The sequence below is a fragment of the Aquarana catesbeiana genome, linkage group LG05, assembly GCF_042186555.1.
Source record: "Aquarana catesbeiana isolate 2022-GZ linkage group LG05, ASM4218655v1, whole genome shotgun sequence".
NCBI classification, from domain to species: domain Eukaryota; kingdom Metazoa; phylum Chordata; class Amphibia; order Anura; family Ranidae; genus Aquarana; species Aquarana catesbeiana.
The window spans coordinates 328552962-328697140 of NC_133328.1; positions in this window are offsets into that span (position 1 = coordinate 328552962).

Here is a 144179-nt window from a genome sequence, read left to right on the forward strand (position 1 = left end):
TCCAAAAGAAAATGTTATCATTCATTTGGGGAGATAAGAAACCTAGGGTGAATAAAAGTACACAATTTGCTCCTAAAATGAAAGGAGGATTGGGAGTCCCAGATCTGATTAAATATTTTTATGTTGCCCATATTGCTCAACTGATTTCACACAAAACTGTCTCTATCTCTATGGATGCAGACTGAAACATGCTCCTGCTCATCTAAATCAATCTCACAACTGATGTGGCTACCATTTAAATATAGACCCATTATACTCATCCCATCTCTATCCTTTTCCCTGGGATTATGGGACAGACTAACTAAAACATATAAATTGAAATCCTCTCATACCCCTTTAGCACCATTGTTTCAAAATCCTAAATTCTCCCTGGGATCTGCTCCTCAAACCTTTAATTGGTGGATCAATAAGACACTTTTACAAATAGCTGACTTTTTTGATCATAATGGAGTATTAACAAAACAATTCCTTATTGAAAAATACCAGTTACCAAAATTGGAATTCTCTCATTACTATCAGATAGTACATTTTATTACTTCTTTAACATCTAATCTAGATATAACATCTATGTTATGACACCTACAGTAGGTAACCGCAACATTGTGTCAATCACGCTGCTGTTATCGGCGAGATTTGACACCTGTGAGCCCCGTCGCGGGAGCCAGCGCCGAGCTGGCTCGCTCATTGGGAAAGGAAAACTTTTTTTTCCTTTTGCGATGAGCGACAGGCAGTGCTGACAGCTGTCTGGTATGAATCATGCGGGGGAACGCCGCGCCAAATTTTAAATTAAAAAAACGGCGTGGGTTCCCCCCAGGGGCATATCAGGCCCTTAGGTCTGGTATAGATTCCAATGGGAACCCCCTACGCCGAAAAACCGGTGTGGGGGTCCCCCCAAATCCATACCAGACCCTTATCCGAGCACATAATAAGGGGGCCCCCAGAACCCAGCCCCCCACCCTATGTGAATGAGTATGGGGTACATGGTACCCCTACCCATTCCCCTAGGGAAAAAGTGTCAATAAAAAAACACACTACACAGGTTTTAAAAGTAATTTATTAGGCAGCTCCGGGGGTCTTCTTCCGACTACGGGGTCTTCTTCTGACTTCGGGGTCTTCATCCGACTTCGGGGGTCTTCTACCGCTCTCTCTGGCCTCTTCTCCCGGTGTCCGCCCTTGTCCTCATCAACATGGGGACAAGGTGCTTTGGGGTGGGGGGCCCCACAGGTCACCCCCCCTTCCCCAAAGCGCCTGGTACGGTTCAGGAGGGGGGCTGCTCGCTCATCCCCACCCCCTTTCCTGACCGGCCGGGCTGCGTGCTCAGATAAGGGTCTTTTATGGATTTTGGGGGGGACCCCCACGCCACTTTTTGGTGTAGGGGGTTCCCCTTGGAATCCATACCAGACCTAAGGGCCTGGTATGCCCCTGGGGGGGAACCCATGCCATTTTTTTATTTAAAATTTGGCGTGGCGTTCCCCCTTATGATTCATACCAGACAGCTGTCAGCACTGCCTGTAGCTCATCGCAAAAGGAAAAAAAAGTTTTCCTTTCCCGATGAGCGAGCCAGCACAAGATGCACAGTACCGAGAGATCCTGGGATCCATGGACTAAATATCAAATTGATGGTTCTAGAACTGTTTCCACTTGAAATTACTTCAAAAATAGAAAAGTCAGCACAAGATAACTTATATCTTTAACTTTTTTCCTTTCTTATTTTTTTTCAATCTTTCCTTTCCTTTTTTCATTTTGGCCACATAAGGTCTCTGTTGGACCTATTGTAATCACCTACAATACACCTACACCTACAATATTAGGATGACAAAGGCATACTCATTTGTTTACAAAAACTTATTAGACTTCACGTACATTTAAGGATACTTTTCTTTAACAGAGTTTGAAAACTCATATCTTAAATAAAATGTATCTATTAGATTTCCGTGTTACAGTATATTATTTTACATGCAAATTTTGAAAACATGTAATTATTTTATTTATTTTTTTATTAGTGTTTACAATACATTTGTATTGGACTGGATATTGTACCCTTGCTGTACTATTCAATGAATTTCATTATTTGAACATTCTTTATTTGAAAAAATCTGAATAAAATCTTTGAAAAAGAATTGTTTTTTTTTCCTGCACTTGATTGCTTCACTTCTACTATCAATATTGGATTTTTTTGTTTGCACATGCACTTTTTTGAACTTTCCTTTGAGGAATCATACTTTTTTGCACCTGCATTTTTTTGCAATTTCTACTTAAGATATTTTTTGCACATTTTTATTTTTTATTTTGGACTGTTGTTATACTGATAGGATTGGATTCCAGATTTTGACCTTTTGATAATAATTATGTTTTTATGTGTGATATTCATTGGTGAGTTTATTTCTGCACTTTGAGTTAGCACCACATTTATTTATTTATAGTTAATATTATCCACTTTGATGTTTATTTCCACTTTTGTAGTAAAATATGACAAAGCCCAAATACACTGTGGGGGTCATTTACTATAGAGCTGCGGTGCTAATTAGCGCTAATTGCCACTAATTAGCATTAATTAGTGCTAATTAGTGGTAATTATCGCTAATTAGCACTAAAATGGTATTCACTATAGCGCTGGTGAAAAAAATACTCCCAAAATCAAATTTACTATAGTTCCCTGAAACCAAATAGCACCCAAACCCTTACTCTGCTAAAACCTGGAGTAGTGCACGTGAAAATAATGTTTAGAGCATGATATAATTGCCTAAATGGTACTGAAATATGCGGTATATTATCTAAAGATAATCTGCTTTTAAACTGTGTGGAATAAGTGATTTCTACACTGAAATATCTTTAAAAGTCTGAGAAGTGAAAAATTCCCCGTTTTGTACAACTAGGTGCCAACACAACTGAGCATGCTCATACCTGAAAATAACTCTCATTTTAACTTAAGTGTCTTTTTTAGCCGGCGCTATAGTAAATACCAAAATGAGAGCTAATTAGAGAACATTTTTTTGAAGTGAAAATCTGCTCTATTCTAGTCCAAATCAAGTATTAGCCATTGATTCTAATGGAACAATTCTAACTTTCGCAAAAAAACCTTTTAATGTTGAGATGAAATGTATCAGAAGAACCTCAAACAAATGGGATTTTAAGGGCAAAAATGCTTAGAAGAAATTATATTGAAAAAAATACAAATTTTATTATACAAAAAAGTTATTCTTTTAAAAACAATTTATACAAAAAACACACATCACAATTGTAGTGTATTACAGTATTACAAAAAATCAAATCCAACACGTTTTGAAATAGTTAATTATGCAATCTTCCTCAGGGACAAATTTTTGCCATTTCTGAAAAGTACAAAATAAAATATAAGTACACATATATCACATGACATACATATGAAGCCTATGCTGAAATATATAGAGAACTTACAAAAATGATGATAGATATAAGAATTTCCAATGGTTCATTGGACATCCACCCAATCTGTGTATGCCTTTTGTCATGCAAAAGAACCCCTGGATATCGAGATCCAAGAGAGGCGCCAAATTGAAGAGGCGAAAAATCGTCTTATTGAAAATACAAATGGCAGTAATGTGGAAATCTAAGAGAGGAACACACAGCATGAGGGAAAGCATGGAAAAAAAAAATCCTTACATAAAATCTTTGCAACCTGAAACGTCCCAACCAGACGTTGGCAGAATTTTCTTCAAAAGAGGGGCAAGATTCCAACCACTCCGGATCGAACAACGAACAATTCCTAGCCCTGAACAACGATGGAAAGGAGGAATAGGGGATCATCTGAAAAATAAATATTGAATAGGGGAAATATCAAAAAAGAGAGTTCCCCAAATATAAATATCCTACCACAAAAATCTTAAATTAAAGAAAGGAAATCAGGCTTCATAAATTTCCAAAAATGGAGGAAATTAAGAAAAAAAAAAAGTTTCCTTCAATCTGGGAAGACCCAATAAAGAAAAAGAAAGAGGGGCATTCCTCCATGAGTGAAAATCAGAGAAATAGTGAGAAGACAAATGAGCAAGTTCATAAAAACAATGAAACTGTCAAACATAATATTAATCCTGCTTACCAAAAATTTGTCGTGTTTTTCCCCCACAGATGGACCTAAAGCAGTCCAGATTCCACAGAAACAGCCAAAGAAAAGAGATGGTATTACTCCTCTAATTTTGAAAAAAGGGAACAAAAAGGGATAAGTTATTCCTCAGATCAAATGTCGGATGAAGATGGCAGCTCTGGGGTTCCTGGCGTTCTCCTTTTAAGATCCATGCTCGTTCGCCGCCGCAACCCCGCAGAGCGTGGAGAGGCGATGCCATATCACATGACAGCGGCGATGTCATTCTCCAAGCACCGCTTGTACGGAGGCAGCGCGTGTCTGGAGCAAGACGTAGAGGGAGTGTGGCCGGCAGATGCTCAGCCACGCCCACCCCTTAGCACTCTGTAGCCTAGACGGGACAACCATTGCTGACAGTTCCCAACGGAGTCATCCCATACCAGGTCAGGGGGAGGCAAACAGCAGCCAGCCCCATCTCCCCATAGCATGGGATACGCCAAGAGGATCGACAGCACGATTTCCCACCAAGACACAGAAATATAAAGAAAAGATCAAAGGACTGTATATAAAAAAAAAACAGAATAAATAAGGATTTTTGATAACTGATCTTATGTGGATTAATGATTTATATAAACTCATCTATAAAATCATAGATAACATTATAGAAAACCATATTAAGTGGGCTGGATGGATGAGAAGGAGAGAACCTATTACCCAGTCCACAGCCAGGACATAGGAAAGAGAACCCAGAAGGGAAATCTTTCAAAAGGAGAGACTAATAACCCCCGACACATTGGTTATCCTCCCAAAGCTGTTGAACCACAGCATGGGAGGGGAAAAGGCCCCCAACAAAAAATTGTGGGGGCCTACCTGTGCCGGATGCATGATAATGGCCGTAGATAGGGGTGGATGAAGCCAAACAGAGCAGAGGAAATTCATCCCATATAGAAATGGGTACAATGAAATGAAAAAATAAATAAAAAATATATTAAATGAAAAATAAACAATCAAATAATAAGACAATAATAATACAAATCATAATATGCAATGACATTGCCAGAAAAAAAGGGGGCATTAATAGCCCAAAAATAACATGTTATTACAATAGTGCAATTTCAAATTTCAAAAAATCATATGCTACCCCTATATTTTACCGATCTCTCACTAGAAAAGCAGAATAGGAGAGAACGAGATATGAAAAAAGGGAAGCCAAGAGGGAAGATATTAAATCTAATCTGCTTTTCCAGAGCTAAAGCCTTCTAGGAAGGGCCTAAAGCTTTCAGCCTCATTGAGGCCTGGTGGGGTGGTGGCATCCAGGTATCTGATCCACCGCGTTTCCATTGTAGAAGGATTTTATTCCAATCCCCACCTCTGATGGGGACGGTCCAAAACTGTAAAGTTTACAAATGGCATCCTGTATCCATGTCCCCTGGCTACATGTCTTCCAAGGGGGAGATAAAGGTTGCAAATTTGCATACTTTGTAGATGCTTGCTAACACGTTGTCTGAATTTTTCTGACATAGAAAGCCCCGCATTGGCATTGTACCAGGTATACCACCCCCCGAGTTTTACAATTGGCGAAATGCTTCATTTGGAAGCATTCACTATTAGGTAATTGAAAAGAAGTTCTCCTACTGATGACTCTGCAGAAAGAGCAGGAACCACAGGGGAAGTCCCCCAGGTTTTACAAGGGTCCTGTCGTGAATTTCCCCTATATTCACTTTGCGTCAATAACTGCTAGGGAGCCCACCTTCCTGAAAGTAACCTGAGGTTTAGAACTAAGGAAATCCCCCCTAAACAAGTTGTTTTGAAATTCCAGGGATGGCCCTTGATTAAGGGAAATACTTCCATTTTCTGTTTTTTCTAATTTGGCCCTACTGTTAGTTGGGGGCCATATTTTAGCTCAGTTCGTTTATTTTTACCTCTTCTGTAATTATTCAAGATGGGGGACCTCTTGGGTGAGAATTGGGAGGAACTCATGTCTAATATCCAAAGTAACTACCAGGCCAAGGAACAAATTAAAACTGATTTGACTTCACTTTTTCATAGTCTCACAAAAGTACTAGAGAAGAAATGCGCATTACATTGGCACATACAATCTCTAGGAAGATATATTCAAGAAGATATCAATCCAATAGGATTAAGGATCCAAATTTTTCCAATTTTGGATCATATCTCCAATGATCTAAAGAAAAATTGAGAATCCAAACTCAATGATTGCTCCAGAAATTTGATGCTATTATTACAAGATGAATATAAACTACAATTAAATATGTTAGACTCAGAGATTGGTGCTCTCTATAATCACCTGATTCCCCTAAAGACACATGAGGACTATTTAGCCCTCAAAGAAAAATTAAGGGAACATCTAAGGACCTTTAGTAAGGCCCTTCTCCAGAAGAAAGAAAATAAATTTTGGAGAGATAAAAATGCGTTTGGGGAGAATCGAGCCTATAGATGGCACCAGAATAAAAGCTTCAAAAACAAAACCAAAACCCTCAGCCTCTTCTCTTGCAGATCGTACTCTCAGAAAAAGGAAGGGTCCTTTTGCTAGATCACAGGAAATGGAGGGTGAACTCCAACAGATCAATAAGAAACGTATTGCAGATGCTCCACATACATCACGTGGAGGCAAAGTGGACAGCTTTCCCAGACATACTCAAGTAAACACTGAAGGTACAAAAGGGTCTAACATGGGCAAAGGTAAAACGACTAAAACCACTAAAGATTTGGGAGGTATTCCAAAGAACCAAACCCAACTTGATGATTTTTTAGACAAGATGACCCTGACCCTAACAGCACGGAAAGAACAGGAACCCATGCTGACCCAAAACAATTAACTGGTAAATTGAATATAATCAATTTTCATCAATTATTTATCATCTCATTCACTTACTAAGGCTGAGGAAGAAGTTCTCTCCTTGGGACTCTCTTTTTGCCCTAATCGGAGCCTGGATAATTTTGAAAAAGTGAAAGATATCTTCTTATTTGCGAGAAAATTGCTCTTAAAAAGCATGTATAAGAAAACTACAAAACATGAGTAAACAATTGCACCTAATCTCAAAGCAGCAGATTTTAAGGCCCTTCGTGACCTTAATCTGCTTCTACAGGAAAGTGAAGGAGAGGAGTCCGGTTGGTTGGATGCCTGGGAAAGTGAGGACAGTGGGGATGAAAAAATAGGCTATGCACAACAAAAAGACAATTCAAAAGGAAATCACATAGATTTCCTGCACTTAGCCAAAATCCAGCTTTGGCCTTATTCGTCAAACAAACCACTAGAGAAATTGAATCCCTAAATAAGGACAAATCGGTTAAAAATCCTACTCCTGAACAACAGAATGCTGTAAAATCTTTAAAAAACAATCTTGACATAACCATCAAGGGATCCGATAAAGGTGGCAACATTGTTTTAATGGATAATTCCAAATATGAAGACATGTGCTTCAAAATCCTAAATAATCGAAAATGCTACCGTAAAATTTCAGCCTCATTAGTTGACAGATTTAACCAGGAATTTTACCGCCTAGTTGATGAAGCATTCACGATGGTAGCTATTACAAGTGAACTATTGGAGTTCATACGTACTAGACATCCCCGCATCCCTACTATGTATGCACTTCCAAAAGTACACAAAGATTTACACAATCCTCCTGGCCGCTACATTATATTGGGCAATGGCAGTATTTCGGAAAGGGATCAGTCAAGTCATTGACCAACATTTAAGACCCCATGTCCTAGAATTGGCATCCTACACAAAGGACACCATTCATCTATTGCAGATATTGGAGGATCTGGTGATCCCGGATTCGGCTATTTTAGTGACTATAGATGTTGAATCACTTTATAACAGCATACCGCATGATCTGGGGGTAGCTGCTGTTAATCGGGTGTTACAACAAAAGGCAACTACAGAGTGGAAGTTTAACAAACTCATACTGGAGATGTTGGATTTCATTCGCAGACATAATGGGGGTCATTTACTATAGCGATATGGCGCTAATTCACGCAAATTGCCGCAAATTAGCGCTAATTCGCGGCAATTTAGAACGAATTAGCGCTAATAGCGCTAATTCGCGCTAAAACGGTATTCACTATAGCGCTGGTGAGAAAATTCTCCCAAAATCGAATTTACTATAGCTCCCTGAAACTAAATAGTGCCCAAACCCTTACTCTGCTAAAACCTAGAGAATTGCACATGGAAATAATGTTTAGAGCATGACATAATTGCCTAAACGGTACTGAAATATGCGGTATATTATTTAAAGATAATCTGCTTTTAAACTGTGTGAAAAAGTGATTTCTACACTGAAATATCTTTAAAAGTCTGAAAAGTGAAAAATTCCCCGTTTTGGACAACTAGGTGCCAACACAACTGAGCATGCTCAGACCTGAAAATAACTCTCATTTAACTCAAGTGTCTTTTTTTACCCGGAGCTATAGTAAATACCAAAATGACAGCTAATTAGAGAACACTTTTTGGGAGTTAAAATCTGCTCTAATTTAGTCCAAATGAAGTTTCAGTCACTGATTCTAATGGAACAATTCTAACTTTCACAAAAAAAACCTTTTAATGTTGAGATGAAATGTATCTTTCTGTGAAATAAATTTTCCTTTGCAACATTGTTGCTTCTACTTAAAATATTTTGATTTTAAGAATACTAGAATGTGGAATGTTTTGATGTTTTGGTAAAATATATTTTTCTCTGTCACTTTCACTTGTTACTCTCCATCTCACAACAATCTTTACCCCAAACTCACACAGGTGTCTTTACAATCCACAAACAATACCATTGCTGATGAAAATTTAAAATGAATCACAATTTTTTGTGCTTTTTATTATTTCCAAATATTCATAATTTGAGCCCAAAAATTGTGATATGTGTACCAACATCAGAAAGCAAAATGTAATTCCAAAAAATTTGAGGGTAAGATCCTACTCTCACCCACAAAAAAACACCAAATATCACAGAATAAATCAAGAAGAATAACTCTTAAATAATGTAATTCCATCACCTGTATGTCCATAGAAATGCAGTATTTATGTGTATTTATGTGTAGGAGGGTCTCATATGTGGCAGCTCCGTGGCTTAGAAGTTAGAACTTCTTCTTAAGTATCTCTGAGGGTATGGGTTCAAATATTAACCATGTTACTTCATGTAGAGAAGTTGTCTCATCTCCCAAGGTCCTATAACTATGTCTAATTGTAGTAGTTATGTGTAGGAGGGTTCCACCACCATTGTAAGTCTTTTCCAGATACACTATATAGCCAAAAGTATTGGGACGCCTGCCTTTACACACACATGAACTTTAATGGCAGCCCAGTCTTAGTCCGTAGGGTTAAAATTTGATTTGGCCCACCCTTTGCAGCTAGAACAGCTTCTGGGAAGGCTGCCCACAAGGTTTAGTGTGCCTATGGGAATGTTTGATCACTCTTCCAGAAGTGCATTTGTGAGGCCAGGCACTGATGTTGGATGAGAAGGCCTGGCTCGCAGTCTCTACTCTAATTCAGCCAAAGGGTGTTCTATCGGGTTGAGGCCAGGACTCTGTGCAGGCCAGTCAAGTTTCTCCACCCCAAACTTGCTCATCCATGTCTTTATGGACCTTGCTTTGTGTACTGGTGTGCAGTCATGTTGGAACAGGAAGGGGCTTTCCCCAAACTGTCCCCATAAAGTTGGGAGCATGAAATTGTCCAAAATGTCTTGGTATGCTTACGCCTTAAGAGTTCCCTTATCTGAAACTAAGAGGCCAAGCCCAACCCCTGAAAAACAACCCCGCACCATAATCCCCCTCCACCAAATCATTTGGACCAGTGCACAAAGCAAGGTCCATAAAGACATGGATGAGTGATTTTGGGGTGGAGGAACTTGACTGGCCTGCACAGAGTCCTGACCTCAACACAACAGAACACCTTGGGGATGAATTAGAGAGGAGACTGTAGATCAGGCCTTCTCATCCAACATCAGTGCCTGACCTCACAAATGCACTTGGAAGAATGGTCAAACATTCCCATAGACACACTCCTAAACCTTGTGGACAAGAAGAGTTGAAGCTGTTATAGCTGCAAAGGGTGCACCAAATGAGTTTTGAACCCAATGCTAATACTGGGATGCCATTACAGTTCATGTGTGTTTAAAGGCAGGCATCCCAATACTTAGGCCAATATACTGTATATTGCTTGTGACACTGAGCATGGCTATGGACTTAGGGCTGGTTCACACCACAGAGATGCAGAGAACATGTGTGGGGCTGCCTGGTGGCTAAGTGGGTAGCAGTTCTGTCTAGCAGCACCTGGGATGTTGGTTCAATTCTCCAACATGCTAATCCTTGTGTTGAAGTTTATATGTTCTTCTTGTGTGGGTTTCTCACCACAATCCAAAGACATGCTGGCATTTTATTTGTCTCCTGTCGAAATAGGTTCTAATGTAAGAAAGTTAATTTTGAACTTTATATTGGAAGCTCATTGCAGCCAGGGACTGATGTTAATGTTTATTAGCACTAATCATGCCCAGGGACTTGGACATTTCAAATTTTAGGGTTTACACTGCACAGGTACATATGCTTAGAAAACTGTTGCTTTGTTTATGTGGATGCAAATGGACTTTGAGCTTTGGCCTGTAGTTGGAGATTTGATGCACATAGCCAAGGGCTAACACAGTTGCAAATAGTATTATGTGTTCCTGCTCATCAGGTGCATTCACTTTAGACATACATGAAGAGACAGATTGAAAGATACTGGTGGGCGTATACTTCTATTGGGTGTGTCAGTGTGCCAACAATACAACCTCTCTTATATAAAGGCCTGCAGTAGGGGGGTTCATTTGGCCTGAGAAGGAATGATATTGGGAGATTTGATGAAATTCTTGTGCATTTTTTTCAATCAAAAGTGGGTTTATGTGGCCATGCTGTCAATGATGTGTGTGTATTGTTCCTGTCTGATCATGCAAACATCGTTTGGAAGCATCTGCTGACCTACTCTTTTTGATCTCGTTTAATCGTGTACACCGAAATGCAGCTTCCAGCAGAACATGGTCACCAATGTATGTATGTGTGGATTGTGGGCTGGTGGTGGGTGTTTTGAATAATGCCCCATACACACGGTCGGATTTTCCGATGGACAATGTCCGATCGGAGCGTGTTGTCGGAAATTCCGACCGTGTGTGGGCGCCATCGGACATTTTCCATCGGATTTTCCGACACACAAAGTTGGACAGCAGGAGATAAAATTTTCCGACAACAAAATCCGATCGCGTCAATTCCGACCGTGTGTGGCCTGTTCCGACGCACAAAGTGCCACGCATGCTCAGAAGAAATTCAGACACGGGACAGCTCGTTCTGGTAAACTTAGCGTTCGCAATGGATACAGCACTTTCGTCACGCTGCAATGTAAAAAATGGTTTAATACAGCGCACTCTCTTCTTCTTTATAATGTGACAAGAATTAAGTAGTTTTGCTGCTCATATTCACACACACTTCTCACAAACTTTTATTTGTGTTTTTTTAGTGGGATTCCCTCAATATATTGTTATTAGTTGTCACATCTGACAGTTTTATATTTTTTATGTTTTTTTTATTTTGTTTTTAAGCCTTTTTTTTTCTTTAATGTTTGGATTTTTTCCAAGGCTGATCTTTGTTCAATGTTATTTTTATTTTTACTCCAGAATATTTTTGTGTGTGTTTTGTGTGGCAAGTTACCCCAACACCATTGATATCTTTTATTATTTAATCTCAAGGAGATTGTTTGTTGTTGGTGTCCCTTGTTCATTTCACATTGTATATTAGAAATGTACCTGAATCCTCACAAACAAACTGTCCTTTTTTAAGTAAAACACATAGGAGAGTATAATTCAAAACAAAAATCCTTTATTAAGGGATCAGAACCAAACAAAGAGGGAGGCAACACTGGATCAACAGGAGAAATTAGCGAAGCCTGGGACCCCCACGGCAGACATCAATTCTTCAACATCAAAATTGGTGGCCTGAGGAGTCCATATGTAAGGGAGTGCAGTCTGGTCCGGGATTCGCAGAGATCCGGATAGCAGCAGATGACATCTGTGTCCCCAGGCTGTGGTACCACAAGAGGCTGCATTTTTTGGCCGACCAGCCTGGACCCAGGGAAATCACTGTCTGGTCTTCCTTCCACGCTTCCTTCCGGGCTGTGGCTGTGCAGTTGGAGATGTGGCAGGAGGAGGAGTAGGACCTGGAGGAGGAGGAGGAGGACTGGGGGGACCTGGAGGAGGACTGGGGGGACCTGGAGGAGGACTGGGGGGACCTGGAGGAGGACTGGGGGGACCTGGAGGAGGACTGGGAGGACCTGGAGGAGGACTGGGAGGACCTGGAGGAGAGGGAGGAGGAGGAGGACCATCCCAAAGCTGTGTGTGAGGTGTAATTTGGCCCCTCATACCTTTCTCCAGAGCCTCTGATATGAGGGCCTCACACATGGCTTTTTGGCCCTCCTCCATCCTCTGCATTTTATATGCTATGAAGGCAGCAATGTTCTCCTGCCTGGTGTGTGGTGCTCCCAGGACCTCTCTAGCCCTCCAAAAGAATCTGATAGCCGCCTCCTCTAGGGCACTCGTCCTACTGCCACTTTCTCTTTTCAGGGGGGGTGGAGGGACCTGCAGATCAGCCAGCCGGCTCGGCCCGGCCACCTCCTGGCTGAGACTTCCCTGTGTATGAAAAAGGGACATAGTTGTAATGTTTTGCATCATCAATCACAATCCTAAATTAGTACTCCAAACTAACATCTAGTTAACATCATTGATTGGACAAGCAGAAATATTTAGAGGAATGCTATACCTGGCTCAATCTGGGCTCCTCCACATGTGGCCTGGAAGGCCCAGGTTGGGCGTCAGAAGCCTCAGCCAGGGGGGAAGGAAGCATGGAAGGAAGACTGGAGAGTGATGACCTGGGTTCAGTCTGGCCTGCCAGAAAGTGCAGCCTGTCGTAGTACAACATCCTGGGGACATAGATGTCACCTGTTGCTCCGGATCTCTGTGAATCCAGGACTTTCTTGCGCTCCCTCAGATATGTGCTCCTCAGGCCACCAATGAAAATCTTTAAATAAGTGATGTCTGCCGTGGGGATCACCTGCTTCACAATTTCACACAATAGCTCCAGTGCTGCCTTCCTCTTTGCTTGGTTCTTGAAATGGGGGTGGGTAATCTCCCACAGACAGGGCAGCTCACTTAGCATATCAATGAATAGTGACATGAAGTCAGTATCTCTCATTAAGATATCCATGTTCACTGCAAGACACAACACAAGACAAAGCCTAATGTCAGACAAAACTCTCCTAATCTTGTTACAATATAGGCCTCAATCTAGAAGCAGTATAGGCACAAGTTTGTCTCTTACCTTCGTTCTTACGATCGACGCGTCCAATGCTCCTTCCTCCGCTCACAGATCATACGTAATACGCACGCGTGTTACGCTTTATACACACTGCGCATGCGTGTAACTCCACCCGCCCCTGACGTTCTTTCTAGTGTATTCCCCGCCCCTTTTCGTTCGGCGCAGTGGGTGAAGAGCATGATGGCAGAGCTACAGCAGGTGCATGCTAATTATAGCAACGAGGAGGAGGAGGAGGAAAGGCCGGATCCAGGCACGTCCCGATCCAGAAGGAGACGTTTTAAGGCCACAAATATGTCGTTTGGGGAGATGTTGGAGATGGTACACATCATGAGGAAGTCCGACTATGACGGAAAATATGGGCCTTACCCCAACCCCAACATCCGAAAGGCAAAAACAATTGGTAAAGTGGTCAGGAGTCTAGAGCGGAATTTCGGGGTACGAAGGTCTAAAGATCAGCTCAGGAAACGGTGGTCGGACCTGAAGTTGAGAGAGCCAGAGCAGTACCTAAAGATCCGGAGAGTGCTGCAAAAAAGTAAGTAGTTGTGCTGTTTTCCTATTCGTTCTGCTCCATATGCTGACCCCTGATGACGTCAGTTGTGACGAAACGGCCGTAGGGTCACAACGTGAGCACGTATCGCGCATGCGCGATTGGATTTTAAACGGCGGTGGAGCTTGCTTTATTTCTCCTCGTCAGAAGCTTTGTTTTATTAAGTTATTTTTGTTTTTATAATTTTATAAATAAATTGGCCAGATCATTCTGCACTATTGGAGTACTTTTCTTTCCTTTTTTTGGGGCACTTGTGGTTAAACCTTTGCTGCATCCTGTGGCCAAGCCCTAGCTGTACCCCGTTTGGGAGCCCCTCTTGGCTTGCCATAAGAACACCTGGTGAACACCTGGAGATTATTGGCGAGGACATCTTCTGGATCTACATATCTCTACTGAGCCTGTTTTGACCCCCCTGAATAAGGGTGGTTGCAGGCTGTCCGGTAAGCCTCCAACTTTAATCCCTTGGTGGTGGGCAACAGCTGCGGTGGAACATTGAATCAGAATTTGTGTTGAAGTGTCACTACGTTTTGGGACTTTTTGCTTATTTTTGGGACTGTCTTAATTTTGTTTATTCAATTTTTTTGTGATCATTAGGTATAAGGATTAATTCACACTTTATAGGTGAATAGAGTTTCTCATCTTATGTTGATGTAATATATCTTCTGTTGTCACTCACTTAAAGTTCACTATCTTCACATACACCTCTATAATATAATAATTTTCTTTAGATATACGCAGGTGTATATCATATTTTTTGTATTATAATACACGCATATGGACACTGGATTATCTTAGATTAAGTGGTATAGTATTTATATTATTTATTTATTTACATATTCACATATATCATTATAAGCGTATTAGTCCAGCGCTACACTGTTTTATATATTGTTTAGTTTGTGTGCCCTTGTATTGGGGTTATTGTGTTTTAGCTGCAGGACTCACTTCACGTTTTTTTCAATCTTTAATTTGAACACCGAGCGCAATTTCTTTTTTCTCCCTTTTTCTTTTTGTCATAGGATAACCAATGTGTCGGGGGTTATTAGTCTCTCCTTTTGAAAGATTTCCCTTCTGGGTTCTCTTTCCTATGTCCTAGCTGTGGACTGGGTAATAGGTTCTTTCCATCTCATCCATCCAGCCCACTTAATATGGTTTTCTATAATGTTATCTATGATTTTATAGATGAGTTTATATAAATCATTAATCCACATAAGATCATTTATCAAAAATCCTTATTTATTCTGTATTTTTTTATATACAGTCCTTTGATCTTTTCTTTATATTTCTGTGTCTTGGTGGGAATTGTGCTGTCGATCCTCTCGGCGTATCCCATGCTATGGGGAGATGGGGCTGGCTGCTGTTTGCCTCCCCCTGACCTGGTATGGGATGACTCCATTGGGAACTGTCAGCAATGGTTGTCCCGTCCAGGCTACAGACTGCTAAGGGGTGGGCGTGGCTGAGCATCTGCCGGCCACGCTCCCTCTATGTCTTGCTCCAGACACACGCTGCCTCCGTACAAGTGGCGCTTGGAGAATGATGTCGCTGCTGTCATGTGATATGGCGTCTAAACGCTCTGCGGGTTGCGGTGGCGAACGAGCAGGACCTTAAAAGGAGAACGCCGGGAACCCCAGAGCTGCTATCTTCATTCAACGACATTTGATCTGAGGAATAACATATCCCTTTTTGTTCCCTTTTTTTCAATATTAGAGGAGTAATCCCCTATCTTTTCTTTGGCTGTTTCTGTGGAATCTGGACTGCTTTAGGTTCATCTGTGGGGCAACACACGGCAAATTTTTGGTAAGCAGGATTAATATTATGTTTGACAGTTTCATTGTTTTTATGAACTTGCTCATTTCTCTTCTCACTATTTCTCTGATTTTCACTCATGGAGGAATGCCCCTCTTTCTTTTTCTTTATGGGGTCTTCCCAGATTGAAGGAAACTTTTTTTTTTTCGATCCGGAGTGGTTGGAATCTTGCCCCTCCTTTGAAGCAAATTCTGCCAACTTCTGGTTGGGATGTTTCGGATTGCAAAGATTTTATGTAAGGATTTTTTCTTTCCATGTTTTCCCTCATGCTGTGTGTTCCTCCATTTGTATTTTCGATAAGGTGATTTTTCGCCTCTTCAATTTGGTGCCTCTCTTGGATCTCGATATCCGGGGGTTCTTTTGCATGACAAAAGGCGTACACAGATTGGGTGGATGTCCGATGAACCATTGGAAATTCTTATATCTATCATCATTTTTAAGTTCTCTATATATTTCAGCATAGGCTTCATATGTATGTCATGTGATATATGTGTACTTGTATTTTATTTTGTACTTTTCAGAAATGGCAAAAATTTGTCCCTGAGGAAGATTGCATAATTAACTATTTCGAAACACATTGGATTTGATTTTTTGTCATACTGTAATACACTACAATTGTGATGGGTGTTTTTTGTATAAATTGTTTTTAAAAGAATAACTTTTTTGTATAATAAAATTTGTAATTTTTTCAATATAATTTCTTCTAAGCATTTTTGCCCTTAAAATCCCATTTGTTTGAGGTTCTTCTTGCACTGTTAAGGGATGGTGGAAACTTCTCACATCAACTCCTGAGAGTCTATCTTTTTCCAGATTGTGACAGACCTAGCCGAGAGAGAGACTTTTGGAGGGGACTGAATGCTAGCCTCTTGCCGATTGGGCCCTGGCATTTTAGGAAACGGTGCTCTTTGTGAGCTGTATGCCTGGGGACCCTTGAGGTGGCATTACTGTGGATTCGGGTCCTGGTCCCCCAGGACACACAGACTCTGGGGACCCTGGATTTGCCATATTAGAAATAATTGGCTGATTCATAATGCTGGGACAGATACTGTTAGGAGATGCTGATGTAAATTCCAGCACCTGTCTGTCTGTTGCCTGCTAGAATGTGTATTGTAAATAAGTCTCTAGCATGGGATCTAAGAGTCACTAGATCCCCATTGTTGTTTGTGTTAATTAACTCTGCTATTGTGATAATGTTGATTGGGTTTTCTGAGGTACAAGACGGCCAGTCTGACCTAAAGGTCATGTCTGAGTCATCTAGGCTGTCTAAAGGGATTAGTTAATTAGCCCATGTTAATTAGGTTAATTTGGTTACAGGTGTATTGTTAGAGTAATATGAGCCGGAGGTATGCACCTCCACTTTTAGTGTATAAAAGAGCCTGTATTTTCCAATAAAAGAGATTCCTGGTTGAACTTACATATAGCCTGCCTGGTGTCATTACAGAGATGAAATGTATCTTTCTCTGAAATAAATTTTCCTTTGCAACATTGTTGCTTCTACTTAAAATATTTAGTTTTTAAGAATGCTAGAATGTGGAATGTTTTGATGTTTTGGTAAAATATATTTTTCTCTGTCGCTTTTACTTGCTACCCATCTCACAGCAATCTTTACCCAAACTCACACAGGTGTCTTTATAATCCACAAACAATACCATTGCTGATGCAAATTTAAAATGAATCACAATTTTTTGTGCTTTTTATTATTTCCAAATATTCATAATTTGAGCTAAAAAAATCTGATATGTGTACCAACATCAGAAAGCAAAATGTAATTCCCAAAAAATGAGGGTAATAGTCTACTCTCACCCACAAAAAAAACACTAAATATCACAGAATAAATCAAGAAGAATAACTCTTGAGTAATGTAATTCCATCACTTGTATGTCCAAAGAAATGCAGTATTTATGTGTTTTTATGTGTATTTATGTGTAGTTATGTGTAGGAGGTTCTCACATGTGGCAGCTCCATGGCTTGGAAGTTAGAACTTCTGCTTAGTATCCCTCAGGGTCTTGGTTCAAATCCCAACCATGTTACTTCATGTAGAGAAGTTGTCTCATCTCCCAGGTCCTATAACTATGTCTAAATGTAGTATTTATGTGTAGGAGGTTCCACCACCATTGTAAGCCTTTTCCAGATACACTATCTAGAAAAAGTATTGGGACGCATGCCTTTACACACACATGAACTTTAATGGCAGCCCAGTCTTAGTCCGTAGGGTTAAAATTTGATTTGGCCCACCCTTTGCCACTAGAACAGCTTCTGGGAAGGCTGTCCACAAGGTTTAGTGTGTCTATGGGAATGTTTGATCATTCTTCCAGAAGCGCATTTGTGAGGCCAGGCATTGATGTTGGATGAGAAGGCCTGGCTCGCAGTCTTTACTCTAATTCAGCCAAAGGGTGTTCTATCGGGTTGAGGCCAGGACTCTGTGCAGGCCAGTCAAGTTTCTCCAACCCAAACTTGCTCATCCATGTCTTTATGGGCCTTGCTTTGTGCACTGGTGTGCAGTCATGTTGGAACAGGAAGGGGCTTTCCCCAAACTGTTCCCACAAAGTTGGGAGCATGAAATTGTCCAAAATGTCTTGGTATGCTGACGCCTTAAGAGTTCCCTTAACTGGAACTAAGAGGCCAAGCACAACCCCTGAAAAACAACCCCACATCATATTCTCCCCTCCACCAAATCATTTGGACCAGTGCACAAAGCAAGGTCCATAAAGACATGGATGAGTGATTTTGGGGTGGAGGAACTTGATTGGCCTGGACAGAGTCCTGACCTCAACACAACAGAACACCTTGGGGATGAATTCGAGTGGAGACTGTAGGTAAAGCCTTCTCGTCCAACATCAGTGCCTGACCTCACAAATGCACTTGGAAAAATGGTCAAACATTCCCATAGACACTCCTAAACCTTGTGGACTGCCTTCCCAGAAGAGTTGAAGCTGTTATAGCTGCAAAGGGTGGGCCAAATTAGTTTTGAACCCAATACTAATACTGGGATGCCATTACAGTTCATTTAAAGGCAGGCGCCCCAATACTTAGGTCAATATATTGTATATTGCTTGTGACACTGAGCATGGCTATGGACTTAGGGCTGGTTCACTCCACAGAGATGCAGAGAACATGTGCGAGGCTGCCTGGTGGCTAAGTGGGTAGCAGTTCTGTCTCACAGCGCCTGGGATGTTGGTTCAATTTCCCAACATGCTAATCCTTGTGTTGAAGTTTATATGTTCTCCCTGTGTGGGTTTCTCACCACAATCCAAAGACATGCTGGAATCCTATTTGTCTCCTGTCGAAATAGATTCTAATGTAAGAAAGTTAATTTTGGACTTTATATTGGAAGCTCATTGCAGCCAGGGACTGATGTTAATGTTTATTAGCAATAATCATGCCCAGGGACTTGGACATTTCAAATTTTAGGGTTTACACTGCATGGGTACATATGCTTAGAAAACTGTTGCTTTGTTCATGTGGATGCAAATGGCCTTTGATCTTTGTGCTGTAGTTGGAGATTTGATGCACATAGCCAAGGGCTAACACAGTTGCAAATAGTATTTTGTGTTCCTGCCCATCAGGTGCAATCACTTTAGACATACATGAAGAGACAGATTGAAAGATACTGGTGGGCGTGTACTTCTATTGGGTGTGTCAGTGTGCTAACAATACAACCTTTCTTATATAAAGGCCTGCAGTAGGGGGGGTTTGTTTGGCCTGAGAAGGTCAGGTTTTTTGCTGTGATTTGTGGGGGAGAAGGAATGATTTTGTGCATATTGACAAATCCCCAACTAGGGATATTTGATGAAATTCTTGTGCATTTTTTCAATCAAAAGTGGGTTTATGTGGCCATGCTGTCAGTGTTGTGCGTGTATTGTTCCTGTCTGATCATTCAAACATTATTTGGAAGCATCTGCTGACCTACTCCTTTTGATCTTGTTTAATCGTGTACACCAAAATGCAGCTTCCAGCAGAACATGGTCACCAATGTATGTATGTGTGGATTGTGGGCTGGTGGTGGGTGTTTTGAATAAGTCTTTTTTGTAATATTATGTTGGAATGCTTTGTAAGAATGACTGTTAAGTATGTTTCTATAATCTTGCAGAAAAAATGATGTGTTGCCCATTATACACTGAAATTAAAGCTGTGTCCACTCTAAGGTTTTGTCAAATTTTAGATTGTAAGCTCCTATGAGCAGGGCCCTTAAAATCCCATTTTTTTTTTTCCTGCTGGTAAAATAAAAGTACATTATTGATCTTTGTTGTGTTTTTTTTTTTTTTTCTTCTACTTTTCTTTCTCTTTAGTTTTTGTGGGTGGTGGTTTTGGGAAAGTGCAATATCTCTTATACTTTATTTCAATATGTATTTGTGCATCAAAAAAACTAATCTCTTTGCCCTGGTTCACATTGATGCTACTTTGAAATCACGCTACTTCACTTGAAGTAGCACGATTTCAAAGTAGCAAGGTCAGCGCGATTTTAGGTACTACTTGATAGACATACATGTGGCTTCATACATGGATGTCTATTGAAGTCGCACCTGAAATTGGCAAAAGTAGTGCAGGAACTACTTTAGCAAATTGGTGCCGTGCCACAAAATTGGTGTCGCATCGATTGGAACAGTGCCATTGCTGCCAATAGTCATGCGATTTGATCTTTCAAATCGCATGACAAATCGCTCCAATGTAAACCTAGGCTTCTGCACACTTGCAAGTAAATGATAAAGGTGGAATCTTTATATATAACAGCTGTGGAGAATTGCAGGTAATGAATTCAGATGGTGGATAGGCAGTGTTGTATGTGTCAGCTTTAGTTCACATTGGTGCGATTTGACATGTTAAAGCGGTGACAATTGCACTGTTTTAATTGGTGCGACTTTAAGGGTGCAATTTGTATTGATATCAGTGCAGAAACCTGCACAGAAGTCTCTGAAATTCCCCCTGCAGTCGGGACTGACATGCTGGAATGAAATTGTGTGATTTCAGCTGAACGATTTCCTCCCTCTGTCAGTGTGAACCAGGGCTCAAACTGGGCCTTTTGTTTTTGTCATTCACCTGCTGCTAACCCAGGGACACAATTTCTTATCGAAAGCCATAAATATCAAAAGTAGAAATACACATTTGCATATCTGCAAATAAACAAAAATATTTAAATTCTAATTGAGGTTGCGATCAAATATTCACAGCAGCAATCAAAAGAGTGTGGTTTCGCCTTCTGACCCAGAAATAAGTCATTGTAATCACCCGGAAGTTCCTGTGCTGGTCAGGATTTCCATCTAGGTGGACATGGCGAGGTCCCTCTTTAGCAAAGAGGAGGTGCTGCTCATTTTCTGGATAAGGGTATGATATGTACTTGTGTTTAATCAATGCAGGGGTGGATGTGGTAGTTAGATTTGGTGTGGGTGGGGTTTATTGATTTGTTTGGCATCCCCACACATTTGCTTCTGGCCCATGTGCACACATCACTTCAGACCTGAAGGGCCTGATATGGAATTTAGGGGGACCCCCACGCCATTTTTTTTTAAATTCTGGTTCGGGGTTCCCCTGTGGGGTGTGTATTGTCGGACCGGCAATTCATTAATAGCCACGAGTAGTTTTAAATGACTTTTTTTCCTTTGAAATGTCATTTTGCTGTCAGACTGTTCTAAACACAGGAAACATGCGCCCCTTTACAGGCATACTATAGACACCCCCCAGGTATGAAATTTAAAGGAATATTACATTTTTATTGTTTCACTCTAAGCTTTAATAAAATCACTGCTCCCGAAAAAACATCCGTTTTTAAATTTTTTTTGCATTGATACATGTCCCCTGGGGCAGGACCCGGGTCTCCAAACACTTTTTATGGCAAAGAACTTGCATATAAGCCTTCAGTGAGAACTTTGGATTTTGCAGGTTCTAGCCCCATTGACTTCCACTATTCCAGCATATGTGATCTGACAGGCATTATTGCCGGCAATAGCGCTGCTTTCCATTTCCATTAGAGCTGACTTTCTGAGAAGTCTTTCTGGCCTTTTTTGAGAGTTATTTTTTGGTACTGCAGGATAATTTTTTGGCGCTATAGTAAATGACCCCCTATTTGTTTTTCATGTGTTCCACAGCATACCTAAAACATTTTTTTGAATTTAACTTTCTGGTAGTATAATTATTGCAAAAGAAGAAACGGCTGCACACTGATTTATTTATAGATTTATTGAAACAAGAATGTACTCATGACTACCACCAAGACAAGAACACAGGAGAGGTTACGCGTTTAACACTGCAATAGTGCTTCTTCAAACCTAAGGAACAGTTGAAGCATTTAGCCTTATAAAGGCTCCCTCCTTGTCCCAGATGCTTGACAAACAAGTACTTAACATACATACATTAGAAATATATATATATATATATATATATACCATTTACGAACTAAAATAACTGATTTAATACATGTAAGAAAAGAAAAGAGAAAGTCTCGCTATATGCTAGATCAGCAATCATCACAGAGTCCAAAGCATGGAAACCCAAGAGATGAATAGCAACGACAATATAAAAGATAGAGTATCCTTCATAGGAACAACCTCATAAAAGCTCCACCTTATCCTATCATGTGATCCAATATAGGGGCATCTAAAAAAACACTTTAAGTATGAACAATATATAATTAATAAAACCATAAACTCAAATTCTTATTGACTTCTGTAACAAGCCCCTTGCTCGCTCGGTTCCACTCTCCCGACACTCCTCTGCAGCTATTGAATCAGATTGCAACGTCTGATGGTTCGGTCATCCAATGCTCCGGGATTAGAACTTCAGCTATGTGCCGTTTTAACCCAGTTGTGTAGCTCAGAACAAACACCAGGCAGGCTGTATGTAAGTTCAACCAGGAATCTCTTTATTGACAAAATACAGGCTTTTATACACTCAAAGTGTAGGTGCAGACCTCCTGCTCATATTACTCTAACAATACAGCTGTAACCTAATTAACCTAATTAACATGAGCTAATTAACTAATCCCTTTAGACAGACTAGATGACTCAGACGTGACCGTTAGGCCAGACTGGCCGTCTTGTAGTTCAGAAAATCCAATCAACATTATCACAATCAACATAGACTCTTCTTCACACCAATTTAGAAACAGGTTCATCAAGGTCAGTCAGCACTTGCTGCATCCGCCATAAGACCTCCGCCTCCATAGCTGTGGGGGCAGGTTGGCAAAGTACACCGTTACTCTGCCACATTGTCAACTCTTCAGCCAGGATTTCAGAGTTGTCAACTGGTATTTCATGATAGTCCCAGGCAAAGGGAGCACCACCCTGCTGCTGAGCAGAGTCTAACAGCTGTTTGTAGGCGATCTCCAACTCCCATTCCTGAATGGCCAGAAACTCCAAATCTTCCAGTGCCCAGTGCACTTCTGAGACATTCAGTCTCCGCTCTCTGTGCTCCATTATTTCCTCCAAACGCCACTCCTGATCACTTCCAAAGTCAGGGTCCCTGGACAGCCTCCAGTATAACAATCCCAGGCCATTGTAGTCAAAGCCTTCCGTGGGGCTGTCATCCGCTGTCCATGGGCACACTTGGGCTACATACCACTGGAGGGCTCTGTAGCTCTCGTTCAACCGCATTTCTGCCCGGATCAGCCTGCTTAACTCGGCTGTCCACTCCTGGTTCAGCTGTTCCCCCAAAAACAGCATTCGCACTTCATACTGCGACCAGTACCTCACATGGATGGAGGGGAGAACTTTTCCCTGGTGTTGCTGCTCACGGGCTAGCGCTTCCTTCCAGAGTTCACAGCGGATAGAATCAACCATCCTAGCAGGACCTGCTCTGATACTGGTCCTCTGTGCTGTATCTCCTTCTCTCGCAACCTCCTTCTGAATTCTTCATCCATGGTGGCTGGTATCTCTCCTCTCCTGCTATCCTGCTACCTTGGATCCAGGTGATGGTTTGGATGTGTTCACGGCAAGGAAGCACGATCCCACCATTCCCTCCATGGCTTTCAAGTAAGTCTTTCAGCGTGGCTCTCCTGCAGGCTGGTTTGGAGTGTCCCAGTAACTGGAGAGCAAATCCCATGGCTGCCAACCAATGTAACGAGCCCCTTTCTCGCTCGGTTCCACTCTCCCGACACTCCTCTGCAGCTATTGAATCAGATTGCAACGTCTGATGGTTTGGTCATCCAATGCTCCGGGATTAGAACTTCAGCTATGTGCCGTTCTATCCCAGTTGTGTAGCTCAGAACAAACACCAGGCAAGCTGTATGTAAGTTCAACCAGGAATCTCTTTATTGACAAAATACAGGCTTTTATACACTCAAAGTGTAGGTGCAGACCTCCTGCTCATATTACTCTAACAATACAGCTGTAACCTAATTAACCTAATTAACATGAGCTAATTAACTAATCCCTTTAGACAGACTAGATGACTCAGACATGACCGTTAGGCCAGACTGGCCGTCTTGTAGTTCAGAAAATCCAATCAACATTATCACAATCAACATAGACTCTTCTTCACACAATAGCAGTTAATTAACACAAATAACAATGGGGCTCTAATGACTCTTAGATCCCATAGTAGACTTATTTATAATACATATTTTAGCAGACAATAGACAGACAAGTGTTGGAATTTACATCAGCATCTCCTAACAGTATCTGTCCCAGCATTATGAATCAGCCACTATTCCAATATGGCAAATCCAGGGTCCCCAGACATACAGCTCCCAAAGAGCACCGTTCCCCCAAATGCAAGGGCCCCCGATCGATCAGCAAGAGGCTAGCATACAGTCCCCTTCAAAAGTCTCTTTCCCGGCTAGGTCTGTCACAACTTCTTAGAATGATGAATAGGTATAGAGAAACATGGGGCCATATATAGCTAGTATGCATACCATAGATGTGTTCAGATTTGTTTTTATATTTTTTTAGATTCATTTAAACCAAAAATTATATAACTTTAGTCATAATAATGGCTGACATCCCAATCGAAGTTGAGACCGGAAGGTATACGAGTCTGGAGCCGATATGTCCAGAAAACCTCCCTCCGGCACAACATCCAAAAAACATCTACTCCCCTCTTGGGCACACACACCTTCTCTAGGACTTGAACTTTCATGGCAGATACATCTTTCCTGTTCCTCTCTCTCTCTATCCCTCTCTTCTTTCGAGATGCACTGTATTCGTCCTGTTTTCTCCCATTTCCATTGAGGATTGCAGCAATTTATCGGCCTCCTGGACCGGTATCGCACTTTCTTGATGACTTTGCTGCCTGGCTACCCTACTTTCTCTGCTCTGAAATACCCACTATCATTCTTGGTGACTTCAACATTCCTGTCAATGTTAACAGCCCAACTACAGATAAACTTCTTGAAGTTTACAGATAAACTTCTTTTGACCTAACCCAATGGGCACATACTTCCACTCAGGCCAGTGGTAATACCCTTAACCTTGTATTCTCCCTTCTCTGCAACCCTGGCGCCCTCACCAACACCCCCTTTCCTCTCTCTGATCACAACCTCATTACTTTCACTGTATCTTTGCCTCCAACCACCCATTCCTCCAAGCAGCAAACAATTACTTCGCCACTTTAATCCTTCTCTTCTCTATTCTGCTACTGACCACCTATATGACATAATCTCTCCCCTATCCTGACCTGGCCACCTCTGTCTACAACAGTTCACTCTCATCATCACTAGATGCACTTGCTCCTCCAACCACATGCAGAATCAGGCCCCGACCGTTACAACCCTGGCAAACTGACAACACTAGAAATCTAAAGAGACATTGCCATGCTCTTAAACGACTGTGGCGTAAAACCAAATGCCTGCAAGACTTCACCCTATATAAATCTGCCCTTCTAAAATACAATTTCTGCCTCCATGCTGCCAAACAAGCCTACTTGTCTCTCTTATTAATTCCTTGTCATCCGGTCTCAACCTTTAACTCTCTGCTTCGTCCCCCACCCCCTTTGCCCACTAACTCACTCACTGCCCAAGAGATTGCCAATCACTTCAAAGACAAGATTGATGCAATTCATAAGGACACCTCCACTGTGCGTACATCTTCCCCACCCAACATACCTTGCCTAACAGCACATTCAACACTCTCCTCTTTTGAATTGGCTACTACTGAAGAGGTTACAAAACTTTTCTCAGATGCCCACCTAACCAATTGTCCCTTGGATCCTGTTCCCTCACAACTACTACGGTCACCCTCTTCTTCTATCCTATGCTCCCTCATTCACATCTTCAATCTCTCCCTCTCTAGTGGCACCTTCCCCTCCCCTCTAATGCGCAGATCACTCCCATACTCATAGTCGTGTGCGCGGGGTGTGCCAGGTGTGCCTGGGAACACCCTAATGTGTGTCTGGAGATCTACTGTAAGATGCTGCAAGAGACTGCATAGGGAGCTGCCTGTGAGCAGTCAGGGAGGCATGTAAGAGCCGCTTAGTGCTTTAAACTGTAATGTAATGTCACCGCTTGCAGATAGGAGCTGTCAAAATTGGGGACTGATGTCAGGGGTGGTCGGGACCAAACAGCTAGCCTATCAAACACGCTGATGTCGAGGGCTGGGCGGGCCGCTTCGTGTATGTGGCTCCACCCCCTTTCTATCAGCTATTAAACACCAGCCAATAATTGGGCTGCTTAAGAAAGGGGGCAGAGCCATATACATGGAGCAGCCCGCCCAGCACCTATTCTTTTGGCTGGTGTTTGAAAGCTGATAGAAAGGGGCGGAGCCACATACACGGAGCAGCCCGCCCAGCCCCTATCCCATTGGCTTGTGTTTGATAGGCTAGCTGTTCGGTCCCACCCACCCCCAACATCAGCTCCGAGTTCTGACAGCTCCTCTCTGCAAGCAGTGACATTACATTACAGTTTCACGCACTGAGCGGCTCCTACATGCCTCCCTGACTGCTCATTTGGAAACTTCCCCTCTCCTAGATCAGTGCCAATCGGTGACCCCTATCAGTGCCCATCAGTGCCACCTATCATTGCCAACCAATGCCACCTATCAGTGCCGCCAATCAGTGCCACCTGTCAGTGCCAATCAGTGCCCACCAGTGCCACCTGTCAGTGCCCATCAGTGCCATATGTCAGTGCCAATCAGTGCCCACCAGTGCCACCTGTCAGTGCCAATCAGTGCCTACCAGTGCCACATGTCAGTGCCCATCAGTGCCCACCAGTGCCACCTGTCAGTGCCAATCAGTGCTCATCAGTGCCACCTGTCAGTGCCAATCAGTGTCCACCAGGGCCACCTGTCAGCACCCATCAGTGCCACCTGTCAGTGCCAACCAATGCCACCTATCAGAGACAATCCATGCTACCTGTCAGTGCCAATCAGTGCTGCCAGTAAATCCCTATCAGTGCTGTCTATCAGTGCTGCCTATTAGTACCCATCAGTTTTTCCTATCAGTGCCAATCAGTGCCCATCAGTGCTGCCTATCAGTGCCAACCAAGGCCATAAAACAGTGCCCATCAGTGCTGCCTATCAGTGTCCACCTGTGCTGCCAATCAGTGAAGCCTATTAGTGCCAACCAATGCCAACCAATGCCACCTATCAGTGCCAATCAGTGCTGCCTATCAGTGCTTCCAATCAGTGATACCTATCAGTGCCCATCAGTGCTGCCAATCAGTGTTGCCTAGCAGTGCCATCTATCAGTGACAATCAGTGCCCATCAGTGCTGCCTATCGGTGCAGCCTATCAGTGCCCATCAGTGCTGCCTATCAATGCCCATCAGTGCCACCTATCAGTGCTGCATATCAGTGCCCATCAGTGCCACCCATCAGTGCTGCCTATCAGTGTCAATCAGTGCTGCCAATTAGTGCCAATCAGTGCCACCTATCAGTGCCACCATGCAGTGCCTATCAGTGCTGCCAACCAGTAGCGCCTATCAGTGCCCATCAGTGCTGCAAATCAGTGCTGCCTATCAGTGCCCATGAGTACTGCCAATCAGTGTCACCTATCAGTGCCAATCAGTGCTGCCTATCAGTGCCTATAAATGCTTCCTATCAGTGCTTCCAATCAGTGCACTGAGTGTAGGGATGGGCAGTTGAACTCAGCAGCTAGGCACATTGTCTATGGGGTACGGCCTGGTGGGGCGCAACTGAAATCCATCTGTTTATTAATGCCACATGCCGATCTTTAGTATAATACGTAATCACCACACTACTATTTACAATAAACTACTAGAGGTAAATTAAAAAAGTGTCAGTAAAAGGCTTGCCACTAAGCACTGTTATGTGTTCTCACACCACGAAAAAAAGGGCAGTGCTAACTTACTAATCAATAACTAAACAATAATTGTGGAACCCTCTAATGTATGGAAATCTCAATATACGTCAATATTAACACAATACCGGTGATATGTAAGGTCACATATAATACACATCAAACTGAAAAAATAAATAAAAAATGAAACTTGGCAGGGATGGTGAAAACCCCTCCTATAGATATTTACCATACAGATTAACTACAAGTGCAATAATTCCAGTGATATGTGATTTCACATGTAATACATGTCAAAATGATAATAAGACATTTTTTGTAACTTAGCAGGGATGGTGGAAACCCCTCTACAGATAATTGCAATACAAATTAACTACAAGTGCAGCAACTTTTTAGTTGGGAGGTTAACACCATTATAGCACTTTGGAATTTTTATTGTTTAGATTGTTACACTTAATTTTATATGTTTTAGTTACTATTATAATGTGAATTTTTGAGCTTGAAGTTAATTTTCCACCACCCTTGCTCATCCATGTCTTTATGGACCTTGCTTTGTGCACTGGTGCGCAGTCATGTTGGAACAGGAAGGGGCCACCCCCAAACTGTTCCCACAAAGTTGGGAGCATGAAATCTTCCAAAATGTTTTGGTATGCTGACGCCTTAAGAGTTCCCATCACTGGAACTAAGGGGCCAAGCCCAACCCCTGAAAAACAACCCCACACTATAACCCCCCTCTACCAAATGATTTGGACCAGTGCATAAAGCAAGGTCCATAAAGACATGGATGAGCGAGTTTAGGGTAAAGTGGAGACTGCGAGCCAGGCCTTCTCATCCAACATCAGTGCCTGGCCTCACAAATGCTCTTCTGGAAGAATGGTCAAACATTCCCATAGACACACTCCTAAACCTTGTGGACAGTCTTCCCAGAAGAGTTGAAGCTGTTATAGCTGCAAAGGGTGGGCCAAGTCAATATTGAACCCTACGGACTGGGATGTCATTAAAGTTCATGTGCGTATAAAGGCAGGCATCCCAATACTTCTGGTAATACAGTGTATATGTGTATATATATATATATATATATATATATATATATATATATATATATATATATATATATATATATATATATATTTATATATTTATATACGCATGTGTGTTTGAGCTTTGGGGTGCACACCCTAATGCAATAGGCTGTGCACGCCTATGCTCATACTTAAAAGCCCTCACTGGACCCTACCAACCTGAACAACTTAAGACCCATCTCATTGCTCCCATTCACCTCTAAACTTCTAGAATGCTTAGTCTACAACCGTCTTAGCTCCTACCTCAGTGAAAATAACCTTCTTGACCCCTTACAGTGTGGCTTTCGCTCGCAGCACTCCACAGAAACTGCCTTAAAACTCACTAATGATTTACTAACTGCTAAAACCAACAGCCAGTACTCCATACTCTTACTACTTGACCTCTCTGCGGCCTTTGATACTGTTGACCACCTGCTCCTTCTCAATAAACTACATTCCCCTAGCCTCCGAGATTCTGCTCTATCCTGGTTCTCTGACTATTTATCATAAGAAAAAAGGGTTCCCCTGAGTGGATTTTTCCAGCACTTGCACAAAAAATTATATAAAATGGGAGAGTACACATACATGTATAGAGTAAAACAATGTTTATATTTATTCAAAACGTTCTTATATTAAAAGCAATGCAAACATTTGCAAACAACGAAAACATATTATATAGTAGACATAGTTCAAAGAGGTTTTAGTGTCTATTTTTGTTAACAGATAACACTTATATGGTGGAGTTCTTTTCAAGCCCAACGCGTTTCGGGTACATTCTATTTCAATCCTTCTTCAGGGGCATGGTTGAAAAGAAAGGTTCAGAGGGGGCAGGAGGCAGAGCCTAGCGGAGCAGACATGCATTGTTAGAGCTCCACACCGCTGAGGAGAGAAGAGAAGGACAAAGCGGAGCCTGCAGACTGAAAAGGTATCCATTTGAACCTTTTTGCCCCTGGGAACAAACTGTGAAAGTTTGGGCAGGAAATATGGTACTGGGAGGAAACCGTGGCAGAAATAAAAATCACCTCACAAAGAGCTCACAGGCACTCACTGCAGCTGAAGCAGCTCCAGTTACCTCACAAGATACAGCATCAGGGCGCTCTCACAGACAGAAAATGTCACAGCAAGACTCTCCATTTGAGTCAGATACAGAACAAATCCTCTCACAAACTTCTCCACAAGCCTCCTCGGTATCCCCAGTAATATTATTACAATTTGAAAAGATGATTCATAAGGCTTTAAAACAAACCTCAGACCAAATAACAAAAAGCCTAACCAAAGAAATAAGAGAGCTGGGAAACCGCACCGCAGCCTTAGAAATAAAAATGGATGAAATTGAAATTACAACCCAAGAAAATATAACAGAATTGGAACAATTAAAAAAAGAGAATTTAATACTTCAAACTAAGCTCGAAGATTACGAAAATAGAGCCAGAAGTTCAAACTTGCGCATAAGGGGAATACCTGAAACTGTGACAGACCTGCAATCTACTATTACTGCTCTATTACAAGAACTAAAGCCAGATATCCCTATTGAACGTTTAGAACTGGACAGAGTACACAGAGCCCTCACAGCCAAAAAGAAAGATGGACCCCCACGTGATATAATCACAAAATTTCATTATTACAGAACGAAAGAACAAATACTAATTGCTGCAAGAGAAAAAAAGGAACTTAATTTTCATGGACACAATTATCAAATTTTTGCTGACCTATCCCAACTTACTATTACTAAAAGACGATCCATGAAACCCCAACTAATGGAATTGCAACGCCACAACATTACAGTAGGTGACCGCGATATTGTGTCAATCTCGCCGCACTTCTCGGCGAGATTTGACACCTACGAGCCCCGTCGCAGGGGCCAGCGCCGAGATGGCTCACTCATCGCGAAAGGAAAACTTTGTTTTCCTTCCGCGATGAGTGACAGGCAGTGCTGACAGCTGTCTAGTATGAATCCTGAGGCGGGAACACCGCGCCAAATTTTAAATGAAAAAACCGGCGTGGGTTCCCCCCCCCGGAGCATACCAGGCCCTTAGGTTTGGCATGGATTGTAAGGGGAACCCCCTATGCCGAAAAATCGGCGTGGGGGTCCCCCCCAAATCCATACCAGACCCTTATCCGAGCATGCAGCCCGGCCGGCCAGGAAAGGGGGTGGGGACGAGCGAGCGGCCCCCCCTCCTGAGCCGTACCAGGCCGCATACCCTCAACATGGGGGGGTGGGTGCCTTGGGGGAGGGGGGCGCCCTGCGGCCCCCCCACCCCAAAGCACCTTGTCCCCATGTTGATGAGGACAAGGGCCTCTTCCCGACAACCCTGGCCGTTGGTTGTAACCCCGCCCCCTTACGACGTCATGGTCCCAGCATGCGCAGGGACTCTGGCGTCATAAGGGGGCGTGACCCCAGAGTCCCTGCGCATGCTGGGACCATGACGTCGTAAGGGGGCGGGGTTACCGCCTATATAAATGGCTCCGCAGCTCGCACACAGCATTCGAGTCGGAGAGAGCGTCGTGTCAACATCGGGGAAGAAGAAAAGAAGAGAAGAAGCGGCAAGACAGCGGCGGCGAGACAGCGGTGGCGAGACAGCGGCGACGAGACAGCGGCAGCAGACCGGGCCCCTCGCTGGCAATAGAGCTGGAAGAAGATAGCGGTGGGGCCCGGGAGAAGAGGCCGAACACCGGGAGAAGTCGGAAGGGGACCCCCCGAAGTCGGAAGAAGACCCCCGGAGCTGACTAATAAATTACTCTTAAAACCTGTGTACTGTGTGTTTTTTATATTGACACTTTTCCCTAGGTGAATGGGTAGGGGTACCATGTACCCCAAACTCATTCACACAGGGTGGGGGGCCGGGATCTGGGGGCCCCCTTATTAAGGGGGGCTCCCGGATTCCGATAAGCCCCCCGCCCGCAGACCCCGACAACCAACGGCCAGGGTTGTCGGGAAGAGGCCCTTGTCCTCATCAACATGGGGACAAGGTGCTTTGGGGTGGGGGGGCCGCAGGGCGCCCCCCTCCCCCAAGGCACCCACCCCCCCATGTTGAGGGCATGCGGCCTGGTACGGCTCAGGAGGGGGGGGGCGCTCGCTCGTCCCCACCCCCTTTCCTGGCCGGCCGGGCTGCATGCTCGGATAAGGGTCTGGTATGGATTTGGGGGGGACCCCCACGCCGATTTTTCGGCATAGGGGGTTCCCCTTACAATCCATGCCAGACCTAAGGGCCTGGTATGCCTCCGAGGGGGGAACCCACGCCGGTTTTTTCATTTAAAATTTGGCGCGGTGTTCCCGCCTCAGGATTCATACTAGACAGCTGTCAGCGCTGCCTGTCACTCATCGCGGGAGGAAAACAACGTTTTCCTTTCCCGATGAGCGAGCCAGCGCGACATTCACAGTACCCTGTCGCCGAGAACCAGCGCGATGGTATCGCGCTGGAAACACAATCTCGCGGTCAGGTACTGTATGTATCAATGAGGCTTCCCCTTTTCAGTCAGATTTAACTACCAAGGTACAATTTACAGAAGCAGATCAGCAGATGAAATACAACAAACCCTTTTAAAATTAAATCTGACAGAACCCACAAGCAGCAACACTTCCACACGCAGAAGAATGGCATCATCTTCACCTTCAGGCAGCACCCAGAAAATATCAGAACAAAATGGGAATCATCATTCTCACAAAAGAGGCCGTTATGCCACATCATCCATGGACCAAGAAGATTCAATGGACTGACATCCTAATTCCTGATATCTCTTCATTTATTATACTAAGAGATGGTTCTCTATAAAAAACCTGTATTTATAACTGAATGTAACTGCATTCTGATAGTCACACACTGTGTGGGATCATGTTACATTCCAGTTATATTTCTTATTACTTCTGATTCATATAGCCTTAGAATATATAAGTGAAATAAGGAAATTCTTGTTCAGTTATATATTATCAGGTAATAATAATAGATTTATTACTTTTTAGGACAAATATGTTCAATAATCCAGAAGTAATGGAAGCTTTTTCTTTCTTTTCTTAAAACAAATATATTATTACCTAACTAGTTCCTAGAATTATGTTTTTGTTTATTCTAATCTGAAGCAATACAACCTCAATTTTATGAGTTAACATATCTAAACAGTTACATATGAATAAAATATGTAATTGTTTACTCTAAAAGGGTTAAAATCCCAAAATAATTCAAACTATCTTCATCAATACCAAAGTTATTAACAGTACCTTTCTAACTGAATTATTTAGCCTAGGGCAAGAATAACCATATACAACCACCCTGGAATAAATAATTTCAACAAAAACTATATTCTGCACTCCAATTAATGAAACATCATTTTGATGTCTTTTGACATAGCACTTCTCTCCTGTAAGTGGAAGATCTGTGTACCCCCATTAGCCCTCCTCATTCTCCCAACCATATTATGTGGGAGTGTGACGAAGGCACTTATTCCCCTGAGAGAGATATTTATTCTCTTTCACGGGTAAATTGTGATTACTTGCAAAAAATAATTTATACAATGTATCATCTAATCTCATATGTTTTTTGTTTACTCTTTGCTCCAGAATTCACTGGTTTCTTTTCTATCTATTCATCTCTTCGGTCCACACAGGTTGATCTGCGCAGTCAGCTCTGCATAACAAAAAGTAAGTCAAAACTATTTGATCTATTGCCATGGCACCACTGAATATACTTTCCCTGAATGTTCAGGGAATAAATGTCCCTCAAAAAAGGACCAAAGCCTTCCGTACTTTCCATAACAAGAAGGCTCACATAGTATGCCTCCAAGAAACACACTTCACCAAAGATTCTACTCCAAAATATATTTCTCCTTTTTATCAACAAATTTACACGGCTTCTGCCTGTACCAAGCAAAGGGGAACTCTAATTGCATTTCACCGATCCACACCATTCACCTTATCATCAGAAATTAAAGACCCAGAAGGTAGATACCTGATACTCATGGGTTATATAATGGATACAGCAATCACGGTGATTTCCTACTACGCTCCTAACAAACAACCTACACCATTCCTCTAACATATATTACAAGTGATTAATACACACAAAATAGGAACAGTGATAATGTGTGGGGATTCGAACCAGGTCCTCCTCCCATTTCTAGATAAATCACCTTTTACACTATCCAAAATAACCTCTAGATTACCTTTTTCTCAACTTCTTTCCAAATACAATCTGGTAGATTCATGGAGAGAAAGTAACCCAATGAAAAAGAAATTCACTTATTTCTCGCACCCTCATCAAACCTTCACCAGAATAGATCATATTTTTCTAATAATAGGAATGATACCAGAAATTATTGCATCAGATATAATTCCGATTCCGTGGTCTGACCATAATGCAGTATACACTACTATAGCCTCAGCCATACCAAAAGCGCATGACCCAACGTGGTACTTACCGGACATAATGCTCAAACACCCACTACATCAGATGGCCATTGAACAAGCTTTAAAGGAATACATATCAATTAATAATACAACAGACATCTCCCCAATAACACTGTTGGAAGCTCATAAGCCTGTCTTGCGTGGTACAATACAAAGACAAATGGCACTATTTAAACGGGAACGCAAAAATCTAGCAAAAAAACTAGAACTCAATTTTAATGCAGCCTACATATCATTTCAAGATAATCCATCTCAGAGTACAAAATCTCATCTGGAAAAATCTAGATTGGAATACGATCTATTTCTCACTGAGTCAGTTGATAAATCCCTCAAACGCTCCAAACACAATTTCTACATGAATACAAACAAACCAGGTACATATTTGGCTCGGGCATTAAATTCAACTAACAAATCTTTCAAACCAATACGTTTGAAATTATCAAAAAATGTTTACACTTGTAATCCAGTTAAAATAGTCCATAAATTTCACTCACATCTCGCAACTTTATACAAGACAAACAATGAATTTAATCCTACAGAGGCTGAATCCTTCTTCTCAAAAATAACCTTACCTGAGTTATCTCAGAATCAAAAAAGCAGTTTGGATGAGCCTATAACTATAGATGAAGTTGCTAACGCCATAAAAGACCTAAAACTTAACAAAAGACCAGGCCCAGACAACTACTCGGCTTTATACTATAAAACATTCTCAGAAATACTCTCTCCCATTCTCACTAAAACTTTTAACAAACTTCTAGATGGACATTCTTTTCGGCAAGAAACACTAATGGCAATTGTTTGTATGATCCCAAAACCCCTTTCTGATGATACTTCCTGTGTGAATTATCGGCCTATCTCTCTGTTAAACCTCGATATTAAATTATTAACAAAAATAATAGCAAAACGCCTCAATAGCATTATAGGAAAATTAATACATAGAGATCAAGTAGGCTTCATGCCAAATAGACAGGCAGGCGATAATATACGCAGGGCAGTGTTATTGGCACATATTGCTAAAAAACGGAAAATCCCTTTATGTTTTCTATCTCTCGATATTAAGAGGGCATTTGACACAGTATCCTGGCAATATATGCAATATTCATTACAAAAATGGGGTTTTGGACCCCACTTTTTAACATGGATCAAAGCATTATATAATAAACCCAAAGCCTATATAAAATATGCTGGATACAAATCTGAAGCCTTTAATATCGAAAGAGGTACCCGACAGGGTTGCCCATTATCTCCCTTATTATTTGCCCTTATACTCGAACCCATGGCCCAATACATCAGAACAAACCAAACTATAACTGGCATTGAAGTAGGAGGTATTACACACCAATTATGTATATTTGCAGACGATATATTACTTTTTCTATCATCACCACAGGTCTCTGGTCCTAACTTAATACCAGCTCTTGATGGATTTGCAGCCCTATCCGGCCTTATGATTAATCCTAAGAAATGCCTAGTGCTTAATATTTCACTCACAAACATGGAATTGATCCCGGCTAGGGCTGCACTCCCATTCACATGGGCAGAAAAATCAATCCCATATCTTGGAATTCATTTAACAGCATCTCATTCTGACTTATTCTCAACCAATTATCCTCCTGTATTAAGACAGATCACAAATCTAATAAAACAATGGTCGCAACTTCCTTTATCCTGGATAGGGAAGATTAATGCAATCAAAATGACTATTCTACCCAAATTGCTTTATCTATTCAGAGTCCTCCCTATTCCAATTCCTTCCTATTTTTGAGAATAGTACAAAAAAGAGCAACTTCGTTTATATGGGGCTCTTCTAAACCACGTATACCTATACACACACTACATCTTCCCAAAAATAAAGGAGGCCTGGGATACCCTAATTTTACTAACTACTACAGAGCAGCACATTTGGCCAGTCTGTCCAAATACCATGCAAAACAGGAAATCCCATTATGGGTATTTATAGAGGCTTCAGAAAATGACCCTCTATTAATATCAAATTTATTATGGCTTGATCCTAAAGACCGCTTTAAAATTCATAATCCCATAACTAAACACTTCTTATCTCTCTGGGATAAACTAAAAACCAAATATCAGTTACAATCTCCACACAATCCTCTCCTTTCTTTTATCAGAAATCCGGCCTTTTATCCGGCATGGATCTACCCAAATTCTTTTAAAGCTTGGACAACATCAGGCATTCAGACACTAAATGACTTCATAGCATCTAAATCATTCCTTTCATTCCCATCGCTTAGAGAAAAATATGATCTACCAAACTCTGAGATATTTAGATATCTCCAAATCAAAAATTTCTATACACCATTCCTAAAGGGGGATACACCATTATCCCAATTATCCATTTTTGAATCAATCTGTACAAAAGATCCATTTGCTAAAGGTACAATTTCATCACTTTATAATCAATTATATGGAGTAGCAATTCTTAATAGACCCTCTTACGTTCAGAGGTGGGAGGAGGACCTGGGACGAACTTTAGAAGACACGGACTGGTCTAACATATGGCTCACATCTAAGTCATCTTCACCCAACATCTTAGCACTGGAGACAAATTATAAAGTCCTAACTCGCTGGTACCTTGTACCCGCTAGAGTGGCAAAATATTCACCTAATACCTCAGCTCTTTGTTTTCGAGGATGTCCAGAAATAGGCACATATTTACACATATGGTGGACGTGCCCAGTAATCCAAACCTTCTGGAAGGAAGTCTTCGTGATTGCATCTAAAATATTTAAAATAATAATACAACCAGATCCATATTTAACTTTACTTAATCTAAAACCGGAATGGTTAACACTCTCTCAATTCAAACTAATGATCCAACTAATAACGGCTGCAAAACAAACAGTGGCCAAGGCATGGAAATCTCCTACATTGGTACTAGCAGAAACAATTCACAGAATGAATAATACAATGTCCCATGCTAAGATGGTAGCCATCGATCAAAATCAAATTCCTAAATTTGAAAAACTTTGGCATCCTTGGATAAAACAACAGTTCCTTTCAAACTTCAATGACTCTGTCCTGTTGCCATGGTAACAGATTAAATGACTTACAGAGACACCCATTCTAAGGCTTCAAAGAGAACTAAAAAGAATAATAAACTGACGAGCGGGACAACCTTGTGGACCATACCTTTCAACCCTTTTTCTTCTTTCTCTTTCCTTTTCTCCACCTTACGATTAAAGCTCATTATCAGAATTTATTTGAACTATATACACTCTACTTGTAAACAATATGTATAGTAGGTATAAATCATTTAAATACCTACAAAAGTAACTAAGGAAATTATATATATCTTTAATTTAGGTTTACGTGAACCCAATGTTTAATATTTGAAATTTCATGATATTTACCTATATAAACCCTACTGTAAAACAATGAGCTTACTTTATAGATCCTTGTAAACTTACTTTATGTATCTTTATAACATTGTATACTCAATAAACTTTTTTTGACAAGAAAAGAAAGGTTCATCTAAATTGATTAGAAAACATATAATTGATCAATTGCCATATATATCTATATGCCAATAACCAGTTGTAGGTTAAATGATCCATGGATCACTTACCTGTTGTGTTGCCGTTGGTTTCTATGCAAAAAAGATAATGGTGATTACAACCAGGAGCGAGGAATGCTTGCGAAAGAGATGGCGTTTAGTTTAGTGTTCATAGATGAGGAATGCTGTTCTCTGGGTACTCCTATCTCATATATAGCACTTCCCCAATGAGAAGGGGGAGAAAAAAGGGGGGGGGGGTTTGTTTGTTTTTGGTGGTGTATGTAAAGGTTCACCTACCCCTGCCTCCCACGAATGCGTGCGGGCCACAGCGGTATACTGGAGCGAAGAGGAACAATCCTATAAATAAAAGTTCACATAGTTTGAATGAGTAAAGAGTTCTCGCTTAACAAAGAGAGCAACAATAATCTTTGGTTAATATGTGTTATTAATTGCTAATAATTTCTGAGCATAGTCCACTTAGAGGTTTGTGTGTGGTGAAACACTACTGATATGTCATTCTAGGTAAAGAGAATATGTATTATTAATTGTATTGGTAGTTCCTGGACATATTCCACTTAAAAAATACATATATATATATGTGTGTGGTAAGACGCTCCTAATATATCATTCTAGGTAGAAAAAATGGATTCATGAGGATTGTATTTGTTTTGCACTGTGGGCTCCCATTATATACATTCATATAATTCATGTTCAAGCGCATTGACAGTTATAACACTGTGCCATCACTATGTTTAAAAGCTTTATAGCAAGGGATGTGCAAAGTAAAAAGATCAAAATAAAAGGGACTGTATGCATATATGCACATGCACATACACACATACATACATGTACACACATACCCACACACACATGTACCTGTGTATGAATGGGAGATACCTATGATAATGACTTTAGTATTGCATTTCAAATCCGTGAAGTAACAGAAAGATGATGATGAACAAGAAGGAATGTTATATATACAGTAAACAGATTTATAGAGTAGAAGGAAAAGTCCAACATATTAAGTGGTTAAAAAACAAAGTTCTTATACCTATTCTCAGACAGTGTTCATGTTTGGCCAGCCACACATCCCAGCATCCGGCAGGTACAACGCCTGAGCTGGGAATGAGTGGAGCCAATCTATATATAAGACGAGTTCCAATCAGCCGGCGCGATGATCGCGCTCAGCTGACTGGTAATTCTCGTCAGCTGGAGAGCCTCAATTGCTCCCTGAGACGGAGATGCGCGGCGCCGCCCCTACCGCGCATGCACAAGCGCAGTTACGTTGGGGCAGCGTCACGCACACCCGTCCCACCGGCACGGAATGCCTCACCGGCGGACTGCGCATGTCCGCCGGAGTGGCAATATGGAGGTGAAGGGCTTAGTTGTTGTGTTGCCCTGGTAACCTCCTACAATGCCGGCCAGCTAGAGGTGCTGGGCGGCTTTCCGTGCCGGGTAACCGCTAGTGGCAGACGCACCCGGGGGGGGGCCCGGGAGAAAGGCAAACAAAAAAGAGGTGTTAATGTTTGAACAGTTTATGACATAGAGAAAGAAAGTATCAATTGTAAGCCATCTGTATATGAGGGTGAGCAGAGAACCGCAGACATAACGCATAATTACGGATTTTTGTATACTTACAAGTACTTTTTGTGGGTGGTTACTTATAGATGGACAAAAAAGGACTGGTTCTTTTATATAACGCTCTTTCAAGGACTAAAAAGTGACATACATAATACAGGCTGTTGCAGGTATCACATAATATCTTTATCAATGAGATATATAACAGAGTTTATCTAGCTTCAAGGTTTATATTATAGCAAACTCTAACTGTACTTGAATTCATTGGTTGTATCATTTCAAATCAATTCATACCAATTTATATCATGAACATATAGATGTTAGTATTGACATGTAAGCTAGTAGTTGTAAAGCAGATAGATAATTCTTCATTCACAATTCATATGTAGCCAAAGAATCACTTTGTTCGTCATAACAATGCGACTAAATAAACATTCACAGAGAGTTTGACAAGCTAGAGGTATTATTAAATTAATACTGTTAGGCTATCTGTACATTCGCACACATGCTTCCCCATTCTATTATTACTGGATGTGGTAAGTCCACTATAATGTGAAGGTTTCACATGAGGCAGTCAGATCTTAACTTTAAAGTAGATATATACTTAGCCTTGCATTGATGAAAGCATAGTAAGAGAGAGGGTCAGGACTGGCTTTTATGGAAACACGGCAGTTCATAATATGGGGATGGTGTGTGCAAAAAACAGACAGCCCAAAAGTTTACAACATAAATATCAGGCACAGTATTATTGCATGATATTTGGGCATAGTTGAGGGTGTGGAATGGGATGCCCACAGTGCAAAACAAATACAATCCTCATGAATCCATTTTTTCTACCTAGAATGATATATTAGGAGCGTCTTACCACACATATATATATATATTTTTTAAGTGGACTATGTCCAGGAACTACCAATACAATTAATAATACATATTCTCTTTACCTAGAATGACATATCAGTAGTGTTTCACCACACACAAACCTCTAAGTGGACTATGCTCAGAAATTATTAGCAATTAATAACACATATTAACCAAAGATTATTGTTGCTCTCTTTGTTAAGCGAGAACTCTTTACTCATTCAAACTATGTGAACTTTTATTTATAGGATTGTTCCTCTTCGCTCCAGTATACCGCTGTGGCCCGCATGCATCCGTGGGAGGCAGGGGTAGGTGAACCTTTACATACACCACCAAAAACAAACAAACCCCCCCCCCCTTTTTTTCTCCCCCTTCTCATTGGGGAAGTGCTATATATGAGATAGGAGTACCCAGAGAACAGCATTCCTCATCTATGAACACTAAACTAAACGCCATCTCTTTCGCAAGCATTCCTCGCCCCTGGTTGTAATCACCATTATCTTTTTTGCATAGAAACCAACGGCAACACAACAGGTAAGTGATCCATGGATCATTTAACCAACAACTGGTTATTGCCATATAGATATATATGGCACTTGATCAATTATATGTTTTCTAATCAATTTAGATGAACCTTTCTTTTCAACCATGACCCTAAAGAAGGATTGAAATAGAATGTACCCGAAACGCGTTGGGCTTGAAAAGAACTCCACCATATAAGTGTTATCTGTTATCTGCTAACAAAAATAGACACTAAAACCTCTTTGAACTATGTCTACTATATAATATGTTTTCGTTGTTTGCAAATGTTTGCATTGCTTTTAATATAAGAACGTTTTGAATAAATATATAAACATTGTTTTACTCTATACATGTATGTGTACTCTCCCATTTTATATAATTTTTTGTGCAAGTGCCGGAAAAATCCACTCAGGGGAACCCTTTTTTCTTAAAATAAGCTTTTTGGATGTGGCACAGCCTCCTTCCCTTTTAACCTAGGAAAACTAGTCACTCCCTCTTATGATCTGACTATTTATCACAGCGCTCCTTCAGTGTCACCTACAACTCTGTCTCCTCCTCTCCATTTCTGTGGGGGTCCCCCAAGGCTCTGTTCTTTGACCCCTTCTCTTCTCTATCTACACCTCCTCCCTTGGTCACTTGATAACTGCCCACGGCTTCCAATACCACTTATACACTGATGACACCCAAATCTATCTGTGTACTCCTCACCTCACTCCTTCAGTCTCCTCTCACATTACTAACTTACTAACTGACATATCAGCATGGATGTCGCACCATTTCCTTAAACTAAATCTCTCTAAAACTGAGCTATTAATATTGCCCGCCCGTGCCCCCCTCCATGACTTTTCCATCAAAATCAACAATGAGACCATCAGTCCCTCCCCTCACGCCAGGGTACTAGGTGTAATCCTAGAATCTGACTTGTCATTTCAGCCTCAAATCCAATCGTTGTCAAAAGTTTGTATAATTCACCTCCGTAACATTTCTAAAATTCGCCCCTTTTTAACAAATGAAACCACCAAGCTCCTCATTCACTCCCTTGTTATCTCTCGCCTTCACTATTGCAACTCCCTTCTCATTGGTCTGCCTCTCCATAGGCTATCCCCTCTTCAGTCTATCATGAATGCTGCTGCCAGACTTATACACCTTACCAACCGCTCAGTGTCTGCCAACCCTTTCCTCCAATCCCTACACTGGCTCCCAATATCCCAGCAAATTAAATTCAAAACACTAACCACGACATACAAAGCCATTCACAACTCTGCCCCGAGCTACATCACCAATCTTGTCTCCAAATATCACCCAAATCGTCCTCTCCACTCTTCTCCTTGTCAAAAGAAGTTTATTGAGTATACAATGTTATAAAGATACATAAAGTAAGTTTACAAGGATCTATAAAGTAAGCTCATTGTTTTACAGTAGGGTTTATATAGGTAAATATCATGAAATTTTAAATATTAAACATTGGGTTCACGTAAACCTAAATTAAAGATATATATCATTTCCTTAGTTACTTTTGTAGGTATTTAAATGATTTATACCTACTATACATATTGTTTACAAGTAGAGTGTATATAGGTCAAATAAATTCTGATAATGAGCTTTAATCGTAAGGTGGAGAAAAGGAAAGAGAAAGAAGAAAAAGGGTTGAAAGGTAGAGGTATGGTCCACAAGGTTGTCCCGCTCGTCAGTTTATTATTCTTTTTAGTTCTCTTTGAAGCCTTAGAATGGGTGTCTCTGTAAGTCATTTAATCTGTTACCATGGCAACAGGACAGAGTCATTGAAGTTTGACAGGAACTGTTGTTTTATCCAAGGATGCCAAAGTTTTTCAAATTTTGGAATTTGATTTTGATCGATGGCTACCATCTTAGCATGGGACATTGTATTATTCATTCTGTGAATTGTTTCTGCTAGTACCAATGTAGGAGATTTCCATGCCTTGGCCACTGTTTGTTTTGCAGCCGTTATTAGTTGGATCATAAGTTTGAATTGAGAGAGTGTTAACCATTCCGGTTTTAGATTAAGTAAAGTTAAATATGGATCTGGTTGTATTAGTTTTTTAAATATTTTAGATTCAATCACGAAGACTTCCTTCCCGAAGGTTTGGATTACTGGGCACGTCCACCATATGTGTAAATATGTGCCTATTTCTGGGCATCCTCGAAAACAAAGAGCTGAGGTATTAGGTGAATATTTTGCCACTCTAGCGGGTACAAGGTACCAGCGAGTTAGGACTTTATAATTTGTCTCCAGTGCTAAGATGTTGGGTGAAGATGACTTAGATGTGAGCCATATGTTAGACCAGTCCGTGTCTTCTAAAGTTCGTCCCAGGTCCTCCTCCCACCTCTGAACGTAAGAGGGTCTATTAAGATTTGCTACTCCATATAATTGATTATAAAGTGATGAAATTGTACCTTTAGCAAATGGATCTTTTGTACAGATTGATTCAAAAATGGATAATTGGGATAATGGTGTATCCCCCTTTAGGAATGGTGTATAGAAATTTTTGATTTGGAGATATCTAAATATCTCAGAGTTTGGTAGATCATATTTTTCTCTAAGCGATGGGAATGAAAGGAATGATTTAGATGCTATGAAGTCATTTAGTGTCTGAATGCCTGATGTTGTCCAAGCTTTAAAAGAATTTGGGTAGATCCATGCCGGATAAAAGGCCGGATTTCTGATAAAAGAAAGGAGAGGATTGTGTGGAGATTGTAACTGATATTTGGTTTTTAGTTTATCCCAGAGAGATAAGAAGTGTTTAGTTATGGGATTAAGAATTTTAAAAAGGTCTTTAGGATCAAGCCATAATAAATTTGATATTAATAGAGGGTCATTTTCTGAAGCCTCTATAAATACCCATAATGGGATTTCCTGTTTTGCATGGTATTTGGACAGACTGGCCAAATGTGCTGCTCTGTAGTAGTTAGTAAAATTAGGGTATCCCAGGCCTCCTTTATTTTTGGGAAGATGTAGTGTGTGTATAGGTATACGTGGTTTAGAAGAGCCCCATATAAACGAAGTTGCTCTTTTTTGTACTATTCTCAAAAAATAGGAAGGAATTGGAATAGGGAGGACTCTGAATAGATAAAGCAATTTGGGTAGAATAGTCATTAAGTGTTCTTGCATAGCAAGACCACTTACTGTTATCTCACATATATATTATTAAGTGTTCTTGCATAGCAAGACCACTTACTGTTATCTCACATATATATTATTCTTATTATTATAGCCAAATTTACCACCCTAACTCCTCCCACAGTTTTTACACTACATAGACAAGTAATATACCGAAACGTGCGGATTGTTCCCGAATGGTGTGCTATTACTTTGTGGAACGTTTCGCCGAATGGTCCATGAAATATTGTCGTTTTTGCGGCGAAATTGGTCCCATAGGAATGAATGGGGAAACTAGAGTGGGAGATGACAAAAGCTGGAAAATCAGAACATGATTTCTAAACTGCCGCCACTCCCTCATTTTCAAGCCCACCTACACAAATCTTATATCAAAACGTTCAGCTATCCCTGCTGCCACTAAACATGTCCACGGCTAAGCCATAGTCCTGATAGTTTTCACAATATGACCATTTGTTTGCAACTCACGCCGTCCATTGACATTCATTGAAACTACACTCTAGCCCCCTCCAAATTTGAAGGGCAATTTCTAAACTGCGACTGTGCCTTCATTTTTAATATTTCAGAGACATACTATACATCAAAATCTAGGTCTGGGTCTTGTGATTCTCACAATATAAAGATCTTCGCTGTAGGATGTATAGTTTTTAAAATACGGCCATTTGTTTAGAGGTCATTTCAGGAAATTTTAGCCATTAATCAGAGTGTACTGTTAGTGTTTGTTTTGTTGCCATGGTTACCAAAGCTTCTGTTATACACAGGGGGGAAGGTGGCTGGAGCATCTCAGCTCTGATTACAGAGCCCGGGGGAGGGGACAGACACACCATGTACTGATTTATAATAAAGGAATATGATGGGGCAGTTTTGATGGGGTAATTCTGATGGGGCAGTTTTGATAAAGCAGTATTTGGGAAGCATAAACAGGGCATGAGCGTTGCTAGGAAACAGTGGTTGTAAACACAAGATGCTGAGACACCCCAAATGCATGTGACTTCATCTGCTAGACTTGATAATGCTTGTAGACTCCTCCCACAGTTTTCACACTACAGAGACAAATAATATACCGAAACGAGCGGATTGTTCCCGATTGGTGTGTTATTACTTTGTGGAATGTTTTGCCGAATGGTCCACGAAATGACATTTTTGCGGCGAAATTGGTCCCATAGGAATGAATGGCGAAATGTTCAAAACTAGAGTGGGAAGTGACAAAAGCTGACAACCCCATGATCAGCCAAAACATTATGACCACCCCATGATCAGTCAAAACATTATGACCGCCCCATGTAAAAAAAAAAATATTTAAAAAAAAAAAAAAAAATTTTTGAAAAAAAGTAAAAAAATAATTTTTGAAAAAAAAAAATCATTTTTGAAAAAAAAAATATATATATTTTTGAAAAAAAAAATATTTTTGAAAAAAAAAAATATTTTTGAAAAAAAAATTTCTTTTAAAAAAAAAATTATTTTTGAAAAAAAATATATTTGAAAAAAAAAATATTTTTGAAAAAAAAAAAATTATTTTTGAAAAAAAAAATTACCTTTGAAAAAAAAAATTACTTTTGAAAAAAAAAATCATTTTTGAAGAAAAAAAAATCATTTTTGATTAAAAAAAATTCATTTTTGAAAAAAAAATTACTTTTGAAAAAAATGTTCAGCTCTTTCAGCGAATGATGGAACTTTTTTACTACTATTTATACTTTTTAAAATATTAAGCTTTTTAACACTTTTCACAGTTACTCAAGCCACTCCACCCCACCCAGTTACTCCGCCCACTCCAGTTGTAGAGGCAAGAACACTTTCACAATTTCCCCAGAAATTGTACCTTTTCCAGTTAAGTGTTCTTGCATAGCAAGACCACTTACTGTTATCTCACATATATATTATTCTTATTATTATAGCCAAATTTACCACCCTAACTCCTCCCACAGTTTTTACACTACATAGACAAGTAATATACCGAAACGTGCGGATTGTTCCCGAATGGTGTGCTATTACTTTGTGGAACGTTTCGCCGAATGGTTCACAAAATATCGTCGTTTTTGCGGCAAAATTGGTCCCATAGGAATGAATGGGGAAACTAGAGTGGGAGATGACAAAAGCTGGAAAATCAGAACATGATTTCTAAACTGCCGCCACTCCCTCATTTTCAAGCCCACCTACACAAATCTTATATCAAAACGTTCAGCTATCCCTGCTGCCACTAAACATGTCCACGGCTAAGCCATAGTCCTGATCGTTTTCACAATATGACCATTTGTTTGCAACTCACGCCGTCCATTGACATTCATTATAACTACACTCTAGCCCCCTCCAAATTTGAAGGGCAATTTCTAAACTGCGACCGTGCCTTCATTTTTAATATTTCAGAGACATACTATACATCAAAATCTAGGTCTGGGTCTTGTGATTCTCACAATATAAAGATCTTCGCTGTAGGATGTATAGTTTTTAAAATACGGCCATTTGTTTAGAGGTCATTTCAGGAAATTTTAGCCATTAATCAGAGTGTACTGTTATTGTTTGTTTTGTTGCCATGGTTACCAAAGCTTCTGTTATACACAGGGGGGGAGGTGGCTGGAGCATCTCAGCTGATTACAGAGCCCGGGGGAGGGGACAGACACACCATGTACTGATTTATAATAGAGGAATATGATGGGGCAGTTTTGATGGGGTAATTCTGATGGGGCAGTTTTGATGAAGTAGTATTTGGGAAGCATAAACAGGGCATGAGCGTTGCTAGGAAACAGTGGTTGTAAACACAAGATGCTGAGACACCCCAAATGCATGTGACTTCATCTGCTAGACTTGATAATGCTTGTAGACTCCTCCCACAGTTTTTACACTACAGAGACAAGTAATATACTGAAACGAGCGGATTGTTCCCGATTGGTGTGCTATTACTTTGTGGAATGTTTCACCGAATGGTTCACGAAATATCGTAGTTTTTGCGGCGAAATTGGTCCCATAGGAATGAATGGCGAAATGTTCAATGTCATTTAATTGGTGTCCTATTACCTTGTGGAACTTTGTGAAAAGCTGAAAAATACCAGTGTGAATCCGGCCTCAATGTTATTTAATTGGTGAGCTATTACTTTGTGGAACGTTTCACCGAATGGTTCACGAAATATCGTCGTTTTTGCGGTGAAATTGGTCCCATAGGAATGAATGGTCAAAACTAGAGCGGGAGGTGACAAAAGCTGACAACCCCATGATCAGCTGAAACATTATGACCGCCCCATGAAAAAAAAATATATATTTTTGAAAAAAAAAATATTTTTGAAAAAAAAAATATTTTTGAAAAAAAAAATATTTTTGAAAAAAAAAAATAATTTCGAAAAAAAAAATTATTTTTGAGAAAAAAATTACTTTTAAAAAAAAATCATTTTTGAAAAAAAAAATCATTTTTGAAGAAAAAAAATTATTTTTGAATAAAAAAAATTCATTTTAGAAAAAAAAAAATTCATTTTTGAAAAAAAAATTACTTTTGAAAAAAAATGTTCGGCTCTTTTAGCTAATGATGGAACTTTTTTAATACTATTTATATTTTTTAAAATATTAAGCTTTTTAACACATTTCACAGTTACTCAAGCCACTCCACCCAGTTACTCTGCCCACTCCAGTTGTAGAGGCAAGAACACTTTCACAATTTCCCCAGAAATTGTAGCTTTTCTAGTTAAGTGTTCTTGCATAGCAAGACCACTTACTGTTATCTCACATATATATTATTCTTATTATTATAGCCAAATTTACCACCCTAACTCCTCCCACAGTTTTTACACTACATAGACAAGTAATATACTGAAACGTGCGGATTGTTCCCGAATGGTGTGCTATTACTTTGTGGAACGTTTCGCCGAATGGTTCACAAAATATCGTCATTTTTGCGGCGAAATTGGTCCCATAGGAATGAATGGGGAAACTAGAGTGGGAGATGACAAAAGCTGGAAAATCAGAACATGATTTCTAAACTGCCGCCACTCCCTCATTTTCAAGCCCACCTACACAAATCTTATATCAAAACGTTCAGCTATCCCTGCTGCCACTAAACATGTCCACGGCTAAGCCATAGTCCTGATAGTTTTCACAATATGACCATTTGTTTGTAACTCACGCCGTCCATTGACATTCATTGAAACTACACTCTAGCCCCCTCCAAATTTGAAGGGCAATTTCTAAACTGCGACCGTGCCTTCATTTTTAATATTTCACAGACATACTATACATCAAAATCTAGGTCTGGGTCTTGTGATTCTCACAATATAAAGATCTTCGCTGTAGGATGTATAGTTTTTAAAATACGGCCATTTGTTTAGAGGTCATTTCAGGAAATTTTAGCCATTAATCAGAGTGTACTGTTAGTGTTTGTTTTGTTGCCATGGTTACCAAAGCTTCTGTTATACACAGGGGGGGAAGGTGGCTGGAGCATCTCAGCTGATTACAGAGCCCGGGGGAGAGGACAGACACACCATGTACTGATTTATAATAGAGGAATATGATGGGGCAGTTTTGATGGGGTAATTCTGATGGGGCAGTTTTGATGAAGTAGTATTTGGGAAGCATAAACAGGGCATGAGCGTTGCTAGGAAACAGTGGTTGTAAACACAAGATGCTGAGACACCCCCCCAAAATGCATGTGACTTCATCTGCTAGACTTGATAATGCTTGTAGACTCCTCCCACAGTTTTTACACTACAGAGACAAGTAATATACCGAAACGTGCGGATTGTTCCCGATTGGTGTGCTATCACTTTGTGGAACGTTTCGCCGAATAGTCCACGAAATATCGTCGTTTTTGCGGCGAAATTGGTCCCATAGGAATGAATGGCAAAATGTTCAAAAGGAAATGTTGCTAGGAAACAGTGGTTGTAAACACAAGATGCTGAGACACCCCAAATGCATGTGACTTCATCTGCTAGACTTGATAATGCTTGTAGACTCCTCCCACATTTTCCACACTACAGAGACAAGTAATATACCGAAACGTGCGGATTTTTCCCGATTGGTGTGCTATTACTTTGTGGAACGTTTCGCCGAATGGTCCACGAAATATCGTCGTTTTTGCGGCAAAATTGGTCCCATAGGAATGAATGGCGAAATGTTCAAAACTAGAGTGGGAGGTGACAAAAGCTGACAACCCCATGATCAGCCAAAACATTATGACCACACCATGATCAGCCAAAACATTATGACCGCCCCATGTAAAAAAAAAAATATTTTTGAAAAAAATTAAAATTAATTTTTGAAAAAAAAAATATTTTTGAAAAAAAAAATATTTTTGAAAAAAAAATATATTTTTGAAAAAAAAATTACTTTTGAAAAAAAAAAATTAAAAAAAAAATCATTTTTGAAAAAAACAAAATTCATTTTTGAAAAAAAAAATTCATTTTTGAAAAAAAAAATCATTTAAAAAAATCATTTTTGAAAAAACAAAAAAACAAAATCATTTTTGAAAAAACAAAAAAACAAAATCATTTTTGAAAAAAAAAATCACAAAGCTCTGAGGGGAATTATAGCTCCTCTCACACAGCTCTAAGGACAATTATAGCATTATAGCTCCTCCCACACAGCTTGGAGGGAAGTTATAGCTCCTCCAATACAGCTTTGAGGGGAATTATAGCTCCTCCCACACAGCTCAAAGGGGAATTATAGCTTAGCATTATAGCTCCTCCCACACAACTCTGAGGGGAATTATAGTTTCTCCCACACCGCTGTGAGGGGAATTATAGCTCCTCCTACACAGCTCTGAGGGGAATTACAGCTTAGCATTATAGCTCCTCCCACACAGCTGAGGAGAATTAGAGCTCCTCCCACACAACTCTGAGAGGAATTATAGTTTCTTCCACACCGCTGTGAGGGGAATTATAGCTTCTCCCACACAACTCTGATGGGAAATGTAGCTTCTCCCACACAGCTCTGAGGGGAAATATAGCTTCTCCCACACAGCTCTAAGGGGAATTATAGCTCCTCCCACACAACACTAAGGGGAATTGTATCTCCTCCCACACAGCTCTGAGGGGAATTATAGCATTATTGCTCCTCCCACACAGCTCAGAGGGGAGTTATAGCTCCTCCCACACAGCTCTGAGGCGAATTATAGCTCCTCTTCCAACACAACTCTGAGGGGAATTATAGCTCTTCGAACAAAGCTCTGAGGAGAATTATAGCTCCTTCCACAAATATCATCATGCCATCTAAAGGAAAGAGATCTAAAGCTGCAAAGATACGCTGGACTAAACTGGATCTGGAGCCCCACAGCAGCATAGTGGATATGGAGGTTTGTGACAGTGAATGTGCCCAGGAGGTACATAGTGAACCTGTGGTGTCATTTTCATGTTCAACTCAGTGTCAAGTTCAAGAGCACAGTGACAGTGTGATGGGCACTTCTGAAAACCATGGCATGCAAGAACCATGTGTACCAAGTGAGATTTCTGTGCAGGCATCATTTCATCAGGGTCATCATGGCTATGGAAGGTTAAGGAACAAACAGTGTACATGCATGGCTCTGACATTTTTGGCATACCACAGTGAGCTTGATGATGTGAGAAAGGGTGATCTTGATCAAATACTGAAGAAGGGCAACAGCTTGTATGGCTCAACAATAAAACAGCTAAAACAAAGAAATGTCTATCAGCATCAGCACTTGACAATGGAAGAAGTGCCCCTCAGACTCAACACTGACAAATATGAGTATAACGTTGTTAAATCTCCAGTGTTATCGGGATGTATGAGAGCCACGGTAGACGGTGACAACCAAGGTTGGTTTGTTGACCTCTCCACAAGCCTTCAGTGCCTCAATGCAGATGTTACACATGCACTTTTTATAGTAGTGCCATATTGCATTGCATTGTTCAGAGACAAGTCTGGGAGATATGGACTGTTTGATTCTCATAGTCGAAATAAGGATGGACTTCCTGCCACTGGAAAAGGAAAAGCTGTTATGATCACTTTTACACATTTGAGTGATATGGGGGCAAGGATTTATAAGTTGTATGAATTGCTCCTTACAGACACCAGAGGCCCTATTGATGGACTGCAGTATGACTTCATGCCAGTCTCATTTCATGGTGCAAGACGTCTTTCAGATGGTTTGCTGTCCCCACCAGTGCAATCTGACAAACCACATAATGCAAAGCATGTGGAGAACAAAGTGACACAGATGACCAAAGATGCAACACACACTGGATTCCCAGCCAGCAAGCATTCTCCACGGTCACTTGATGCAAAATCCTCACAGGGCATATGGAAGGACAGTAAGGCATTTTCCAAATTAAATGCACAGAGACAACAAAAACTGAAGACAAGACACAGAAATGAAAGAAGGCGTGATTCCAAGGCTACAAAGATGTCTGTCACCAATAAGAAAAGGACATACATCACCAGCCGATACAGAGCAGATGCTGATTTTAAGTTGAAGCAGAAGCAATATATCATTCGCAAATATGCAACAGATGCCAATTTCAACTTGAAGCAGAAGCAATACATCACCAGAAAATATGCGACAAATGCAGATTTCAACTTGAAGCAGAAGCAATACATCACCAGAAAATATGCGACAAATGCAGATTTCAACTTGAAGCAGAAGCAATACATCACCAGAAAATATGCGACAAATGCAGATTTCAACTTGAAGCAGAAGCAGTACATCACCAGAAAATATGTGACAAATGCAGATTTCAACTTGAAGCAGAAGCAGTACACCACCAGAAAATATGCAACAAATGCAGATTACAACTTGAAGAAGAAGCAATACATCACCAGAAAATATGCCACAAATGTCGATTTCAACTTGAAGCAGAAGCAATACATCACCAGAAAATATCATAATGATCCTGCTTTCAGAAAACGTCACTTGCAACATTGCATGAGTTACATGAAAATGAAGCGTCAAACTCAAGCAGATTTTCGCATAACCCATAAGATGCAATGTGCCTTCAAAATAAGAATGAAATACAGACGATGGACTCGTGTCATGCGGGAATGCAGTCAACCAGTGGACAACAGCCTAATGCAGACAGCTATATCCACTTTCCATGAATGCATTAAAGCTGGGCCAACATTTGTGTGCACGATGTGTCATCGCACCCTTTTCCCTAACCAAGTGAAACATTGCATTCACAGCAATTACAAGAAGAATCTACACATTGTTGCTGCCTGTTTGACAGGGAAATATGTCCATGTGTGCAACAATCACTGTCAAGGACCTGAACAATGCACCGTACCAGATGAAAGGACCAAAGAATGGATTTGTCACAACTGTGATTCACATTTAAAAGCAGGACACAAATCATCCATCGCTGTAGCTAACAACATGGAGCTGGCGCCCATTCCCCCAGAGCTCTGCGATTTGAATGTGCTGGAAAGACAACTTTTGGCCAAAATACTGCCATTTGCCAAGATCATCACACTTCCCAAAGGTCGACAGGCAGCTATACATGGCGCTGTAGTGTGTGTGCCATCCGAGGTGGAAACCATGGTCAATACTCTACCAAGATCGCACAGCACATCCCAGTTACACAGAGTGAAGCTGAAAAGACGTCTGACTTACAAAGGCCACCAGCTGTTTCATTATGTCAACATGGATAATGTAGTAGCAGGTCTGTCAAAACTCATTGACACACACCCCGACTACAGTGACATTTCAATTAGAGTGGATGAGACAATCGCTGATGATGATGATGATGATGATAATGATGATGGGATGGAACTCGACAGTTGTGACGAAACTGAAATGATGGAGATACTTGAACGCATCGAAAATTGTGATCCATCAGAGGTACAGTCTGCATGTTTACTGGCTGCTTCTGAGCAACAGGAAGGCCATGACCAACAACCTCCCAATGCAGAGGATGAGAAGGATGCACTAAGACCTGGAATTGGCCTAGACAGTTGTTTTCAGCCATCTGACCTTGGAGAGGAAGCACTGACACACGGTGATGGAATATTCAGCATTGCACCTGCACAAGGAAACACACCTGTCAGTTTCTTTAAAGTTCCTAGGCTTGAGGCAATGGCTTTCCCTGTTCAGTTCCCTACTGGACAGAATACATTGGACCAGGCAAGACAAGTCAAACTGTTCCCGAGCATGTATTTCAATGCAAGGCTTTTTTGTGTTGATACTCGTTTTGCAAGAGACACAAGCTACCTCTTCTTTGCGCAGTTTGTCACAGAAACACACATGGCCAAAAGCAGCATGTCCATCCAGTTAAGGAAAGGAAAACCCAATACCAGGGATGGACGGAAAATATCCAACAAGCTGCTACAGGACAAGTGTGAGGTTGAGAGGTTGGTGCGAAACCGAGATGCCACAAGGTTCATGCAACCACTGAGAGGGAGTCCAGCTTACTGGGATAAAAATCTGAAGAATTTGCTAGCCATGGTCAGACAATTGGGTAAGCCAACATTTTTTCTTACCTTCTCTGCTGCAGAATTCAGATGGCCAGAGGTAATAACGGCAATAAAGGCACAACAAGGTCAAAAGGTGGATTTTGCGGGGCTAGACTGGGCTGAAAAGTGTGACATTCTTCGAGGCAACCCAGTGACCAGCATGCGCATGTTTGACAAACGGGTTGATGCTCTGATGCGAGAGCTGCTGTTAGGTCCTGCACAGCCAATTGGTGAAGTTATCGATTACTTTTACCGGGTTGAATTTCAGGCGAGAGGGAGCCCTCATATACATTGTCTCTGTTGGGTAGCAGGAGCTCCTATATTTGGACAAGACAGTGATGACAAGGTGTGTGCCTTTATAGATCATAACATCTCATGCCAGCTGCCTGATGAAGCCAAACAGGCCTTACTTCACAGATTTGTAACAGAACTTCAAATGCACAGCAGGTCTCATTCAAAATCATGCAAGAAAGGTAACAGAGTATGCAGATTTGGATTTCCAAAGCCACCTATTAGAAAAACGAGGATAACTTACCCGATGCCAGAAGAACAAGGAGATTGTGCAATGAAACCACAAGCAGCCAAAAACAAACTGAAACCAGTCTGGGATTTGCTTAATAACCCAAAAGTGCAGCTTGAAGACATGTCACAGCTACTGGCACAGTGTGATATGACTTTGAATCAGTACAACTCGTACATTCAGGCATTGACCTCCTCAAGCGTGATTCTAATGAAGCGTGATGTCAAGGACTGCTGGGTGAACAACTACAATCCACATTTGCTGACGGCCTGGAACGCCAACATGGACATCCAGTACATTCTTGATGAGTATGGTTGCATCATGTACATGTTGTCCTACATATCCAAGCCAGAACGGGAGCTGAGTGACTATCTCAAAGCAATAGTCAAATAAATGAGCCCAGAAACAGCGACAGAACGAGAAGAAATGGAAAGAGGTTCTTCAGGCTTATTCAAAACACAGAGAGGTCAGCGCCCAGGAGTCTGTGGCCCGTACGTGCAGCCTGAAAATGAAGTCTTGCTCACGTGAGGTTGTTTTTCTGCCAACTGGTGACAACGCACTGAAAATTAGTCTCCCGCTCAGTGCATTGCAGAACAAACCTGCCGATTCTCTTAATGTGTGGATGACGAGTTTTGTCGACAAATACAGAGCCAGACCAGAAACACCAGAGTTTGAGTCCATGTGTCTGGCAGACTTTGCATCCCATTACAGGGTTGTCTATGGCAAGCAGAAGGAATATGGCAAGCAAAAGGAAGGCAGCAAGCGTGTCAGCCTATTGAATGAAATGGGAATGATTCAAAAACGCACGAGGGGGAAACCTGCAATCATCAGGTACAGGCCCGGATTTACTCCCTTTGCCGCCCCAAGGCCGGGCCCTTCAATGCCGCCCCCCCCCCACACCACCAGAAAGAGCCCCCAGACATAATACGGTCAAAGACTGCAGACATGATACAAGAGATGGTCAGAGACTGCAATCATAGTACAGGAGATGGTCAGAGACTGCAGACATAATACAGGAGATGGTCAGAGACTGCAGTTCATATGGACATTAGTAGATAATGGCCGATCGGCCCTCTCACCTGACCCAGCGATACAGCAATGCTTCCCCTGATCAGGAGTCAGATCACTCTGAATTGCCCGTGGTGACTCCGTTGGGTAGCACCCAGATCTGTATTCCTGCAATGACTCCATTCCTTTCTCCACCAGGGATGGCGCCAGGCTGTGTGGCTTTCCCTCTGGTGGCGCAGGGCAGCGGGGTTCTCTCTCTGATGGTGTTCCCTCAGCACTGCCCTCTCCCTCTGGAGCCCTGGGTGTACTTTCCTGGGTGTAGACCCCCCCAGGACAAACTACCCCCTTCCATTAGTACAGACCCCCCCAGGACAAACCCCCCACCATTAGTACAGACCCCCCCAGGACAAACCCCCCCTCCCTTCATTAGTACAGACCCCCCCAGGACAAACCCCCCTCCCTTAGTACAGACCCCCCAGGACAAACCCACCCCCCTTCCTTAGTACAGACCCCCCCAGGACAAACCCCCCTCCCTTAGTACAGACCCCCCAGGACAAACCCACCCCCTCCCTTAATACAGACCCCCCCAGGACAAACCCCCCTCCCTTAGTACAGACCCCCCAGGACAAACCCACCCCCCTTCCTTAGTACAGACCCCCCCAGGACAAACCCCCCTCCCTTAGTACAGACCCCCAGGACAAACCCACCCCCCTCCCTTAGTATAGACCCCCCCAGGACAAACCCACCTTCCTTCATTACTACAGACCCCCCCAGGACAAACCCACCTCCCTTCATTAGTACAGACCCCCAGGACAAACGCCCCTCTATTAGTACAAGCCCCCCCAGGACAACCCCCCTCCATTAGCACAAACCCCCCCAGGTCTACCCCCCTCCATTAGTACAAACCCCCCCCAGGAAAACCCCCTCTCCATTAGTACAACCCCCCCAGGTCAACCCCCACCCCCTCCATTAGCACAGACCCCCCAAGGACAAACGGCCCCCCCTTCATTAGTACAGACCCCCCAGGACAAAACCGCCCCCCCTTCATTAGTACAGACCCCCCCAGGACAAAACCCCCCCTTCATTAGTACAAACCCCCAGGACAAACCCCCCCTTCATTAGTACAAACCCTACAGGACAAAACCCCCCCTTCATTAGTACAAACCCCCCAGGACAAAACCCCCCCTCCATTAGTACAAACCCCCCAGGACAAAACCCCCCCTCCATTAGTACAGACCCCCCCAGGACAAACCCCCCCTTCACTAGTACAGACATCCCAGGACAACCCCCCCTCCATTAGTACAACCCCCCCAGGACAAACCCCCCCTTCACTAGTACAGACATCCCAGGACAACCCCGCTCCATTAGTACAACCCCCACAGGACAAACCCCCCCTTCACTAGTACAGACATCCCAGGACAACCCCCCCTCCATTAGTACAACCCCCCCCAGGACAACCCCCCCCTTCACTAGTACAGACATCCCAGGACAACCCCCCCTCCATTAGTACAACTCCCCCAGGACAAACCCCCCCTTCACTAGTACAGACATCCCAGGACAACCCCCCCCCTCCATTAGTACAACTCCCCCAGGACAAACCCCCCCTTCACTAGTACAGACATCCCAGGACAACCCCCCCTCCATTAGTACAGACATCCCAGGACAACCCCCCCCTCCATTAGTACAACCCCTCAGGACAACCTCCCCTCCAAGTGTGTACAATAGATAGAACAGATGGAGACAGGCACAGGCTTGGGCGGGACTAGGGAGTGAGAGACAGAGGAGAACACGCCCCCCCCGCCACACAGAGACCAGCCGCTCCGATCTTCGGCAGCTGCTCTCCTTCTCTGACAGGAGGAGGGAGGGGGGACGGGCTTGAGCAGCGAAAAAGACAGCGGTGGCGGTGGTGACCTGCGGAGGGAGCCGCCTCAGTCTGGACACAGAGAGGAGGAGGAGGGAGAGGAGCACTCTAGCGCTTCAGCGCCCCCACCTCTCTGGCGCCCGGGTGCACTGCATGCTGATGTTAGTGTGGGGGGCGGCGCCGCCCCTGTACCACTGCCGCCCCGAGGCCTGGCCTCGGTGGCCTTGTGGGAAATCCGGCCCTGATCAGGTACGCACGCTTCTCAGAGAAGAAGGACCCCGAGAACTACTACGGCAGACTGCTTAAACTCTACCTCCCCCACCGTTCAGAGTCATCACTGAAAACTGTAAGGTTCCCAACACACCAGGATTTTTACAAAGGCGCCTGTGTGAGCTTACCAGGGGAAGAAGCAATCCAAGCAGTGTCTGCAATTGTTACCAGCAATCAAAAGAAGTTCGAACAACACAACAAAATTGTGGAACAAGTCTTGGATGACTTTGTAAAAAACGGCCCTGTTGAAGATGCTTGGAACACCTTTGCCCCAGAAGCTGAGTTGGATAGGTTGGAATGTATAGAGGAACGCAAAGAAGGGGAGCCACTTCATGAGAATGAACAAGATGATGTTCCGGAGTATACACGTCACAAACAAACAGGTGGAATTGCGCTTACTGTGAAGGCCCCACAAATGTGCCCTGATTTCCTTCGGAAAATGTACAGAAACCTTAACCGGACACAAGCTCAGACATTCTACTCAGTTTGTGACTGGTGCACTAACCGTGTGCGTGGCCTAAATCCTGACCCATTCTATTACTTTGTCACTGGTGGTGCAGGGACAGGCAAATCACACCTGATAAAGTGCATCTATGCTGAGGCGACAAAGATACTCTGTAAACTTACCAGACTACGTGAGGAAGCAGACATATCCATGCCCAGCGTTTTACTAACTGCATTTACAGGAACAGCAGCTTTCAACATTTCAGGCAACACTTTGCATTCTCTGCTGAAGTTGCCAAGAAGCTTGAAGCCACCCTACCAAGGACTTGGAAATCTAATAGATGAAGTGAGGGCACAGCTGTCAAATGCGGAGATCATTGTTATTGACGAGGTGTCAATGATTTCAAAGCCCCTGTTTGCCTACATCAACTGGAGATTACAGCAAATCAAAGGCAGTAAGAAACCTTTTGGTGGTATGTCAGTACTAGCAGTAGGAGACTTTTACCAGGTCCCCCCGCTGGGAAAAAGTAAGCCACTCTGCGTGTTTGAGAAAAATACCAATGACCTCTAGAAAGACAACTTTCAGATGATCACGCTGACAGAGATCATGCGACAGAAGGATGACATTTCATTTGCTGAGCTTTTGAATAGAATCAGAGTCAAGCAGAAGACTGTCACCTTAAGCAATGATGACAAAGCTCTGCTTGCTCAGGCTTTTACAGATCCCACCCACTGCCCTAATGACGTGCTACACATATTTGCCACCAACAAAGAGGTTCACAAACATAATGCTGCAACTGTGTCTGTTCTCCATTCAAACGTCACCAACATAGATGCCGACGATTACAGAAAAGACCCTAAGACAGGAGTGATGCTGAAGCAACACCAACCTTTCAAAGGACACAAAGACAATCTGATTGACACACTGCAAGCAGCTGAAGGTGCCCGTATCATGATCACAAGAAACATTGATGTAGAAGATGGGCTTGTTAACGGGACATTTGGCAAGATTGCAAGAATAATCATCCAGACTGAGAATGGTACTACTACGGTAAACAAGCTTGGGCTTATGCTGGACAATCCAAATGCAGGACAGAGATACCGTAACAAGTCATCTTGTGATGCTGACAACTTGGTGTACATAGAAAGGGTAGAGGAAAACCTGAGACAGAAAGGAGTTGTTCACAGGCAGTTCCCCCTGAAGTTGGCTTTTGCATGTACGATTCATAAGTGTCAGGGGATGTCGATACAGTCAGCAGTGGTCTCATTGAAACGGGTCTTCCAACCGGGAATGGCCTATGTTGCTCTGAGTAGAACGACTACACTGCAAGGACTGTACATAACCGACTTTGATGAGAAGAAGATCTTTGCTGATCCTGAAATCACACCCTCCCTGGATTCAATGAAGAATGCATCACTGGAAAGTGTTATGCCCCTCTTAAAGTTTCTACAGACAACAGACAAACAGCAAACATTAACAATTATCCATCACAACACGGAAGGATTACGAGCTCACATTGAAGATATCAAATCTCACCATGAGTTGACACTTGGAGATGTTTTATGTTTTACTGAAACTCATCTCTCAGGCTCTTCTGTTGCTGAAAGTCTCCAGCTGGAGGGCTACAACCTGTTCAAACGCAACAGACACCTCTCGTACACGAACCTTCCTGACATTGCAAGTAAAAGTGGTGGAGGTGTCGCCTTGTATGTCAGAAACCATTTCAAGGCCTTTGAAAAGCAGTATCATCACAATGTGACTGACTTGGAGTTCTTGGTTGTCAAACTGGAGTCCCCTGTACAAGCTTTGATCGCTGTTGTTTACAGGCCACCGGATTACAGTATTGGCCAATTCCTTACTAACCTGCTAGGCCTCTTGGAATCTTTGGAAATAATGGATTGCCAACCTATAATACTCTGTGGAGATTTCAATGAAGATTTTCTGTGCAGAGAAAAGAAGCCAATATCTGACCTTCTTCACTCAAGAGGATATACCCAACTGGTCTGGGCAGCCATCACAGAAAAAAACACACTGTTGGATCACATTTACATCTCCAGGGTGCAGCACTGTCTCCAGTCAGGAGTACTGCACAGTTATTACAGCTATCATGATCCTGTGTATTGTGTTTTGAACAGTGGTTGTGAACACGCTTAGAGCCTGCATAAACAGGGCATGAGTGATGCCAGGAAACAGTGGTTGTGAGACAGTGGTCATCAAACAGATAATAAAGTGGCAATGAGGGTCAGTTTATGTTATGTGAGTTTTATGTCAGTTTTAGTTATGTGGGACCATTTACAATTAGCTAAAAATCATTCTCTATATTTCATGTTCAGTGTACTTGTTAGACACTGAACTCACTTACTCCCCCCCATCCATCACAGACATCTGTCCTCATCACACTCACCCTCTCCTTCCTGTGCTATAGTCTGCTTGCTGATTAGTAAGACAGATAAAGAAACAGCAAGGAGCAAAACTGCAGAGAAACTGAAAATTTGTAAGGGTTTAAAGTATATGCTTTAATGAATTGCTTTGTATCCAAAAAGTTGACTGTTCAAAATGTTAATACAATGTATAACGGAAATATACCGCCAGTTCGCTTGTGATGCAATATATTGAAATTATATGTACACTGTGTAAACTGTTTTTGACACACTTGATTTTGGGACGAGAGTCCGTCAGGTGCTATGCTTTGGCTGGGGCGGAATAAATCCTGGTAACCCTTAAGTCTGTGTCCGACAAAGTCATTTACCGATATTTCTACCTTCTACATCATTAGCACTTGTGCACTTTTTAAATTTGATCAATCAATTGGTTAGTGTAATGTTTACTATCTTTACTCACTACAAACACTCCACACAGTTACTCTGCCCATCTGCCCAGTTCAACCTTTCCACAGTTACTCCAACCACATAACAGTTACTCCAGCCACTCCGCCCAGTTACTCCGCCCACTCCAGATGTAGAGGCAAGAACACTTTTCACAATTTCCCCAGAAATTGTAGCTTTTCTAGTTTTGATTGCATTAATCTTCCCTATCCAGGATAAAGGAAGTTGCGACCATTGTTTTATTAGATTTGTGATTTGTCTTAATACAGGAGGATAATTGGTTGAGAATAAGTCTGAATGAGATGCTGTTAAATGAATTCCAAGATATGGGATTGATTTTTCTGCCCATGTGAATGGGAGTGCAGCCCTAGCCGGGATCAATTCCATGTTTGTGAGTGAAATATTAAGCACTAGGCATTTCTTAGGATTAATCATAAGGCCGGATAGGGCTGCAAATCCATCAAGAGCTGGTATTAAGTTAGGACCAGAGACCTGTGGTGATGATAGAAAAAGTAATATATCGTCTGCAAATATACATAATTTGTGTGTAATACCTCCTACTTCAATGCCAGTTATAGTTTGGTTTGTTCTAAAGTGTTTGGCAATGGGTTCGAGTATAAGGGCAAATAATAAGGGAGATAATGGGCAACCCTGTCGGGTACCTCTTTCGATATTAAAGGCTTCAGATTTGTATCCAGCATATTTTATATAGGCTTTGGGTTTATTATATAATGCTTTGATCCATGTTAAAAAGTGGGGTCCAAAACCCCATTTTTGTAATGAATATTGCATATATTGCCAGGATACTGTGTCAAATGCCCTCTTAATATCGAGAGATAGAAAACATAAAGGGATTTTCCGTTTTTTAGCAATATGTGCCAATAACACTGCCCTGCGTATATTATCGCCTGCCTGTCTATTTGGCATGAAGCCTACTTGATCTCTATGTATTAATTTTCCTATAATGCTATTGAGGCGTTTTGCTATTATTTTTGCTAATAATTTAATATCGAGGTTTAACAGAGAGATAGGCCGATAATTCACACAGGAAGTATCATCAGAAAGGGGTTTTGGGATCATACAAACAATTGCCATTAGTTTTTCTTGCCGAAAAGAATGTCCATCTAGAAGTTTGTTAAAAGTTTCAGTGAGAATGGGAGAGAGTATTTCTGAGAATGTTTTATAGTATAAAGCCGAGTAGCCGTCTGGGCCTGGTCTTTTGTTAAGTTTTAGGTCTTTTATGGCGTTAGCAACTTCATCTATAGTTATAGGCTCATCCAAACTGCTTTTTTGATTCTGAGATAACTCAGGTAAGGTTATTTTTGAGAAGAAGGATTCAGCCTCTGTAGGATTAAATTCATTGTTTGTCTTGTATAAAGTTGCGAGATGTGAGTGAAATTTATGGACTATTTTAACTGGATTACAAGTGTAAACATTTTTTGATAATTTCAAGCGTATTGGTTTGAAAGATTTGTTAGTTGAATTTAATGCCCGAGCCAAATATGTACCTGGTTTGTTTGTATTCATGTAGAAATTGTGTTTGGAGCGTTTAAGGGATTTATCAACTGACTCAGTGAGAAATAGATCGTATTCCAATCTAGATTTTTCCAGATGAGATTTTGTACTCTGAGATGGATTATCTTGAAATGATATGTAGGCTGCATTAAAATTGAGTTCTAGTTTTTTTGCTAGATTTTTGCGTTCCCATTTAAATAGTGCCATTTGTCTTTGTATTGTACCACGCAAAACAGGCTTATGAGCTTCCCACAGTGTTATTGGGGAGATGTCTGTTGTATTATTAATTGATATGTATTCCTTTAAAGCTTGTTCAATGGCCATCTGATGTAGTGGGTGTTTGAGCATTATGTCCGGTAAGTACCACGTTGGGTCATGCGCTTTTGGTATGGCTGAGGCTATAGTAGTGTATACTGCATTATGGTCAGACCACGAAATCGGAATTATATCTGATGCAATCATTTCTGGTATCATTCCTATTGTTAGAAAAATATGATCTAATCTGGTGAAGGTTTGATGAGGGTGCGAGAAATAAGTGAATTTCTTTTTCATTGGGTTACTTTCTCTCCACGAATCTACCAGATTGTATTTGGAAAGAAGTTGAGAAAAAGGTAATCTAGAGGTTATTTTGGATAGTGTAAAAGGTGATTTATCTAGAAATGGGAGGAGGACCTGGTTCGAATCCCCACACATTATCACTGTTCCTATTTTGTGTGTATTAATCACTTGTAATATATGTGAGAGGAATGGTGTAGGTTGTTTGTTAGGAGCGTAGTAGGAAATCACCGTGATTGCTGTATCCATTATATAACCCATGAGTATCAGGTATCTACCTTCTGGGTCTTTAATTTCTGATGATAAGGTGAATGGTGTGGATCGGTGAAATGCAATTAGAGTTCCCCTTTGCTTGGTACAGGCAGAAGCCGTGTAAATTTGTTGATAAAAAGGAGAAATATATTTTGGAGTAGAATCTTTGGTGAAGTGTGTTTCTTGGAGGCATACTATGTGAGCCTTCTTGTTATGGAAAGTACGGAAGGCTTTGGTCCTTTTTTGAGGGACATTTATTCCCTGAACATTCAGGGAAAGTATATTCAGTGGTGCCATGGCAACAGATCAAATAGTTTTGACTTACTTTTTGTTATGCAGAGCTGACTGCGCAGATCAACCTGTGTGGACTGAAGAGATGAATAGATAGAAAAGAAACCAGTGAATTCTGGAGTAAAGAGTAAACAAAAAAAATATGAGATTAGATGAGACATTGTATAAATTATTTTTTGCAAGTAATCACAATTTACCCATGAAAGAGAATAAATATCTCTCTCAGGGGAATAAGTGCCTTCGTCACACTCCCACATAATATGGTTGGGAGAATGAGGAGGGCTAATGAGGGTACACGGATCTTCCGCTTACAGGAGAGAAGTGCTATGTCAAAAGTCATCAAAATGATGTTTCATTAATTGGAGTGCAGAATATAGTTTTTGTTGAAATTATTTATTCCAGGGTGGTTGTATATGGTTAGTCTTGCCCTAGGCTAAATAATTCAGTTAGAAAGGTACTGTTAATAACTTTGGTATTGATGAATTATTTTGGGATTTTAATCCTTTTAGAGTAAACAATTACATATTTTATTCATATGTAACTGTTTAGATATGTTAACTCATAAAATTGAGGTTGTATTGCTTCAGATTAGAATAAACAAAAACATAATTCTAGGAATTAGTTAGGTACTAATATATTTGTTTTAAGAAAAGAAAGAAAAAGCTTCCATTACTTCTGGATTATTGAACACATTTGTCCTAAAAAGTAATAAATCTATTGTTATTACCTGATAATATATAACTGAACAAGAATTTCCTTATTTCACATATATATTCTAAGGCTATATGAATCAGAAGTAATAAGAAATATAACTGGAATGTAACATGATCCCACACAGTGTGTGACTATCAGAATGCAGTTACATTCAGTTATAAATACAGGTTTTTTATAGAGAACCATCTCTTAGTATAATAAATGAAGAGATATCAGGAATTAGGATGTCAGTCCATTGAATTTTCTTGGTCCATGGATGATGTGGCATAACGGCCTCTTTTGTGAGAATGATGATTCCCATTTTGTTCTGAAATTTTCTGGGTGCTGCCTGAAGGTGAAGATGATGCCATTCTTCTGCGTGTGGGAGAGTTGCTGCTTGTGGGTTCTGTCAGATTTAATTTTAAAAGGGTTTGTTGTAGTTCATCTGCTGATCTGCTTCTGTAAATTGTACCTTGGTAGTTAAATCTGACTGAAAAGGGGAAGCCCCATTGATACATAATGTTATGGCGTTGCAGTTCCATTAGTTGGGGTTTCATGGATCGTCTTTTAGTAATAGTAAGTTGGGATAGGTCAGCAAAAATTTGATAATTGTGTCCTTGAAAATTAAGTTCCTTTTTTTCTCTTGCAGCAATTAGTATTTGTTCTTTCGTTCTGTAATAATGACATTTTGTGATTATATCACGTGGGGGTCCATCTTTCTTTTTGGCTGTGATGGCTCTGAGTACTCTGTCCAGTTCTAAACGTTCAATAGGGATATCTGGCTTTAGTTCTTGTAATAGAGCAGTAATAGTAGATTGCAGGTCTGTCACAGTTTCAGGTATTCCCCTTATGCGCAAGTTTGAACGTCTGGCTCTATTTTCGTAATCTTCGAGCTTAGTTTGAAGTATTAAATTCTCTTCTTTTAATAGTTCCAATTCTGTTATATTTTCTTGGGTTGTAATTTCAATTTCATCCATTTTTATTTCTAAGGCTGCGGTGCGGTTTCCCAGCTCTCTTATTTCTTTGGTTAGGCTTTTTGTTATTTGGTCTGAGGTTTGTTTTAAAGCCTTATGAAGCATCTTTTCAAATTGTAATAATATTACTGGGGATGTTGAGGAGGCTTGTGGAGATGTTTGTGAGAGGATTTGTTCTGTATCTGACTCAAATGGAGAGTCTTGCTGTGACATTTTCTGTCTGTGAGAGCGCCCTGATGCTGTATCTTGTGAGGTGACTGGAGCTGCTTTAGTTGCAGTGAGTGCCTGTGAGCTCTTTGTGAGGTGATTTTTATTTCTGCCATGGTTTCCTCCCAGTACCATATTTCCTGCCCAAACTTTCACAGTTTGTTCCCTGGGGCAAAAAGGTTCAAATGGATACCTTTTGAGCCTGCAGGCTCCGCTTTGTCCTTCTCTTCTCTCCTCAGTGGTGCGGAGCTCTAACAATGCATGTCTGCTCCGCTAGGCTCCGCCCATCTCCCTCCCTCTCCACTCTTCTCAAGACCTCCTACTCTCAAGCTCTCTTGTCTCTCCTCCTCTCATGCTCATCTCCAGGATTTCTCCAGAGCCTCTCCCATCCTCTGGAACTTGCTACCTCCACCTGTCCAGCTATCCCCTACTCTTGCTACCTTCAGGCGATCCCTGAAAACTCATCTCTTCAGGAAAGCCTATCATGTCTCTAACTAATCTTTTACCACTTCCATCAGCTCATTCCCCACAGTTACAACCTTTTGTACCACCTGCCCCACCCTATTAGATTGTAAGCTCTCCTGAGCAGGGCCCTCTTAATCCTCTTGTATTTTATTGTATTATAACTGTATTGTCTCCCTTTTATATTGTAAAGTACTGCGTAAACTGTTGGCACTGTATAAATCCTGTATTATAATAATAATAATGATAATATTAATAATACCATGACACTCCCTAAAATGTTTACCTATGTTAGTTCCTTTGTTTTTTGCCACACTGTAGATATGTTTATAAAACATATCAATTGTCTCGTTGTTCTACCCACATACCGAATAGGGATGAGACAAACACACCCCAGTTCGATACTGCCCTAGGGGACATGTATCAATGCAAAAAAAGTTTTTAGGAGTAGTGTTTTTTTCAGGAGTAGTGATTTTATTAATGCTTAAAGTAAAAAAATAAAAATGATATATTCCTTTAAATAAATATCGTGCCTGGGGGGTGTCCTTAGTATGCCTGTAAAGTAGTGCATCTGTGTAATTTGTAGAATAGTGCCACAGCAACATGACATGTCTAAAGGAAAAAATGTCATTTAAACTTGCTCGCGGCTGTAATGTATTTCCAGCTCCCGGCAATATAGATGAAAAATCAAGGGAAAAAAATCGCGTGGGTTCCCCCCAGTCCATACCAGGCCCTTTGAGTCTGGAATGCATTTTAAGTGAAAATCCATGCCAAAATTAAAAAAAAAACAGTTTGGGGTCCCCCCAAAATCCATACCAGGCCCTTTGGGTCTGGCATAGATTTTAGAGAGAACTCCACGCCAAAATAAAAAAACTTGGCATGGGGTCCCCCCCAAAATCCATACCAGACCCTTATTCGAGCAACCAGCATGGCAGGCCAGGAAAAGGGTGGGATGAGCGAGCGCCCCCCCCTCCTGAACCATACCATTGCCCTCAACATGGGGAGGGTGCTTTGGGGTCCCCCTCAAAGCAACTTGTCCCAATGTTGATGGGGACAAGGGCGTCTTCCCAACAACCCTGGCCATTGGTTGTTGGGGTATGCGGGTGGGGGTCTTATCAAAATCTGGAAGCCCCCTTTAACAAGGGGGCCCCCAGATCCCCCCTATGGTACCCCAACTCATTCACCAAAAAAAGTGTCAAAAAGTAAAAACCACACTAGACAGTTTTTGACAATTCCTTTATTAAAAAAGAAAAAAAGTGTCCTGCAATGTACAAACATCTTCAATCATGGACCTGAAAAATAGAAAGGCAACCCCCTGACGTAACTGGATGACCCCGTCCCAATCTGACGTCACATAATGTCAGAAGGGTGTGGTGTCACTCGCTACATCAAGGCGGATCTTTTTTATATTTTGCGGGTCCGTCGGGCGGCATTATTGAAGATGGATGGACATCACGGGACACTTTTTTTCTTTTTAATAAAGGAATTGTCAAAAACTGTCTGTTGTGGTTTTTACTTTTTGACACTTTTTTTGTGAATGGGTAGGGTACAATGTACCCTACCCATTCACATAGGGGGAATCTGGGATCTGGGGGCCCCCTTGTTCCAGATTCCGATAAGTCCCCCACCTGCAGACTCCAAATACCAATGGCCACAATTGTCCGGGAGAGGTCCTTGTCCCCAAAACACCCTCTCCATGTTTAGGGCAAGCGGCCTGGTATGGTTCAGTGGGGGCGCATGCTCATCCCCCCTTTCCTGAACTGCCACACTGCTTGCTCGGATAAGGGTCTGGTATGGATTTTGAGGGGGACCCCACAGCAATATTTTTTTAAATTTTGGCTTGGAGTTCCCCTTAAAATCTATACCAGACCCAAAGGGCCTGGTATGGATTTTGGGGGAACCCCACGCTGTTTTTTTCACATCTTGGCATGGAGTACTCCTTAAAATCTATACCAGACCCAAAGGACCTGGATTTGGGGGGACCCCATGCCATTTTCTTTCTTCTTAATTCTGTCATAGGGTTCCTCTTAACCACCTCAATGTACTGTGTTATATACTCTGCACTGTATATATATATATATATATATATATATATATATATATATATTGCTGGGGGAGCACATTGCAATGGCTTCTATCCTTAAGGCTTCTATCTCTAAGTGATTCTTTCTACAAGTGATATGCACTTCAATCTCTGCTTCAAGTTCTGCCTCACCTGATCATTCCTTCTCTGTCTCTTTACAGGTATGTGTCAGCTCAACCACATCTTCCACCGTTAAATGAAATTGGGATTTGCTTGCTGTCTCTGCGTGTGTGTCTTTGGTATGTGTCAGCTTAACCACATCTTCCACCGTTAAATGAAATTGGGATTTGCTTGCTGTCTCTGCGTGTGTGTCTTTGGTATGTGTCAGCTCAACCACATCTTCCACCGTTAAATAAAATTGGGATTTGCTTGCTGTCTCTGCGTGTATGTCTTTGGTATGTGTCAGCTCAACCACATCTTCCACCGTTAAATGAAATTGGGATTTGCTTGCTGTCTCTGCGTGTGTGTCTTTGGTATATGTCAGCTCAACCACATCTTCCACCGTTAAATGAAATTGGGATTTGCTTGCTGTCTCTGCGTGTGTGTCTTTGGTATGTGTCAGCTCAACCACATCTTCCACCGTTAAATAAAATTGGGATTTGCTTGCTGTCTCTGCGTGTGTGTCTTTGGTATGTGGCCTTCTCTATCTGTTGCCCTGTGTGCATAACCATCACGTTGTTTTTTGTTGCTCTGGACTGTCTTACCTAAGTTTTATGTGTTGATATTATCTTGGCCTCTGGCCTCTTGCTATTCTGACTTTAGAAGCAAAAAGTCCACTTTGATTGTTAGGCATTCTTATAGTCACTCATGAATAATTAATGAACTTCAACCCCACCCTTATAACAGTATAAATTTGAACATCCTTGAGGGCTCAGCACATTGCTGGGGGAGCACATTGCAGTGGCTTCTATCCTTAAGGCTTCTATCTCGAAGTGATTCTTTCTACAAGTGATATGCACTTCAATCTCTGGACTTCAGCGATTGCACGAAGCAAACAAATTTAGCAATCTGCACTGGAAAGCACCTAACAGACTGCAGGTGACCCTGTCTCTCTAATAAGCTCTCCTTCCACTCTGTAACATGCACTCTCTACCACTGCTTCTGACACTCCTGTCCTCTCTCCTCAAACTCTCTTACCTTCACCCCCCCTCTCCACCCGCCTGCTTATACATATCACCCTGCCTTCTGTCCTCTCCCTACTACTGCTCCTACCAACTCTTGCTCATTCTACATCCATATACTGATAAAACCTCTAGTACTCTGAGACATGCCCCTTCACATAAATCACATTCCCACATTACCTCCCTCACCCTCCTGCTTCTCCTAATCTCTGGTGACATATCCCCAAACCCTGGGCCACCATCATCTGTCTTTGCCCAATGCTCCCATCCCCCTACACCCTCTGGCAGGAGCCGCAACCCACAGAACTTGGTCTCTATTCCTCTTTACAAAACCAGCCCCCCCTTTTCCTGTGCCCTGTGGAATGCACGTTCTGTCTGCAACAAACTCGCCGCCCTTCACGACCTCTTTATCACAAATTCCTTTAACCTACTTGCCATTACTGAAACCTGGCTTCATGAATCAGATACTATTTCTCCTGCTTCCCTCTCCCATGGGGGCCTTCTCTGGACTCACTCCCCCAGACCAAGTGGACGCAAGGCAGGTGGAGTGGGAATCCTTCTAGCCCCATGCAGCACCTATCAGGTACTTCACCTACCTCCCTCTCTGACACTCTCCTCTTTTGAGGCACATTGCATTCGTCTATTCTCTCCCATTTCTCTAAGAATTGCTGTCATCTACCGGCCCCCTGGACCAGTATCAGCCTTTCTTGATGACTTCTCTGCCTGGCTACCCTACTTTCTCTCTTCTGAAATCCCCACAATTATTCTTGGGGACTTCAACATTCCTGTTAACACTAACACTACTATTATTTCTAAACTTCTCAGTCTAATCTCATCGCTTGACCTGAAGCAATGGATACAGGCTCCTACCCACTCCAATGGCAACACCCTTGACCTTGTCTTCTCCTATCTGTGCACTCCGTGTAACCTTTCCAACAATCCACTCCCACTCTCTGATCACCACCTTATTAGTTTTGCTCTCTCCCTGTCTTCCACCTCTTCTCCCTCCAACCGCCTAACAGTTACACGTAGAAACCTTCGCCACCTCAACCCTTCTCTTCTCTACTCTGCTACTGATCACCTCTATGACAAAATCTCACCTCTGTCCTGCCCCAACCTAGCTACTTTCATCTACAACAGCTCACTGTCTTCCTCCCTAGACAAGCTTGCCCCCCTCACTACACGCAGAATTAGGCCCCGACTGCTACAACCCTGGCAAACAGATGACACCAGAAGTCTCAGAAAACGTAACTGCGCTCTTGAGCGCCTGTGGCATAAGACTAAGACCCAGGAAGACTTCACACAATATAAATCTGCCCTCCTAAAATACTACTCCTGCCTTCACACTGCCAAACAGACCTACTTTATCACACTCATTAACACCTTCTCATCCAGTCCACGTCAACTCTTCTCTACCTTCAACACTCTACTCTGTCCTCCACTGCCTCCACCCACCAACTCACTCACTGCCCAGGAGATTGCCAATCACTTCAAAACTAAGATTGATACAATTCATGAGGAGATCACCAATGCGCAAAAACCTCCCCCATGCAACACCCCATGTCCACAGATACAATCATTACTTCCCTCATTTAACCCTACTACTATTACTGAGGTTGCTAAACTTTTATCTAGCACTCATCTAACCACCTGCCCCCTGGATTCTGTTCCCTCGCAAATGCTATGCTCACCCTCTGACTCGATTCTACACTCTCTAACTCACATTTTCAACCTCTCCCTCTCTTGTGGCATCTTCCCAAACTCTCTAAAACATGCGCTAGTCACCCCCATACTTAAAAAGCCCTCACTGGACCCCACCAATCTCAACAACTTATGTCCCATCTCCTTACTCTCCTTCTCCTCCAAACTTCTTGAAAGACTGGTCTACAACCGACTAAGCGACCATCTGACCATGAATAAACTTCTTGATCCCCTTCAGTCCGGTTTTCGCCCTCAACACTCCACGGAAACTGCTCTCCTTAAACTCTCAAATGATCTACTAATGGCTAAAGCCAATGGACACTATTCTGTACTACTTCTCCTGGATCTCTCTGCTGCCTTTGACACAGTGGACCACCCCCTCCTCCTCAAAAAACTCCACTCCTTTGGTCTCCGTGACTGTACTCTTCGCTGGTTCTCATCCTACCTATCCCACCGCTCCTTCAGTGTCACTTACAACTCTATTTCCTCCTCTCCTCTTCCTTTCTCCGTTGGGGTCCCCCAAGGTTCTGTTCTTGGACCTCTCCTTTTCTCAATCTACACCACCTCCTTGGGTCAGTTGATTGCCTCCCACGGCTTTAAATATCATCTCTACGCTGATGACACCCAAATCTATCTCTCCACCCCCCAGCTCTCTCCATCTGTCTCCTCACGCATTACCAACTTACTAGCAGACATATCAGCCTGGATGTCACATCACTTCCTCAAACTCAACCTATCCAAAACCGAGCTCATGATATTTCCTCCCTCAGGTGCCACGTCCCCTGATTTCCCTGTCAATATCAACGGCTCAACTATCAACCCATCTCCCCACGCCAAGGTCCTAGGTGTAATCCTGGACTCTGAACTAACCTTTCGACCCCACATTCTATCACTATTCAAAACTTGCCGCCTCAATCTCTGCAACATCTCCAAGATATGCCCCTTCCTAACCAACGTCACCACAAAGCTTTGAATCCACTCCCTGGTCATCTCCCGCCTCGACTACTGCAACTCCCTCCTCATTGGTTTACCTCTAAATAGGCTATCCCCACTTCAGTCCGTCATGAACACTGCTGCCAGGCTCATCCACCTCACAAACCGCTCAGCATCTGCTACACCCCTCTGCCAATCCCTCCATTGGCTGCCACTCAGTTACCGAATTAAATTCAAGATACTAACTATAACTTACAAAGCCATCCACAAAATGGCCTCCAGCTACATCTCTAACCTAGTCACAAAATACCAACCTAATCGTTCTCTTCGCTCCTCCCAAGACCTCCTGTTCTCAAACTCCCTTGTCACCTCATCCCATGCTCGCCTTCAGGACTTCTCCAGAGCCTCCCCCATCCTCTGGAATGCTCTACCCCAATCCGTCCGATTTTCTCCTACTTTATCCACTTTCAGACGATCCCTGAAAACTCATCTCTTCAGAGAAGCCTATCTGGCCCCCACCTAACAACTGTACATTTATCTTCTCAATCAGCACATCACCCACAGTTATTACCTTTTGTATCTCTTGACCTTCCCTCTTAGATTGTAAGCTCTAAGGAGCAGGGCCTTCTGATTCCTACTGTATCAAAGTGTATTGTATTTGTACTGTCTACCCTCAAGTTGTAAAGTGCTACGTAAACTGTTGGCGCTATATAAATCCTGTATAATAATAATTTTATATATATATATATATATATATATATATATATATATATATATATATATATATATATATATATATATATATATATATATATATATATATATATATATATATATATATATATATATGCTAGACTGTCAGCACTTTATATATATTCTACACTGACTACATGACTAAACTATATATATATATATATATATATATATATATATATATATATATATATACAGTATCTCACAAAAGTGAGTAGACCCCTCACATTTTTTTAAATATTTTATCTTTTCATGTGACAACACTGAAGAAATTACACTTTGTTACAATGTAATGTAGTGAGTGTACAGCTTGTATAACAGTGTAAATTTGCTGTCCCCTCAAAATAACTCAACACACAGCCATTCATTTCTAAACCACTGGCAACAAAAGTGAGTATACCCCTAAGTGAAAATGTCCGAACCTGTCACTGCTCAGATCATACGCCGCAAACTGCATCAAATTGGTCTGCATGGCTGTCATCCCAGAATAAAGCCTCTTCTAAAGATGATGCAAATGAAAGCTTGCAAACAGTTTGCTGAAGACAAGAAGACTAAGGACATGATTACTGGAACCATGTCCTGTGGTCTGATGAGACCAATATAAACTTATTTGGTTCAGATGGTGTCAAGCGTGTGTGGCGGCAACCAGGTGAGATGTACAAAGACAAGTGTGTCTTTCACTCAGAACAGGCCTCGCCATGGTCGACCAAAGTTGAGTGCACATGCTCAGCATCATATCCAGAGGTTGTCTTTGGGAAATAGACGTATGAGTGCTGCCAGCATTGCTGCAGAGGTTGAAGGGGGCATCAAATTGGACTGCAAGGCTGACGTCCTAGAAGGAAGACTCTTCTAAAGATGATGCACAAAAAAGCCCACAAACAGTTTGCTGAAGACAAGCAGACTAAGGGCATGGATTACTGGAACCATGTCCTGTGGTCTGATGAGACCAAGATAAACTTATTTGGTTCAGATGGTGTCAAGCGTCTGTGGCGGCAACCAGGTGAGGAGTATAAAGAAAAGTGTGTCTTGCCTACAGTCTAGCATAGTGGTGAGAGTATCATGGTCTGGGGCTGCATGAGTGCTACAGGCACTGGGAAGCTACAGTTCATTGAGGAAAACATGTACTGTGACATACTGAAGCAGAGCATGATCCCCTCCGTTCAGAGACTGGGCTGCAGGGCAGTATTCCAACACAGTAAGACAACTCGAATAGGGGTAATTTCTTACCCAATGTAGAAAATTCACCTGGCAGTGAGGATTATCAGCCGTGGTTCTTAGAATCTAACCCTGGGGATTGGTGAGCGAGGACTTCTCTGAAGATTTTGAAGAATGGGAATGCTGGCAAGAGGAGAGAGTGAGAAAGAGAGAAGAGTAGGTGAAATAATGAAGGAAGACAAAGATTAAACAACATAAACCATAAACCCCCAAACCCACCCGGGCTAGGAAGGGACCAGCCACTTCCAGCCCCTTAACCTGAGAAGGTTGATATCCCCTCATTGGGGGAACATCAATCCGTCTCCCGGAGGATTACATACTCCCATCAGAGGCAGATGGAGGTGCATTGCAGCCTCTATGGTCACCCCGCCTTTAGAGAATAACAAAAGTTATCAAATTAACAGAACACCGCTCACTAAAGTGTAGGGGGAGAGCCAGGCCTGGTTAGTCCCCTGCGGCTCCAAAACACCCCATCAGGTGGACCACATGAAACGTGATGATCCCTCCCAGGGAGATCCGGGGCCGGAAGTGAACCTCAGCACAAGATCCTCTATAAAATGAAGAAGAAGAAGAAGAAGGAGGAGGAGGAGGAGGAGGAGGAGGAGGAGGAGGAGGAGGAGGAGGAGGAGGAGAAGGAGAAGGAGAAGGAGAAGGAGAAGGGGAAGGAGAAGGGGAAGGGGAAGGGGAAGGGGAAGGGGAAGGGGAAGGGGAAGGGGAAGGGGAAGGGGAAGGGGAAGGGGAAGGGGAAGGAGAAGGAGAAGGAGAAGGAGAAGTCTGTGGTGGCAACCAGGTGAGGAGTATAAAGAAAAGTGTGTCTTGCCTACAGTCTAGCATAGTGGTGTGAGTATCATGGTCTGGGGCTGCATGAGTGCTACAGGCACTGGGAAGCTACAGTTCATTGAGGAAAACATGTACTGTGACATACTGAAGCAGAGCATGATCCGCTCCGTTCAGAGACTGGGCTGCAGGGCAGTATTCCAACACAGTAAGACAACTCGAATAGGGGTAATTTCTGAAGAAGAAGAAGAAGAAGAAGAAGAAGAAGAAAAAGAAGAAGAAGAAGAAGAAAAAGAAGACATCCCTCCACGAGGCCCAGCACAGAATCCAGAGGAATCCATGGCAGATTCTCCAGCCCAAGACTCACACACAGAAGGACCGCTTCTCCCAACAGTGAGTAATCTTCAGGACATGCTATTATCCCCCACAAATACGGAATCCCTGATTGGCAGGACTCTAGATGGTCCCCCATCTAGATGGAGGATTTCATTAATACTCCAGACCATCCAGGAGCTTATGTTGGTTCTCCCATATGTATCCCCATGGACTTTTCATCTTTAATGGAGACTTTCTCTAAAATGCTCTCCAGAGGTCTGGCCCATACTGCTTCACAAATTACATCCACGATACAGGCAGACCTGCATCACCTGGGAGCCAGAATTTAAGCGATCGAAGTCAAGACCGATCAAACAATTGCCATTGCCAATCAGAATACTGACAGGATCCAAGAACTACATGAACAGCTAGACATAGCGTTCTCCAAAATTGACGATCTCGAAAATAGATCGCGCAGACATAATTTCAGACTGAGAGGCCTTCCTGAGTCGTTCAAGGAAACTGACAAAATCGTTTGTTCATTCATTAAAAATCTCATTCCTGACATTCCTGATTACCGGCTGGGGTTGGACCGGGCGCATAGGGCTCTCCAAGCACCTCGCCAAGATGGCCTTCCCAGAGACATAGTGGTGAAGCCCCACTTTTTCAGTGTTAAAGAGGAGGTCATGCGTAAAGCTAGGGAAGCAGAAAACCTTTTCATACAAGGTCACCCCGTACAAGTATTTGCCGACCTTTCTCCTTATACAATACAAAAACGGAGATCCTTAAAACCACTCTTGCAAATTCTGTCTCAAAAATTGATCATTTACAGATGGTCATTCCCCTTTCGCCTTAACTTTACCTACTTGAACAAATCTTATGGCTTCACAAATTTTGCAGATGGAGAACGCCTGCTGCTTCAACTGGGCCTCATATCCCTCACTCCTCCTTTGGCTCCAGCTCTAGACCCCAAGACACTAATCTCAACGAAAAGACCTCCACCCATGAGCCCCATTAAACCCCTGTGGTACAAGCAACAAGCTAAGCGATCTAAAGATGGTCGCCCACCTTAATGAGATTTCTGCAATCAAACCTTTATCCCTCTTTTGAGATTTCACCGTCAGGTTTTGGGCCATTGAATCTGTATGCCACCTTTATCCACCTTGTTGGGCTTGGATCTGACCCACCTACTACGGTGTGGGAATGACATTTTTCCCCGCATTCCAGACTCTCTGTTCGCTACTGACTGCCTACTCCCCTCTCCCCCCTTTTTTTTTCTCTTCCCCCTGGGGTTATTGTTTTCTTATTCCTCCAAAACATTTTTCTATTTTTCTTGGCGGATTGGCTGGAGCGGCAGCACTTCGTCTCCACTTGTCTCGGAGTGGCATTTTCCCCCACTTGGAGACTGCATAACAACCCCCCTGTTTGGGGTTTCTTTTTCTGGGAAAAACATGGGCATGTTGCTTCACCCTCCTGCAAGGAAACTTAGGTTCTACATATGTTGTAATTTTATTGCTTGTTTCATAGTTACACTCAGTGTTCTTGACTTGTCATGTCTCTCTTCCTCAGGTTCGGCCTCTTCTATTTCCTATCTTCTTCCTTCTCACCTTTCCATAGGGTCATTCAGAAGCTTAACACAATGCCTGCAGATACATCATCAAAAATCCCCAGGTATTCTTGGTTTTGACACATAACCCTCATCTGAAGATAAAGGTGGGTGTTTTTGGGAAGATGCGCATATCCCCCCTCTGATCCATGGATTCTGACACCCATACATCTCCCCCATATGTATCGCTACACACAACGTTCAAGGAATAAATTCCCCAGTTAAGAGACGAAAACTGTTTAACCTCTATAAATCGCAAAAGTTGAGGTCCTATTATTACAGGAAACACATTTCCCGTAATCATATAACCCTTTCTTTTTGCACGGGTACTATCCCCAATTTTATCTATCCAAAGCTGACAATAAAACTAAAGGCTTAGCCATATGTTTTGCAAAACACTTGAAATCCTCCCCAACCGATATCATACGTGATCAGGCAGGCAGATATCTATTAGTAAAAGGCTCTATTGAGGGTACCCAGTACTCATTTGTATCATATTATGCCCCAAACAAAGGCCAAGCCTCCTTTTTTTCCTCAATGATGTCTGCATTAGACCCGCTGCTAGAGGGGAAAATAATCATGGGTGGAGACACAAATCTCCCCTTTGATCTCTCCCTTGACAAATCGGGGTCAGGCCCCTCTCGATCAAGGAACATTAGGGGGGTGGGAACACAAGTGCGCTCTATTTGCTGATGACCTGCTCTTATTTGTAACATCTCCCCTGATCTCAACCCCCAAATTCGGTGAAATCTCAGGCCTTCGCATAAATGTCTCCAAATCATTAGCGCTAAACATCACAGTTCCCCCTAACCTACTAGGTAACCTACAAAACCATTTCCCTTTCTCATGGAGCTCAACGTCCATTCCTTATTTAGGGGTTAATCTCTCCTCCAGTATTGATTCCTTATACTCCTCCAACTATGCGCCCATCCTTCATAAAATGTCTTTAGACCTTTCCAACTGGGAGAAGCATAATTTATCCTGGCTAGATCGTATTAATGCAATCAAAATGACCCTCCTCCCTCGACTACTCTATTTTTGCAGGTCCTTACCTATCCCAATCCGGAAATCACAATTACAGGCTTTACAATCCAAAATTCTACAATTTATATTGGGGATCCAAGGGAAGACGATATTCGAAGCACATCCTATTTAGACTTAAATCACCAGGGGGTTTAGCCTTACCTAACATTTGGTGGTACTACCAAGCCGCTCAGCTGGCCCAGATCTCCACTGTATACTCTCGGGGCCCCAAACCTGATTGGGTCTCAATGGAACGCCAAGCAGTCCCTCCCCATATCATCGACTTCTTACTATGGTCTCCTGCTAAGCTTAGACCCCCCATATTATGTCCCACCCTTTCCCACTCCCTAGCTCTGTGCGACCAATTACATAAAAACCCATCCCTGATCTCCCCTCTTTGACCACTAACACACATCTTCCATAATCCTGACTTTCCACCGGGAATGAACATCTTAGCATTTAGCTGTTGGCTTAATGTCAGGGGAATGTCAGAATCAGAGCCTATCAGTATAGGCATTTCCCCATGCGCCTGCGTGGTAGAATTGCACATCGGCGCGTACCGTTTCACAATCAGTGGGTACGAGAGCGTGTCCCGAACGGATCAGCTCACGTGGGTGCACAATGCAGTGCATCAGTACGAACGCGTGCACGCACATTGGGACGTTCCCCTGGCGGGCCTATATAAAGACAGCTATGTCCTGTGTTTGTTGCTGGTTTGTCTTTTCAGCTCCTGTGATCTGTTCCTGAACCTGTGTACCTGTGCCTGCCCGTTGTGACCCGGATCGACCTTGACCTTGCTTGAACCTCTCTTGTGCTTGACCCTCGGCTGCCTTTTGGACTTCTCTACCTGCCTGATCTACCCGTGTTTGACCCTCGGCCTGCTCCTGGACTTGCCTCTGCCTCATCCTAGTGTGGATCATCTGCCTGCTTGACTACCTGTGTTTGACCCTTGGCCTGCTCCTGGACTTGCCTCTGCCTCATCCTAGTGTGAATCATCTGCCTGCTTGACTACCTGTGTTTGACCCCCGGCCTGCTCTTGGACTTTGTCTCTGCTTCACCCCAGTGTTGGATTACCTGCCTGTTTGACTAACCGTGTTTGACCCCTGGCCCGTTCCTGGACTTCTGCCTTGTGTTTGACCCTCTGCATCCGGCTTCAGCCTTCATCTCCAGATTCCTGCTCAGTCGGCTTCGGTGAGGTGTCAGCCACCCTGCACGGATCTCCTCCCTACCTGAAGAATCGCCCAGCTACTCTACTACCTGCTGGCGACCCGTGCTCCTTCGTGCCCAATACCCGCTGTGCCACTCCCAGAGGGTATCGTGCGCCCAGCTGCAAGGGAAGCCTCTCTCAGCAACTCGGCCTTGGTGAGTACCTGACAGTACAAACCAGCCATGAGTGAGGCCGACAGAGCTGGCTCTCCCCTTGAGGCACTCTGCCAGCAGGTTACAGCCCTCACCCAGGCTGTCCAGAGACTCCAAGACGGCTACTTCCAGATTGAGGGTCGTCTCCAACATCTAACCACGTTTCCTAGCCCCTCGGACACTGTTTTAGCGTCTGCCAGTGGGACATCTTCCTCTCGGGATCAAGCTAACCCAGCTCCTGCAGCAGTAATGGTCTTACCTGAACCCAGGGTTCCCATTCTGGAACGATTCTCCGGAAGAAGTACAGGGCGTTTAGAAATGCTTGTTTACTATACTTTGCCCTTCAACCCAGGACTTTTTATTCTGAAACTGTGAAAGTGGGGTTTATCATCTCTTTGCTTTCTGACGAACCGCAATCCTGGGCTCACAACCTTTTCGAGCAGAAGAGCCCCCTCCTTGACTCAGCAGATACATTTTTTGATTACATGGCCCAGCTATATGACGATCCACAGCGCACCGCCACGGCTGAGTCCATCCTGCATACCCTGACCCAGGGGAAAAGACCGGTGGAAGATTACACTGTGGAATTTTGAAAATGGTCAGGGGACACCAATTGGAACGAGGCCGCTCTAAAATATCAGTATCGCCAGGGACTCTCAGAGACTCTAAAGGATGAACTGGCTCGAGTAGATACCCCGGTCTCCCTGGAAGACCTAAACCAGCTCGCTATTAAACTTGACAGACGCTCACGGGAGCGTCGCAGTGAGCGTTTCCAGTCTCCAAGACCCACTTGGATGATGCCACGGGTACCACCTGTTCCTGCACCTTCTACAACCTCTTCTTCATCCTCCCATGGTGAGCCCATGCAACTGGGTTTAGTTCGACCCCCACTCTCTCCGGCTGAAAAGCTCCGCCGGTGCCAGGCTAACCTTTGTCTATATTGTGGAGGGTCCGGTCACTTCTTAAACAACTGCCCTGTTAGACCCAGTAAGTGCCACCCACGGTCTGCCACGAACTTTCAAGTTGCTAGTTCAAGCCAGTCTCACCTTGTCCTCATGATCTCATTACAGGTGGCGGAAGAGAAGGTCCGGTTGCCAGCCATCGTTGACTCAGGAGCCTGCAGCTACTTTCTGGATGCATTTTTAGCCCAAAGCCTGCACATACCTCTACAAGTCAAAGAGCAACACCTACAAATCCATCTGGCAGATGGGTCCCTACCCTCTGGGCCTGTCACACAGGAAACTAAGCCTATCCTCACCTACACGGACTCTGACCATTCAGAATTTCTTCGCTTTGACATTATAAGTTCACCTATGTTTCCTATCATTCTGGGATTTCCATGGTTGCAGGCCCATGATCCTCAGATAAGTTGGAGCAAGAAAGAAGTCCTTTTCTCTTCTACGTACTGCTCTCAGCATTGCCTTTCACCAAGATACGACAGAACGGCTCCTTGTCTAACTCTACAACCAGCACCGGATAATCTTCAACATGTCCCCGCAGCATACCATGAATTCCTGGACATCTTTGATAAGAAGAAAGCTGACAGTCTACCACCTCATTGACCTTATGATTGTCCCATTGACCTCCTACCCGGGTCCGAGATCCCTTTCGGCCGCATTTTTTCTCTATCAGAGATCGAGCTAGAAGCCCTTCACTCCTACATCGACGAAAATCTTGAAAAGGGATTCATCCATTCTTCCTCTTCTCCAGCTGGAGCAGTAATCTTTTTCTTCGAGAAGAAGGATGGATCCTTGAGGCCTTGTGTGGACTATAGGGAGCTTAACAAAATTACCATCAAGAACAGGTACCCGCTTCCCCTTATTCCTGAACTTTTCCAGCGTCTCCGAGCTGCTCAAGTCTTTACCAAATTAGATCTCCGGGGAGCTTACAATCTGGTTCGGATACGTGAAGTAGATGAATAGAAGACAGCTTTCTGGTCCAGATTCGGGCACTTCAAATATTTGGTGATGCCCTTTGGCCTCTGCAATGCCCCAGCTACTTTTCAACATTTAGTCAACGACATCTTCCGTGAGTATCTAGATAACTTTGTAATTGTTTATCTCAATGACATCCTGATCTTTTCCACCACTTTAGAAATACATCGCACCCATGTGAAGAAAGTACTCTCGATCCTCAGAAAATATGGTCTATATTTAAAGGGGGAAAAATGTGACTTCGAGAAAGACACCATCCAGTTCCTTGGATTCATTATCTCAGTAGGAGGGGTCGCAATGGATCCGCAGAAAGTTAGGGCAATCCAGGAATGGCCAGCTCCCGTAGATAAGAAGGGCATTTAGCGATTTGTTGGCTTCGCCAATTTTTATCGCAGATTTATTAAAGGTTTCTTCTCTATCATCTCCCCTATTACTTAACTAACTCGCCAGCAGACTAGATTCCAATGGTCCCCAGAAGCTCAAGAAGCCTTCGATGAACTAAAAAGACTTTTTATATCGGCTCCTATTCTCCAACATCACAATCCAGTCTTACCCTATGTGCTTGAAGTGGATGCTTCGGAGTCAGCAATAGGGGCAATCCTGTCTCAGAGAAGTGGCCAAAAAGCCCTGCTCCATCCGGTGGCCTTTGCCTCTCGTAAACTCAACCCTCCGGAGAAGAATTATGATGTTGGGGATCGAGATTTACTTGCTATAAAATTTGCCTTAGAAGAATGGAGATATCTGCTGGAAGGGGCATCTCAACCCATCATGATCTTCACTGACCACCGTAACCTAGAGTATCTTCGAACAGCTAAACGCCTCCGACCTCGTCAGGCCCGTTGGGCCTTGTTCTTCTCCAGGTTCAACTTTCATATTACCTACCGACCTGGCTCTAAGAACGGGAAGGCGGACGCGCTTTCCCGTATGTTCCCAGAAACCAGTGGATCAGAAGAACCTGGAACCATTCTATCTCCTCACAACTTTCTTAGCCTCATTCAGCCCAATCTTAGGTCAGTTATTATACAAGCCTCCAGTCAATGTACAGAACCTGAAGTATCCTCCCTAGAAAAGAAAGATGGTCTGTTGTGGGCCCAGGACAAGGTATTTGTTCCACTCCCGGTAAGACTTCAGATTCTACAAACCTTTCACGATCACAAGTTGGCAGGACATTTCGGTATACAGAAGACCTCCGAACTAATTAATCGCTCTTTCTGGTGGCCGGGTTGGAGACAAGACTGCAGAAGATATATACAATCTTGCATTACTTGCCACGTAATAAGGGATCCAATGCCAAGTCGTGGGGACTTTTAAAATCTTTATCTGTACCTGAACGTCCCTGGACAGAGGTCTCTATGGACTTTATTGTTGATCTGCCCCCTTCCGAGAAGTTTACTACTATCTTGGTGGTTGTCGACCACCTTTCGAAGATGGCCCACTTCCTGCCCTTAGTAGGCACCCCTTCTGCTTCCATAACTGCAGAAGTCTTTATAAAAGAAGTAGTAAGACTCCATGGCATTCCCCACAACATTGTATCCGATAGGGGGATTCAGTTCACGTCGAGATTCTGGAAGGATATGTGTAAGTCCTTAGAAATCAAGACATCCCTCTCTTCCGCATATCATCCACAAAGCAATGGCCAGACAGAAAGAACGAATCAATCTCTAGAGCAATACCTTCGGTGTTTCTGCTCCTGTTCCCAAGACAACTGGTCTTCTCTCTTACCATGCGCAGAGTTTGCCTACAACAATTCTATACATTCCGCCATCAACCAAACACCTTTCTGGGCAAACTATGGTTTCCACCTTTCCTTTCTCCCGGATTCCATTCCGAAGTCTCAACTCCTGCAGTACAAGACCGTATACATGTTATCCAAACAAACTTTTTGCAAATTCAGGAAACAATGAAGAAAGCCCAAAAGAGCTATGAAGAGTTCTACAACAAGGGAAGAAGAAGTAACCCAAGTTGCAAGGTTGGAGATAAAGTATGGCTATCGGCCATCAACCTCAAATTACCTTGCCCATCACGCAAACTAGGCCCAAAATTCATTGGTCCTTTTGAGATTAAGAGGGTTGTAAACCCCGTGGCCTTCGAATTGACCTTGCCTAACTCTTATAGGATACATCCGGTGTTCCATGCCTCTTTACTTAAGCCGGTCACCCCCAACTCTTTTCCAGGAAGAGAAGAACTACCTCCCCCACCAATCCGGATTGAAGGGGAAGAAGAATTCGAAGTGGAGGCAATAGTAGATTACAAATGGAGGGGGGGACAGGAACAGTACTTAGTTAAGTGTAAGGGGTATCCCCTGGAGGACAATTCTTGGGAGCCTGCTAGCAATGTCCATGCCCCTCGTTTAGTGCGAGAGTTTCACAGAAGACATCCTGGGATCCAAGCTAGGTTGGGCACCTGGAGGTTGTCCCTTGGGGGGGCACTGTCAGGGGAATGTCAGAATCAGAGCCTGCCAGTATAGGCATTTCCCCATGCGCCTGCGTGGTAGAATTGCACATCGGCGTGTACCGTTTCACAATCAGCGGGTACGAGCGCATGTCCCGAATGGATCAGCTCACGTGGGTGCACGACGTAGCGCATCAGTACGAACGCGTGCACGCACATTGGGACGTTCCCCTGGCGGGCCTATATAAAGACAGCTATGTCCTGTGTTTGTTGCTGGTTTGTCTTTTCAGCTCCTGTGATCTGTTCCTGAACCTGTGTACCTGTGCCTGCCCGTTGTGACCCGGATTGACCTTGACCTTGCTTGAACCTCTCTTGTGCTTGACCCTTGGCTGCCTTCTGGACTTCTCTACCTGCTTGATCTACCCGTGTTTGACCCTCGGCCTGCTCCTGGACTTGCCTCTGCCTCATCCTAGTGTGGATCATCTGCCTGCTTGACTACCTGTGTTTGACCCTCGGCCTGCTCCTGGACTTGCCTCTGCCTCATCCTAGTGTGAATCATCTGCCTGCTTGACTACCTGTGTTTGACCTCTGGCCTGCTCTTGGACTTTGTCTCTGCTTCACCCCAGTGTTGGATCACCTGCCTGTTTGACTAACCGTGTTTGACCCCTGGCCCGTTCCTGGACTTCTGCCTTGCATTTGACCCTCTGCATCCGGCTTCAGCCTTCATTTCCAGATTCCTGTACAGTCAGCTTCGGTGAGGTGTCAGCCACCCTGCACGGATCTCCTCCCTACCCGAAGAATCGCCCAGCTACTCTACTACCTGCTGGCAACCCGTGCTCCTTCGTGCCCAATACCCGCTGTGCCACTCCCAGAGGGTATCATGCGCCCAGCTGCAAGGGCCTCTCTCAGCAACTCGGCCTTGGTGAGTACCTGACACTTAATAAAGGACTACTTAGAATTGGAAATTATTTTACATCTACAGGCCCCATATCTATAGCATACTGCACAAGTAAACTTGAGATGCCTACCTCTGAGCGCTACAGATACACACAATTATTACACTTCCTCCATTCCATTTGGCCTAATAAACCAGATGCTCCTCGGATCACAAGCTATGAATCATGTTGTTCGGATGCCACGGATCGGAGGGGCAGGATCTCCATCATTTATTCCTCTCTTGCCTCAAGTACGACTAAACCTCCCTACGCCCTATCTTGGGAAAGTGATCTTAATATTTTCTGGGATCAAGACAAGTGGTTTTCCTGCTTTCAACGCTCGTTTAAAGGTATACTGAATATTTCTCTAGTTGAAGCCAGCCTTAAGATAATAACACGATGGTACAGAGTTCCCTCCCTTCTTGCAAAGATTTACCCAGATGCCTTTCGGCTGTGCTTCCCGAAACTGTAATCATATTGGAACAATGTACCACATTTGGTGGTCTTGTTCTCGTATAAGGAGTCTATGGAACAAAGTATTCTCTCTGATACGCAAAGTAACATCCGTTAAGGTCCCCCAGACATCGAACATAGCACTCCTCAACATTAAAGTGAGCAAGGTTGATAAATTTACGCAAAATCTGATTTTTTTTTATCCTTTTGGGCACCAAAATTACAATAGCTGCCTGTTGGAAAAAAACTACGGTTCCTCTCACAGCGGTGAAGCATAAAATATCCTGGGCCATGGCACAAGAGAAAATAGTCAGCATCATACAAGATAAAACCAGGTCATTTGAACTCACCTGGTAACCCTGGGCCAATTACTGCAATGTCCCCCTTTACCCAGGCGCTATCTCCTCCGCTTGATGGAGCGTTGAGTGACCCTACTGGAACTTCCCTTTTCACAATTTTTCCCTTCTCTCTTCTTTTCTCCTACTCTTCTATCCTCTGTTTTCAAACTTCTCTTCTCACTGATTCATAGTGAATGTTCTATGATCTAGCCAAACCTGAATTGTTATATCCATTTATAATTGTTAACATAGCAGCTTCTTAGAGGTGGCTTTGGTCTGATACCTGGTGAGCCGGGGAGGAGGATGAGCCCTTGCCCACAGCTTGATCCCTTTAGGGGTGTGTGGGGTTGCTGCTTCGCCCTGTTCGTCTCTCCATTAGCCTATCAATAATATGACCAGATGCTCCTTTACCCATCAACAAATGTATAATACCGTTCTAGACTCTTGAAAGGATGGACTTGGTTTGCTGATCTAAATCTCCTTTATATTTTTTTGATTGTATATAACCCATTCAGGTTCTTGAGACATGCTTCATATTATCTTTTTTTTTTCAAATAACAGTTTTTATTGGTCATAGAAATATAAAAGTACAAAAGAGTTGTAATTTGCTCAATACAGATTATCATTGGTAGACATTCAACCTGACATTCAATAGGCGATAGAATATTTTCATCTAGAGAAAATAAAAATGAAGTACCTTCTTCATCTGGAAAATTCGTCAACCAACAGATATATATTTTATACTGGACATAATCCAAAAATAAGGAAAGAGATAGTAGAGAGAGAAAGGAGGAGAGAAGAGAGTATAGGAAAAACAAAGGGGGGGGGAGAAGGGGGGGAGGGAGGTTCTGCCGCCGATCTAGGGTGGGTCCTCCCGTCTATGCCAATCTTCCCAGACTTTGTCATGTGTTTCCAGTCTATCTTGTAAGCGGGCTGTCATTTTTTCCATGAGCTCTATGTCCTTTATTCTGGTGTATAGATCTGTTGGAGTGGGAGGGGTCTGTTTTTTCCAACGCAGTGTGACCAGGCACCTTGCTGCTGTGATTACGTGGCCCATCAATTTCCTAGAGTGGCGGGGTATGTTCAACCCGGATATCCCAAGGAGAAATAGTTTCGGGGACCAGGGCACCTGTACCCCCAGCAAGCGAATCAGTAGCGATTGAACTTCCATCCAGAACGGGGCAATTTTAGGGCATGACCAGTAAATATGAAATAAGGTCCCTCTATCTTTGCAACATCGCCAACATCTGTCCGAACTGGAGGGGTATATGGCTCGGAGTACGTCAGGCGTCATGTACCAGAAATAGAGAATATATGCGTTCTCCTTGTACAAAGTACAGAGTGAACTTTTGGCTGCCTGGGACCAGATCACCTGCCATGTGTTTTCTGGTATCTCCTCGCCTAGATACTTCTCCCAGCGGAGCATGTATGTGTGCTTGCCCTGATCCGGGAAACTGTAGGAGTTCAATATTCGGTATATGTCAGAAATTAGCCCACGTCTAGTCGAGCCTTCTAGTATCAGGCCCTCAAATGTAGTTGGGGTTGAGAATTGTAGATCTGGGGCGATAGATTGGGCATAATGTCGGAGTTGCAGGTAACCATAGAATGCTTGCTTTGGGATGTCAAATTTTTTTTGAAGCTCCGCAAAGGAGAGTAGCCTGCGATTGCATGGGTGGACTAGGTGGCCGAAGTGGAACAAGTTTCTGATCGCCCACGGGGAGGACATCTGATGCGTGAGGCCTGCGGGCATTTTGGGGTTGTATAGAAAGGACGTGAGGAGTGATCTCTCGGAGCATAGTGTGTGGGCTCGTGACAATCTACGCCAGAGTGTGCTGAGGTGCAGCATGGGGCCCAGAAGCTGTGAGGGATCTACCTTCGCCTTCGCATTCCATAGCATACTGTTTGGGTGGACCGGTGCCATCCACAATTTTTCGATTTCTGTCCACTTGTTGTAGGAGCGTTGGGTAAACCATGAGGCCAGGGCTCGTAGTTGGGCTGCCTGGTAATATTTGGTTATGTCAGGAAAGGATAGCCCGCCGTCCGTTCGCGACGCCAGCAGGACCGATCGTGGTATTCTGTGTCTCTTATAGTTCCATATATAACGTATCATGTCCGCCTGTATTTTCCGCAGTTCCGCTGATGGGACTGGAATGGGGAGAGTTTGGAATAGGTAGAGCAGTTTTGGCAGAATTACCATCTTAACCGAGGCTATTCTCCCTAAGAGGGAGATATGATGTGTCTTCCATTTTCTTAGTAGGTCCCTGATGTTTTTTAGAAGGGGGGGGTAGTTGGCTCTATACAGGGTAGAGTAGGAGGAGGTAATCTGGATTCCTAGGTATTTTAAGGATAAGTCATTCCAATGGTAAGGGAAGCATTGTTGTAAGTGTTGAATCTCCTGAGCCGGTATATTAATAGGCAGGGCTTCGGATTTGGTTGCGTTTATTTTATATCCCGATAGGGATCTATACAGGTCGAGCTCGGCCTGTAGATTGGGAAGTGAAATCCTGGGTTGGGTCAAGGTGAGTATGATATCGTCGGCAAATAATGCCAGCTTAAATTCCCTATCTCTCACCTGAATCCCGTGTATGTTTGTATTTTTCCGGATGGTCGCCGCCAGGTGCTCCACACAGAGCGCAAATAGTAGCAGTGATAACGGGCACCCCTGGCGAGTTCCATTAGCAATCGGGAAGGTCTGCGACAGCGCAAAGGGAGTTTTAACCTGGGATGAGGGGTTGGTGTATAAATGTCTAATAGCCTGCAGAAAAGGGCCCCGAAATCCCATATAGTGCAGTGTGGCGAACAGGAAAGGCCAACTAAGGCGGTCAAAAGCCTTTTCTGCATTGAGACCCAGAACCAACGCATCTGTTCCTTCCCTGTTCGCCACATCAATGAGGTCAATAATTCGTCTCGTGTTATCCCCCGCCTGACGCAGGGGGACAAAGCCCACCTGGTCCTTGTGTATCAAGGAAGGAAGTATCAGGTTCAATCGCATTGAGAGAAGCTTAGTAAAGATTTTTAAATCGGAGTTAAGAAGTGCAATTGGTCTGTAACTTGCACATACAGAGGGGTCCTTGTCAGGCTTGGGGATAAGCGTGAGAAATGATCTCTGCATGTCTGCGGGAATGGTAGTGTTCTGAAAAAAGGCGTTAAATATCTTACACATGTAGGGTAATAAAATCGGGAGGAATGTCTTATAGTACTCGTAGGGAAGCCCATCTGGACCGGGGGATTTGTGTGTGGGCAGAGTTTTTATAGTGGCTATTATTTCTTCCTCCGTGATTGGGACGTTAAGTGAGTCAAGGTCCGTTCTTTGGAGTCTGGGAAGGCCACTGTCCTCTAAGTAGTGTCGCATTCGTTCCTTAAGATCGGGAGGTAACGGGTCATGAGGGATCTCAGGGTTGTTATACAGGGTGGTGTAGAATTCCCCAAAAGTCTGGGCTATGTCTTGAGGGTGTGTACGTAGGGTGTCCGACCTATCTTTAATTTGGTGGGGGGTGGACATATGGGAGCGTTCAGACAGTTTGCGCGCTAGAAGGGAGTGGGCTTTATTGCCTTTATCATAGTATGTTTGTTTTAGTCGCAGGAGTGCTTTCTCTACCTGGCCTAGTGCCAGATCTCGAAGGGTATTTCTAAGACATACCACTTTTTTAAGGAGAGATATAGATGGTGAGGTTTGTAGGCGAAGTTCTAGGATTTTGAGTTCTTTCTCAGTTTGGAGCTTGGTTGCTATCGCGTTTCTCTTCATGGCTGAAGAGAGCGCGATGCATCGTCCCCTGAAGACTGCCTTGTGAGCCTCCCAGAGGGTGGTGAGGGAGATGTCGGGAGTATTGTTATCTGAGAAGTAGTTTTTCAGAGTCGTCTCTAATTCCGATCTGGACGGGACGTGTTGGAGGAGAAAGTTATTTAACTGCCAATTGCTGGGTTTACGCGCCGCGACTCCCATCTCAAGTGATAAGGTTATTGGGGCATGATCTGACCAGGAAATGGGAAGGATCTGGGCCGTCTTTGTGATCCGTAAGGTGGCGTTATTGACAAAGAAGTAATCTAGACGGGAATGCATACGGTGGGGGGCCGAAAAAAAGGTATATTGTCTGTCTCCTACGTGTAGTGCTCGCCATGTATCAAATAAGGCATAACGCCTAGTTAATTGTCGAAATAGCTTGGAGTCACGGGCAGCTCGGTCCTGTGGGGCTGTGGGGTTAATCACGTGGCGGTCCAATCCCACCGAGTGGGCCAAGTTGAAATCTCCTCCCACGATCAGACATTCGCTGGGGGACTTAAAGAGGCGTGCAAGGACCTTGGATAGAAAGTGTATTTGACGTACGTTAGGGGCGTAGATATTGCAAATGGTTATCGCCTGTGATTGCCACTGGCCACGCAAGATTATATAGTGTCCTCTTGGATCAATGAAGGACTCTAAGCATTTGAACGGGGATCCGTGTTTAAATAAGATCGCTACACCTGCACGTTTACGAGGGTTGAATGCTTGGAAGGCCTGAGGATAATGTCTGGATGCGAAGGCGAAGGCACCCCCCTTATTAAAATGTGTTTCCTGTAGTAGTGCTATGTCTGCCCCTGATCCCCTGATTTCTTTCAATGTAAGATGCCTCTTTTTATTTGAGTTCAGCCCGTGAACATTGAGTGAGATAAATCTAACCATGTTTCTTGGTACATGTGGGGGTATGTTTACTTAGCTTATCCTGCTGAGACGCTTCTACGAGAGTCGAAGGATGGAGAGATCCATAGATGAGGCTCGACCAGATGCCCGTCTCAGATCCGCGACAGACCAGTGGGGGGGAGAGGATGGGGGGAGGGAGAAGAAGAAAGGGTAGAGAAAGAAAGAGGGAAGAAAAAGAGAAAGTGATTATTGTCATCACAATTAAGAGTAAACGATTCATTGTGGGCTCGGACAGTATAGACCACCCAAGCCCCAGTAAGTTCCAATAAGTCTCCCCGGTCAGAACCCCAAACCAGGGCTCGGTCCGGGGAGACATAGAGAACCCTTCAATACAAGTTCAACTGAAATGAAGCTATCTGAACTAAATACTAGAGAGGAACCTTAGTAGGATAAACCACCAGGGGGCCTAGTGGGCCGGAAACAACCAGAACTAACACTAACTAGTCTCCTATAACAGAAAAAAAACCCGACATTGGAAGTACAATGACTGAAAAAAGGGGGCCTTAGGGGGAGCAGTTGTAGCAAAAATGGGTAGGACAGAGGCAAATGTCTCGCCAATCAGCCTTTTTTAGGCTTGAGTTTAGTAGATCCTCGAGGTGAGTCCCGGTCTCTGGGGCGTTTAGTCGGGGGGATCTTCTGCCATACCACAGGAGGTGGTGTTGGCAAGTCCACGAGATCCCAGTCGGGCAGCCGGGGGGTGGGGATCTCTAGAATGTCGCAAAAGTTCTCCAAGTCCTCCGGAAAGCGTAGTGTTGCAGATTTACCCTGATGGCGGGCTGTAAGGCTGAAGGGGAAGCCCCATCGATATGCGATGTTTTTCTCTTGAAGTAAGATAAGCAGAGGCTGGAGTAATCTTCTCTTCTGCAGGGTGATCCAGGAGAGATCTGGGAAGAGCTGGATTTGTGTATTTTCAAAGACCACTCTTTTTGCACTGCGTGCTTTGCGCATAATGTCCTCCTTTAGGGGGAAGGAATGGACCCTGCAGATAACATCTCGGGGTCTGGAGGGTGGTCCTTTAGGACGTAGGGCTCGGTGTGCTCGGTCCATTTCTAGAGGTTTATCTGGGGGGTCCCCGAGGAGGTCGTTGAATAGAAGCTGCAAGGTTTCGTGGAGGTCTTCAGGACCCTCTGGTTCAGGTAGACCTCTGATTCGGATATTATTTCGACGCCCCCTATTGTCAAGGTCCTCGATGTGACGTTGCATATTCCGGAGCATTAAATGGTGGTCTGCCCCTTGTATTTGGGTACGGTGCACTGCCAGTCTAGTCTCTTGGATTTCCTCCTCCGCCATTTCCATCCTCTCAGATAGATGTTTGAGATTGGTGTGGATAATCTGGATTTCTGCCCGACATGCGGATTTAACCTCTTCGATGAGGAGTTTGAAGTCCTCTTTTGTGGGTATGGCTTGGAAACAGTCCTGCCAGGAAGTGGGCTGCTGCAAACGTGAGCTGTGGCCCATATGAGATTGGGGGTAGCTTGGAGGGGAGGATTCCCTGTGTAATGCTGGGGGGAGCATGGGATCATATGGATCTTGTGATGGCAGCTGATGTGGTATTTTAGGTGCTCGTGGGTCTTCCCATGTAGGCCTCTGCTTAGGAGAGGAGGGGTGGGCTCCCACCGGGTTGTCCAAGGGGGTCCCATATGGTGAGCGGGCCACCTGGGCGTATGATTTAGTGTGGTCTGTCCCCTGTCCCATTGATCTGGAGGCGCCTTGGTGTCTGCGCCTCTGTGGCTGGGGGGTGCTCGGGGGGGGGCCGTGGACTTGTTGGGGGGTAAATCTCCCATGATGAGTTCCCTGTCCCCGATCACTGCTCCAGTCACCCTCCTGGTCCGGTAGCGGGGGAAAGTCACTTGGTTGGAGTGAGGGGGGATCGTACCTCCCTGAGGGAGGTAGGGGTCTGACAATGAGCGCAGCAATTGCGGGAAGGCCTCTGAGCACTGTGTATAGGAAGGTGCAGGGCGGCCTGGTAAGGTGTCCCGCGGTGTGCTCTGGGGCGTCTCATGTGCAGGGAGAGGTGGGGGGGGACTCACCGCTGTGGTCCCTTGACCGGACAGTCCATCTATCCCCCGAGTCTGTTCCTCATTGTTGTGGAGTGTGGATGGAGCCGCCGAGGGCTGTTGTCGTTGCGGTCTCGTGGCGGAGGAGGAGGCTGTCGGCGCCATCTTGTCCCGTTCGTCCTCCGACATGGAGGGCTGGTTAAAATATGTCCGGATGGTCGCAGCGGAGCCGGATGGTGGCTGGGACGAACCCCGGGTCCTGGAGGATCTGGTCCGTCTGTTTCCTCCCATATATTGGAGCTGAAAATCCCCCTTTTCAGGCCTTTAAGCTGCGGGCTGGAGGAGAGCTAACAGGTTAGGCGTCCATGCAGAGCGGCCTCCGGTCACGCCCCCTTCATATTATCTTAATGTTTCTTGGCACTTGCTGGCCATGTTGTGATGTTACTTTACATCTTGTATACTAAACGTTTTCCCCCAAATTTTCTTGTATGGAATGTATAATGCTTATGTACCTGCAAAACTAATAAAATTATTGAAAGAAAAAAAAAAAATAAATAATATGCAGCGCTCAAACATACAACCAAAATGATATTACAAAACTGAATGACCAGAAATAAAACATATAAAACAAATAAAGGGTTATTTAAACCCTGCAGTAATAATATCACCAACGTGAAAATACAGAGTACTGTAAGTGAATACAAAGTAAATCATATGCTAAACAAAAAAGTCCTGTGATAAAGGAAAACAAAATTCATAAAAATATTGTTGATAAGTGTGCAAAAAGCCACTGCAGCCACACTGGAAAATCGGTGAAAATATATGTTTACACAGGCTTGTGGTGTTAAACACCGTATCTACAGAGATGTGACATCCATGATCGTTATCCCAGATCAAGATCGAAGACTCCTCATCAACGGGTTCCCAGTATGTTGAACAGAAATATATTCCATAGGTGGAGAGAGGACCACAACGACTCTTAGCATTCACATGGTGTAACCAAAAAATGAGAGAAGGTTCCACATAGTATGATATTGTTGATAAGGGGTTTATTTAAAATAAATAAAAACAGAAATGCACTTGCATTTCATCTAATGATAAATGCATGTACAAGGATGATAAGAATTGTTGCATGTGCTAATGGCAGGACTCGATCCAATGCGTTTTGTCTACACAGACGTCATCTGGGGTATGAGTCTGCTCAAAACACTGCGCTATATAAAGAGGATGTGACCCCCAATTTAATTACGCACATACCAGATGTTGCCTAGTATTGATGATGTCACTTCCGATATGTAAATTACGTTAGCTTGTATAATTCAAACCTCGTTCCAGGATATGAAAGATCCAATGCAAAATGAGCAATAAATAATCTGATTAGATGTGCGAACAGCCACTAATCGGAACCGAGCGGAAATGCAAATCACGCCTTGCTTTGAGGCATTGGAAGTCTCAATGGAACGCACAAGGTCACTGAATTGGCGGGGCCAACGTAAACCAGACATCGTTGTGAAACAATGAACGTCTGACATCATGCCTCCATCCTAAACACAGGGTCAAGCACCTATATGTAACTAATGGACGGCGGCCATGTAATCAATCAGAATTATCTCAGTGACGGAGTGATAATTGCAAAAAAACACATATGTGGCACTAATTACATTCAGAACAAAAATAATTAATGAAAATTATTAATATCAATACCACATGTAGAAAGGTAGTATTTCAAATTGGGGCACATACTTAACAACAACCATAGATAGATAATAGCGTATATACTATATAAAATTAACCATAAAAATTAGCATAAATTAAAAGGACAACCCAATAATCCCTAGTAACATACTATTAAATAAATTAATAATTAAAAGACTTGTCAACCATAGAAACATAATGTATAAATGTTCTTATACCAATGGTCATAGAGCGTACTTATAACCCAAAATTTAAGCTCTAGTAATAAAAGAGTTAATACCCAACGGGGAGTGGGACTGCAACTCATAAATCCAGAAAGTCTCTGATCGAGAGACACCTCTGGTAATACCCCCCCCTCCATGGGGGGTGTCACGGAGCGTCCCACACTCCGCTTGAGTGCTTCCGTCAGTATACCGCTTCCTAAGTTCTGGAACACGAGTCCAATGGATCTGGCTATAGGAACCCCCAAGAACTAGACAACACCAGTCTTGGAGTACATCAGAACTGTTTATTTGAGATCTCACACACATTTATACACCAGGATGACTCAAAGCTAACCTAATTAACATGAGCTAATTTACTACAAAATTTACCCAGACTAGATGACAGACTTGTGGGCACCGAGCTTCACACAGTAATATAAACACAATAGCTGGAGCTAATTACAATGAACAATACAAACAAAACCTAATTAACATGAGCTCCAATAGGAGTCGTCCCGTCTCCTACATTGTATAGAGGACAATGTGATCAGCTCATTCAATTAACATACATCCTGGGAAATATTGTGGACAAATATTACTGTCCCATTTTAAGTAGTCCAAGATATATTTTCTCACTCACCCTGTGCCAGGATGGCACAGGGTGACTTAGATATAAGATGTATTCTGAGTTCCACGGGCCCTCCCGTCACATCTCTCCCCTTTCGGCAGAAGACTAACACAGGAGGAGACCCCAGACGGGTTGACTCCGAAGTTAGTAAGTAGTTCCAGTCCTCTACTGCCTGTACCCACACAGTACCCCAAATAAATTGTTCCAAATAAAGCATTACTCACCCAGCCAACCTCTGCCTCTCTCAGAGAACATATCTGCCGCTGTGGAGAGGCCTGGACTGGCCCTTCTCCCTGGAATCCTTTCTGCCGCTGGAGAGAAGACAGGGTGTCTGGGCTCACTCTGTCATGCTGTTGGGGATCTGGGCCCACTGCCCAGCATCCCTGGGGTATACAGGTGGAGACTGAAGTCCCATCCACCTTCACAGGAAATCCATCCTCTGTTAGTTGAGGGCAGAGTCCAGCAGTCCTCGGCCCTGTTGCCAGCCCTTCTGCTGGAAACCCCACACCATCTGTTCCGGCTAAATGTTGGAGAGGGAGGCCGACTGCCCCGCCTCCCTGGAACTCTGTAGTTGTTGCCGGTGCTGGGCAGAGGTTGGTAGCACTCTGCCCTGTTGCCAGCACTTCTGCTGGGGACTCCGCATCCTCCGCTCCGGCTAACCGTTGGGGCAGGAGGCTGGCTTCCTCCACTACCAAACTGTGTAGCTGCCATTGGGGAGGTGAGCCGGCTGCTTCCTTTTCCATTCCCTCATCTGGCTGCTGGGACGACATGTCGATGGTACTGTCTCCCAGGTGCATGGATCTTTGCTGGGGAGGAAAGCCCGCTTCCTCCACCCTGGCCAACTGTTGGGGAGGGACAACACACACCTCCTCTCCCTTCTCCCCCGTATCTGCTGCTGGGAAGTGATTGCCATCTTCTCACCCTGAGCCTCCACAATTGCTGCAGGTGTGGGGCACAGGTCTTGGACCCTCTGTCCGTTTGCCAGCACTTCTGCTGGGGGTTTGCCAGGTGGTTCCTCCTCTACAGAAACGTCTATTAAATCCCCAGTCTCTGGAATTGGTAAAAGTGTGGGACAGAGGTCTTGGACCCTCTGTTCAGTTACCAGATCTTCAGCTGGAGAAGTTTGTTTTAACTCCATAGATACTGCTGGCAGAAAATCACATGTCCCTGTCAGTGTTGTGGGAGAAAGGCCGACTACCTCTTCTCTCAAGAAGACCGAAGCCACTGTTGGTGCTGGGCAGAACACAGTGAACTTTGGCCCTGATAGCAGCTCTTCTGCTGGAGGCTCATCAGGTTGTTCTTCCTCAGCAGAAAAGTCTATCAAATCCCATGTCTCTGCAACTGATGTCTGGGGATAGAGGTTCACCATCTCCTGTCCATGGAACCCAGAAGATGCTATCATTTCTGAGCAGAGGTTAGCAGAGCTCTGCCTTGTTGTCAGCACTTCAGGTTTGGGGACGGCAATCTCCGGATTTTCCACTGCCGATTCTCTGGCATGCTGCTGAACTTGTTCTAGCAGTTTCCTGTATGCCCTTTCCAGATGCTGTTCCTTCCTTAGCAAATGGTCCAGATCAGGTTTGAGCTCTGAGACCCCTGCAAGACCGAGCATAGACTCTTTATATTCTCTCAGGTCCTCAAGGTCAGGTTCCCCTTCATCGCCAAACATAAAAAAATCTGTAAGGCTCTCCCACAGCAATCCAGGGCCGCCAAAGTCATATCCCTCCGGAGAGCATTCTGTTGTCTCCCCTAAATATCCCTCCTCTGCGTGCCATTGCAGAGCCCGATAACGATTGTCCAGCTCTATCTCCTGCTGGACCAACCTGTCCAACTCAGTCACCCATTGCTCCTGGGGCTGCTCTCCCAGGAATGCCATCCGTAATGCCCGTTGGTCACTGGCCCGTTGCTCTTGGGTTGGAAAGCACTTGCCCTGTTTTATACCAGCGAGACGGAGGGCTGCAATCCAGAGCTCCACCCGAATTTGCTGCCTAAGCTCCAGGTATTCATCCTCAGACACAGTCCTGGTGTATGTTGAAAGGATGATCCGCAGCAGCCCCGGGAATTCTGATGCCAGGTCCATATCTCCGCTGGGGTGACTGAAGTCTGCTATCCTGATCTTGGATCCAGGTGGAGGTTTAGATTTCCCAGACTGCAGGAAGCTTTCCCGCTGCTTGCCACCAATGTCACGGAACGTCCCACACTCTGCTTGAGTGCTTCCGTCAGTATACCGCTTCCTAAGTTCTGGAACACGAGTCCAATAGACCTGGCTATAGGAACCCCCAAGAACTAGACAACACCAGTCTTTGAGTACATCAGAACTGTTTATTTGAGATCTCACACACATTTTTACACCAGGATGACTCAAAGCTAACCTAATTAACATGAGCTAATTTACTACAGAATTTACCCAGACTAGATGACAGACTTGTGGGCACCGAGCTTCACACAGTAATATAAACACAATAGCTGGAGCTAATTACAATTAACAATACAAACAAAACCTAATTAACATGAGCTCCAATAGGAGTCGTCCCGTCTCCTACATTGTATAGAGGACAAGGTGATCAGCTCATTCAATTAACATACATCCTGGGAAATATTGTGGACAAATATTACTGTCTGATTTTAAGTAGTCCAAGATATATTTTCTCACTCACCCTGTGCCAGGATGGCACAGGGTGACTTAGACATAAGATGTATTCTGAGTTCCACGGGCCCTCCCGTCACAGGGGGGATATACCTATTGATAACCAGAAACTGTGTACCACTAGGGTCACTATTATGGAACTAGCGATAATGCCTAGGCACGGTATGCTTAGTGCTCCCATTTTTTTTTTTTTTATTGGTGGAGAATGCGAGCAACGATCCCGCTACCAATGCTCCCATTTTTTATCCCAGTAGTATGTTCATTGACTTTTGTGAAGAACGAACATATAGTACCACCTACGTACTGTTTCCCACAAGGACAAGTCAAAAGATAAACAACGTTTTTCGTAGCACATGTACAGAAATACTTGATCTGATATACACGTTTAGTAATAGTGGAGGTAAATTCTTTAGAGACACATCTCCGTGTGTATTATACTGACAAATGCTGCATTTCTTACATGGATAGTAACCTATCAGGTTGTGAAAAAATGAAGTTCGAACTGGTGTATTGATGATGTTAGGAGCAATCTTGTTCCGTAAAAAGTGCCCCTATAAATCACCTCACCCATTCAGGTAATAAAGTACCCAAAATCCGATCATTTCTCAACACATTCCAGTGTCAATCAATGATTGATTTAATTTGTTTATGTTGGACTGAAAAGGCTGTTAGAAATGACCACTTAAATGACTCTTCAGATTTGTGGCGAGGTTTGTCAACAATGATGCTCGGTCTACCTGAGACATTATGTAATTCTGAATCAACCTCTTTCTGAATATAGCCCCTATCCAGGAACCTCTGTCGCAAGACAAGAGCCTGATCAGAAAATGTATCAAAATATGTACAATTTCTGCGTATTCGCAAAGATTTAATCCTCGGGACCGATCATAACCATGATCTGTGGTGACAGCTGTTGGTAGGAATGAAATCATTGCAGTCAGTAGGTTTGAAATAAGTACTGAACTTAAACTGACGTGGACAGAGTTCAATTTCGAAATCTAAGAAATGGATTTTACTGTGGCTAAATTCATAGGACAGAACAATCCCATGATAGTTCAAATTAACTAACGAAAAACTCACAAGATAAGCTGTGGTCTCTCGTCGGCACACACGACATCCTCCTCCCACTTGGCCATAAAAAGATTGGTGAGGCTCGGGGCAAACTTAGCCCCCATTGTAACTCCATTTTGTTGTAAATAAAATTGACTGTCAAACCAGAAGTAATTATGTTGTCAAGTACCTTATAGCAGAGCCCGAAATGCTGAGGGTGGCCTCTTGCATGGTTCTGGATCAAGCACCCCTGGTAGTGGAGACAGGGACTTCTAGGGCAACGAAAGGGTGCAGGTGCCTGCAGGCAGAAGGCTGAAGCTTGTAGATACAGGAACCTCTCTGGGGAAGGCATGGAAACTGATCACCAGACATATTCAGCGGGAGCCAGGTAGGTAAGTATGGACTCAGGATCAACTGCAGTGTCAGGGATAGGAAAAGGTTGGCAACAGGCTGGCAGCGAGGCACACAATCAGGAGGCATAACCATAGTCAGGGACAGGCAAAGGCTGGCGACGACCTGACAGTGAGGTACACAATCAGGAGGCAGAGCCATAGTCGTTAATCCAAGCCAAGGTCTGTAGACGGAGGTGGATGAACAGGCAGGGGTGATCCAGGAGAGTAGTCAAGGAAGCCGGGTTTTTAGGAGCAAGGTCAGCAGGTAGGAACCGCAATCAGGAACACAAGGACAAGCTGAAGACGAACCAGCACTGACACTAGGCAGACTCTCCGTTTTTATAGGGTGCCATGCGTCGGGATTGGTGGGTGCGTGTGTGCATGCTCGAGTGCGCGCTAATGCACACACGCTCGTATGGATGCACCAGTGCGCATGCTCACTCTGGATCTCGCTCGTCTCTGTCTGAGATTCCACGCATGCGCATTGGCATTAGCGGAACAGGAAATAGCTGCTGCTGCACGGAGACGAGCGTTTGCTATGTGAGTTCTCTGACATTGCCCCCTCATTAAGGGCAGCTTCCAGATGCCCACTTGAGCCATTTTCTCTGGGTTGGAGCGATGAAAGGCCCGTATAAGTTTCTGGGCATGGAGATTTGTCTCAGGTTCCCAGGAATTTTCCTCTGGGCCAAAACCTCTCCATTTGATTAAGTACTGCTTCTGCCCTTGTTGTTTCCTACAATCCAGGTTAGCTTCAATCTCGAACTCTTTCTGCCCATCCGCCATTATAGCTTCTGGGGGATCTACTTCACGATCCAGGAAGGGATTTACTACATCAGGGTTCAGTAGCGAGGCGTGAAACATGGGAAGTTTGAGTTCATAAGCTATCAAATTAATCTTCCTCTTGACTAGGAAGGGCCCCAAGTATCTAGGTCCCAGTTTCTTGGAAGGGCATGCCAGTTTCAGGTTTACTGTTGAAAGCCATACACGGTCACCAACCTTTAAGACCAATTCCCTCCTTCTTCTCTTATTAAAGAATCTTTTATTATCTTCCTGTGTCTTGGAGATAGTTTCTCTAAGCACCTGACTGTTGGTAACAAAGAAATTTAGGAGAGGAGAGAGAGTCCGATACTAGCGTTGGCAAGAAGGAGGGATGAAACCCGTAATTGGAGAAGAAGGGTGACTGATCTGTGGTAAAGTGAGTAAAATTATTGAAAGCAAACTCCGCCAGGGGCAGTAATGAGGCCCAATCTTCCTAAGTGAAAGAGGAGAAGCAAAGTAGGTACTGCTCCAACATCTGGTTAGTACGTTCAGTCTGCCTATTGGTCTGGGGATGATAGGATGAGGAAAAACTGAGTTTGATGTCCAGTGCTTCACATAGTGCTTTCCAGAATTTTGACGTGAACTGTACTCCACGATCAGAGAAAATGTCACTGGGAATTTCATGGAGCCTAACAATTTCTTTAATGAATACCTTGGCAGTCTCTGTAGCTGATGGAGTCCCTTTCATGGGGATAAAATGTGCCATTTTGGAAAGGCGATCAACCACCACAAAGATGGGCAAAAACCCTTCAGAAGGAGGAAGCTTGACAATGAAGTCCATTGTGATCTTATCCCATGGTCTTTCTGGGATGGGCAGCGATCTTAATAGTCCCCAAGCTTTGTTTTTACTGTTCTTATTCTTGAGGCAGGTCAAGCAAGAACTAACATAATTCCTGAAATCCTTTGCTAAATTGGGCCACCAGAAATGTCTTTGAACTAAGTCCATAGTCTTGTATCCCCCAAAATGGCCTGCCAAAGGATAGTCATGGCAGACCTGTAGGATGGTGGTGTGCAGGTTTTAGGGTACAAAAATTTTATTTCCTTGCCAGTAAAGCCCAAATTTTCCTTGAAGGTTCATGCCTGGGGGTAGGGAAGCTCTCAGGGATGCCTGATGGATCTGTGACACAAAATTAGATTGAGTTAATAGAAAATTCCCAGCTTGCAGGATAGTATCTGGTGGAGATGAAACTTCGGCTTCCATGAATATGCAAGATAATGCATTGGGTTTGACATTCTTAGACCCTGGCCGGTAGGTAATATGAAAATTAAAACGTGAAAAAAAAGCCCATCTCGCTTGTCTGGGTCTGAGGCGCTTGGCAGTTCTGAGATATTCTAAATTCTTATGATCCGTGAAGATCAATATTGGGTGTGCTGCTCCCTCCAGGATGTAACGCTACTTCTCCACGGCTGATCTGATTGCCAAGAGTTCTCGGTCCCCCACATCATAATTCCTTTCCGATAAACCTATTTTTTTGGAAAAGAAAGCCAAAGGATGCATTAAAGACTTAGGTCCTTGGCGCTGGGACAGGATGGCCCCCACAGCACTCTCTGATGCATCCACCTCCAGGATGTATGGCAAGGCAGGATCAGGATGTTTTAGTACTGGAGCGGAGGTAAATATCCCCTTTAGCCTGTCAAATGCAACTTGAGCTGCTTCAGTCCACTGAAAACGGCTTTGTTTCTTTGTGAGCTGCGTGATAGGTGAAATGATACCGGAGAAGTTTTTGATAAATATTCTGTAGAAATTGGAAAATCCGATAAAACGTTGTACCCCTTTCTTATCAGTTGGGGGTGGCCAAGACATTATGGCTGAGACCTTCTGAGGATCCATTGCCACACCCCCAGTTGATATTACCAGGCCGATTAAATAAATTCACATTTCTCGGCCTTAGCATAAAGTCCGTTCTGTCTCAGTCTGAGGAGAACTTGTTTCGCATGGTCATGATGTGATTATAGAGAAGCCAAAAATATCAGAATGTCATCCAGGTAGACAATCACAAATCTAGGAAGTCTCTGAAGATATTATTGACAAAATGTTGAAAAGTAGCCAGTGCGTTATATAGTCCTAATGGCATAAAAAGATACTCAAAGTGGCCAAAACATGTCCGGAAAGCCGTCTTCCACTCATCCCCCTCAGGGATTCTGTTTAAATTGTAGGCACCTCGAAGAGCCAGCTTTGTAAATATTTTTGCAGAACGGAGTCTCTGGAACAGTTCTGGGATCAGAGGGAGAGGGTAGCAATTTTTGCTCGTTATTCTTTTCAAATCCCTGTAGTCTACACATGGGCGGGGGGGGAATGATCTTTCTTCTCGACGAAGAATATTCCGGCACTGGCTGGAGAAGAGGAGTGTCGGATGAACCCCTTTCTGAGGTTCTCATCAATGTATTCCTTACAGACCAAGAGTTCAGGCTCTGAAAGAGGAAAAATCCTTCCAAACAGAATTTCTGTCCCTGGTAATAGTTTAATTGGGCAGTCATAAACACGGTGAGGGGGAAGAGTATCTGTCTTCTGCTTGTCAAATACGTCCAGGAAGTCATGATATACAGATGGGATAAGCTTTTGGGGTTCAGATACAGATTTTTAACAGCCGATGACTGGAACCACAAAGTGGGAGGCCTTGAGACAATTCTGGAGACTATAGGAGGACTAGAAGACCACCCTGCCGGTAACCCAATTAATTTGGGGGTTATGGGCCTGCAGCCATGGCATCCCCAGAATGATCAGGAATAATGGTGGGGATATGACATCCAGGCGTAACAGTTCTTGGTGGTCGGGTAGTATGTTAGCCGACAGAGGTTGTGTTTCATGGGTGATAGGTCTGGATTTGATATTTGACCCATCAGCCAAAAATATGGAGAGTCGCTGTTGTTTGGGTTTTAGTGGAATGTGGTGTTGCAGGATGAAGGCATGGTCAATGAAGCAGCTGCAGGCGCCTGAGTCAATTATAGCCTGGACCCGGAGTATCCCTTCTGGAAGCTGTAGTGAGACTTGAACAGAAATGTGAGCAGATCTCATTAAAGTCAATGCACATGGTTTGTGATGAGAAGAGTCAGACTTACGGGTCTTGTTAGGGCACATGTTTGCATAGTGGCCAGCTTCCCCACAATAGAGACAGAGGTTATTCTGGCGACGACGCTGCTTCTCTTCTGGTGACAGTAGTGAATGAAGCAGGCCTATCTGCATTGGCCTTGGAGCCTCAGAGGTGTCAGCAGGTAATGGGGAAGCAGGAATAGATGGACTGCTAGGTACTTTGGGCAACATCCACATGGGATGAAATTGGCTGGTCCTCTCAGATCTTCATTCCCTCAGCTGACGATCTATCTAGATGGACAATTGGATCAGGTTCTCCAAAGAACTGGGGATTCCAACTTGAGCCAACTCATCTTTAAGTGCCTCAGAGAGTCCTAGGCGGAATTGGTAGCAGAGGGCGGCATTGTTCCATTGCGTATCGGAACTCCACCTCCTAAAGTCTGTTACATAGTCCACCACCGACCTATGACCCTGCTGAAGGGCATGAAGGATCCTAATACACTGCAAATCTTTTGCCCCATTTCTTTCCTTAGCAGTGATTTGAAAATGGATGCCAAATTACTTGCAAACAGATTGGTGGATTTACTACTATCCCTTTTTCCATCTAGACCAATCCGGATTTACGAAAAGCTGCCAGACAACAGACACCATCAGATGCCTGATCCATATTATACCCCTAACCAATAGAACAAGAACGCTTTTTCTGATTCTAGCTTTGAATGCAGAGAAGGCGTTCCATAGAATTCACTGGTGCAGGTCCTGTCCAGGTTTGGTTTTACAGGCCAGATCTTTACGGCCATCATGACATTATACACAACTCCTTCTGCCCAAGTATATGTTTCAGGCATGCTCTCAACATTACTAATGAGACTAATCAGGGGTGTCCATTATCCCCACTTATCTTCAATTTATTAATGAAACCTATGGCCACATACATCCATCACCATCCCAATATTAAGGGATTCCAGGTCAAAGGTAAAATGCACACCATTAGTCTCTTTGTGGACGACATAATTTGAATGCTCACTGATGTTAAAACTTCCTTGGCTTCGGTATACCAAGCTTTATGGTTATTTAATAAAGTATCTTACTATAAGGTCATTGAGACAAAGTCGTACATTTTAGGACTAGGAATTACCAGCAAACTTAGACAGGACATCACTCATAGGTTTCCGTACAAATTAAAGGAGAAAGGAATCTCATACCTGGGCATCACCCTCACTCCTAAAGTGTCAGAACTACTTAAGGAAAACTATACTCCTCTTCTGCAATCTTTTCGCTCTAAACTGGATAATCTAGCAAAATGTGAGCTATCATGGTCAGGAAGGCTGGCAGCTTTTAAGACGCAAGTACTCCCCCAATTGTTATACCTATTTAGGATGCTGCCCATTCCTGTACCCAATTAATTTTTCTCCTCTATGCAGTCCACCCTCAATAGATGCTGTATCGATGGTTGGGGAAGAAAGCACACTGTGCCTTTAGCAGGCTTGTCAAACTTATGCCATGTACACACGAGCGGAATATTCAACAGAAAAAGTCCGACGGGAGCTTTTCATCGTATATTCCGATCGTGTGTATTCCCCATCTGACTTTTCACATCGAAAATTCTGATGGACCTAGAAAAAGAACATGTTCTATATTTTTCCGACGGAACCAATTCCTATCTGGAAAACCGCTCGTCTGTACGATGCATGCTCTGAAGCAAGTATGAGACGGAAGCTATTGACTACTGACTATTAAACTTCCGTCTTGAGAGGCTGCCCCCCCTCCGAAAGTGGCGGCGGCGTAAGAGGCCCCTGCCATATTTTTTTTTTTTTGAGAAGAGTTGGAGCAGGATCTGCAGGGGAGAAGGAGGAACACTTGACTAAAGCTTCCCAAACGGTGATACTGCAGAAGAGATAGTGACTGGACTGCTGCTTGGAAGCCTCCCCCCCTGTGCCTCTCCATATCTAAGTGCTGGATCACAGGAGCCTATCAGCATTAATCCCAAGACTGCTATAAAGCTGTGTGGCCAGATGGGTGAGAAACAACTATTGTACCCTATGTAAAAGTAAAGAAAAATAGGATTTTTTTGGACTGTGCGTTTGAACCTCTTTTGTCTTGACTTCAGTTGTCCTGCTTTCCTGAACCCCCCCTCCCCCACCTCCCCCTTGAGAGCCATATTAGCTCTAGCAACTTCGTATAGTTCTACTCAGGAGGTAGAACCTATAACTAGAGGTACAGAATCAATTTTATCTCTTGGAAATTAAATCCCCTGTTCATATTATCATGCCCTCACAACGTACTTCAAAGGCAACTCAAGCAGCTGCAAAATTAGAAAAAATATGCGCATAACCCTGGCCAGACCACGCCTAAAAATACCTCACAGGGCCAACAGGCACAATCCAAAATGCAGGTTGGGGTCTCTGGAGCACCCCGAGGGCTTTGCTAGCAAAAATGTTCCACTACAAGGATAAAGTGACTATAATGCGCAGAGCCCGTGAGCTGGGTACTATTCTTTACAACGGCACCAGAGTGTCTATTTACCTCGATTTCTCACCTGACCTTCAGAAGCGGAGAGACAATTTTGGGGACATAAAACACAAATCGCATCAAATGAAAGTTATATACGCACTTTTATATCCCGCAAGATTAGGGGTAACTGCTCTTGGGGAGAATATATTTTTTGATGCTCCTGAGGGGCTAGCAGAATGGTTGGCAACCCATAAGGAGTGACTCTAGAAGCACATCCCGGATCTACCTTGTAACCTTGACGCCAACATGACAAGCTCAATCTATAACGCAACATTAAATTAACACTAAGAGACACTAAGACATTCTAATATAACTTTAGGGAGAGGGAGGAGGAGAGAGAAAGGATTTATATTGACTCTGTTTAGGGTCTTCTTCTTTTTTTCTCACTCTCTTCCTTCCTACTCCCTCCCTTCTTTCCCTTTTTTTTTTTTTTTTTGGAGATGGGGAGTGTGTGTGTGGGGGGGGGGGGTGGGTGCAATGAAGGGAACAAGGAGCAAGTTACTCCCAATTGTTAGGGGGCATAGCATATTGTTCCCTCATATTGTATGTTGTACTGGTGGTTTTTTGTGTTTTTTTAGGCAGGGGGGCTAGGGAAGGGAGCCGGTTGAGTTTAAAAATAATGATAATCACTATATTTAAAATGATGGGTGTATGGGAAGGTCACAATAGAAGGCCCTTATTTAAACCTAGTAAGGTGATGAGGAAGGGTTGTGTGGGTAGTAGACAACATGATTGGAGTATCTGGTATGTAAGGTTCAGCAAGTATGCATGGGGTGGGGAAGATTGCACAAGGCACATCTATAATCACGTGTGAAAAAAACCCAAAGAGGGTAAAAGCTGCGCTCGGAAACCAAACAAAATTAATAGTGAGAAAAAAACACACAACAACAAAAAGCTGCCAGCACTCTAGAGTCCAGTATCTAACTCCAAACGCACAATGTAAACATATAAGGTGTAGCGCTAAAATATATATGAAATGTTTAGGACCTGGAGGAAATTGAGACAGGGTCCTATGAAGTGGACTGACACAAATATAAAGTGAACAATAAACCAAGCAATAAGATCAGCATGAGTTGCAAAATACATGTGAAAAAAAGAGGAATCAGAAAAAAAGTCTATGCAGGAATGTTCAATCCATAAGCAGACATATACAAAAGACACCCATCTGTGAAAGATGTAAGAAATAAATGCCAATAGGTTGTCCACCCTGAAGTGAGTTTGTAGATTCTGCTTACCGGATGGCGATGACTGCTATTACGACAGTCTCGCCCAGCATAGGGATTAGGGTCTCCCAAAAACCAGAAGAGAAGAGAAAGTGGAAGAGAAAGTAGTATTATACGCAGACGATCTTCTCTTACTACTTGGGGATACCCAGAACTCCCTAAAGGTAACTATGGAAAAACTTTTTGTCTGTCAAAACTTTTGTCACAAGATTTGTGCCTGTTTTCCGGACTCATGATAAATTGGGAAAAAGCTACACTTATGCCTGTGGACCCCATAGTAAGCTCCCTACCCCAAGAAGCCATACAGATACAGATAGTGAACCAAATAAGATACTTGGGAATAAACATCTCCAGAGATCCTAAACAATACATTGTGGACAATGTTGTCCCATTATTCACTAAATTTAAAGGGAAAATTAAAGTTTGGAAAAAGCTTCCACTTGTGGCAGGTAGCTGCAACCTAATTAAAATGATTTGGATGCCGCAGTTACTATACGTTCTCCACAATTCTCCAGTGTGGATGTACAAAGAATGGTTCCAAGAAATAGAAACCTTATTCAGAGAATTAATATGGAAGGGAGGCACGGCAAGAATCCGCTTAAACATCTTACAATTACCAAAACAAGAAGGGGGAGTGGCACTTCTACACCCCTTCAGTTACTTCCTGACATCACAGCTCCAGTACATGGGGGGATGCAACACGGAGGAGGGGGAAGGGGAGAGGAGGATGCTAATGCAAAACACTCCACATAAATTGCTGGTGGAATCATTGGAGGCAGGATCTTTTTCGCGGGGGTTACCTACCTTAGATTTGATGATGAGAATTTGGGAAGCTGCAAAGAAAATATTGGGGTGCAGAGGACTCACAGAATACACCCCCCTATCAGGGCTGGACTGGGACAAAAATTTGGCCCTGGACTTCATCCAGACCGGCCCACTTTACTCCAAACACCTGGTGTTGGCGCTTCATTCTTCTCGGCATCATGGTTCATATGGTGTCAGGATGATTGAAGCGCATTATTTCTATTATTACATTGTAATATAACATGAAATAGTTCAACTCACCATAATGCAGAATCAGTGGGAGCCTTGAGTGTGTCACCTGCCACCTCACTTGCCACATCGCCTGCCACCAGATGCAGTGTTTCACTTGCCACGTCACTTGTCAGCAGAGGCAGCTTGTCATTTGCCACGTTGCCTGCCACCAGATGCAGTGTTTCACTTGCCACGGCACTTGTCAGCAGAAGCAGCTTGTCACTTGCCACATCGCCTGCCACCAGATGCTGCATGTCATTTGCCACGTTACCTGCCACCAGATGCAGAATGTCACTTGCCACGTCACTTGTCAGCAGAGGCAGCTTGTCATTTGCCACGTCACCTGCCACCAGGTGCCGCATGTCACTTGCCACGTTACCTGCCACCAGATGCAAAACGTCACTTGCCACATCACTTGTCAGCAGAGGCAGCTTGTCACTTGCCACGTCGCCTGCCACCAGATGATGCATGTCACTTGCCACATTGCCTGCCACCAGGTGCTGCATGTCACTTGCCACCATCGCCTGCCACCAGATGCAGCGTGTCACTTGCCACGTCGCCTGCCACCAGATGCAGCGTGTCACTTGCCACGTCGCCTGCCACCAGGTTCTGCATGTCACTTGCCACCATTGCCTGCCACCAGATGCCACATGTCACTTGCCACGTTACCTGCCACCAGATGCAAAACGTCACTTGCCACGTCATTTGTCAGCAGAGGCAGCTTGTCACTTGCCACGTCGCCTGCCACCAGATGCCGCATATCACTTGTCGCCTGTATCCTGCCAAGTCACTTGTCACCAGATGGCAGATGCAGTGCTACTACATGACTTGATGGGCACCTCCAACCCAGCTCTGTAACCCCCCCAACACACAACGTGACAGGGGAGGAGAGAGAGATACACAGCGCCAATTGTAGCATTAAAACAACTTGTATTCCACTTAAAGAACGTTACTGACAAAGGTAGTAGGGTGAAAGGCATTGAGACACTGTGATCTGAATTAGGAGCCGCCATCGGGAACCGAACGGGCCAGTAGATGCAGAGCATCGGTGTGTACTACTACTTCCGGGTAGCGGTGGAACGCATGATGGGGCGGATGTGATGTCATCATCCGGAAATGATGCAAGATGTGGGAGGTGACGCATCCTTCAGGCCATCATTCCTCCGCCACCAGGAAGTAGTAGTACACACCGATGCGCTCTGCATCTACTGGCCCGATTGGTTCCCGGTGGCCGCTCCTAATTCAAATTGTTGACAAGCCTGGATTCTAGCCAGTGTTTCAATGCCTTTCACCCTACTTTGTCAGTAACGTTTTTTAAGTGGATTAAAAGTTGTTTTAATGCTACATTTGGCGCTATGTATCTCTCCTTCCCTGTCTCTGAAACTGGCCCACTGAGCCATCGGCCCACCGGGAATCTCCCGGTAGTCCCGATGGCCAGTACATCCCTGCCCCCTATGGAGAAACAGTAAGCTAGGGGAGGTGCAGAAGCTGGGGACAATCTCGGAATGGGAAAGACGAGGGATAAAGTACATTTCCCAGCTCTACCAGGACAGAAACTTAAAAGCTTTCCAGGAACTGAGAGAGCAATATGTAATCCCGAACAAATTCTTTTTAAGATACTTGCAGGTTAGACATGCACTGAGAGAACAATTCAGAGGGAGGACGATAGAATGGAGTAAGATATCAGTACTTCTGAAAGTTACCAACGCAAGATCATTGAAAGGCCTAATATCAAAAGTCTACCTGCATATATACAAGGGGAGTTTGGGAGAAACAAAAGATTTGCCAAATAGGAAAAAATGGGAAAAAGACGTGGGGAGTATATCCGAAACGCAATAGTGAAGAATTCTGGAACTTTCCCCATTAGTATCGCTTTCTCCATCCCAGAAGATGTCACACTTACTTCTACTAAACAGAGCCTACTATACCCAGTACAAGCTTTTTTTGTTTGGCTGAACGTTAGATGCTACTTGCCCCAGATGCGGAAAGGCAGAGGGAAATTTGATCCATATGTTTTAGAGATGCCCGAAGGTATTCTGTTACTGGAGGGAGATAGTGGGAATTATAGAACAAGTATTAGAAGTCTCTATAGAAATGGAAGCCATGTTATGTGTGTTGGGCTGGATGGAGGGTGAAGGTAAACCAGGTGACACTCAGCTCACAGTCCTTAGATGTTTATTTCAGGCAAGGAGACTCATTGCGCAAAGATGGCAATCTTCCACACCCCCATCAAGTAGAGAGTGGGAACAAGGTATAAACAAGGTGATCTTAAAGGAAAATAAGTCATATATTAGACAAGAAAATTTGATAAGATTTGGAAACTGTGGGGGATACATTTAAATTAGTTAAAGAGATATCAAAATAGGAAGGTAGCAAGAGTAGATAAATAGGTAAAAAGACGGCTGGTGACCCAAGGACAGGCAGGTCCCGGGTGGAAGGCGTATGTAAGGAGTGGAAGTGAGATTGAGTGGACAGGGTAGTGTACGAGTATTGGGAAGAAAGAGCTCTACATGACTCGTAGGAAGTTGGTCATGTGAGGGGGGTTTCCCCTCTCCCTCCTACTAATTTTATAGAAGTATGACATTCTCTCCTTATTGTTTTATATAAAGTAGAGATGGGTGGAGCGGGAGGGTAATGTGGGTGTGGGGAAATGAAAGATGAGTTGTATAATGTAAAATGCTTCAATAAAGAAATGAAGTTAAAAAAAAAACCTGTGTTGTACGTCACCGCATTCTGGACGGTCGGAATTTGGTGTGACCGTGTGTATGCAAGACAGCTTGAGCGGAATTCCATCAGAACTCCGTCAGAAAAACCTTCGGAGTTTATTCCGATGGGAAAACCGGTCATGTGTACAGGGCATAAGAAAGGCAGGAGATGTGGGGCACACACATCTGCGAGACTACCATACTGCCTCCATTTTAGCACAACTAAAAGAATGGTTTGCCCCAAACCACACTACACTCTGGGCTGAACTTGAACAACATCAGGTTATGGGAGGAAACCTTTATAACTATCTCATCACCAGCCATTTTCTCCCGCATGCACACTCTACAATAGCCCCCACCATACAAGTGCCTATTGAGGTGTGGATTATTCTCCATATGGCTCCGCCTTCTGAGCATACCCTAACTCCCTTAGGCTTCCCAATCTCAGCTATCTCACTCTTAATCCCTGATATCGATCTTACTAATTGGTGTTCCAACAGAGTTCTAATGTTGGAAGACCTATTTGTGGGCCCTGCACTCAAGACATTTAGGGCACTTCAGTTAGAATATTATATTCCTCGGGGTGAACATTATAAGTACCTCTAGATATCCCATCTAGTAAAATATTCTAATAAATTGATTACTTCTCTACCATGACAAATTGCCCAATACTACCTAACCAAAAATACAAAAACCAAAGGTACTTCATTATTATTTAAACACCTTCATGAAAAACAGGAATTCATCAACCCCCCCCCCCCCCCCCCATATAAGGGCCTGGGAAAGGAACTTTGGGAGAGAATACTCAGAGGACCAATGGCAAAGAGCATTGGGTACAACGTATGCCTCTATCAGAAGTACTTATTTATGGAAGTTGTTCCAAAAGAATAGGTTATGCTGGTATCTCACTCCATATTGCATATCTAAATGTGCCCCTTAGTGCAGGAGGAATTGTGGTGGTCCATGGACACTGATGCACCTCATGTGGTCCTGTCCGAGTATCACCAAATACTGGTCCCTTAAATTTAACCTTATTACTCAAGTCCTGGGGATTAGCACCCCACCAACTCCTGATATGGCATTGTTATCCTAAGCCATAGAAACTATCCTCCACGCTCTGAGGACAGTAACATCCCATATTCTGCTAGCAGCTTGACTTAGTCAGGTCCGGCACTGGAAAGATAAGGCAATTTACAACTTAAAGGATATTATACAAATAATAAACACACATAGTACATATGAGATATATTTTGCGTATAGTACAGGTAGTTACCCAAATGTTGTTAAGAATCTGCAACCTTGGCAGGGGTGGTACTCAAGATTTTCCAACCCTTGACTTAATCTGGTTTATTCAATTATGGTATCTGACTGTAAATGTATTTGTAATTGTTGATGCTATTGTTTGTCTACTGTTCTTTCGCCTTCTTTTTCGTTTTGTACACGGAGTTCATAGACTAAATCCATAGTGTGGTATAACCTCCTACAATATCTCTCTGGAGTATTGATGCTATTGCTATTATTATAATTACTTTCTGCCACCGGTAGACAATATTTATGAAACAATTAATATTTGACTAAGTGCCTTCAATTGTAATGTATTGTTTGGTTAGTAATAGCTAGTATGCAACCAATATGTCATGACTGCTGAGGCGCAATGGGCTTAGGTACAAATCAAATCTAACATAAATGGATAGAACCCTCACCCTTGCCCCCTCACCCCATTTAAATAAACACACTTACAACCATTAGGTTGGAAAGGGCAAGGCCACAGCTTTATTTAAATTCCAACACATAACATGTGAACACTTTAGACCAGTGCCAGTCACAGTTGTACTGTGACTGGGGGGGTCTGTCCTTACCATAAGTGCAGGACAGACAGTCTACTTCCAATTTCCATCAATGGCATAGCCCATTACAGCAACTTTTATGCTGGCAAGGTCAAGAAACTGCCACCCGCCCATCAGTGGATAACTGGCGTGCGCCCCACCGCAGCCAGTGCCTGCTTCACACCACGTTGAAGCCCAAGGTTACAGATATCCAAACCAATATCATTAATGTGAACGCCATCTGATCTCAGCAGATCATCATTAGCACCCTCCAAATCCTTGTGCTGGATTACAAACCCCCCCGATCTGCCGAACAAACTGGGCGACCTGGGCGTTAACCGTGCGGTGGAAGCGTTCCAGGTATTTCCCGGACCCATAGCAAGCGAGGCATGATTTCAGACCATACGAGAACCAAGTTGGTATAGACTGCATAACAATGAGCGATATCTCGCTTAGTGGAGATTTAGTCCACGGAACGTGTATAACCCACGTCATTCCCTCCAGCGTGAAGAATCAAGATGATGGGGCCAGAAACAAGAGCATGAAGGTGCAAACACTCCAGAAGGACCTGAGGCCCGTGTAACCCACGGAGCCCAAGCCAACGGATCCTGGCAAGATCATAGGTGAAACCCAAATTTTTCCTGTAGCTCCGGACTTTCGACCGACGAGTGGCCCAGTAAATGAAGGAATCTCCTACAATCCAGATTACAGCCGGTTAACAACCTGAAAGTGAAAACAACAGGTGTGGACGGAGGTACAAAGAAAACAAGACGATTCCCACCTACCCAGATGCTGGAGTTCCGTATCGGAGAAACCCATACCAGAAGCAGTGGTAGCAGCACTGATGGGAAAAAAAATGGGTCACCAAATCACGCAAAGGGAGGCCCAGTTTCTCAAGACAACAATGGAAAACCCGCAAAAATTGGAACCTGCTCAAGGAGGAGGAATCAGTATGAAGAAAGAAGGTGGGGGACTGGGGGGGCGTGCAGACATGAATAGGAAGGCCAGCAAAACAGGGCAAAAAGGGGCCCCCACAAGGGTACATAACAACCCTCTTACCTTGCCAAAGCTGTCATTTTTTGATGTACGTAACACAACCGACACGCATCACTTCAGGAAGGTCACATCCTCCGACAGGACGCTGCCCGCCAAGAATTTGGAAACCAATTCACCAATGTGAAAAAGCACCAAAGAATGCCCAAGAGAAGGCCACTTGAAAAAGTAGGGTCTTGAACATAGAAGAGCACACAGACGGCAACAGAGAAAGGATACCAGAAAGAATATGAAGGGAAACCAGGCGTCGGGAATCGGGAGAAGGAAACCCGTCGGACAGGAAACACTTTTGTGATGTCTTCCCACCAAAGGAGCTGATACCAAAAAGAACAATGCAGACATAGACGATGAAACCATGGAGCCAGAAGAACTGTTCTGAAGTAAATAAATGAGGTAAGAAAAAATGTTGAGATGAGATTAAAAACTCACCTCCACACTTGGACCCATTCGTTCCACACTCGACAGTAAGATGCCAACATACGCGGGGACAGCGATGCCCGGAGGAGGTCTAGCAAACATCAGAAATGAGGTTCCAAAAGTAGGCCGGACAGGGGAGGCCCTCCAGGGAAGCCAACAGAGCCAGGGAGCGAAAGTGATCAAGCTGTAAACGAGAGAGAGCATCAGCGATATCATTAGCAGTCCCAGGAACATGCCTAGCTCTAAAACATATGTTAAACTGCAGGCATTTTAAAACCAAAAAACGCAGTAACGATAGAACTGGAGGGGATCTAGAAGATTGTTGATTAACCACCTGCACCACGCTCATGTTATTGGACCAGAAAACCACCTGGCGATTGCACAATCCCTCGCCCCCAGCTCAATGGCTTCAATGATTGGAAAGAGCTCCAGCAGGTTGAGGTTGTGCAACAAATCCATGCGGGCCCATGAGGCCGGCCAACACTTGGCAGACCACTCCCCTTGGAAAAAGGCACTGAAACCACAGGAGCCTGCTGCATCAGTGTATAGCTCCAGCTGTTTGGTACCTCCTCCAACAGCCAATATGACTGGCCATTGTAGAACTGGAGAAAGGATAGCCATATCCCAAATTCATCCCGCATGGGCTTGGTGATACGTACATAATGGTGGGGGGCAGCCACCCCCTTCATGGCCCACGCCAAGCATCTACAGAAAGCTCTCCCCATGCGGATAACTCTACAGGCAAAGACCAAATGATCCAGCAAGGACTGAAGCTGTTTTAACTTCAGTTTTTTGGCCCCTTTTGCCAAGCAGACCAGGGAGAGGAGCCTGGCCAACTTGTCACTGGGCAGCCGAAAAACCATCACTACCATGTCTGTTTCTATGCCCAAAAAGGCTAAAACCATCACGGGGCCCTCAGTCTTGTCAGCTGACAGCGGAATGGCAAACCACTCTCAGGTGTCCTGAAAAACAGAAAGGAGTCTCTGACACAGACCGCTGTCAGCTGGGCCTATGAAGAGGAAGTCATCTAAGTAATGTAATGCAGTATAGAAACCAGCTGCCTGGACCACTACCCATTCAAGGAAGCTACTGAAGAGCTCAAAGAAATAACACTAAATTGCAAAGCCCGTGGGAAGGCACATGTAAAAAAAGTAGCTTCCTTGAAAGTAGCAGCCCAGGAGATGGAAGCATTCCGGGTGGACCGAGAGGAGGCGGAAGGCAGACTCAATGTCCACCTTAGCCAGCAAAGCTGACTGACCAGCAGCCCTGATTAAGTGAAGCACCTTGTCGAAAGAGGCGTAGTGGACCCTGGATTCATCCTTATCGATGCCGCCATTAACTGAGGAGCCAGAAGGATAGGACAGATGGTAGATAAGGCAGAATTTTATCTCCACCATTTTCGGGACCACGCCAAGGAGGGACACCCTTATGTTGTGGAAAGGGGGAGATCAAACACGCCTGCCATACGCCAAAATCCAGCTCCTTCTGAAGCTTCTCGGCCACGGGGGACTCAAATTGAACAGAGGATTTTAAATTAGCTGCCATGGTAGGCATGTCGGAAGGAGTGAAGGGTATACAAAAACCACGATCCAAACCATCCCTCAAGATCAAGGCCTCCCTATGAAGGGGGTACTGGTCTAGCCAGGGAAGCATCTCTAAGATGTTCACTGACGTCCTCCAGTTTAGAAAGGTCAGGCTTGGCTTCTGGCCTGGAAAGTGGTTGTTTCTATGCCCAAAAAGGCTAAAACCATCATGGGGCCCTCAGTCTTGTCAGTTGACAGCGGAATGGCAAACCACTCGCAGGTGTCCTGAAAAACAGAAAGGAGTCACTGACACTGACTGCTGTCAGCTGGGCCTATGAAGAGGAAGTCATCTAAGTAATGTAATACAGTATGGAAACCAGCTGCCTGGACCACTACCCATTCAAGGAAGCTACAGAAGAGCTCAAAGAAATAACACTAAATTGCACAGCCCATGGGAAGGCACATGTCAAAAAAGTAGCTTCCTTGAAAATAGCAGCCCAGGAGATGGATACATTCCAGGTGGACCGAGAGGAGGCGGAAGGCAGACTCAATGTCCACCTTAGCCAGCAAAGCCGACTGACCAGCAGCCCTGATCAAGTGAAGCACCTTGTCGAAAGAGGCGTAGTGGACCCTGGATTCATCCTTATCGATGCCACCATTAACCAAGGAGCCAGAAGTATAGGACAGATGGTGGATAAGGCAGAATTTTCCCTCCACCATTTTTGGGACCACACCAAGGGGGGACACCCTCATGTTGTGGAAAGGGGAAAGATCAAACACGCCTGCCATACATCCAAATCCAGCTCCTTCTGAAGCTTCTCGGCCACGATGGACTCAAATTGAACAGAGGTATTTAAATTAGCTGCCATGGTAGGCACATCGGAAGGAGTGAAGGGTATACAAAAACCACGGTCCAAACCATCCCTCAAGATGAAGGCCTCCCTATGAAGGGGGTACTGGTCTAGCCAGGGAAGCATCTCTAAGATGTTCACTGGCGTCCTCCAGTTTAGAAAGGTCAGGCTTGGCTCCTGGCCTGGAAAGTGGTTGTTTCTATGCCCAAAAAGGCTAAAACCATCACGGGGCCCTCCGTCTTGTCAGCTGACAGCAGAATGGCAAACCGCTCGCAGGTGTCCTGAAAAACAGAAAGGAGTCGCTGACACCGACCACTGTCAGCTGGGCCTATGAAGAGGAAGTCATCTAAGTAATGTAATACAGTATGGAAACCAGCTGCCTGGACCACTACCCATTCAAGGAAGCTACTGAAGAGCTCAAAGAAATAACACTAAATTGCACAGTCCATGGAAAGGCATGTGTCAAAAAAGTAGCTTCCTTGCAAGTAGCAGCCCAGGAGATGGAAGCATTCCGGGTGGACCGAGAGGAGGCGGAAGGCAGACTCAATGTCCACCTTAGCCAGCAAAGCCGACTGACCAACAGCCCTGATCAAGTGAAGCACCTTGTCGAAAAAGGTGTGGTGGACCCTGGATTCATCCTTATCGATACCGCCATTAACAGAGGAGCCAGAAGGATAGGACAGATGGTGGATAAGGCAGAATTTTCCCTCCACCATTTTTGGAACCACACCAAGGGGGGACACCCTCATGTTGTTGAAAGGGGGAAGATCAAATACACCTGCCATACGCCCAAATCCAGCTCACTCTGAAGCTTCTCAGCCACGACGGACTCAAATTGAACAGAGGATTTTAAATTAGCTGTCATGGTAGGCATGTCGGAAGGAGTGAAGGGTATACAAAAACCACGATCCAAACCATCCCTCAAGATCAAGGCCTCCCTATGAAGGGGGTACTGGTATAGCCAGGGATGCATCTCTAAGATGTTCAGGGTCAGACTTGTCTCCTGGCCTGGAAAGTGGTTGTTTTCCCTTCTGGAAACACCGGCTGGTGGGGTGAGCACCCCCGAAAAGTGAGCATTCATGCTTAAAATGGCACGTGGTGTACCACTTGCATTGGCTTTTGTTGAACAGCCAGCATAGACCTTTTTTGGGGGCAGCCAATGGTCCAGAGAGAGCACCAGCTGGGGGCTGAAAGGACGAAGGTCTGTGGGGGCAATAACCACAGGCTATCATTTTGTCAATCAAAACAAAACTCCTTATGTGACGCCATTTTTTGGCCAAACTGGGTGTCGTAGTGAAACCAACACTGACCCCCATAAACCTTAAAGGGAAACCCAAATAAGCTCTAAGTAGCAAAAGAGAGATGCGGCCAAATCTGGGAACCACTCACAAAGCACTCCAGTGTAAGCACAGAAACCTTGCAGCCAGTTTCCGAACGTCCGAGGAAGCTGTTCTGATTTGTCGCCCTGTGCTGCAACATCAACCCAACAAGATTTGTCGATCGTCGGGAGGGACTAGCGTGAGAAGATCGTTAAATTTGTGGCCCCCGCCCCAGTAGAAGTCTGACGACGAAACGCATGTAGGGCGGGCTACGAACGTCTTGCAGCACCTCTAACAAAGGGAATTTGCTAACTTTTCTTATGCTCGATTTTTTCATTTGAAATGTGAGTACATATATATTTTTTAAGCTTTAATAAAAGTTCTCTTATGGTTTTACGCGATGGACATCCCTTCTTTCCTTTACATGTAAATACCACACCACAATATGCAAGTAAAGTTTGGGGGACATCCTTGATTGCTACACAGTGGCAGACACTGTGACCGCCTATACCTATGAATTTGTATGATTTAAGCACTGGTCACTTTATTGATTTTGCGCTATACACTTTTGTTGAATAATTGTAGCATCTTATGTTGCAAATTCACCTTTAATAGTAAGAATCCAGCACCAGTCACAAATTTTATTCAATTTTTTGGCACACACAGGTTTTAGAAGTATTACTTTAGTAACTATGGATACTAGGTAACACATAGAGCTATTGCTCACTATAAAGACAAAATCCTTTTTTTCTCCATAAAGCCAGCGCCATACTACTCCTGCTTTTTTACCATTTTGTAATATTTTCCACTTAGGTGGTATTGTATCTATAGAGGCAGCAGCCATATCCACAACAATATACCTAAACCATTACCTAATTCAAAGCGCATAATGCACTTTTGTTGAATAATTGAAGCACCTTATGTTGCAATTTCACCTTTAATAGCAAGAATCCAGCACCAGTCACAGATTTTATTTTTTGGCACGCACAGCTTTTAGAAGTAATACTTTAGAAATTATGGACACTAGGTAACACATACTGTTCACTATAAAGAGACAAAATCCTTTTGTGTCTCCATAAGGGCAGCGCCATACTACTCCTGCTTTTTTACCATTTTCTAATACTTTCCACTTAGGTGGTATTGTATCTGTAGAGACAGCAGCCATATTCACAACAAAATACCTAACTCATTGTGCGGATTTACCCCACACATCTATCACCGACCCTGATGAGCCTGGGTGGCCGAGGGCAGCAGCCAAGCAGCAACGAGAGCAACCGTAGCTTCCAGACAGAGAACCCATGGCAGATGCAGTTGACATCCTTGGAATGGAGTGGGAATCTCCCACCCTGCCAGGCACAGGGAGACGAGGCTGTGCAGCAGACCGAGGCTGGGCTGTGGTGGCAGGCAGCCTGCATGAATCTCCCACACAGTCAGGCACAGGGAGATGTGGATGTGCGGAAGTCAGCAGCAAGGTGTGGGAAAGATGTCGGTAGGCAGGAATCAGCTGGAAGGGGTGGGTGGCAGGTGTGGAATGGCCATCTCCCGCCCAGCCAGGCATAGAGAGACCCGGGCAGTCAGGAGACAGAAGCAAGGTGTGTGTAACATGTGAGGCTTGGTGATCTCCCACCCGGCTGGGTGCAGGGAGATGCAGAGCAGACAGCACAGGTGATGCAGAGTGCACTGGCACATTCAAATCTCCCGCCCTGCTGGGCGCATGGAGAGAAGAAGCCTCTGGGACAGCAGCGCAGGTGCAGAGAGAGCAGAGGAATCTCCTGCTGTGAACGAGCGTCCAGAGGGGACCATGCATAGACTCCCGGACAGAGTGCTAGGGGACAGGCACGCATAAATGAGGACGCTCGGGAGGACCTCGGTGGAACCCCCCAAGCCCCCATCCCCCCACACACTGCAATGAGCAGATGCTATGGGCTTTCTAGGAGCTCTTCCAGTCACGTTCTTCGAAAGACCCTAGAATTCCCTGGGGCAATACTTTATGAGCTCAGGCCCAGCCCATCCCCCATAGTTCCACCAATACTTGGTGACCACACAACTACCTTGTCCAGCACCTGGCCATGCCCCCATCAGTCAAGGCTCTCTTTCCCTATAGGGCTCATGAGGCCTTCATGTACATCTTCCTTTTGTATTTCTACAAAAAACAATAAAAATGTATTGATCGTAAAAGTGTAAGTTAGTGTCCGATTGTCTTCCTCAATATCCCAGTCCCTGATCACCATCATTACTAGTATAAAAAAATATATATGGGCCTCTGCATACCCTGCACTGTTGAGCGTGCGCACCGTATGGGTCAATACTCAGACACGCGTGCTAAACCTCGCCATGTAATAGTGAAATACTTGAACTATGCTGACAAAAACGCTATAATGCAAAAATTTCGTCGCACGCGCTCACTAGTGGTGGATGGCGCAAAACTATTGCTCTTTGCGGACTATTCCATAGAGGTAATGAAACAACGCAAAGCGTTCTCCTCGATATGCTCCACTCTGCATCATAATCAAATCCGATTCTCCTTAGCTTATCCAGCTGTCCTCCGCGTCCAAACTCCTGAAGGGGAACAACTCACCTTTAACTCACCTGAAGAGGCGGAAACCTACTTAGCCAATAGAAGCACCGAAATGGAACACAGTACCGCTACAGAGGGCTCACCGTCATCGTCTTCACCCTACGCAAATGCACCTCCTAAGCATCCCCGAAGCCCGACCAAACCTCCATACAAACGCAGTCGCTTCACCAACCAAGAGGACCGCTCTGGGAATCGCTGAAGGACTCCACAGCACCACCCTTCTCACCTTTACATCTACTAATGGTTAGTATTACCCCCCCTTATTTTTCTTTTGACCTTTAAGGCATAGGTACTCTCGTTGCCCCTCAGAATTGCCATGCCTGCTCTTTATGGAGCAACCAGCCTGTTGCTAAAAGTTTTACACTTACAGTTGTATGGTCCTGCATCCTAGTAACTGGGGTGGCCTCCCACTATCTGGGGGACCTTCCTCTTCAGGGCACCTGTTATGTTTGTATAGTTTGTACTTGTTTAGCTTAGTCTCTGGAGAGGGGCCTTCCCCTGTCCTTAGCCTACCTTATTATTTGCTTGTTTAAACCTGCACTGCTTCCTCATGGTAATCCCCCCCAGACTACCCTCCCCTCATATCCTATACCCACTTCCCCCCCTTCCCATTCCCCTACTCCTTCCCCTCACCCCCTCCCTCCCCCCACCCCCCGTAGCCCATACCCTGCCCCTACGTGAGGAGCTAGTAGCTGGCGGGAGCTATGTTAGATAGGTGAACCTCATGTGGAAAAAAGAGAAGTCCACATTGCACGTTCTGTTTTTCCTTACCCGATACTCTGCCTTGTTAATGTTTATAACTTACTGTTGCTTAGATAAGTTGAAATTCATGTTTGCCAACCTAGTTCATATGTCTTCAGGAGTTCTGCGGCGCTTTGGTGACTCCCAAAAGATAGATACTATACCTACCAAGGGGTTCCTTTACAAACCCCTAAATCAAAACACTTTTAATTACCAGTCATGTCACAATCTACAGATGGGAGTCACCTAAAGTTTGTTTTGTGGAATGTTAAGGGGCTGCGTTCTCCAAACAAACGCATGTCCATCCTCAGACACCTGCGGCGTCTCCGGCCTGATGTGGCTCTACTTCAGGAGACACATCTGGCCGCAGACGATCTGCAACGTCTTCGTAAATCGTGGGTGGGTTCTGTCTATGGTTCACCAGCAGTAGGCCGTAAAGCGGGTGTCCCTATCCTTCTGCACAAAAATCTACAACACACTGTTAGAGACGTTACGGTTGACTCGGAAGGCAGGAAAATAACCCTGCATCTGACTCTAGATGATAAATCTGTGGCACTCACCAACATCTATGCCCCTAACTCGCCTGACGCCTCCTTCTTTCAGGAGTTGGTGAAATGGGTGCTAACTACCCCGGAGACACTACACTTGATGGGTGGGGATTTTAATTCAGTCATGTCCACGCTGTCTGACCGCACAGGCCCCTCAACACATAGACCACATACACATATCCCCCCATTATCTGCATCTACTCTCCTAGCACAATCAGTCGCCTCCATGCAATTTGTGGACGTATGGCGATTAATGCACCCGACGGATCGGGAATACACTTTTTTTTCGCCCCCACACAATACGTTTTCACGAATAGATTACTTTTTTGCCTCCCCAGCTATAATCTCCTCAATTAATGCCCCAGACATACAAGACGCAGTGATCTCAGACCACAGCCCTATCGTTGTACACCTATCCCAAAGGGCTCGTACATCCCCCTCCCCTACTTGGCGCTTCCCCTCTTATCTAGCAGATAATGAAGACTTCCAACATACACTATATGGTGCCTGGGAGGACTACATCTCCACTAATGGGGCCCACATCACTGACCCTAACCTCTTTTGGGAAGCGGGTAAGGCCTTCTTACGGGGTAAAATAATTTCATACACCACCCAGTTTAAAAAACGAACCAGACAACAGTATAGTCAGTCAAGCGAAGCTCTACGCTTGGCTCATGAACGGCTCACGTTAAACCGTACCATAGAGAACATACAGGAATGGAGACAGGCTAAAAGCACCTTTGACCTTTGGGCAGAACAACATGAAGGGACCAAAACGTCGTACTCTAAGTTACATTTCCATAGATTCGGCAACAAGGCTGTCAGGCTCCTGGCCAAGTTGTGCGCAGGACCTAGACATCCTACCCGTATCTCTGCTCTTAGAGATGCGACAGGCTCTCTAGTCACCTCTCCCGCTGAGATTAGCAACTTACTTGCGGAGTACTATACTAATCGATATAAAGCTGACCCGACTGACCTACCTACTACTGACTCTCTGCTTGACAAATGCGCTTACCTAAACTTCACCACACACAATTGGAGACACTTAATGCCCCCATCACTGTAGATGACATCCGACTTACGATTAAATCCATGGCCTCGGCCAAAGCCCCAGGACCCGACGGATACACTGCAGAATTTTATAAAATGACCGGGGAATTTATTCCCGATACCTTAAAACATGTATACGCAGCCATGTGGGACGGAGGGCCCTATCTTCCTACGGGGACACAGGCCCACATCAAACTAATTTCTAAGAAAGGGAAAGATCCCCTACTACCGGGATCTTACCGACCGATTTCGTTAATTAACGTCGATGTCAAAATCCTATCCAAAATAATTGCGTCGCGTCTAGCTCTCCTACTACCATCTTTATTACACCCAGCCCAATCTGGCTTTGTTTCGGGGAGATCAACTACCCTAAACATTCGCAAAGTATTAATGGCTCTGGAATATGCTAAAACTCACCCTGACCAAGACGTTGCCATTATGTCCCTAGACGCGGAAAAAGCCTTTGACAATATCAGTTTCTCCTGGTTTTTTAGAGTGATGACACAGTTTGGATTTTCAGGCCAAATTATGTGATTTCTTCTACAAATGTACGCATCCCCTACCGCGCGTTTTGTCACCCCTGATTTTATTTCTGACACGATCCCATTAACAAAAGGAACGAGACAGGGTTGCCCCCTGTCCCCACTCTTGTTCAACTTGGCGATCGAACCCCTATCTAGAATATTAAACTCAGTTGATGGAATTAGTGGCATCACTCTAAATAACCACACTCTCCGCTCGGCACTGTTTGCAGATGACATACTATTATTCTCCACTGACCCCGTAGCAGACTTTGACAGACTCAAACAACTTTTCACAGACTTCCGACTTTGCTCGGGATTCAGAATTAATTTTGACAAGAGTGAGATCCTACCATTACATCCCCATCTTTCCATTAAATGGAAACACCTATCACCGCTAGCCATAGCCAACCAACATATCACATACCTAGGTATCAAAATAGGGTGTGAACCATTCTCTCTATATTCACTAAACTGCCCCCTTTAATAACCAAAATTGTAAAGGAGTTGGAGGCTTGGGGGACCCTACCTCTCTTGCTGTTTGGGAGATGCCACCTTTTTAAAATGGTATCTTTTGCACGCTTGCTTTACCCAATGCAGACCATACCTCTCTTACTAAAATACTCAGATATCCAAAAACTTCAGAAAGCCCTAACTGCTTTCATATGGTCTCGGAAGAAACCCTGCATAGCGCTGCAGAAACGGTGTCTCCCGAAGGGCGAGGGCGGGGCCGGACTGCCCAACATGCGTTTCTACAACCTGGCGTGTTTACTTAGGCAGGGCCTAGATTGGTTAACTGGAGGTTCTAAATATTCTAACCTCTCCCTAGAAGAGGCTATGGTGTACCCATATGACCTTTCGGGCATCCTCCACTCCAATCCCAATGCTTTACCCCCCCACCTCAAAACTAGTGTACTTATTAAGGATACGGTCATTGCCTGGAGAGAAGTAAGAAAGCTGCTTAAACTGCCATCCAGCATCTCCAACTACCTCAAAATCCAAGGCAACTCTATGTTCCTTCCATCTATCATCCATAAAGCTTTTGGCCAATGGAAACTTAAAGGTCTTACTACTGTCTCGTCCTTTTATCTCAACAAGCCTGGTGAATTTAAACCCTTTCAAACCCTGATGCGGGAATACTCACTACCACCAACTCATGTTTTTTTCCATCACCAAGTCATTAATTATCTCAAATCATGTTCTGGTCCTAACTCCAATCCACTCGAAACATCCTGTATTGACACTCTTCTTAAAAGCAATAATTACTCTATCTCTAATATTTACTCCTGTCTCATACAACATCAAACACGAAAATATGGTCTCAAACCTTTTCAAAAATGGTCACATATATCGGGAGACAAGACTCTGCCAGAAAAGATCCTTGAGGGATACAAAACTATCCGCAATCTTACCACTTCCGAAACATGGAGGGAAACGCAATTCAAGATTATTCACAGGGCCTATTTTCCATTTCGCTTCAACAAGGCGGACCCCACACAAGCGCAATGTTCCTGGTGTACCCTACCTCGCCCCACCTTGCTACATCGTCTCTGGGACTGTACCAAGATTGATACTTATTGGAATAAGGTGATAACATACATTAACGAGGTCCACAAAACCCAGTTGACTAAGGACTGTCTCTTCTGCCTGTTTAGTATACCCCCTTCACCCTCATCGCCAACGAGGGTTTCACAAAATATTCCACAATGGGCTCACCTGTGTCTTCTAGTGGCTCGCAGAACTATTATGTCTCACTGGATCTCAGGGATTCCACCTACTCTACCAGTGTTTAAAAAAGCCTTGGCCTCACTCTTCCATCTGGAGAGACTAGATACCATCACCCTTAATTTTCGATCGACTTCACGTTTTTTTAAGAGATGGAGAAAGTACATCGAAGCTGCATTTGCTCCACAGGCACTAATGGATATAATGCACCCATTCCGTTACACGAAATGGTACTTAACAAGAGATCTCACCAACTCACTTGGTTGCCTCAAAATACCCCCCACCCCGGAATCCTTTACCCTTAAGCCGGCGTAGGATACCCACAAATCCACTTTGCTCCTTAGCATCCACTCTTCCACATTTATTATTTTCTCCTTTTCATAGAAAGATTACTCAGGTTAATTAATATTTCCTGACCAATATATCTCATGCCCAGCCAGGTATGTACAGACGCTGCCTCCACTCCTGAAGGTATTTAGATGTTAAGATTCCATGTTCCGAGCGAAGTTATGCTCAATAGTGTTGACAAGATGGTAAATGTGAATTTCCTTGACCTCCCCTTTCTCTACCCTCCCCCCCTTTCTTTATTTTATTTGATACAAGAATTTCTTGTTGTCTGAAGATTTTGATTGTAAATGCTTGATAACCATTGTTATACTCAGTTGTATACTATTGTATGCTGTAAAACCCAATAAACATTTAAAAAAAAAAATATATATATATATAAAAATTCCAGTATATATCCCATAGTTTCTCCCCTCCTGTTCCCCATCCCGCTCGGCATGCTGGGGGCTGCAGTCCACTTTCAGGAAATCATCCCAGGCCTGCTGGTATATGGGACTACATGTCCCTTAATTCTCTGGTTGTTAGTTTTCCATTGGCCCTGAATGTGCCCAATAGGATCAGGCTAGCCGGGCCTGGGTGAATGATAGCTGCTGAGCTTAGGGTTGCCACCTTTTCTTCAAGCCAAACCCAAACACTTTTGTGGTGCACAGCATTTTTTGTAGTATAAACTATAGGATTGTAAAAGACCTTTGGTGCCCCAAAGAGAGCAGTGATGCAGCACACTATGCACGCCACAACAAACAGTTGGTATGGCCAGATTGTGTTAACAATGGGAGGGGCTTAAAGGGGCATGGTTAAATAAACCAAAAGCTTTCTTGTATCCATAAAATAAGCTTAGATTGCTGTGCCACAAGTAATGCCCTGTACACACGACCAGTTTGCCATCGGAATAAACTCTGAAGGTTTTTCCGATGGAATAGAACTTGTTCTCTATCTAAGTCTGTGAATTTTCAACGTAAAAAGTCCGATGGGGCATACACACGGTCTGAATATATGATGAGAAGATCCCATCGGACTTTTTCTGTCGGAAATTTTGACCGTGTGTACGGGGCATAAGAGTCTCACGGGCAGGTATAGATGTGCTGAAATGCATTGTAAGCCCACTCGCAATACATGGAGTGCCTGAATGCAGAAAAACACCTGCATTACCACACACAGCTGTGCACATGACTTGTGAATAGGGATGAGCGAACGGTTCGGCCCCAGCATGAGTTCGGGCCGAACTTTGGTTGTTTGGATGTTCTGCGAACACCGAACATTATGCAGTGTTTGGGGCAAATTCAAAAGCCGCCGGAACACCTTTAAAGTCTATGGGACACTAACATGAAAAATCAAAAGTACTCATTTTAAAGGCTTATATGCAAGTTATTGTCATAAAAAGTGTTTGGGGAACTGGGTCCTGCCCCAGGGAATATGTATCAATGCAAAACATTTTTTTAAAAATGCCCGTTTTTTCTGGAGCAGTGATTTTTTTAATGCGTATCCTTTATTGCCTTGGCCGTAGTTCCCCAAGACCCACGAGGGGGAAACTGGGACAAGACAATTCTCCAAAGGGAGACTAGGTGGATTGAATGTCTGGATGCTACACATGCTCATAGTAACAACGAACCTCAGTCTTATAAACTTTTCCTCTAATTTCTTGATCAAGTTCTAGAAGTTTCTATTTACCCCATGGTTTGGTTTGCACCAGAGCATGCAAGCAGTCAAAAAATTTGGATGAACATGCGAACACCGTTAAAGTCTATGGAACACAAACATGAAAAATCAAAAGTGCTCATTTTAAAGGATTATCTGCGAGTTATTGTCATGAAAAGTGCTTGGGGACCTGGGTCCTGCCGCAGGGGACATGTATGAATGCAAAAAAAAAGTTTTAAAGACAGCCATTTTTTTGGGAGCAATGATTTTAATAATGCTTAAAGTGAAACAATAAAAATGAAATATTCCTTTAAATATTGTGCCTGGGGGGTGTCTATAGTATGCCTGTAAAGAGGCTCATTTTTCCCATGTTTAGAATGGTATCACAGCAAAATGACATTTCTAAAGGAAATGTCATTCAAAACTGATCTCGGCTGTAATGAATTGTCGGGTCAGGGGCAATATAGATAAAACCCATTGAAAAAAAGAGCATGGGATCCCCCCTCAGTCCATTACCAGGCCCTTTGGGTCTGGTATGAATATTAAGAGGAACCACAAACAAAAATTTTTAAAAAATTGCGGGGGGGGGGGGGGGTCCCCCTAAAATCCATACCAGGCCCTTTGGGTCTGATATGGAAATTAAGGGTAACCCTGCACCAAATTTTTTTTTAAAAATGGCATAGGGCCCCCCCCCCAAAAATCCTTATGGATTTTAACCACTTGACGACCGCCTCACGCCGATGTACGTCGGCAAGGCGGCACGGACAGGCAAAATCACGTACAGGGTACGTGATTTGCCTTCCGCGGGTGGGGGGTCCGATCGGACCCCCCCCGCCGCCCGAGGCGGTCCCGTTCTGTCCCCCGGCGATCAGAGATGAGGGGGAGGCCATCCGTTCGTGGCCCCCCCCTCGCGATCGCCGCCGGCCAATGGGAACACTCCTTTGCTGCTGTATGCTAAACAGCAGCAAAGGAAGTGATGTAATCTCCCCTCGGGTCGGTAGTTTCCGTTCCGGCCCGAGGAGAGACGACATGTGAGTGAGTGCACCAACACACACACACACAGTAGAACATGCCAGGCACACATTACACCCCGATCCCCCCCCCGATCGCCCCCCCCGATCCCCCCCCAATCACCCCCCCCATCACAAACTGACACCAGCAGTTTTTTTTTTTTTTTTTTTTTCTGATTACTGCTGTGTCAGTTTGTGACAGTTACTGTGTTAGCACAGTTACTGTTACCCCCCTGTAGGTCTAGGGTACCCCCCTAACCCCCCCTAATAAAGTTTTAACCCCTTGATCACCCCCTGTCACCAGTGTCGCTAAGCGATCATTTTTCTGATCGCTGTATTAGTGTCGCTGGTGACGCTAGTTAGTGAGGTAAATATTTAGGTTCGCCGTCAGCGTTTTATAGCGTCAGGGACCCCCATATACTACCTAATAAATGTTTTAACCCCTTGATTGCCCCCTAGTTAACCCTTTCACCACTGATCACTGTATAACCGTTACGGGTGACGCTGGTTAGTTTTTTTTTTTTTTTTATAGTGTCAGGGCACCCGCCGTTTATTACCGAATAAAGGTTTAGCCCCCCGATCGCCCGGCGGTGATATGCGTCGCCCCAGGCAGCGTCAGATTAGCGCCAGTACCGCTAACACCCACGCACACAGCATACGCCTCCCTTAGTGGTATAGTATCTGATCGCATCAATATCTGATCCGATCAGATCTATACTAGCGTCCCCAGCAGTTTAGGGTTCCCAAAAACGCAGTGTTAGCGGGATCAGCCCAGATACCTGCTAGCACCTGCGTTTTGCCCCTCCGCCCAGCCCACCCAAGTGCAGTATCGATCGATCACTGACACTTACAAAACACTAAACGCATAACTGCAGCGTTCGCAGAGTCAGGCCTGATCCCTGCGATTGCTAACAGTTTTTTTGGTAGCATTTTGGTGAACTGGCAAGCACCAGCCCCAGGCAGCGTCAGGTTAGCGCCAGTACCGCTAACACCCACGCACGCACCGTACACCTCCCTTAGTGGTATAGTATCTGAACGGATCAATATCTGATCCGATCAGATCTATACTAGCGTCACCAGCAGTTTAGGGTTCCCAAAAACGCAGTGTTAGCGGGATCAGCCCAGATACCTGCTAGCACCTGCGTTTTGCCCCTCCGCCCGGCCCAGCCCAGCGCACCCAAGTGCAGTATCGATCGATCACTGTCACTTACAGAACACTAAACGCATAACAGCAGCGTTCGCAGAGTCAGGCCTGATCCCTGCGATCGCTAACAGTTTTTTTTGTAGCGTTTTGGTGAACTGGCAAGCACCAGCCCCAGGCAGCGTCAGGTTAGCGCCAGTACCGCTAACACCCACGCACGCACCGTACACCTCCCTTAGTGGTATAGTATCTGATCGCATCAATATCTGATCCGATCAGATCTATACTAGCGTCACCAGCAGTTTAGGGTTCCCAAAAACGCAGTGTTAGCGGGATCAGCCCAGATACCTGCTAGCACCTGCGTTTTGCCCCTCCGCCCGGCCCAGCCCACCCAAGTGCAGTATCAATTGATCACTGTCACTTACAAAACACTAAACGCATAACTGCAGCGTTCGCAGAGTCAGGCCTGATCCCTGCGATCGCTAACAGTTTTTTGGTAGCGTTTTGGGGAACTGGCAAGCGCCAGCGGCCTAGTACACCCCGGTCGTAGTCAAACCAGCACTGCAGTAACACGTGGTGACGTGGCGAGTCCCATAAGTGCAGTTCAAGCTGGTGAGGTGGCAAGCACAAGTAGTGTCCCGCTGCCACCAAAAAGACAAACACAGGCCCGTCGTGCCCATAATGCCCTTCCTGCTGCATTCGCCAATCCTAATTGGGAACCCACCACTTCTGCAGCGCCCATACTTCCCCCATTCACATCCCCAACCAAATGCAGTCGGCTGCATGAGAGGCATTTTCTTTATGTCCTCCTGAGTACCCCTACCCAGCGAACCCCCCAAAAAAGATGTTGTGTCTGCAGCAAGCGCGGATATAGGCGTGACACCCGCTATTATTGTCCCTCCTGTCCTGACAATCCTGGTCTTTGCATTGGTGAATGTTTTGAACGCTACCATTCACTAGTTGAGTATTAGCGTAGAGTACAGCATTGCACAGACTAGGCACACTTTCACAGGGTCTCCCAAGATGCCATCGCATTTTGAGAGACCCGAACCTGGAACCGGTTACCGTTATAAAAGTTAGTTACAAAAAAGTGTAAAAAAAAAAAAAATATGAAATAAAAAAAAAATAGTTGTCGTTTTATTGTTCTCTCTCTCTCTATTCTCTCTCTCTATTGTTCTGCTCTTTTTTACTGTATTCTATTCTGCAATGTTTTATTGTTATTGTTATTGTTATTATGTTTTATCATGTTTGTTTTTCAGGTGTGTAATTATTTATACTTTACTGTTTACTGTGCTTTATTGTTAACCATTGTTAACCATTTTTTTGTCTTCAGGTACGCCATTCACGACTTTGAGTGGTTATACCAGAATGATGCCTGCAGGTTTAGGTATCATCTTGGTATCATTCTTTTCAGCCAGCGGTCGGCTTTCATGTAAAAGCAATCCTAGCGGCTAATTAGCCTCTAGACTGCCTTTACAAGCCGTGGGAGGGAATGCCCCCCCCACCCCCACCGTCTTCCGTGTTTTTCTCTGGCTCTCCTGTCTCAACAGGGAACCTGAGAATGCAGCCGGTGATTCAGCCAGCTGACCATAGAGCTGATCAGAGACCAGAGTGGCTCCAAACATCTCTATGGCCTAAGAAACCGGAAGCTACGAGTATTTCATGACTTAGATTTCGCCGGATGTAAATAGCGCCATTGGGAAATTGGGGAAGCATTTTATCACACCGATCTTGGTGTGGTCAGATGCTTTGAGGGCAGAGGAGAGATCTAGGGTCTAATAGACCACAATTTTTTCAAAAAAGAGTACCTGTCACTACCTATTGCTATCATAGGGGATATTTACATTCCCCGAGATAACAATAAAAATGATTAAAAAAAAAAATATGAAAGGAACAGTTTAAAAGTAAGATTAAAAAAGCAAAAAAATAATAAAGAAAAAAAAAAAAAAAAAAAAAAAGCACCCCTGTCGCCCCCTGCTCTCGCGCTAAGGCGAACGCAAGCGGCGGTCTGGCGTCATATGTAAACAGCAATTGCACCATGCATGTGAGGTATCACCGCGAAGGCCAGATCGAGTGCAGTAATTTTTCCAGTAGACCTCCTCTGTAAATCTAAAGTGGTAACCTGTAAAGGCTTTTGAAGGCTTTTAAACATGTATTTATTTTGTTGCCACTGCACGTTTGTGCGCAATTTTAAAGCATGTCATGTTTGGTATCCATGTACTCGGCCTAAGATCATCTTTTTTATTTCATCAAACATTTGGGCAATATAGTGTGTTTTAGTGCATTAAAATTTAAAAAAGTGTGTTTTTTCCCCAAAAAATGCGTTTGAAAAATCGCTGCGCAATTACTGTGTGAAAAAAAAAAATGAAACACCCACCATTTTAATCTGTAGGGCATTTGCTTTAAAAAAATATATAATGTTTGGGGATTCAAAGTAATTTTTTTGCAAAAAAAAAAAAACTTTTTCATGTAAACAATAAGTGTCAGAAAGGGCTTTGTCTTCAAGTGGTTAGAAGAGTGGGTGATGTGTGACATAAGCTTCTAAATGTTGTGCATAAAATGCCAGGACAGTTCAAAACCCCCCCAAATGACCCCATTTTGGAAAGTAGACACCCCAAGCTATTTGCTGAGAGGCATGTCGAGTCCATGGAATATTTTATATTGCGACACAAGTTGCGGGAAAGAGACAAATTTTTTTTTTTGTTTTGCACAAAGTTGTCACTAAATGATATATTGCTCAAACATGCCATGGGAATATGTGAAATTACACCCCAAAATACATTCTGCTGCTTCTCCTGAGTACGGGGATACCACATGTGTGAGACTTTTTGGGAGCCTAGCCGCGTACGGGACCCCGAAAACCAAGCAGGCTTTCTAAGGGCGTGAATTTTTGATTTCACTCTTCACTGCCTATCACAGTTTCGGAGGCCATGGAATGCCCAGGTGGCACAAAACCCCCCCAAATGACCCCATTTTGGAAAGTAGACACCCCAAGCTATTTGCTGAGAGGTATAGTGAGTATTTTGCAGACCTCACTTTTTGTCACAAAGTTTTGAAAATTGAAAAAAGAAAAAAAAAAATGTTTTTTCTTGTCTTTCTTCATTTTCAAAAACAAATGAGAGCTGCAAAATACTCACCATGCCTCTCAGCAAATAGCTTGGGGTGTCTACTTTCCAAAATGGGGTCATTTGGGGGGGTTTTATGCCACCTGGGCATTCCATGGCCTCCGAAACTGTGATAGGCAGTAAAGAGTGAAATCAAAAATTTTCACCCTTAGAAATCCTGAAGGCAGTGATTGGTTTTCGGGGTCCCGTACGCGGCTAGGCTCCCAAAAAGTCCCACACATGTGGTATCCCCATACTCAGGAGAAGCAGCTAAATGTATTTTGGGGTGCAATTCCACATATGCCCATGGCCTGTGTGAGCAATATATCATTTAGTGACAACTTTATGAAAAAAAAAAAAAAAAAAAGTGTCACTTTCCCGCAACTTGTGTCAAAATATAAAATATTCCATGGACTCAATATGCCTCTCAGCAAATAGCTTGGGGTGTCTACTTTCCAAAATGGGGTCATTTTGGGGGGTTTTGTGCCACCTGGGCATTCCATGGCCTCCGAAACTGTGATAGGCAGTGAAGAGTGAAAGCAAAAATTTACACCCTTAGAAATCCTGAAGGCGGTGATTGGTTTTCGGGGCCCCGTACGCGGCTAGGCTCCCAAAAAGTCCCACACATGTGGTATCCCCATACTCAGGAGAAGCAGCTGAATGTATTTTGGGGTGCAATTCCACATAGGCCCATGGCCTGTGTGAGCAATATATCATTTAGTGACAACTTTTTGTAAATATATTTTTTTTTTTTTTTTGTCATTTTTCAATCACTTGGGACAAAAAAAATTAATATTCAATGGGTTCAACATGCCTCTCAGCAATTTCCTTGGGGTGTCTACTTTCCAAAATGGGGTCATTTGTGGGGGTTTTGTACTGCCCTGCCATTTTAGCACCTCAAGAAATGACATAGGCAGTCATAAACTAAAAGCTGTGTAAATTCCAGAAAATGTACCCTAGTTTGTAGACGCTATAACTTTTGCGCAAACCAATAAATATACGCTTATTGACATTTTTTTTACCAAAGACATGTGGCCGAATACATTTTGGCCTAAATGTATGACTAAAATTTAGTTTATTGGATTTTTTTTATAACAAAAAGTAGAAAATATCATTTTTTTTCAAAATTTTCGGTCTTTTTCCGTTTATAGCGCAAAAAATAAAAACCGCAGAGGTGATAAAATACCATCAAAAGAAAGCTCTATTTGTGGGAAGAAAAGGACGCAAATTTCGTTTGGGTACAGCATTGCATGACCGCGCAATTAGCAGTTAAAGCGACGCAGTGCCAAATTGGAAAAAGACCTCTGGTCCTTAGGCAGCATAATGGTCCGGGGCTCAAGTGGTTAATAGGAACTCTGCGCCAAAATTAAAAAAAAATGGAGTAGGGGTCCCCCCCAAAATCCATACCAGACCCTTATCTGAGCACACAACCTGGCAGGCCGCAGGAAAAGGGGGGGACAAGAGAGCACCCCCCCTCCTGAACCATACCAGGCCACATCCCGTCAACATGGGGAGGGTGCTTTGGGGTAGCCCCCAAAGCACTGCTTTGGGGTAGCCCCCAAAGCACCTTGTCCCCATGTTGATGGGGACATGGGCCTCATCCCCGCAACCCTTGCCTGGTGGTTGTGGGGGTCTGTAGGTGGAGGGCTTATAGGAATCTGGAAGCCCCCTTTAACAAGGGGACCCCCAGATCCTGGCATCCCCCCTGTGTGAAATGGTGCCCCTACCATTTCACAAAAAAGTGTCAAAATGTTAAAAGAAAACAAGACACAGCTTGGGACAAGTCCTTTATTAAAAAATAAAAAAGTAAAAATGTCCCATGATGTCCATTCATCTTTTTATATTGCTCTGCCAGCGGACCGAAAAAGAAAAAAAAAATCCGCCACCGTTCCGCCTCCATGGGAGGCTCCCACCGTGTGATGCTTCATCACCTTTGACAGTTCTTATATAACTGAGTGCGAGGCACACCCGGTGACGTACCCGGGTGACCCCGCTCCCCTCTGATGCACGAGGACTTTCCCATGGATTCCCCGTGGTGTCAGAGGGGGAAGATATTTAAACAGGTGACCCTGCCCCCTCTGACGCCATAGGGAGGCCATGGGGAAGTCCTTGTGCATCAGCGGGATGGCGGGAGCCTCCCATAGAGGAGGATCGGTAGCGGATTTTTTTTCTTTTTTAGTCTGTCGCGTCGGAAGATGAATGGACATTGTGGGACATTTTTGTTTTTTTATTTTTTAATAAAGGACTTGTCCCCAAGCTGTGTCTTGTCGTTTTTAACATTTTGACACTTTTTTTGTGAAATTGTAGGGGTACCCCATTACTATTACACACAGGGGTGGAGGCTGGGATCTGGGGGTCCCCTTTTTAAAGGGGGCTTCCAGATTCCGATAAGACCCCTGCCCAGAGACCCCCACAACAACCGGGCAAGGGTTATGGGGATGAGGCCCTTGTCCCCATCGACATGCGGACAAGGTGCTTTGGGGGGCTACCCAAAGGGCATGTGGCCTGGTACGGTTCAGGGGGGGCACTCTCTCATCCCCCCTGTTTTCCTGCAGCCTGCTAGGTTGCATGCTCGGATAAGGGTCTGGTATGAATTTTGGGGGGGACCCTACGCTATTTTTAAAAAAAAATTTGGCGCAGGGTTCCCCTTAATTTTCACATCAGACCCGAAGGGCCTGGTATGGATTTTAGGGGGACTCCCACGCATTTTTTTTAAATTTTGCTTCAGGGTTCCCCTTAATATTCATACCAGACCCAAAGGGACTGGTAATGGACTGGGGGGGGATCCTATGCTCTTTTTTTTCAATGAGTTTTACCTATGTTGCCAAGACCCGACAATTCATTACAGCTGCAATCAGTTTTAAATGACAATTTTTCCTTAAGAAATATCATTTTGCTGCGGTACTGTTCTAAACACGGGAAAAATGGGCTACTTTACAGGCATACTATAGACACCCCCCAGGCACAATATTTAAAGGAATATTTCATTTTTATTGTTTCACTTTAAGCATTAAAAAAATCACTGCTCCCAAAAAAGCGGCCATTTAAAAAAATAATTTTTGCATTGATACATGTCCCCTGGGGCAGGACCCAGGTCCCCAAACACTTTTTATGACAATAACTTGCATATAAGCCTTTAAAATGAGCACCTTTGATTTTTCATGTTCGTGTCCCACAGACTTTAACGGTGTTTGTGTGTTCTGCTGAATTTTTTGCCTGTTCAGTATGTTATGTAGGGATGGGCGAACGGTGTGGCATATGTTTGGGCCGAACTTTCGTTGTTCGGACGTTCATCAAACAGCTAAACCAACGGGTCGTTCAACCATTTGTTCAGCCCCCCGAACCGACCACAATGCATTGTGGCATTGAACAGTGCATTGCAAGCCCTGATTGGCTGAAGCAGTGAAAGCTTCAGCCAATCAGGGCACAGAGCACTGTCAGAGTCATGATTGGGCACTGTCATCATGACTTTATCCAATCATGGCTCATTCCTGCCCCATAGTATAAAAGTATTCTGTCAATGGCAGCCATTTTCAGTGTGATTTTGGTGTGGAGAGAGATAGAACAGGGATCTGTTCAGCGCTATTATGCCCCGTACACACGGTCGGATTTTCCGATGGACAATGTCCGATCGGAGCGTGTTGTCGGAAATTCCGACCATGTGTGGGCGCCATCGGACATTTTCCATCGGATTTTCCGACACACAAAGTTGGACAGCAGGAGATAAAATTTTCCGACAACAAAATCCGATCTCGTCAATTCCGACCGTGTGTGGCCTGTTCCGATGCACAAAGTGCCACGCATGCTCAGAAAAAATTCCAACACGGGACAGCTCGTTCTGGTAAACTTAGCGTTCGCAATGGATACAGCACTTTCGTCACGCTACAATGTTAAAAATGGTTTAATACAGCGCACTCTGTTCTTCTTTATAATGTGACAAGAATTAAGTCGTTTTGCTGCTCGTATTTACACACACTTCTCACAAAGTTTTATTTGTGTTTTTTTTAGTGGGATTCCCTGAATATATTGTTATTAGTTGTCACATCTGACAGTTTGATATTTTTTAATTTTTTTATATTTTGGATTTTAAGCCTTTTTTTTATTTAATGTTTGTATTTTTTCCAAGGCTGATCTTTGTTCAATGTTATTTTTATTTTTACTCCAGAATATTTTTGGGTGTGTTTTGTGTGTCAAGTTACCCCAACACCATTGATATCTTTTATTATTTAATCTCAAGGAGATTGTTTGTTGTTGGTGTCCCTTGTTCATTTCACATTGTATATTTGAAATGTACCTGAATCCTCACAAACAAACTGTCCTTTTTTAAGTAAAACACATAGGAGAGTATAATTCAAAACAAAAATCCTTTATTAAGGGATCAGAACCAAACAAAGAGGAAGGAAACACTGGATCAACAAGAGAAATTAGCGAAGCCTGGGACCCCCACGGCAGACATCAATTCTTCAACATCAAAATTGGTGGCCTGAGGAGTCCATATGTAAGAGAGGGCAGTCTGGCCCGGGATTCACAGAGACTTGGATAGCAGCAGATGACATCTGTGTCCGCAGGCTGTGGTACCACAAGAGGCTGCATTTTTTTGCCCAACAGACTGGATCCTGGGTCCTCACTGTCTGGTCTTCCTTTCACGCTTCATTCCCGGCTGTGGCTGTGCAGTTGGAGATGTGGCAGGAGGAGGAGTAGGACCTGGAGGAGGAGTAGGACCTGCAGGAGGAGGAGGAGGACCATCCCAAAGCTGTGTGTGAGGTGTAATTTGGCCCCTCATACCTTTCGCCAGAGCCTCCGATATGAGGGCCTCACACATGGCTTTTTGGCCCTCCTCCATCCTCTGCATTTTATAGGCTATGAATGCAGCAATGTTCTCCTGCCTGGTGTGTGGTGCTCCCAGGACCTCTGTAGCCCTCCAAAAGAATCTGATAGCTGCCTCCTCTAGGCCACTCATCCTACTGCCACTTTCTGTTTTCAGGGGGGGTGGAGGGACCTTGATATCAGCCAGCCGGCTCGGCCCGGCCACCTCCTGGCTGAGGCTTCCCTGTGTATGAAAAAGGGACATAGTTGTAATGTTTTGCATCATCAATCACAATCCTTAATTAGTACTCCCAACTAACATATAGTTCACATCATTGATTGGACAAGCAGAAATATTTAGAGGAATGCTATACCTGGCTCAATCTGGGCTCCTCCACATGCGGCCTGGAAGGCCCAGGTTGGGCGTCCGAAGCCTCAGCCGGGGGGGAAGGAAGCGTGGAAGGAAGACTGGAGAGGGATGGCCTGGGTTCAGTCTGGCCTGCCAGAAAGTGCAGCCTGTCGTAGTACAACATCCTGGGGACATAGATGTCACCTGCTGCTCCGGATCTCTGTGAATCCAGGACTTTATTGCGCTCCCTCAGATATGTGCTCCTCAGGCCACCAATGAAAATCTTTAAATAAGTGATGTCTGCCGTGGGGATCACCTGCTTCACAATTTCACACAATTGCTCCAGTGCTGCCTTCCTCTTTGCTTGGTTCTTGTAATGGGGGTGTTTAATCTCCCACAGACAGGGCAGCTCCCTTAGCATCTCTATGAATACTGAAATGAAGTCCTTATCTTTGAGTACCATATCCATGTTCACTGCAAGACACAACACAAGACAAAGCCTAATGTCACACTAAACTCTCCTAATCTTGTTACAATATAGGCCTCAATCTAGAAGCAGTATAGGCACAAGTTTGTCTCTTACCTTCGTTCTTACGATCGGCGCGTCCAATGCTCCTTCCTCCGCTCACAGATCAAACGTAATACGCACGCGTGTTACGCTTTATATACACTGCGCATGCGTGTAACTCCGCCCGCCCCTGATGTTCTTTCTAGTGTATTCCCCACCCCTTTTCGTTCGGCGCAGTGGGGGAAGAGCATGATGGCGGACATACAGCAGGTGCGGGCTAATTGTAGCAACGAGGAGGAGGAGGAGGAAAGGGCGGATCCAGGCACGTCCCGATCCAGAAGGAGACGTTTTAAGGCCACAAATATGTCGTTTGGGGAGATGTTGGAGATGGTCGACATCATGAGGAAGTCCGACTATGACGGAAAATATGGGCCTTACCCCAACCCGAACATCCGAAAGGCCAAGATCATGGCGAAAGTGGTCAGGAGTCTAGAGCGGAATTTCGGGGTACGAAGGTCTAAAGATCAGCTCAGGAAGTGGTGGTCGGACCTGAAGTTGAGAGAGCCAGAGCAGTACCGAAAGATCCGGAGAGTGCTGCAAAAAAGTAAGTAGTTGTGCTGTGTTCCTATTCTTTCTGTCTTTATTACCTTTGTTCTGCTCCATATGCTTTTATTAGTTGTAACGTTTCAAAAGGTCAACTTTAATGTTCATGGGCACATTATTCGTTCGTATCAAACATTTTTCTTTCGGCCTCTAGAACACCATTGTTTAGGCCATATGCATTTTCACACATTTTTGGGGGCCTACTTGGATGCCAAATATTTGTTTGTGTAGATGGGTTTGTTACTAGAATGAAATGCAAACTAGATTGTGTGTAAGGAGAGGACACTGAGCAGCTGTTTTCACATCTGGACACTGGAGCACTAGTGTGGGACCCCAGAACACCATTTTTATTAGGGGGCCACACAGGTGCTCTAGTGTATACTATAGGGGGGGCTACATCTGTGAAGCTTGTACCAAACAGGTAAAGTATTGCAGCTTGACAAAGGGCAATAAAAAATATACATCTTGGAACTCTGCTAAAATAGACAATTGTACCCCACTTCCGAGCAATGTTTCCTATTTCTAGTTCTGCCATCAAATATCTGTGTGCTAAGTATACCATTTTTGTTTTACATAGGGGAGAAAAGACTCGGAGGACACCCCTCATCCCAGGAGACCAGAGACCCCCCCCCTCTGGAAGAAGGGGAAATACCAACACAAGAAGAAGAGCAGGAGGAAGAAGAAGACGTGGTGGAGATTGGCACCACAACAGGTGAGTGTCTGCGACCACAGGCTCAGGTAAAAGAGATGGATGGTGGCAGATTTTTGAGACCTTTTTTTTTGTTCTTTATCTCTTTTTAGGTGATCGTGATCCAGAACGCTTTACATCTGAAAGTGCCCAGATACTGATCGGGGAGATCATGGGGTGTAATCTCCAATTGCAAAACATCCAGCAACAAATCAGTGATGTTATTAAAAAAAATAATAACATCATTGATGTTTTGGGGCGAATTTAAACCCCACAAAATCACCTGTTTTATCGTACCAAAATTTTTTCAATGTTTAGAAAAGCCAAATTTGGAGGATGCACACAGTGTGCCAACATGTGCTATCTGCCATCACGGGAGATCAATGGACACGTTTTGGGGGTGCAACCCCTTCCTCAATTATAAAGTAGCGTTGAGGAAGGGCTTGCTCCCCCAAAACACGTCCCTTGATCCCCCCTGATGGCAGATAGCACATGTTGACATTCGTAAATTGGTGTGCATCTTCCAAATTTGGCTTTTCCAGGGGTGATTTCCCCCCATCTGAACGCTATATCAAACACAGTTCATAAATACTCATGTCTGATATAGCCTTCAGGTTTTACCATATGTGAACTTTGTAAGTTCAAGTTTTTTGGCTTTCTTGTTGGTTTTACACAGGCCTGTTTTATCTGAAATGGATATTTTGATTTTTGATAATGCTACTGCAAACATTGTTATACAACAAACATGTTGGTTTGTTTTAAAAACCTTTGGGAAATGCACATGTGATTGTGCAGGTATAAAAAAGTGCCTTACTCAAGAATGTGTGGATTATTGTCTCAACACTACAACACTTTTGGGGTGATGTAATTGCTGTTTTATGCAAAAATGGGGGTTATTTCCTAAGGGCAAATCCTCTTTGCACTACAAGTGCAGGTTCAGTGCAGTTGCAAGTGCACTTGTAGTGAAATGTGTTTTTGCATTTAGGAAGTACCAGCCAACACTGTTTTTTAGAAGGTTACCCAATCACGACATTTTCTGCACTCAACACATTTCTGTCAGGGTCAGCTAAAACAAACACAAGCAGTAAATGTCCACAAAGAATTTCTTTTGGTTGTTTTTTATTTGTAAAAGGTGTCACAGATTGTCTGGCATATTGATAGCCCCCCTACCCACAAAGAACTCCAGGTAGCGTAACCGGACATCACGGGCATTCAGGGAGGGCAAGCCAGGACGGCCACTTTCAAGCGCCGTCAGTGTTGATGGATTAGGGATTCCGGCCTCAGGCCCAACTGAGCCAGCATAGTTGGCTGAATGTTTTCTTAAAAAATTATGGAGAACACAGCAGGCAAGTATTATATGGTTCAGTTTATACTCCGCCATATGGATGGGTGTCAGAAATAATCGGAACCGGCTGGCCAGGATTCCAAATGTGTTCTCCACCACTCTTCGGGCTCTGGCCAGCCGGTAATTGAAAACCCTCTGTTCCGGGGTGAGGGTCCTCATCGGGAATGGCCGCATCAGGTGGTCCCCCAGAGCAAATGCTTCATCAGCAACAAACACAAATGGGAGACCTTCAACATTGTCCTCTGGAGGTGGCAAGTCCAAGCTGCCATTCTGCTTCAATCCTTTTTATTAAGTTTTCAAGGTATACAAGTACATAAATCAACATCACATTTCAATATAAATATAAAATCATTTCCAGAGGCCCGGCACGACCCCCTCTAGTAACTCACCCAATTACCGTCATACCCTTTTTTTTTTTTTTACCCATTCCCTTTATACCCACCCCTCCCCCCCCAACCCTCTGGCTCTATCAAGAGAAATTCTAACACCATACCACAATAATCTAATCTACAGTTGAAAGATATTTCGACAGTTACCAATTACCCTTCCGTCCCTTTCCCACATACCTAGTCTCAAGACTCTTTACGGCCCAGCCTACAGGAACCCCCAGACAATACCCAGCCTACAGGCACCCCCGATCAATACCCATCCCCTGGATCCACGGTTCCCATATATTCCTAAACTTCCTATAGCTTCCTCTTCTAATATAAATTATTCTCTCTGTTCTCACCAGCACATTCATAGTTCTAACCCAACCTTCCAGGGTAGGAGGGGCCGCTGAAAGCCAGGACTGTGCTATCAATTTCCTCGCTTGATAGAGGCATCTTACCACTGCTGTAATTTTAAGCTTGTTTCCCATGTTCTGACCAATTAAACCCAGTACGCACGCCTTAGCCTCCGAATCCAGACTTATCCCGAACATAGATTCAATAATCTTCAGGATCTCGGGCCAATATCTGGCTAATTTTGGGCATCTCCACATCATGTGTATGAGATCTCCCGTCTCACCACACCTAGGACATTTCTCATCTACTCTGCGACCGAACCTGAACAGCTTCTTTGGGGTGTAATAAGCTCTGTGTATCAGCAAGAGGTGGGACACCCGCTGCGACGGAGAGACCAACACCAGAGGGCCAAGCGCCAGTATTCTATTCCACTAGTCGTCCGTCAACTCCCCCACATCCGCCTCCCATCCCTCCCTTGCACGCCCGAGCGTTTGTATATTTGCCATTCTAGCCATCAGTTGTCCATAGATCCTTGAAATCATTCCCTTAAAATTAGATGTTGATACCACGCTATTAAGAAGGGGGGCCTTGCTCCATTCCACCATCCTAGACTTAAACTGTTTATCCAGGGCATGTCTGATCTGGAGGTAGTAGTAAAATGTTTCCTTTGGAATACCAAATTCACTTCTTAGCTCCAGAAAGGACTTGAGAACCTTATCCTTATACAATTGGGCCAGCCGGACCAACCCGCACTCTTCCCACCACCTGTTTTTCCCAACAGAGTTTAATTCCTTCAACTGCTCGTTGTTCCATATAGGTGAGAACTCCGTAAAGCCCTCATATCCCAACTCCGCCTTCACTACCCGCCAGGTTTTTGCCACCAGTTTGTATGTTGGTAGCGCGCAGTGAATAGACTTAGCCTCTAATGCCCCTGCCAAGGATTTGTGCGGGTTACCTGATAACATAATTTCCCTGCTGTTGTTCATCTCTCCCCTCTTTTCACACCCTCCCAGATGTTGTAGCTGTGCAGACAGAAAGTACCTATATGGATGAGGAACCGCCAATCCCCCCTCCTCCGTAGAGCGTTGTAATGTCTGAAGACTGATCCTAGCCTGACCTTTTTTCCATATTAACTCACGGAAAAGGGAATTTATTTTAACGAACCAATCTCTTTTTATCCAGACCGGAGAGTTGTGGAGTATGTACATTAACTGCGGCATCCAAATCATTTTAATCAGGTTTATCCGGCCTGCTACCGACAGAGGGAGCCGGCACCAAATATCCTTCTTCCTTTTAAATCTTTCTAAGATTGGGACTAAGTTGTCACTAATAAACTGGTCAGGGGTACTAGAGATCACTATTCCCAAATACTTAAACTTTTCCACTATTTTAACTCGGGGTAGTCCCTGGGGCAGCAAGCCACTAGACGAGTCAACCGGGAGGAGGACCGACTTCTCCCAATTGACCATCAGCCCCGATACCCTCCCAAAACCTTCCACCAGCTGCATTGCTTTTATTAATGAGGGCCCTGTGTCCCCCAGAAATATTAGAACATCGTCAGCATAAAGGGCTATTTTTTCTTCACCCTCTTTCCTCTTAAATCCCTGCAAACCAACAGCTTTTCTCACAACTTCAGCAAAAGGCTCCATTGCCAGGGCGAACAGCAGGGGTGAAAGCGGGCAACCCTGCCTAGTTCCCCTCCCAACGGATATCTTCCGCGAGTATGCGTTGTTAATCTTTAATCTGGCGCTAGGGTGCTGATAAAGTATTTTAAGCCATCTGATAAACCCCGGGCCGACACCAAACCTCTCCAGAACCCACCATAGGTAGCCCCACTCCAGAGTGTCAAATGCTTTGGCAATATCCAAAGATAAGACAGTTCTGGATCCTATGTTTACAGTCGGGGTCTGAAGATTCAAAAATGTCCTTCTGATATTTTTGCTAGTAGCTCTATTCTGTATAAACCCAGATTGATCTGGGTGCACCAGGGTAGTAATGCACTTATTTAGCTTAGCTGCCAGGACTTTTGCCAAAATCTTAACGTCAGACCCTAACAGAGAAATTGGCCTATATGAAGATGTGTCTACTTGATCTTTCCCTTCCTTCTGGATTAAAACTATTGTTGCTTCGGACATCGAGGATGGTAGACTACCGACGGTCGCCGACCAGTTCAGTGTCTTCAGAAGCTCCGGGACCAGCACCTCCCCATATTGTTTATAAATTTCAACTGGAAGACCATCTGGACCCGGAGCTTTCCGATTAGGCATATCTGATATAGGTTGCCACATTTCCTCAAGAGTTATAGGGGCTTCTAGACTTATCCTATCTGCAGCCGAAAGGGCCGGGAGCACAGTACCTTCCAAGAATTTTTCCATCTCACCCCTTTCTACACAGTGTTGTGACCTATACAGCTCTTCATAATACTCAAAGAACCTTTCCCTTATTACCCCTGAGTCCGATGAAATCACCCCCTCTGGTGTCCTAATTAGAGGAATTATTGAGGAGGGCGCATTAGCGCTGGCCAGCATGGCCAACAACCGGCCAACACTCTCCCCCTCCCCAAAATTCCTCTGTCTCCGGAAGAGTTTCCTATTTTCTGCAGCTCTAATACTTTCCATTTTATATTCCTGTTGTTTCCTTATCCAACACTCTTGATTTACCGGACTTGGATCTGCCACGTACTTTCTTTCTGCTGCCATCACTTCCTCTCTAATAGCCTCACCCCTTACCCTTGATTGTTTCTTCACTATTGATATCTGTTGGATCAAAAGCCCTCTCAGATACGCTTTTAAGGAATCCCAAACCACCCCTTCCAACACAGAGCCAGCATTATGTTCAATAAACTCACTTAACCTTGCCTTCATTTCTTCATTATTCCCAATTACCTCCAACCATATTGGGTTTAATGACCACACCCTCTGGCTGTCACAGCCCTGCACCCCTATTTTTACTATTAGCGGTGAATGATCCGACACCCCTCTTGGACGGTATTCAATTTTCCTTATAAGAGGCTGGATTTCCTGATTGCCGATGGCCAAGTCAATACGGGAGAGGGTGTGGTGGGTCCCCGAGAAACAAGAATATTGATCTGTATTAGGAAAGCGAACTCTCCATAGGTCACACCACCCCATCTCCTCAAGAAACTGGGCCAATCTACCCTCAGACACCCTGCTCCCCTCCTGCCCAGGGGGAAACCTATCTAGCCTGTTATTCAGTACGGCATTAAAGTCCCCTACTCCAATAACAGGCACCCCTTCTTTATCTTCCATATACCTTACCAACTGTAGCAGAACGTCTATCCTGAACGGAGGAGGAATATACAAATTTACTATAACAAAAGGGCTACCCTCAATTAAACAATACAAAAAAATAAAACAACCCAGCTTGTCGATACTGACATCCCTGCAGGAAAACGTCAACCCGCGCTTAACCAAAATACTGACTCCTCTTGAATAAGAGGAGTACACAGAGTGGTACTGAACCTGGAATTTTTTATTTTTAATTTGTGATTTAGTCTCATTTGTCAGGTGTGTTTCCTGCAGGCATATCACTTCTGTGCCATAGGCTTCCAGTTCCGAAAAAACAGTGGCCTTTTTAATAGAATCGCTCATCCCTCTTATATTCCAGGAGGTTATACCAAATACTCTAACCTGCATAAAACAATTAGCATAAAAGAATACAAGTAGTATCGAAACCATAGGGGGATTAATTCCCAACTTAATAATGTGTGCAACAGGGCCACTAAAGGGGACTGCATTAATACCCTAGCATTAAATAAAAAGGAACATAAGAAAGGAAAACAACCCTTCACTATTATCACAAAAGCATACTGGCACCCTTGCCCTCCCTCCCAGCAATCCCTTAACACTCTGCATCGGTTCACCAATAAGCCCAAAAATAATAAAAAAATACCCGTCAGTGTTGCTTTTATCAATCTTTGTGAGAAAGGGGCACAGGTCGGAAGCAGAAGGAAGCTCCTCCCACCTCCCCCCCAGACCTATTCAGTGCTATTTTTAATCCCTGTCCTATCTTTGTGCAATTTAAGTGCATCCTCTTATTTGCTTTCAACGTTACCACATCTATTAACCGTGTTCTGGAATCTTTAACCCTTGCTACATTTGAGCCATTCTCCCCACCCCGTTGCCTATCTTGGCCAGCCCTAGGAGCTTTCCTTGTGACCTCATTAATCCCCCCAACCACATCCAACCAGTCCCCCACCCCCCTCCCTAAGTGAGCATTATTTAACCTACATAGCAATCCCTTCCCACCCCCTCTCTAACAGTTCTTTTTGTATTCTTCAAGCCATTCCATGGCCCCCCGAGCTGATTCAAAAAACTGGGTTGACCCTGAGGCCACAACCCGCAGCCGTGCTGGATATAAAAGTGCATATGGTATATTCAAGTTCCGTAAAGCTCGTTTAATATCCAAAAAACCCGCTCTTCTTCTCTGCAGTTCCGGGGAGTAATCCGGGTAGAACGATATTCTAGCTCCATTGTAAAAAATGTCCCCCTTTTCTCTTGCTCTCTGCAGCACCTTCATTTTATCTTTGAAACTGAAAAACCTCATTATCAATGGTCTAGTTCGATTTTCTGAATGTGTAGGGTTAGTAGGCACTCTGTGCGCTCTCTCAATAGAAAAAAGTTGAGAGAAAGTCTCGGCCCCAAAAACTTCTTTAAGCCACCCCTCCATAAATTCCTCGGGACGGGGGCCCTCACATTTCTCCGGGAGACCTAATACTCGTCCACTTTAAGCTTAATGGCCTCCAGTTGGGCTTGCATTTTTTTGAAGTCCTGCTGCATTGGAGATACCATATCTTCCGTTCGGCTGACCCTTTCTTCCAGACCACTAATTCTCTCAACCACTTTCTGAATCTCTTGCCTGATACTACTGACTTCTTCTTTAAGACCTCTTAACTCCGTGCACATTTCGCTCAACGAGCTACTAC